The sequence below is a fragment of the Homo sapiens genome, chromosome 7 (genome assembly GCF_000001405.40).
Source record: "Homo sapiens chromosome 7, GRCh38.p14 Primary Assembly".
Taxonomy (NCBI): Eukaryota; Metazoa; Chordata; class Mammalia; order Primates; family Hominidae; genus Homo; species Homo sapiens.
This window is the reverse complement of record NC_000007.14, coordinates 80130059-80274237: the sequence shown is the minus strand read 5'-3', so window position 1 is coordinate 80274237 and position 144179 is coordinate 80130059. Positions and strand designations below refer to the sequence as shown.

Below are 144179 nucleotides of genomic sequence, written 5' to 3'. Positions count from 1 at the left end.
ACTGATGGTAAAACACATCCTGATTTCAGAGATATTAAAGTGTCTCTTTTCTCGAGTTCACAGTGTCTCGGCATCAAGCACACACAATCAATTAGCACGCAGGACCTCGGAAAGGAAAGCTGGTTGGACTCCTTCTTGTCCATAATTTTGTATGTACAACCTCACTAGAGGCAGTTGGAGGTGAGGCATTTTATCACTGGCTTTCAAGAGGGTTAAGGCCAGGAAAGGAGAGCAATATGTGCTCTTCACCTAGTGACAGCAATATGGAAGAGACTTACTGGCCGAGATTTAGGAGATATATTTTAAAACAATGTTTTTCAACATTTTGTTTTTCCCCTTTATTACCTTTTTAGACATGATTAGACGTCTTTTTAGACATGATTAGACTTGATTAGACGTCTAATCACGTCCCATGAAATTGTATTACCATAAGTATGTTATGTATTTTTGATATACTGTATATATATCAGTGATTTATACATAAAAAAAGTAGAGTTTTTTCCTCCCCCAAGAACCAGTTTTTGCCCCCTTGCGGAGATATCATTCTCATTGAGAATGCATGTTTTAAAGTTATATCACTGAATATTAGTATTGTGTGATGCAACTTACATTCCTTTTACCCTAATTTGTGTAATTTCAGTGGGTCACCACAATTTGTTTTAATCCTTAGGAAAAAAAGACTCAAAGCCATATTTGTGAAGCTACTGTGGAGAAATAATTTAGATTAAGCAATTAAGTAGAATGAGTCAGTTGGAGTTTTTCTGGCGTGAAGTCAATTGCTGGGTGTTTTCCCATCTTTCCCATTACTGGAACCTGAAAAAAAAGTCTCGTGCCTTCAGAAATAATCTGCATATAATTTGTAAGTCATTAGTATTGCAAACATTCCATGCTCTTATCATATATCTTGCTTAGAATAAAGAGTTGGTATATCACATAATCATAGTCAATCAAAGAGGAAATTCTATCATAAAGCTGGGATCACAGGACATTAGCATGTTTAAACACATTAATTTAAATGTTTTTCATAGTTATATTTATCTTACTAAATGTTTTAAAAATAAAATTAAGAAAAATACTTTATAAAACTTCTCACATATGCACACATGTACACAGAGAAAAATGTTTCCTCCTCCCTTACTAAATCATTCTATTCTTCTTTGAAGTAACTCTTGATCTCAGTTCTCTATGGACTATGTGCTTTACTCGGCAGAGGAGAGAGTTCTTTGCCACGGTTTTGGCTGAGCAGGGAAGAAGCAGGAGGCATGCGTCTCTGTCCAGCCCTGCTCACCTTGTTCATAATAGTGTCTCTTGCCCAGGTCAGAAGTTCAAGACCAACCTGAGCAGAGACCAGTCTCAGAAACAAAAAATAAAATAGCATCTCTTTCCTGCCTACCCAAGGTGAAAATGCACAGCTTTATGCCTCCATGATGTATTTCCTCAGGCGTTTTAAAGAAACTAGAAATAAGCTGGGTATGCTTATTTTATTTACTTGGGCTTATTATGTCTCTATTCATGCCTATTATATTTGACACATTGCTTATTTATTTTCACCCTTAGCAGTAGAAAAAAAAATGCTCACATTCCATTGCCCTAAACTTTAAACAGAGGAAATCAGAAATGCAAATAAATGATTTCATTAGTTTTTCAAACTGCCATCTGATAGAATCAAAGCAAGTAGTCAACCATGTGTGGTAGAACTAGGGATTCAGGCAAATATGGTTGTAATCTCACACTTACTCACTGTAAGACCTTGACAAATTTTGCTTAATCTTTCTGAGCCTTTGATTCCACTTCTATACAATGAGGGTAATAACAGTACCAGCCTCACAGGGTAGCTGTGAGGATTGCAGAGCCAGAAGAGTGCCCAGAAGAAATGTCCAGCACATTGAAAGCACTCAAAAGTGCTTGTTATTGGAAACAATAATATTATTCTATTTCTTTTTTTTATTATCCCCGACAGTACCTAGCACAGTGCCTTGTACACAAGTATACAATAAATTGAATGTATTAATGAATTAATGAAAATAATTATGATATGACTATATACAACTTCTTAAAATGTGTACAACTATATTAAATACTTTTTCTTTCCTTCTTCCTCTAATTTCTTCTTTAAAGACAAAGACTCAGGATTTTCACAATCCCTGGAAATAAAGAGATGAGATTTCACAATTTTTCCTCCAACTGTAGATTGACTGTATGGTGCTGAGAATCTCAGTTTAATGGTGATTATCAATAATGTAAGTTATCAGGAACTCAGATGCCTATTCATTTGTTCAACTATTTAAAATAAAAATCTTGAGGTGAGGATGGAGAAAATTAGGCAACAATATAGATTTCTGTTACATCGTTCTACAATTTAAATTTTTAGAAACCTCATAATCCAGGAAACTAATTAATTGGTTAGTTTTATGTCTCCTTGAAAATAGTCTATAGGGTCTAAAATGACACTTCTCAAAATATAATGTTAAATGAATGACTAGAAAACCTTGTAAAATGTAGATTCTAATTTAGCAGTTCTGGTATGGGGCCTGAGATTTGTGTAAGCATGTATGTGATGCTGATGTTGCTGTCTGCAGACCAGCTTGAAAAGCAGGAATCTAAGATCTTAAAATATTCTACATTGTGGCCATGCTCGGTGGCTCACGCCTATAATCCCAGCATTTTGGTAGGCCGAGGTGGGTGGATCACAAGGTCAGGAGTTCAAGACCAGCCTGGCCTTCATAGTGAAACCCTGTCTCTACTAAAAATACAAAAAAAAAATTAGCCGGGTGTGGTGGCATGCACCTGTAGTCCCAGCTACTCAGAAGGCTGAGACAGGAGAATTGCTTGAACCCAGGAAGTGGAGGTTGCAGTGAGCCGAGACCATGCCATTGCACTCCAGCCAGGGTAACAGAGTGAGATTCTGTCCCAAAAACAAAAACAAAAACAAAAATCTACATTGCTTGAGATGAGGGATAAATATAAATTTTTGAGCCAAAACAAAGGAGATAAGTTAGAATTTTTAAAAATGTTATTTTATCAGCCATTTGATCTTCCAGACAAATTTTAAGTTCTTTTCAATAACCATCATTAACTATCAAAAAATAACACATAATGCCTTACAAATGGAGATTGTAACAGAGAAGTAGAGACAAGTCAACATAAATTAAGTGACAACAAAGTATGACTGACAAGGTCTTTTTTTTTAGCTTTCTATGAAGAGCTTGGGGTTGGGGGGAAGCCATACTTGAAAAAAAACTACCAAAGTGTCAGCTTTTAACCAAAAATGCAGAAACAAGGGGGTTAATATTTAAAGTCACATTATACAAGGCAAACTTAAAAAGTGGGAAAATATTTACAATGTACATGAGAGACAGATTAAACTTTTAAATATATAACAAGGTCTTAGATATAAAAAGATTCAGTTTAAAAATGGGAAAATGATTTGAACTGTTGAACAGGCAAACCAGAGGTGAATAAGCACACATAAGTTTTAAAAATATAACTATACTAGTAATTAAATAATTACACATTTAAAATATAATGCCACTCTTCAACTACCAAATTCTGAGACTAAAATTTTCCTTCCCAATGCTGTCAAAGATACTATGAAATTGACACTCTTACACAGTTTACTTTACTTAGGTAATTTGAAAAAAGCAATTTCATAATCTGTATTAAGGACCTTAAAGTACTCACATACCATGTGTCTATTCAAGAGCTTAAAAGAATTGCTATTTAAAATTAGAGGCTTTCCTTCCTTAGTCCTGCCTAGTTGTAAAGCGACTAATTTCTAGCCTTGAGATCTGGTGTATTCTTTTACATCCATGATCTATTTGATTTTACTAAAAGCAAAATAACATTCTCAAAGACTTCTTTCTTAAAGAGATGTAATATCAGATGGCTCAATATGTTCTGCATCACATCCTCTCAATCCATTTTTGCTTTGGCCATTGGTGCATTAACCAGCTGCATACAGATGTCCCTTGACAACATCTTGCCTCCACTCCACTCTGTATGCCTTCCTTTCTGACCTCGGAGCTTCTGTGCCATCACTATGTGGGACACGTATATGAATCAATTCAGTTTTTTAATGCTTGTGCAAACCAGAATATGTGAAGGGCAGCCCTAGGTCAATGGGACACAGAAGCAAAAATATTGCACTAAAGTTGCTGATCTACCACTGCAACTGTGGAATTCCCAATCTGCCAGCAACAGAAACCAATGCCAAGTCTTACATATAGAAACATAGCTTATGGAGCCCAGCCATTCATTTTATGTCAGGTTGATCAGTTTGGGCTATATTCATGCTGCAGGTGACAGCAATTTTCTCTTGCCAGAATTGAAATCACCTCTGGATATCAAGTTGCCTTTCCTGTTCACAGTGTTTCTTGACACAACACAACTCAAATGCTTATAGAGTACATGGGACCCTCTATAATATAAACTCAGATCAAATGATTCATTCTAAGGAAGAAGGTAGGACACTAAATACCTGACCAGGGATTCACTGGTCCTCTCATACAGTGTGTCATCTTGGAAGAAGCTGGTTAATAGAATATTCAAACACCAATTAAAGCATCTAAAGCAGCATCTTGGGGCATCTTCTAGGTTGAGATGTATGCACTGAACTAATGCACTGTGTCCCCAGTAGCTAGACTACTTGAGTGCAAGAAACAAATTATGGAAGCAGGATTGGCCCCTGCGCCTTTGCTCCCAGTAACCCTTTTGCAGAATTTCTACTTCCTCACCCTATAAATTGAGTTTCTGTTGGATTAGAAGACCCAGCTCCTGAGTGGGACTGGGGAAGGGAAGCAACAAGGGGAAACATTTAACTGTGTACACAGCAAGGGTTCCATTAAAGTAGAGACTGGTCAGGATTCTCTTATACCAGTGGAACAGCAGGTAAAGAAAGGAGTTACAATATTGTTGGACATGATCTGGAATACCATAAGGAGGGGTTGTTGTAACACAATGTGGGCAGAGAGGAATATGTCGAGATCCAAGTTCACTGGAGCATCTTGGTGTTTTCATGCCTATTGATAAATGTTATAGGCAACTGCAGAAAATCCAAACTGGCAACATTAAAGCAACTGAGGGCTCCAAACCCTCAGGAAGCAAGCCACTAGACCAAAGTTCTGGCCAATGATGAGAAAAGTAAAGAATCAGTGAAGAGGAAGAAGGAAATAAATTATTTGTTTTATGGGATTAGCAATCATTTACTTTAGGACTAGTTGCAGTAGTGGAGAAAGTATATTATTACATTAACCTTTGCATATTATTAATAAGTCATTGTCCCTGAAAATTTCAAAAAATAAACATAATAAAGGGTGGTCAGCCAACATGATTATACATGTATATAGTTACAGTGAGGGAGACTGAGAGTCATTAAGTAGTTACACATATTTAAAATAAGTTAGACAATGACAGGCAAGGCATATTTATACAGATTAATGAATTGACAAGAGATTCCAGAAATAAATTTAAAGTTATGTCAGTTTACTGTATGATAGAAGCATTTCATGTAATTGGGGAAAAGACACATTTTTCAACAAGTGATGTTAAGGTAACCACATAGGATCCTTCCTTCCTGCATTTGTTATTTTTTAAGTGCTAAAGGAATCAAAGGTGTAAATATAAGGTAAATGATAAAAATATTAGAAGAAAATATGAAATAATTTAACAACTCAACTACACATGAATAAAACATAACTACAGGGTACAAGCATCACAAATGCAGTCAGGCTTAAAGACAAAATTGTGAGACAAAACTTGTAAAACAGATGATTATAAGAATAATTAAAATTAATAGGAAAGAAGTCAATGACCCAATTAAAATAAGCAAAGGATATTAACCAATTATTCGTCAACAAAAGAAATATGAATTTTTTAAAGATGTTCAGCCTACTTTTTAAAAAAAGTAATACATAAATTTTAATTTATTTTGGCAGAGATCAAAGAGTTTGAAAATGCACTATACTGGCAAGGGTGTGGGGAAGGAGCTGTTCTCATACTCTCTCGGTGAGTTATAAACTGACATAACCTTTACAGAAGGCAATTTGGCAATGTCTACCAAAATTTAAATTGTAACTACTCTGCCCCTTTATGGTATTATTTACAAAAAACGAAATACTTAAAGAACCTAAATGCCCATCAACAAATTGTAGTTCATTTATACAATGGCAGCTCTACATAAACAGATTTCAAACCATTTCCAAGATATATTGTTAAATTTAAAAAGAAAACAATTTTAAGAACCAAATATTTATAATCTGGGAATAAAAATGGATATATATGTATTGTAATATATGTGTGTACATGCTTGTACATGCACCTATTATCTACAGAGAAATATATGTGACCTATCATCATGTTTGCCTCTGGGTGGGGAATGAAATGAGGACCAGGGAGAAATGAGCACTTTTCACTATCAACCCTTTTGTATTTTCTGAATTTTGTACCATCTGCATTTATTAATTATGCAAAGATTGGTTATGTAAAAGCTAATTATTTTCATCATTACTATGATTTTTAAATACTAATTTAAATCATAGTTCAATAGTTAACTTTCTATCCTATAAATACATAATAATTTAATAATTTTTCTATTGTTGAATGTGAGTTTTTTCTAATTTTTATTATAGATTTTGCATGCCTATATGTAGTTGTTTTTTCCTATGCCTGTTCTAGCCAAGCTGATCTGCTCACTGTTATGATCTACATATTCATACCCCTCATCTTCTCGTTTACATTAACCCATGTGACATGCCTTCCCAGCTTCTCAATGGCTTTAAGCCCAGTCCATCTTTTACAGCCTTTTTTCTTTTCTCTAACTACCCTTGACAATAATATTTCCTTTCATTTTTAATATATGTATTAACTTTATGTGCCTATTTTGTTTCCATTTATAAAATAGAAATATCAATATCAACCTCAGAGTATTTGTGAACATTAAATGAAATTAATATCAAGAAAAATGTTGTATCCTTGAGAAACACTACAAAAATATAACTAACATTATATATATCGCACTAATATTTTATTTTAATTATTTCTTATGTTATTTTTTGTTGTGCTCATGCCACTGTTATACTAGTCATCATTTTATGTACTTTCTGTCTGCATGTATATTGCCCATTTACTAGATGATTACTGCTTTAAAGGAGTATTCATTGTTCATCTGTGTGTCTTCCACTACCACATATTGCTGGCACCTTTCACGTAAAGATCCTCAATAATGCTGATAGGCAATCAATGCTGTTACATGGCTGATTCTAATATTTGGATTTGGAGTTACAAACTACTCTATAAAGAATTTTAAAATTAAGAGATCAGAGTGCAAATGATAGTCAATGACTTATTTATATTCTTCCTTGAGAGAAATGCTCAACCAAAGGACACTTTCCTCTTCCCTTGTGCTCCCCAACCCACCACCAATTTATATAAATACACATCTTGAAGGAAGCTGGTAAGCCTACTCTAAAACACAATTTAGGTTGCATCTCCTCTATGAGACCAATAAGCCTCTCACACAGTTAATCACAGTCTCTCTAACTTATTTCTATGCCACCTATTTCACCCGTAGACTTCACTTCACCTATTGTCCTGTGCATAATTATCTACCTGGCTTTTTTGTCTATTTTATGGTGGCTCTTTAAGGCAATGACCATGATTTTTCATCCTCATATCCTCAGTCCCTATCACAGTTCCTGACACATGGTACATGTGTCTATTAATGGCCTCTAAATTGTAATTAATTAATTAAAATTAATTTGAGGAAATTACTTATATATATGCTTCCTATTTGCAAAAACAAAATGCCTTGGGATGCAAATTTGATTGGAGGAAAATATGTATGCATATAAGTTTTATGTAATTTTCTTACAATAATATTTTGGTATACTTAGCAATAACAAGGATACCCAAAGATACTATTTTACCATCAAGTATAGAGCTGAAGAGAAAAAGAATTGCATAGAATATTCTAAATATAGTTCAGTGACTACCTGCTTGTCATGCCATTACTACCTACTGGCTGCTGTTTGACCATGATCAGCAAATCAGTAGATGTATTCCTGATGATACTTTTATTTTCTGTGTAATGGTGTATTAATTTAGCTGGTATTGGCTGTCTTAATTAGAATCAGTTAGAACATCAGAACATTGTTTATCAAGCATGGCAAATATTTGCCTTAACTGCTTTGCTGTCTTCTCTTTAAAAAAAAAAAAAGAAAAAAAGAAAAGAAATGATGTGCTAAGAAGGCCTAGAGGGAGAGGGCAGTCGGTTGAGTTATTACTGAGTTGAGTTATTCGGGAGTATCCCAAGCCCCAATCTCTTGATTTTTAGATCACTGGTGGACTTTAACATATATCAAGCTTCTTAGTAAAGACACTAAGATACCGACAAAATAATTGTGTTTTTGTATATATTTTATTAACATATATTAATAAAATATATGTGCATATTTTATGTATTTATATATAAATATATAATCTAGATTATGTATGTTGACTGTAAATTAGTAAATTTTTTTTACCTAGAAATAAAAACATAATCAGAGGGTTAGATTATGCTGACAGGAACATTAATTTTGGCAAATACTAGATGTTAGCCCTCAATTATAAGTTCACAATCAAACACTGCATTGAATGCTTAAAGGCAGGTGTGGGCCAAGTAAAAAAAGAAAAAGTACTTTGATGTGCTGATTTTTCCCTCTCTGTTCTTCTAGACTCTGCTTTAAAATTCTCAATGGATTATATCTCCTGGGCTTACCAGTTCTCTTGCTTATTATTGGTTCTAGTCAAAAAAGAAAAAGAAAAGAGAAAGAAAAGAAAAAGCACCAGCAGGAGATGAGAGGAAGAGAAGAAATAGACATCAGAGCATTTATTCCCTTAATCTCCTTCATTCAGGCGTACTGCTTGGCTCTGGATGCACTTTTTGCTATGGTCTAATTTATGTCAGGAAGTTTTATTTCCATAGCTACATGTCCTACCAGGACTGACAATATCATGGGACTTTTAGCTTGAAGTTAGTCGACTGAATATTCATACCAAAATTTCTGGCTCCTATTCAAAACCGACATTATAGATTATCAGTTTAAAACTGACATTGTAAAAAGTTTATAAAATAGATGTTAATACATAGCTGTATTAAGAGGGTAAAGAGGACAAAAGATCCTCACATTCAAGGCTTTAAAGCAGCGACCAAAGCCTCCCACAAGTGCTAGACCTAAACTAACGGCATCACCAACAAGTATATGCACTAAAAGGCCATGGTGTCAGCACGTGGCCATAATCAAAGGCACATGGTGAACACATGACTGAGAATCAGCCACCATCTGAGAAAGGCCAGAAAAGGAAGCAACAAATTCAAGAAACAAAGAATTTATACTCAATAACATACAGATAATATATAAATACAAAAAGAATTTGGAATAAATATAGTTACTATCTTCAAAGAGATAAGAGAAATGCACTCATTATGCAAAAGTATATAATTATGGAACAAAAATTGACTGTTGTGGACACAGAACTTAGAGATCATAAAACTACCAACTTGTTGGAAATTAAGAATTATGAAAACTCACCACAGTTAAGTCAAATAACAAATTGAACCTAACTGAAGAACAAAATAGTGATCTGCAAGATTAAGGAATTCTACCTGGTGGCGGTACACAGTTGATTCTCATTATTCACAGATTCCATATTTGGGAATACATCTACTCACTAAAATTTATTTGTAATTCTAAAATCAATACTCACAGCACATTTGCTGTCATTCACGGGCATGCACAGTGTGGTGAAAAATTTGAGTTGCCAGATGTACATGTTCCAAGCTAGGTCAAACTAAGGTGATGCTGTCCTTCTTATTTCAGCTCTCATACAAAGGCAAGGACAGAATGGAGGAGTACAGGGCAGTACACTGCAGTGCAAGAAGCTCTGGCTCTAGGATAAGTTGGAAGGAGTTTGGGTCCCAACTTTGGCACTTGTTGGTGGGGTGACCTTAGACAAGTCATTTAAAACTTCTGAATCTCATTTTCTCTTTTGTAAAATAAAGAAAACAGAATCTTCCAGGATAAATTGTTTTTTAGGGTTTAAGTTTATAATCTAAGTGAGATTGCACCCTAGGAACAATGGCTCAGTATTCCCTAATTCAGTGTCACCAAAGACTTTCTAGAACACAACTACTGTGCATAACGCGAACCAACTCTGGAAATTATCAAAGAGAAGTTAAGAAGCATGAGGCATAAATCTAGAAGTTTAAAAATGTAAATGGAATGCCAGATGAGATCATAGAAAAATACTTAGAAATAATAGAAAATACTACTATAATGTGTAGCAATTTCTCAAAACTTTAGAAATATGATTCCACATATTGTAAAAACTCATATAATGCCAAGCAAAGTGAAAACAATTAAACAAGCAACAAATAAAACCTCACACCTGAACACACTGTAGCTTTCACACATTAAGGATACAGAGAAATTTCTGAAGTCATTAAGAGAAAAAGGATAACACAATAAAGTGTAAATGACTCACATATTTTGAACCACATAATGTGATTGCAAATCAAAATTTATCTGGGAAATGAAAAGATGCCTCCAGTTTCTGTATGGAAAATAGATGCGAGTGAGAAGGGACAGAAACTGAAGTGACTTCATGAGTTTTTCTCTTTTTGGCAGTCTAGGAAATGATGATTTCAGGGTTGCTAAATTCAGTGTGGGAGGAGACCAAGAGAGATTCCTGCCCTTCACAAATTCAAAGGAGGCGCCTGCAGATCTGCAGTCAGTCACACATTTCTGGATCTTTCTCCAACATCTCCAGCCCACATTCACCACTCTCTCCGCCAAATTCCTGAATCTATTCTGTATTTCTTCTTCTCATTTATCCCCCACAGTGTCGTCTTGTTGAACTCACATTAAAAACTCTGTAAAATAGATGTCTATTAAAAAGAAAGGGGAACAGTGAAAACGGAAGATGGCATCTGTGAAAGAGAAAGAAGAAAAAAAGAAAAAAAAATAAAGAAATCAGTTCGGGTCAACATGTAAGTTATCCTACTTGTTATACAGTTGTGAAGACCTACCCCTTTTATTTTTTCACTAAGTAATAAAATTCCAATAGTTTATGCAGTAAAGAGGAAATATATGTCTTGCAAAGGAGTTCAAACAGATATTAAAATTTATATTCATCAAAGCAAAGGCAATTCTCTTCTTGGCAAGCATGGAAACACTAATCGTGCTTCTTAAGAAACATTTTTCTTCTTTTTGCTCCCCTTTGGAATTCACTCAATATATAACCGACAGATTACTCTTTACAAATACTGCTAATTTGGGGCCACTTCCCTGTACAAGAAATTAAATTTATTCCCAAGTATTTCCAGTATGGACTTTATGCTTTTATTCCTGGATTATTGTTTAGTCTTATCATACCTTAACAATAATCTAACCTTACTTCCAAGTAACTTTACTTCTTATAGCTCCCCTAAACTATATCCACTTTAGTCAGAATCTTAACTTCATCCCTTAATTTATTTACGTGTACAGGCATAGGATAATGTTGCATTATCTCCTCAGAATGATTTTTTCCTTCCTGCCGCCAAAGTCTGAACCATTGCAAGAAACCTTCCTTCTTAGTGATTATAGACTCTTGGTGTCATACAGTAAATGAAAAAAAAAAAAAAAAAAAAAAAAAAAAGACAATGATAGACCTGGCTTCTAGAATTTCAGTAATTTAATTGATCTCATGACTATTGATGTTACCATCAGTAGAGAAAACAATGAAATGACCCAACTGCTTTTCAAGTTCACAATTATAAGGAATATAAGATTAATTTTTTCCCATTGTCATCAAAATTGAGCCCTCTGTAATTGCCTCTATAATGCTTCATCTATAACAGAGTCAGCACTGGCCATTCAAAACATTTACCCTTAGAGTTTCTGTATGCCAAGTGATCATCAAGGCACTGGAGATTCGTTGGTTATCAAGACATACACCATCCCTGCCCTTCTGGAGCTAACATATTTAGTGGAAAGACAGTGAATTATTACATAACCAAGATAATTTTCAGGTGATGAGTTATATCAAATAAACAGGATGATATAGCAGAAAATAAATTGGATAAAAGAGAGACAACTACAGATTGAGCCATCAGGGCAGGTTATCTGGGTTGTATAACACGAGTTAAGGCCTGGCAAAAGAAGACACAGCATTTCTAGAACTTGAGAAAAAAGATTCCAAGTAGTGGTATCAAGAAGAATACAAACCTTGATTTCAGAAGTACATTGATGTATCTGGGTAATAAGAGAGGTTCCAATGTGGTTGCAGCATAGTGAGGAAGGAAGAAAATGGTTTGAAATGAGGTTGGAAAGGAGACAGGGCTGAATTATGCATAGCATTGTGGACCACGCTGTGGAATTCAGATTTTATCCTAAGTAAAATGAGAGGCCACTGGAAGATTTTACCAGGAGGTTGGCTCTAATTGTCATGTCAAGATTGCTCTGTTTCCTCCCTGGAGAAGAGAGAAGACAGCATACCTATTCTACTTTCTCCTACTTCACAGATAGGTTCTGGAAAAAAAATTATGAGTTTTGGAATAAATAAAGTGGCTTTTCATAACTACTAATGATGACCAAAGCATTTCTAGATGGATCCATGTTCTCTAGACATCTTAGCTTTAAGGATATTACCTGCAAAATACTCCACATCTTAACATCAGTAGATCAAATGACTACCAAACATTTTTAAAATTCTATCTACAAGCAGGGCAGAACTGAAAGAAAAATCTTCTAAGACAAGAGAAAACTCAAGTTCCTACCAAGTGAGCCAGCTAATTGAATAAGGAAGTAGTAGGAGTGAAAACAATGCTTAATTACAAAGGCACTAAGCAGGGCAATGTTGCCTTTAAGTGGAGAACACAGCATAGCTTCACCAATTCTGATTTACTCCCTTTCATCTAGATGCCCTTTGCTTTTCAAGGTCTAAGTTGAACTCTACTTGTTTTATGAAGGTTTATCTTATGTTGAGCAAACACTGTCATAAAGTGTAATCTTGTATTATTTTTATAATGTATCTAATTTTATTTTTATCTCCCCACTAAAATGGCATTTCATTTAGAATAAGGACAAGAAGAATGATGGGCAGCCAAGAAGGAACTTGGTAAATATTTGAGAGATCTGTTTGACATGAGCTGGTTGGACATATATTTTTAAATTAATTTGACTCACATTTTTAAAATATAAAATATTCCAGTTTTATATCAATTACTTTTGTTTGTAGTACTACTGCTGAGAACTATGACCATTACAAAAACCTAAGATTAAAATGGAGAATTTTGACAATTTATTTTTGGCTTTAGACTGTGCCTGCCTTTGCAATGTACTGCTTCCAAACACAGATAGTATTCAATAAGAGTAAGATTGCATTCAGTCTGTTCAAATATGTTCAGAAAATTATGTAATCCTAGAAAGTAATAAGTAGGAAATACTGAATGACTGTATTTGGCAAGATATTGAGCACAAGGAATGAGAAATTTCTAACTAGAAAATATATCAGATATGTAAGTCTTCATGTAAATGGGAGCAGAGATGGATTAAGGAAGAGCTGAGAAAAGTAGGTTCCACCATGAGTGGTTATTGAGCTCAACTGAATGGGATGTAAGTAGACCCAAATGAACGTTCCTGATGGAGCTCATAGTGGATATTTGACAGTTTTTTGGTTCTCTAGCAGCCACACTCCTTCTTCCTATTCACAGCTTCTCTGCCTGTTGTCAAACCCCAGTTTGTGGAGCCTTGATAAGAGGTAGTGCCCAGCCCCATAAATACCAAAGGGGGGTAAATATTTCTTACCCCATGCCAACAGAGCCAGGAGAAAGCACATACTTTGGGATTAGTCAGTTTGACTTGGGGGCTCCTTAAACCATGAATCTTGATGATCTTAGTAACAAGTTGCAGTTTATATTCCCCGAAGTGGCAGGCAGTCTAAACCAGCCTCTTACTGCTCCATGAATCTTGTCATGCTCTTACTAGTTAGCCTTCTACAGCCCCCTTGATCTTTGTTTACCAAACCAAGTCATTTAGCCCATCGTAAATTTTGTGAGCCTCCGATGTCCTTCTGATGAAATTATTATTATTAATGTTTTGCTTAGGATAGTCAGAGTTTGGTTCTAATACTTGAAAGCAAGAAATATGACTATTATCAACCCAAGAAATGTTTAATCTTTTTTTTTTCTCAATGTCCAATCTCCCTCCAACCCAATCCCAATTCCCCCTTCAGTGGAGTTTTCCTCTATGTTTCCAATGTTTACTGTTTCCCGACGCCTAGACCCAAGCACTCACATGCCTTTATCTTCTTTTTCTTCCAACTTAGAACCTACTCTTAGACTACAAAATAAGGAGAAGATTGAAGCCTAAATTACAGCGGCTATTCTTAAATTAAGTATCCTTGAGGTCTGATACCATGTATGTTAAAAGTGTGGTTTCGGAGACATTAAGTAAAGCACGGGGAAAGCCCAAGAATTTGCATTTTTTGCCAGCTAATCAAAGGCCTTCTAAATAGAGTCAAGGAACTATTGTTTCATTTGGTGAATGTACCTGTCTCCATTTGACTTTGAAGGAAAAGATCTGGCAACGAGCATTTGGATGGCTTTCTGTCTATTTTATATTTCATTCCTATTTACCTCACAGATGGAGTTATTGAGCAATATGTGATCTCTTTGGCCTTCAATGTACAGTTCGCTATTATTTGTGTGTGCCTTCTAGTGCATTTTGTGTTACGTTTTAAATCCTATTTATTTATTTCATTGAAGTCTCTATCCTCTTATAATCAATTTTAGAGCATTTTGAAAAGGTCAGTCTAGTCACTGCCTAACTGAGACAACGTAAATCCCACTGCTCAAAGGAATCCTTTCTCTAAGCTTGGAGAATGGTAAACATTTGTCATCAGCAACCACTAGCCAAAGAGTCTTGTTATTAGCTGAAAAATAAATGTTTACTGCTTCAAAATCTCAGAACATAAATGTGCATTTCCTTTTACTCTATCAAAAATATTGACTGAGGATGAAGCACGTTCAAAGCAAATTGAATTAAATTAAAACCTTCCTCTGAGGCCGGGTGTGGTGGCTCACGCCTGTAATCCCAGGACTTTGGGAGGCTGAGGCAGGTGGATCACGAGGTCAGGAGATCGAGACCACCCTGGCTAACACGGTGAAACCCCGTCTCTAAGAAATAAAAATAAAAAAATTAGCCGGGCATGGTGGTGGGCGCCACTCAGGAGGCTGAGGCAGGAGAATGGCGTGAATCCGGGAGGCAGAGCTTGCAGTGAGCCAAGATGGCGCCACTGCACTCCAGCCTGGGTGACAGAGCAAGACTCCATCTTAAAAGAAAAAAACAAAAAAAACTTTTCTCTGAAATAATCTTATTTTTGCTATTCTGAGTAGAATTTCTGTGTAGAAGATGAAAAATTCAAAACATTTTTACTAAGATTCATACAGTTGTATTATTACTTATACAATAAAAGTGATCCTGGTTGGAAGTTGGAAATACAAGCCTTAATTCTAAAGCCTTTTTTAAAGCTTACAATTTATACTTTTTCCATCTATTAGGTCAATATAATTCTACCTGGACTGTTTGTACAACTACATGAAAGTGTTAATTTAAGCTTAGTAAGGTATTAAAACCCTCCATAAACAGCAAATACCTGTAAACACTATATAAATATTGTCACAGAAAGAACACATCATTCAATATAAATAGTGTTACGGATTAAGAATAACAATAATAATAGCTTATGTCATTTTATGTGTTAATCACTATTCTAAGCATTGTGTGTGTGTGTGTGTGTGTGTGTGTGTGTGTGTAGAGAAAGAGAGAGGTGCTAATTTACTACTCAAAAACATCCATGTTGTTGGATAAAATGAAACCCCTATTATTGTCCCCATTTTTCAGATGAGAAAGCTGAAGCACAGAAAAGATAAGTAACTTATCAAAGGTCTCATAGATTCTTCACAGGCATTTTGCATAAATGCAGCAAAAACAAAAGATTTTTTTAAGTGAACATACTAATGTTCACAAATGTTTTGGAATAGACTGTGGCATCTTGGTAGTGCCATGAGATGGGGTTTTCTTTTCCTTATAAAGCTCAAGAAAATATATGTATTTTTTAACTAAGAGGCGTTTGCACTATTCTCACTTTCCTTCCACATCCTATAATTCTAAGATGATTGCATGCCTTTACGCAGATAGCAAAAATAGCCAACTGGAATGCCATGTAATTGCTGGAATTTTAATTGGCTGGGAAAGAGGAGCATAAAATAGTGTTATAGTCAGAGCCAGCCTAGATTTTAAAGCAGTGACTATTTAAGTTTGTGATTTATGATACTCCTCTGCAATGTGTGCTCCTTCTTCAGAATTCCTCAGTAGAGAACTACAGCCCTATATCTTTTCTCACATAGTCTGAAATTCCCATCACTAATATCACGTCATTTTTTAAATGAAATTTGTTTTGGTAATAGATATGAAAGTCATCAAGTTTTTTGTGTAGTACTATAAATTATTGATGAACATTAACCATGAAATTACACCACCAATAATTTTGTGCCAAATTAGATACTGTTGGTCCCTAGATGATAATACACATTTAGCAAAGTTTTATCAATAGTGAACGTTATAAAATTTGATGTATTTGTATCATATGTTTCTTAAAATTAGAAAAAGGCTGCCACTACTGGATGAGTTCCAAGAATACTCAAGTTCAATGGAGGATCTTTTGATTTCCAAGTGGTAGGTGCAAAGTGTCTAAAATGGGGACAGAAGAGAGCCCTACCACCTTTCTCTTTATTGAAAACTCATCTACAAGGATGTCTCTATATGCATTGTAAGTTTACACTTGCTAAACACAGAGAACCTGGTCTCAAGTTTATGAGACCCAATAGGTCATTCCCAAGGGTAATAAAACAGGAAGTGGATGGAGTAGGGCGGCTACATGAAGGTCTACAAGCAGGAGATGCCAACCTCCTCTGGGTGCTGAAATGAAGACCTCTGGGCCTTGACTCTCTCAGCACAGGGAGGTCAATGTGAGGGAGTAGGACCAAATTCAGGAGAAAGAGCCACACTGAAATGGGATGGGTCCCAAACCCAGGAAATTTGACAATGCTAGGAAAGCCAAATAATTGCCACTTTGGGATAGCTATATATGAGGCATTTAATTTGTGCCAGGTTCTTTGCTAAGGACTTAGTTCTCATGGACTATTTTTCCATGTGGAAGCATTTTAGTTGGAGTAGCCAACCCAGTCTCTCTTTTCACTCATTGGCAAGTATGAATGATCCAATTAGTGAGTTTGTGAGCAGGAAATAACCTTGCTCAGCCCAAGCACATGGTCTCTCTCATACTATTTCATGCTGCTATTTAGTCTCTCCTCAACCACGTAGTAAATAATCTACTTCTACAGAGGATGCCTGACGTATTTGACTCTGATCATGACTAGAAGTGTACATTTATTTCCAGAGAAAAATATTAGAAAGCCTATGATGGCCACACATTGAGGTCGTGTCATGCAATTCAGTCTTTATTAGTAAATTTTCCATTTATCCTTTCTGTCTTCTTTCTCACTTGGTCCTTTATTTGAGAGAAGAAAGAGATGTGATTTATTTACTCCCTAAACTCCAACATGTGTCAATTCCTTTAATTCTTGTAATATTAGTAGTACTACTAGTAGTAGTTTTCTATTGCTGCAATAACAAATTCACACAAACTCAGCACCTTTAAACAATGCAAATTTATTATCTCATAGTTTCTATAGGTCAGAAGCTCTATAGGTCACAGCATGTTTGGATTCTTTGCTCAGCCTCTAAGCAGGCTGAAGTCAAAGTGCTGGACGGGTCTGCAGGTCTCCACTGAGGCTAAGGGTCCTCTACCAAGATAACTGATTGTTGCCAGAATTTATTCCTTCTTTTGATTTCCAGGCAGCCCTTTTCATCTTCAAGTCAGCAACAGCACACAGAACCTTACTCATGACCTGAATCTCTCGAACTTGCTCTTCTTCCTTCCTCTTCTACTTTGAAGGTCTCATATGAGTACAATGGGTGAAGCTAGACAATTCAGCATAATCTCACAATCTTATTAAACTCAACATATTAGTAACCTTAATTACATCCTGAAAGTTCCTTATATCATGTAAAGTAACACATTCATGGGTGTAACATCAGGGAGCAATGATCATAAGGACCAGGATTCTGCTTACCACAGTTACAGAATAACATTTTCATTTAAGAAATAAGAAAGTTGAGATTCAGAAAAGAAAACTCACCAGAAATCACACAGATCGTAAATGACAAAGCTAAAATTAAAGGACAAAGGCATTTGAGTCTAGGCTTAGTGTTTCCCATGACCCTGAAATTCTTTCTTCCATGCTCATTGTTCACTTTGGATAATTGATGCAGTTTATTTCTAATCAAACACAGCTTGTGGATGACATTTTTCTATGTAACAGGGAAGAGAAAGACATGCTTATTGTACTTCATAGCCCCCCTCTCTTTTCTTCATGTTGATTTTTCTGTGTTAGGTCTCATCACACAAACTTTCCCCCTTCCTCACAAAGGAGAAAGGGTTAGGGAAAGAATAAAGGGTAAATTTAAAAAACAAGGAAATATTAGGCAGAGGTACAACAGGGGAGAGAGAGAGCAGAAAAAGCTAAAAGAAGAAAAGGAACAGGCAGAAATAATACTGAAGTACTCAGAATTAAAGACTGGTTTATATAAACTGGTTTATATGCTGAGGGATTAGTTTAAAACATATCCTAGTACTGGTTGTTGTAACATGACTTCATAACTTGGGTCAACCACACCATTTCTTTTGTTGAGTTCTGATCAGGCAAAAAACAACTTCCTACCAATATCCTGTTGATATTCCAAAACAGAGCCTGCAAATGTTGACTCCAAATAAAACATACAATTTAGAATCAAACTACTTTAATATGGAAACAACTTGAGGCCAGAATTTCAGCTTGAGGTCAGTTCATCTCACTCTGCCCTACTTAACAATGAGCTTCAATGCAAATCTCTCTGTCCTTCTCTCCTACACTGTGTCCTCATCACAACTTTTCTCTGTCCTTCTTTCTCTTTCCAGCCCTCACAACTTATTTCCTTATGACACCTTTCCATTTTGTCTCCATAAACCCCTATTTCATAGGAAATGTACAGTTAACCATTTTTAAAAAAATAAAAACAGAATGTTACCTTTGCAGGCAGATCCCTGTCAATTTCTTTCAGTGCTTACTGTGTGGATACAAAAATAGTTCTAGTGTCAGGAATACAAAAATATATTTTAAAAACCATAGTCATTGTCTTTGTAGATTAAATCTTGCCATTAGGTAGGACAGTAAATAGATAATGCCAATGTAATATGGTTAAAGGTGATAATAGATGATGCCATGATTCATTTTTTTTTTTTTAAGACAGGGTCTCATTCTGTCACCCAGGCTGGAGTCCAATGCTGCCGTCACAGGTCACTGCAATCTCAACCTCCTGGGTTTCTACCTCACCCTTCTGAGTAGCTGGGACTATAGGCATGTGCCACCATGCCCAGCTAATTTTTGTATTTTGGGGGACACCAATGATTCTTTTGGCTCCCATTGCCTTTTCAGATCATTACTCCTCCAGCCTCCAACAAATCCTCTTTCTTCAAGGTGCAGACTGACCAACATATTAGGTCTACCCTCAGTTCTTCCTAGGTACAATTCTAAATGACGCCCCAAAATACTCATTTCTTTTTTCTTCTCAGGGAATTCTTTAAGTATCTTTGTCCATTCAGGCCACTACAAAATACCATAAACTTACTGGGTGGCTTATATGCAACAGAAATGTATTCCTCATAGCTCTGGAAGCTGAGAAATCCAAGATCCAGGTGCCAGCAAATTCGGAATCTGGTGAGGGCCCCTTACCTAGTTCATCATGGTGCCTTCTTGCTGTATCTTCATATGGTATAAGGGGCAAGGTAGAGAGGACCTCTTTTATAACAGCACTAATCCCCAGTCATGAGGGCTTCACCCTCAAGACCTAATCACCTCCCCAAAGTTCGAACTTCTTAATATCATTGCCTTGGGGATTCGGATTTTAACATGTAAATTTGGGAGAGAACACAAGCATTTGGACCATAACATCAAGTTTTTATCTTCTTCCTGAGTACTCTCACCCCACCACTGTCCCCTTCATTCTCCCAGGTACTTAATCCTTCTCTTCCCCACATAAACATAATTTAATTTGTACACTTTCCTACTTAGCCTTGGTAGAAAATGTTTCTCGTCTCCAGGTTAAGTCTAATTCTTCCTCCTGTTCTTTGGATTTTATTTATTTTCATTCCTCAAAAACTATGATTCATCATCAGCCTATGGTTTCCCCTTTGTACAGCATTCAAACACTTTCAAGACCCATCTATGTTAAATATACACAGCTTGTTTGTGATCCCACGTTATGTCTTAGTTAACCTCTCTCTCATAGATTTTATAATATACCTTTTTTATGAAGTAGTATGTTATCATAACTACCTCAGCTAAAATTTGATATAAAACCTAAGGCCATGTTGCTAATCATACTTCACTGAAACTCTGCAGCAGATATGACTCTACACCTAAAGACACACACACATAAAAAAGAAGGAACATTTCTTAATTACTTTCAATCAAATTAAATAGAACTGTAAGTCTCTCTTCATCCGGGATGTTGAGAAAGTTACTATTTGCTTTCCTAAGGACCCTTTACTTTCTAGGTTCATAGTGAATCAGGAAGGTTTACGAGGCACCTGGAAAACAAGGCCTTGACTTGTGTAGTCATCTGTTTGCTACCAGCCTCTGATCTCCTCTCCTACTGCTTCCCTGACCATGCTTTGCAGCGGTCTTACCAACTACTGTTAATTGTGTCTAAGCCTTCACGGATCCTGTCTTCTCTACAGGGATCATCCTTCCTTTCTTGTATCTGTCTTATTTATCCCTCAGAACTCAATGAAATTATTTGCTCCTTTCCCAAGCTCTTTAATCTTTTTTTTTTAGCATGATTTACACAGACTTTAATCATTGTCACTGCAGACTATACAAACCTTGTAAAATTATTACTAGATTATTTTATTAGAACAGGGAATATATTAGGTTACCAAGGAACTTATACTCTAAGGAAGAATTTAAGGAGAAAATAGGCAATTGCAATAATATATATGAAGTTCAGTAGAAGAAGTAATAATATCAAAGTTCTACTTGTAGATATCTTTTACCTCCTTCAGTGGCTGTATTCCGAGGTATTTCATTTTCTTTGTGGCTGCTATAAAGTGGGAGCATGTTCTTGATTTCACTCTCACCCTGAGTGTTATTGGTGCATAGAAATGCTACTGATTCTTGTAAATTGATATTGTATCCTGAAAGTATACTATAGTCATGTATTTATTCTAGGAGCCTTTGACAGATTCATTAGGATTTTCTAGGTATAGAACCGTATCATCAGCAAAGAGAGATAGTTTGAATTCTTCTTTTCCTATTTGTATGTCCTTTCTTTTTTTCCTCTTGCCTGATTGCTATGCTAGGATTTCCAGTACTGTGTTGGATAGGAGTGGTGAGAGTAGGCAGCTTTGTCTTGTTCCATTTCTCAGGGGAAATAGTTTCCATTTTTCCCCATTTATTACGTTGTTGGCTGTGGGTTTGTAATAGATGGCTGTTATTATTTTGAGGTATGTTCCTTTGATGCCTAGTCTGTTGAAAGTTTTTATCATGAAGGGATGTTGGATTTTATCAAAAGCTTTTTCTGTGTCTATTGAGATGATCATATGATTTTTGCTTTTAATTCTATTTATGTGGAGAATCACATTTATTGGTTTGTGTATGTTGAAACAGCCTTGCATCCCAGGACTAAAGCCTACTTAATCGTGATGTACTTACTTTTTTATGTGCTGATGGATTCAGTTTACCAATATTTTGTTGAAGATTTTTGCATCTATGTTCATCAGGGATATTAGCCTGAAGTTTTCTTTTTTTCATTGTGTCTCTGCCAGATTTTGGTATCAGGTCGATGCTGGCTTCATAGAGTAAGTTAGGGAGGAGCCCCTTTTCCCTCGATTTTTAAAAAAGTTTCAGTAGGATTGGTGCCGGTTTTTCTTTGTATATCTGGTAGAATTCAGCTGTAAATCCATCTGGTCCAGGGCTTCATTTTGTTCGTAGGTTATTACTGATTCATTTTCAGAAATTGATATTGGCCTATTCAGAGTTTCAATCTCTTCCTGATTCAATCCTGGGAGATTGTGTGCCTCCAGGAATTTATCCATTTCCTCCAGATTTACTAATTTGTGTACATAGAGTTGTTTATAGGAGTCTCTGAGGATCTTCTGTCGTATAAGTTGTAGTATTGCCTTTGTCATTTCTGACTGTGCTTGTTTAGATTTCTTTCTTTTTCTTTGTTAATCTAGCTGGCAGTCTTATTTATGTTTTCAAAGAACCAACACTTGGTTTCATTGATCTTTAGTATGAAATTTTTCCATCTCAATTTTCTTAATTTCTTGTCTATTTCTTTTCTTTCTTTTTTCTTTTTTTTTTTTTTTTTTGAGACAGTCTTGCTCTGTCGCCCAGGCTGGAGGGCAGTGGTGCAATCTCGGCTCTCTGCAAGCTCCGCCTGCCGGGTTCACGCCCTTCTCCCGCCTTAGCCTCCCGAGTAGCTAGGACTACAGGTGCCTGCCACCACGCCAGGCTAATTTTTTGTATTTTTAGTAGATACAGGGTTTCACCATGTTAGCCATGATGGTCTTCATCTCCTGACCTTGTGATCCGCCCACCTTGGCCTCCCAAAGCACTGGGATTACAGGTGTGAGCCACCGTGCCCGGCCCCAGTTTTTGTTATTTCTTTTTTTCTGTTAGCTTTGGGGATGGTTTGTTCTTTTTTTCCCTAGTTCCTTTAGGTGCAAAGTTGCATTGTTCATTTGAGATATTTCTAACTTCCTGATGAAGGCATTTAGGGTTACAAACTTTTCTTTTAACACTGCTTTGGCGACATCCCAGAGATTTTTGTTAAGTTCCATCCATATTTTCATTAATTTCAAAGTCTTTTTTATTTCTGCCTTAATGTTAATATTCACCCAAGAGTTATTCAGGTGTAAGTTGTTTCATTTCCATGTATCGTGTTGACATTGTTTAGTCCATTATTTGTCACATAGGATATTCTAAATATGTTACATGTGCTATCTTGTATCATTCTCACCACAAATCTGTAAGAAAGAAACTCAGGCTCAAAGAGATTTAGTAAGTTGTCAACGGGCTTACAGCTAATACGCAGTGGAGCCTTTGACCTAAAGGATTCTAATTTCAGAACACATTCTATTAACCAATATACTATACTATTTTAGCTATGCTTAATAGCATTTCTTCAAAGGTGAGCAACAAATAAGATCTCAGAGCTAAAAATAGATTGTCCAATCAAAGGTCAGAGATAAACAGAAACAGTAGAAATTGAGAAGTGGTGAGAAATAGGCTGTAGGGAATAAGGAGTGGCAAGAAAATAAAGAGATTGAAAATTCCACAAGAAGTTTGAATTTCAGAATAATAGCAATGGGCACCAATTAGAAGGCTGTTGACGTAGTCTGATCAAAGATGGGGCAAATGAAGTAAAGGAAAGTAAATAGACTTGAGGTAAAATCAGCCGCACTTGGTGAAACAGAATAATGAATGTGAGAACGAGAGTGAGCAAAGAAGTCTCCCAGGTTTCTAGTTAAAGTAATTGTTGGAAGGTGATGACTTTCACCAAGATAGAAAACCTGAGAAGACGAGCCCATCTTTAACAAAGAAGATAGTTTCCATTGTTGACATGTTGAGCCTAAATGTGGCTTTTCCAAATATCAAGAAAGCAAGATGCCTATTTAAGATACAATCAGTATAAAGGTATAATCTATATTCAGGAGTCATCATTACTTGGACTGAAATTGATTCTACACAACTGGCTGTGATACTGGCTGGGAATGAGGAGGGCTTTGTACAGAATCCTGAGAAAAACAGCATCTAAGAAATATGCAGAGAAAGAGAACTAACAGCAGAGACAAAGCAGTGACTAGACAGAAAAACCAAGAGGTTATTGCGGCAAGGAAATGGTCTCAAGGAAGCAACAAAAAAGAGTGTTTCAAGACGAGAGTAATGACCACAAAACCTAATGCTGGGATAAACACAAGTAAGATAAAAATCTAAAAAGTGTTCATTGTGCAACAAGACAGGCATAGATTCAGTGGATCAGTGAAGTAGTGGAGGAGAGTGGCATGCTCCATCCAGATCTCTATAGGGCCCAAACATCCATCCCCAGCTGCTCTGAATATCTGTTAGTCCTCAGCTGTGTCCCTTAGTGAGAATTGTCTTCAGCCAACAGAGGACTTCCTTGCCCAGAGTTATGCCCTCCCCAGAGGATGGCCTGTGACCAAATACTTGCTGATGTGAGAATACAAAGAACCTCTTCTCTCAATTTGAGATAACTCTGAAAAGCCATCTTAGTTTCATAGCTCTTATAGCTTTAGCTGAGATTGCAATTGTACTTGCAGAATGAGTCAGTTTCTCCCTTTGCCCAATTCTACCTTCATCACTTTCTTACAAGTGAATCTCCCAAGGATAATTTCCAATAAACTTTCTGCTCACAATTTCTCATATCGGAGTCAATTTCAGGAAATTTAATCTAAACTAGCTGGTACAAGAAGTAGTCCTACAAAGTAGACTCTAAATTGGGTTTTGGAGGTGGATCTCTCACTGGCAAGCTGGCAATGAGGATAGTAGTTGTAGTATGGATAGCTCCTGCCATGCTATGATAGTACAATTGTTAAAACTTTCACTGATGGTGAGCTTGGATAGAATACCAGTAGAAAAGGATATGCTGACTAATGGAATATCTCTGACACTTGACAGGAATGAGTTCAAATACATCCTGAAATTGGGTGGCTATGGCTGATTATCATTGAATAAAGATAAAGATGGGCTTGAGGTGAGAAATCACCAATTAAAGACAAAATATGAGAGTCAGAGGGACTTCTTGGCAAGTTTTATGAAAATCCTAATCTCCTAAAGCCAGAGGGAGGAGAGGATCGGGCTCATGATTTATTGATAAGAGCAGAAGAACTTCAAAAAGGTTAAATTTTCAGCTCTGAAATTTTTTCTGCATACTGATAGAACCCTAATAGGAAAAGCAGAGACCCTGGAAGGGATAAATGGTATTGAATATCTTGAGCTCCCAGAGTTCCATAAAACCATTGTGCCTGAAGATGTGGCCCATTCCCTCTAATTAAAATATAGTGGCTGTCCCCCTTGCTTGAAGATCATGCAGAGGCCTCAAATGCATCAGCAGCTCAAAAAGCAATGTTTGCCCTCTTTAAACTGTATTCCTACTTCCCTGGCAGGCGATCACATTAAGGGTTAAATCCAAGCAATGAACAAAGGAGAAGCCAGGGCCTGATGGGGAAGGAACCTAGAAAACTGCAGTTCAATTCAGGATCACTTACAACTTCCCTAGGGGATCATAACCATTTGCTCAGGTAACTGTATTGTGGAAAGATTTTCCAGATTTTCTGAAGTGTTGTCGGGGTAAGAACAGATTTTGAAACTGGAGACACAAAGCACCAGGATTCTCTTGCTCTCCCAGTTAGTATGGGTGCCTATAGGAGGAAAGGTAATAAATAAAGTCTTGGCCAGGTCTGGCTCACAGTTGGTCCACTGGGTCCACAGACCCACCTGATGGTTATTTCTCTGCTCCCTGTATTTGTATTTGAAATGGACATACTTGATGATGGGCCCAACCCCTTATTTTGTTTGCTTGACCTGTGAGGTGAAAGTTATCTTGATGGACTGGTGTGACTTGCCTTCAGCCCCTACATCAGCCCTGATAATAACTTTATTTAATTAAAAAAATTGTCTCAGGAGGAATACCACCCCCAGAGATTTAAACAAGGCAGAGGTGATTATCCATGTAATATACCCATTTAATTTGCAAAAATCAGATAAATCATTGTGGTTGCTAGTGGGTTGCCATAAACTTAATCAAATGGTAGTCGCAATTGCAGCTGTCAGCAAGGTACTTGCTATGGCAGATTAACATGGCCTCTGGCACATACTATGTAGCCATTAACCCGGAAAATGCCTTCTTTCCCACTCATATGAGAAGTAGGATGAGGAGCAGTTTGAATTCATGCGTAATGGACAACACACAATGGTCTTGCCTCAGGACACTGTTAGCTCTCCTGCTTGTCTATCAGAGTCTGAAGGAACTTTAATTATCTGGACATGTCACAGAGGCATTATTTTAATCTCATGGGATGAGCGAGCAGTAAACAGTATGTCAGAAACTTAATAGACTCATGCATGCCATAGGGTGGTAGATACATACTACAATGTATTAGCAAACTGCCAAATCAGTAAAGTTTTTTAGGGACCCAGTAATCTTGGGTGTGTGAGGACAAATAAAGGGCAAGTGATTGCATCTTGCATCTCCCACAACTAAAAACAAAACAAAATCACCACACTGAGTAGGTATTTTGGAGCTCTTCTACTGGAAATACTGATTAACCTATTTACCACAGACAGTGACATGAAAAATTGCCATATTTGAGTGGAGACAAAAACAGGAAAGAGCTTTCCAGGAAAGAACAAGTTTAGGCTACAGTGCAAACAACCCTGTCACTGAGGCCATACAACCTGGGACTCTAGTGCTAGAATTATCTGCAGTGGGATCAAACACTGTATGGATTTTATGGCAAGCCTAATAGATGAGGGCATCTGATGCTGGACCATCAAGTAACCACATGGCTAGAGTTTTCCTCATGAGCATTATTCTGTCTAAATCGCCAAGTCATAAAGGGCTCAAAAAAGCCCAGCAGCAATCCATTGCCAGATGGAATTGGTACATCTGGAGTTGAGCATGACAGATCCAGAAAGCTGGAATGTACAAGTAAACTGCATGACGTGGGGCCGAGCTTCCCAGTCAACTGCCAGGGTTGTACAGCTTGTTTCCCTCTGCTCATGCCTGCTGCCTCACAGGAAACCCCTATGGCAACTACTGAGAAGGTAAAAGGACAAACAGGATTAATAGATGGGTAAATTATTATGGTGGGTTCAAGCTAGAAGTGGAGGCTTCTACACTATAATCTATCTCAAGCCTGGCCCTGCAAGTCATCAGTGATGTAAACCAAAAATATAAAATTCTAAACCCCAAAACCATGTGAATGGACCCCTCCTCTCAGCAAGCGCATTCCAAAATTAACCTGAAAAACTAGTTTGGGCCATGAAGGGAAGGAGGAGCCACACATGCCTCATTATACCCACTTCCCTTTTGGAATTACTGATAGAAGAGACTCTAAGTCCGATAAGAAACATTTACAATCTTTGTCTGTGAAACCTGCTGCCTGGCTTCACCTGCATGATAAAGCCTTGGTCTCCACAACCCCTTATCATAACCCAGACATTCCTTTCTATTGATAATAACTCTTTTAACCAATTCCCAATCAGGAAATCTTTGACTCCACCTATGACCTGGAAGCCTCCACTTCCAGTTGTCCTACCTTTTGGGACTAAACCAATGTACATCTTACATGTATTGATTGATGCGTTATGCCTCCCTAAGATGGATAAAACCAAGCGATGGCCCGGCCACCTTTGGCACATGTTCTTAGGACCTCCTGAGGGCTGTGTCACAGGCCAGTGGTCATTCATATTTGACTCAGAATAAATCTCTTCAACTATTTAGAGAGTTTGACTTTTTTCATCAACAGTGAGAGGAAAACTTCTGGATGGGCAGAGCTCCCAGTAATGGACTTGGTCAGCCATTTTGTATGGAACGAGAAACAGCCTGAGGTAAGTGGCACAAACCTGAGATTGAGTGGCTCCTTAAATGTTGCATTCTAGGGGACCCTCTTGCCTCACACTACTCCTGGTCCTGTCTGAGATTAAGGGATCTACTGTTCCTATGATATCCTGCCCAACTCAGAAGCAATCAGCTTGGTAGAGATAAATTGGCCTCTTTAAAAAAAAAAAGAGAGAGAGAGAGAGAGAGAAAGGGGTCTTTCTGTGTTACCCAGGCTGGAGTGCACTGACTGTTCACACATGTGATCCCACCACTGGTCAGCACAGGAGTTTTGACCTGCTCCATTTCCAACATGAGCTGGTTCACCACTCCTTAGGCAACCTGTTGGTCCCTGTTCCTGGGAGGTCTCCATGGTGACACTGAACTTAATGTGGACACCCAATTGGCATATCACAGTACAGCCCAGAACTCAGAAGCTCAAGCTATGCTCCTGGCCTCAGCCTCCCAAGCAGATGGGACTCCAGGTGTGGACTACCACACCTGGCAGATTGGCTTCTTAAAAGCCTAGCTGAGGTGCCAGCTTAGAAAGGATACCCTATGAGAATGGGCATCACCATCCAGGGTGTCACATACAGCCTAAATCAACAATCATCATATGGAGCTTTGTTCCCCAAAGGTAGAATTCAAGGGCTTGGGAACTGAAAGATTAAAGTTGTAGTGGCCCTGGAAACCATTACACCCAGTGATCCACTTGGAGGGAATTGGCGTTTTCCCCTATATGTTTTAGATTCTACATGTCTGGAAATTCTGGTTCCTATAACAGTACCATTGAATTTTAGACTACTACTGCTATTCAGTCTTCCAGAATCCTTGTGCCAAGAAACCAGCAGGGAAGGAAAGGAGGCACCACCCTGGAAGAGGTAATTGATACGGTCTTCAGGAGGAGGAAGGGCAGCTGCTACCCCATGAGGGCAGGATGGGATATGTTTGGGCCTCTTTGGTGCTGCCATGCCCAGTTTTAATCCTATATAGGAAAATACATCTGCCATGGCCTGAGAATAGCAACCAGGAGCTCATACTGCTCAAGAATGATGGTGTGCATCACCTAATGAGGCAAACTTCCTAGATCAATGGAAGTGTGAGCTGAGGGAGAGGAGAACCTCCAATGGATGGTACAGGAAGATGGTATCAGTTATAGTTTTGAAATCAGCTGCAGCAACAGGGGCTGTAGTTCATCCAACTGACACTTCTTTTCATAATTTCCCAGGAAACAAGACTAATCAGGATCCTGGAAAGCTTTGCCCTGGTAGGAAGATAGAATTTAGGAAGGAAGTAGCTGTGAACCTCTCAAAGTTTAGGTGTAGTGCATACTATGTTGCTTATACAGACCCTCTCTGTAGAGCCAATTACCTCATTCCTTCTCTGGGAATTGCCATCCGTCAGAGGCAGGTGCCCCCATTTGCAGAACTGCCATGCAAGAGGCAGCCCAGGTCAATGACTGTATGGTGAGGAGATTTGTCTTAATTGGAAGAATTCCAGTCCTTCCCCACAGGATCAACTGAGGCCTCAGGAGGAAACACATTGGAGATCTCCTTCCCCCTGTTTAATCCTGCCTGCCTCGTGTCCTTATTAGAGCATCTCCTAGGAGCATGTACAACAAACCCTTTGGCCCAAATTCTCTGTCTCAGAATCTGTCTCTAGGGACTGAGTCTAAGACATGGGGCCAAACAACAAGCTGCTATAAGCAGAAGTGACTGCAGGAGAAGCAGCCAAGAGAGTAACAATAGGAAGCTGTTTCAGTCAAAAAGAGGCAAGAAATACGGTGGAAGCTCCAAGAGCTAGAGGGGTTGAGAGAGGTTTTATTTCCTTATTGTTGGTTGTTTGTTTAAGACAGAAAAGGCTTAAGGATGCTTACATGTTGACAGAATGGAGGGGGAGGGACAGGAGATACAGAAAAATATATGAGAAAAATAAATTGTATGAGGTTACAGAGGGGACAGGAAGAGTGGGAATCACAGGCTCAAGTGGAAAGTTAAGGCTTAACCTTATTTAGACGGGATGACTTAAAAATCTGACTTAATGTTTTGCAAATGGTTAGTCACTCATTTCAACACTGTTCTTGACCAGTTTCTTCTTTCCCCACTTATATAAATTGCTACTTTTAGCACAAACTAAATTATATATGCCTGAGTTTATTTTTAGGCTCATCTATTTCATAACCTCTTTATTCCTCATCCAATAATAAATTGATAAAATTACCGTAGGTTTATATGACATTTTGCTCAATGGTAGGGTAAGACATTCCTTCTCATTATCCTCTTCTTTTAAAATTTTAAATTTATTTTCTATATATCACATACTTTTCTTTTTAAGTTTATTATCATGATGTTTTACTTTTACTTGCTATTCAAAATTATTCCGTTACATTTTCAAGGTTTTGATTGTTGAGATGGGGTGATTAAAGGTTTTATTATTAATTGATCTTTTATTGATCCCCTTATGGAATTCAATGAGTTTTTACATTTGTTCATTTTCCGCATTTTTTAAAAAATTAGTAATTTTTTACTTTTCAATAATTAATATTGAATTTAGTTCTCACTAACCTTATTATAAGAGTCAGAACCTACCATATTTTTTGAGATGGAGATTTGAGTGCAGGAAGATTTGGGGGAATTGCTCTTGAAATCAACACCTGTGAGAAGGAATAGAGGAAAACAGGACTGGGCAGCCGAAAAAATGTGTTGTTGTGCAATCTCAATAAAGTCCTTAGCAACCCACAGGGAGCTCTGAAGCTTAGACAATCAATCCTTGAGAGTTTTGGCGAGGGGATCCAGATGACCAGTCACTGCATACTGCCTTGTCCCTAGAAGGGGCTGTGACCTTGGGCCAGGTGTCACTTCAAATGAGGCATTGCCTGAAAATAGCTGAAGACAGACAGTTGTTGACCAGGCAGCACACCCAGCAACTTCCAGGCAGCTGAGGAAATGTGTGTCACTCCTGAAGAGGGATCCGGGTAGCATATCACAGCACTCACTGCACGTCATGCATTAAAAAAGAGGACACTTTTGCGATTATGCTGCTTCCGTCTCAATTTTACCACTTTAAGGGAGACACTGCATAATTTTTGTTTTGATATTTTATAGAGAAATTATTATTTTTGTTATGTAGATTTATTTCACGAATTGTAATTTCTAGGTTATTTTCTGTAATGACAGTCCATATTATTTTAGCATTATTTCCATGTTCTAATGATTACATTCACCACTGGTCTGCAGCACAGTGATTTCTAATTAGTGAATTATATATATGTATGTATGCATGGATGGATGTCTTATTTAGTAGTACATGCTTAATATGTTTCATGAGTCCTTGCGCATTGGAAAATGTCTTTCTGATGTCTTCAATTATTGTGACACTTCTGAGAAATAATTTTTTTCCTCATCATTCAGCAGATATCCCTCCATTGCTTTTTGTTACAAAATGCTACTGAGAAGATCCTAAAGCCAGGGGAGTGATGAAAATGTACAAATAACCAACATTCCACAATCCAATATTTTAATATTGAATACTTAAGTGGTCAATCATTTATATATATAAAACAAAAGGCTCATTATAAAATATTTGAGTGGAACTAAACTGTATAAAGTAAAAAGTTTAAGCCCCCTTCCTCCCTTTCCTGCCTCACTCCCAGACATACCCACTTCACAGTTTAAGGTCTGTCTCTCCATAGTCATTTTTTAATCTTACAAGATGTGAGAAAACCATACATATTATGCTGCAATTTGTGTTGTTCACACAATGTAGCTATCCTAGGCACCCTTCCCTTCTAATACGTATTATTTTTTGTTTTTGTTTCAGCATTAAAAGGTTTTAAATTTTAATGTGGTCACATATATGTTTATTATTTTATGATTTCTTCTACCTAAGCATTTCTAAATGCTTAAATGAAAGCTAAAATGTGTTTAGATATTGCAGCAATGTAGGGTATTTATTCAATTTACTGAAAGCAAAGAATATTGCTTTTTTATCTCCCTAAACTGTAACTAAGATAGGGATTCAAGAGAAAATTGAAAAGAACCTAGTGCTTGAAAATCTTGTTCTGTGCTAATGTGATCATCTTGGTACCTTGGGCTACCCAAATCAATGACAGCTTCAATGTCCCTGTTTAGTTTCATTCGTAAAACTGAATCTTTTATCTCAGGACTATTCTCTGTTTTGACATCTGATTTTAAAAATGGTGTCTGTACAAATGAAGGCCTGGCAGAAGTCAGTCAAGCTAACCAGAATCTTAATAATTTACTTCTTTCCACTCACTGGACGCTAATTGTGAACACTATGCTTCTTGCCTTAGCTGCTGTTTTCCTCTATAGTTATACCTTTAACATTCATTTCTTTCTATGTCCTGAAATATTTTTTCCTGTTTTCATTTTGGTCATTGCATATGAATGCATTCATTTACCTGGTGAATGTGAGACCTCTGTATATTCAGATCAGATTTCAGTTTTCTTTTCTCTCTTGTACTCTCACTTGAAGTATGCCTTATTCTGTGCATACTTTTTCCCTAACACAGATTTTTGGCCCTTCTTGCAATCTGTTTTTGCTTCCAGTTCCTGTTCTGTCTACTGATCACTTATACATATAATAGTTTTCAGATGTCCAGGTCTTTTCTACATTTGGGTGCATTGTCAAAAGTGTAATGCCTTTCTTCATTGGTAAGATTTCTTTTTGGCCTTGATTGAGTCTATATTACTAGTCATATTGGGCAGTCGGGTCTCATCCTGATCACCTAACTCTAAAATTCGTTTCTCTCTTTTAAGTGTCTTATATTTTTTTCCATTTTCCAGACCCTCAGATCCTACTGGCCCTTTCACATTTGGAGTACGGTCAGGAATTAACTGACTTCCTTAGCTTGGGACCAACTACTACGAAAACCTACCTGCACGTTTGTGCTACGTTATGTATTGGTGACTGAACATCATTTTCCCTCTTGTAGCCTCCAGTCTAGCTCCAGCTGCACCCAAACATTGTAACAGCTATAAGCCTGGGAACTACAGGTACCAGAATCTCTACCAGGAGTTTCCAGTTTGGGTTCCACTAATCAGAAACACCTGCTTGAGATTTGGAAGAAAGAAAAGAAGTAGAGGGCATAATATTGTTCTTAGGCAACAGGAGGCAAATTGTGGGTTTTGGCAGAGGTATTGCAGCAACTTCTAGGCACTTTCTGTTAATTATCTGCTTTGGCACAGCATCATCTAGCCCAGTTGTTCTCAGTGTCATCCCTGAAACATCAGCAGCATTGCCTGGTAACTTGGGAGAGATGCAAATTCTTGACCCCAGACCTACACATTCAGAAGCTCTGGAGTTGGAGTCTAACACTCTAGGTTTCACAGAGACCCTTAGTTAATCCTATATGCCAAAGTTGAGAACCACTGAAACATATTCCAATATAACAGATCATGGCTGGGCTTTCAAATTGGGTGAGTTAACAAAATCACCAGGAGTGATTCTGAAAACTGGAGATTTGTGTGTCCTACCATATATCTTCCCATAAATAAGACTCTCCAAGAAAAGGGCCTGTGAATGTGTATTTTTACAAGTGATTCTGATTCTTAGTCAAGTGCAGGAAGTGAGTCAAATGTACCGCTCTAGGGTCTTCCAGGCTTCTTGTTTAAACAACATTCCCTTTTCCTTAGAGTTGACAAAGGAAAAGAAAAAGCAACATATTTGAATAAGAAAAAAACTGTGAGTTGTTTGGAAAAGTGTGCTTACTCAACATAAAATCCCTTTTTAGAACTTTAAGATTCTATAGTTCTGTATTTCATTAGTACTAACCAAAGATGACTTGCATCGCAATCACTATGAGTGTCCACTGAAATTGCAGATACCTGGGTTCCATTCAGACTTATTGCATGGGATCTCTGGGCATTAACAAACACAGCAGCACACAAAAGCTTGAAAGCCAAGAATAAACTCTTTCCAAGTTTACGCTATACTATATGAGAATGTGTTATCAGATGTGCTATCTGTACTTCAAGTGTAAATACAACAAAAGTAGACCTACAAGCATTACTGGTATTAGCTCTGTGCTTCATGGGTAAAATAAATCTACTTCATGTGGAAGTAGATTATCTCTAATTTCTCTTCCTGTTCTAAAGTGCTATGATTAAATTACTTATTTATCAACCTATAGCCACTTCCAAAAACCGTAAATAATATTATACAGCCTTTCTTGGGACTCCATGTTCACCATGCATTTGTTGCATTGGCTAGAGACAAATATTTCAAGTTTATCTCCATTGTTGGCATAAATACTTAAAACATCAAAGTGTAATATCCAATAACATCCTATTTTGTCTCAACGTCTAATTCTAGTCATAGATTTTCTTTATTTTTTATTGTAAAAATGCAATCTTTACATTCTATTAATGGCTAATTTGGAATATATGTTTAACTATTGAGGCTTTCTATTATTGTTTTGAGTTAAAATATATCTTCTTAAGCTATGAATAAGTAATGATAGATAATATATGTACTCAGAATGAAATTAAATCTATGTTGAAAAGTATCTAGTGCAATGTCTTGTACTGGTACTGGTAGTAAACGTTTCTTTACTTGGCTGGCAATTAAATACTCCACAAATTCTGACACAAATGATAATTTAAATAATCAACAGTAAAGTTTTCGAGGAGCTTACAGAGGTTACAGGGTTTTTGTCTGCAATTTTAACATATTTTAAAATAATTTCCTATTACCCTGACATTTTGAAACTGCTCTAGATAAATTATGAGTTCTTAAGTGCATGTTTTCACAATAGCAAGATTGTGGAAACAATATTGTTTCTTTCATAATGGAATTTTGGAGGTTACAGGGACCATCTTATTAAAGAAGGGACTATCAAGAAAAATTGGGGTAAAGATGAAATTCGGCAAGCATCCAAAATTGATGAAAACTTCTCATGTTGTTTGGTGACAATCTGGAATGATAAGTAATAAACAGTATTGGTTTGTTGGCTTTTCCTGTCAGTTTTTATGATGCTCCCAAAAACTAATATAATAGTTACCTTATTTTTAGAATATTCCAGTTTGGTAAAGTAATATGAGTTAATGACAAGAAAAGGGCATAGCTATGGCTAATGGTCATGGTCCAATAAAGCCAAGTCTGTTGGCCTTGGGGCTCTCAGTACAGGATCCATCTGCTTAGCCAGATTTTTTTCTAATTGAGAAGAAGTCAGTTGGCTCTTTAACTTCAAAACTGCAACATTTCATTTTATTTTGAGAGTTTTGCTTTTATAGCCATACTTCCTGTGATATTTCATATTGGTATATTTTTAGAAGTAAAATCTATAGTGATCATTACGTTTTGGGGCATTGAGTAGATTTCATTTTGTTACTGCTAAAAATGATATTGGTAGAAAAAAATGTATGGTATGTAAAAAACATGCCAAACTTATTCTGAAAAAATGTATTTTTGGGAAATTATTCAGTATGAAAATTTCTTCCTATCCATAATGCTTCATTCACCAATAGGCACAAGAAATGTTACATGCTAAGCAGAAAGGGTAATGCTAAGACCTTTGACATTGTGGCTCTTATATTCCTTAAGAATTAATTTTATGAAAAAATTTAAATTTCTAATAATTCATATTAAAATTTAATATAGTCGTGTGCCACATAATGACATTTTGGTCAATGAGGGACCACATCCACAGCAGTGGTCCCATAAAATTATAATGGAGTTGAAAAATTCTGTCTAGTGACGTCTTCATGATCCTGACCCTGTGTGTAGGCCTAGGATAATGTGTATGTTTATGTCTTAGTTTTTAACAAAAAAGTTTAAAAAGCAAAAAAAAAAAAAAAAAATTTAAATTTAAAAATAAGAAAAACCTTTCAAAAATATAAAGAAAGAAGACATAGTTTCTACAGCTGTACAATGTTTGTGTTTTAAGATGTTATTACAAAAGAGTCAAAAAGTTTAAAATTAAAATGTTTATAAAGTTAAAAGTTACTTTATAAGCCAAGGTTAAATTATTGTAGAAATAAAAATATTTTTATAAATTTAGTGTAGTCTAAGTATAAAGTTTATAAAATATATAGTAATGTACAATAATATCCTAGGCCTTCACATTTACTCACCACTCACTCATTAACTTTTTTTTTAGATGGAATTTCACTCATCGCCCAGGCTGGAGTTCAATGGTGCAATCTCTGCTCACTGCAATCTCCGCTGCCTGGGTTCAAGCGATTCTGCTGCCTCAGCCTCCCAAGTAGGTGGGATTACAGGTGCCAGCCACCAGTGCCCGGCTAATTTTTGTTTTTTTTTAGTATAAGAGACAGGGCTTCACCATGTTGGCCTGGCTGGTCTTAAACTCCTGACCTCAGGTCATCCTCTTGCCTTGGCCTCCCAAAGTGCTGGAATTACAGGTGTGAGCCACTGTGCCAGGCCTCACTCGTTAACGTACCCAGAGCAATTTCCAGGCCTGTAGGCTCTATTTATGATAAGTGTCTTATATAGATTGTAATGGTTTGGCTCTGTGACCCACCCAAATTTCATGTTGAATTGTAATTCCCAATGTTAGGGGAGGAATCTGGTGAAAGGTGATTGGACCATAGGGTGATAGATTTCCCCCTTGCTGTTCTCCTGATAGCGAGTGAATTCTTTCGAGATCTAGTTATTTGAAAGTATGTAGCCCTTCCCCCTTCATGCTCTTTCTCCTGCTCCAGCATGGTAAGACATACTTTCTTCCCCTTTGCCTTCTTCCATGATTCTAAGTATCCTGGGCCTCTCAGCCATCCTTCCTGTACAGCCTGCAGAACTGTGAGTCAATTAAACCTCTTTTTTTCATAAATTACCCAGTCTCAGGTAGTTCTTTATAGCAGTGTGAGAACAGATCAATACACAATACCATTTTTTATCTTTTATAACATATTTATACTATACCTTTTCTATGTTTAGACACAAAAATAGTTGCCATTGTGTTAACATTGCAGTATTCACTACTGTATTCACTATAGTATTCACTACAGTAACATGCTGTACAGGTTTGTAGTCTAGAAACAATAGGCTGTACCATATAACCTAAGTGTGTAGTAGGCTATCTAGGTTTATGGAAGTACAGTCTATAATCTTTGTACAACAAAATCGCTTAACAGTATATCTCTCAGAACTTTTCCCAATTTAGCAACACATGTCTGTATATAATTTCTAAATTATAATTGATGTGATTAATCCATGTGCAGTTTTTTTAGCGTAGATTTTACTTTTAATTAAAACTTTGAAATGATTTGTGTGCGTTTGAGAAACATGTCAGATTTGACTATGAAATCAAAATTTTCTTGGTAATATTTTGCTGTTAAAAAACAGTCTTTTATAAACTAACCAAGGTTCCTAAAAAATCAGAACAACAATAATGTCACATAAAAATAACTCATTAGCACAGACTACAATGTAGTTGATTCTGACTGTGAGTTGTGAGCCAGCCAGCCAACCCCAGGTACTGGGTGTTGGTATAAGCTGTAGACTCACTTCAGAGAGAAACATAAGGCAGACATGCCACTCTAGTAACTATGGTGGGCAAGCTTTTGCTAAATCATGAACAGTGGTGAATCATCAGATTATTTTATATTTTCTCCCACGGCATATGCATCATGTTTAAAATGTGGGTTTCCTTCCTTATTTGAATCAGAATAAATTTTTTAAAAGAAATTTCAGCATAGAAAATATTTTGAGGAAATTCTTCTAAGCCCTGTATTTACTTCTCATGTCTATAATAAAATAAAAGCATATCATAGTTTCTCAATTTTGTTTCCATTTTGGTGTGCAGTGCACAGGTGGGAAACTAAAACAATTCCAAACATCTAAATAAATAAAAGAATAAAATAAGAAAATATTGTTCCACTAGCAAAAAAGAAATTATGAAGTTCTTATTTCCAAAGTGACTAGTGGTTCTTAGACTTGTGGTTCTGAAATCTTGGTTTCTGGAACAATAGCAGCACCACCTGAGCATTTGTTATAAATGTATATTCTCAGGTCCCACCCAGGCCTACTGAATCATAAACTCTCAGAGTAGGGCCCATCGATCTGAGTTTCACAAGCCTCCCATGTAATTCTAATGCCTGCTAAAATTTGAGGAAAACTACCTTTGACTATGGAATGTAAATTAACAAAGCTAAAATAGATAGGTCTGAATTTATCTGTAGACTCATTGGTTCTCATTGGATCTCACTCTCGCCTTCTAATCCTACCTGGGGATGTTTATAAGACCCCAAACCAGATAATCAGAATTGAATTGAATCAGAATCTCGGCCCTAGTATCAGAATTTTCCAAAGCTCTCTGGCTGTTGAGCAGGCAGGATAGAGAGACACTGGTATAAGCTACACATATTTGTTCCATAGATCAACTTCTTACCATGTCTTAAGCATATACTAATCTGTGGTGATAACTGTTGCCCCCCTTTTCGTTGACCCTGCTTTCTTGCTGTTCCTATTTCAATAGCTGAAGCTACAAGAGCCAGAAAGAAGATGAACATTAAGAAGATATTTTCGTATATCTATTGTTACTTTTTCATTCCCACACCTAGCTACTAGAGTGGCATTCATCTGAGTTGCTCCATTTTAGAAACTTGTATATTCGATTTAAAAATCAGCCCACTATTCTTTGGATTATTAAACACACCGCTAGTACTGATCTGCTTGCTCTGTTTTATCCCTTTTCAACCCATTCTTCACATTGTAGTCAATGTTATCTTTCTAAATGCAAATTTGATTGTGTTCAAACTTTTTAAAATGACTTGCAAAGCACTGCATAAGCTCTGTGTAATAGCCCTGCTTCATCTATCTTTTATCAACTATTCCCCTCCCTGAATCCCTTCAATGATGTAGCCGTACTAAATGTTAGGTTTCTTGAACCCAGCATGTTTTTTTCTCTCTTCTTATCAGCAGAACACATGTTGTTCTCTTTACTTGGAACGCCGCCTCTGACAGATGGTCACCTCACCATCACTCATTCATCCTTCAAGTCTTTGATACAATTTCTTCCAAGAAAACTTACCTGATTATTTGAGCTTGAGATAGCACTCTCTGGAAAGCCCTAGAATTTTTATAGCTTGCGGTAATTGCTTACTGAAATCTCCAGTGGGCTGGAAAATTAGGGAAGGTATTTTCATGTATCTATTGTTAATTTTTCATTACCACAGCTAGCAGAGAGGTTATATGTTTTGAAAAAACTTTTATTGAGTAAATGAGAGGATGAATTTAAAACAACCTAAACACAGGTAATGCAACCAAATAACAAATTAAAAATCATCAAGAAGTGAACCAAAGAATAAAATCAATAAGGTAATATAGGATCAGAAGTGAAATTGCACATTAAATGTGCTATGATAGACATAGGGCCCAGAAAAACTGATCTCCCAGGTAAATGTCCTTTTTCTTACACCATCCTAACACTTTAATCCCTTCCTTTCCATCTTACATAAAGTAACTGTTTACTGGCAAACATTTGAGATGCAATTGATGCATTAAAAAAAGTCTACATCTCTCAATTTATTAGCACTTCTCATACTGTGTTCCTCAAGCGCTAAATGTACAAGAGGTTAATACATGTTTCATATAAATTCATTTCTCTGGTGGAACAAGTTTGTGAGGTGCTGTGTTAAATTAAGTAGCTTTCTCTAATGCAGTCATATTCAGAATCTTTATTATGGTGATGTGCTTTGTAAATCTCCCAAAGGGAGAAATAGTAAACATTTCTTTGGAAATATTTTGAAAGACATCTTGCAGAATTAATAGTCAGTGAAACAATTTGAAAAGCATTAGTTTAAATGCATCAGTACATATCTCACTCCAAGAAAGTTGAGGAAAATCACGGGGAGTGTTGCTGGGAGCTTTCCTCTATCTCTCAGGAAATTGATTGCTCAGAATTATTTTCTGAACTATGTGAACTTTGTGAGCTTAAAAAATGTATATATAAAATGAGTGACCGATGTGTGTATCTTCAAGACTATTTAAAAGTATGTATTAAACACATACAACATGCAGTATTGTATGTATAAGGTATGGCTCTTTCGATAACTACACATTCTTGTTGAACATACAATGACTGTGCTGGATGGGTGTTCTGAATTGTAAGGACTATAAATGCCTAACAGTTCAGGGAGACTGTAGAGCAATGTCAGCTGAAATAAACACTGGAAAAGTTAAAGATACAGGAGGGATCTAAATGGGCCCTGGGAAAATAATATGGGACCTCATTGGAGTTTTAAAACATGGGGCTCAGCTTGTGTTGAGCACTGGAGTGAGGCACCATCTATTTCCAAAGCTAGAACCTGGGTGCTAGTGGGTGGATTTATGAGCAACTCTACCCAACGTATTCATTTATATTTAGGAGCCTCCAGGGGGAAAAGGCACCGACACCTTGATCACTGAGATTTAAATGCATAAAAGCCTAATTGACACAAGTGGAACCTATTAAATGAAGCTTATGTTTCCTCAAGCTTCTCTTCCTCAAAAAGAAATTTACCTCAGAAAGGGAAGCTGGGCTAGTGAACCATACTTAGTGCCAAGGTCTAAGTTATTTGAAGAAAGCGACTTTTCAGGCACATTACACACTTAATTCCAGAACTTTCTAAGCAGTCCTTCTAGCATTGAGGGAAAACTTAGAGAGTGACAGTTTGACAAGTTGTACTGTAAGAAAGAAAGAGCTTAAACCATTAAAAAGCTCTTATATGTAGGGCCATGGAAGTGTGTAGAACTCCTAACTGGGCTTAATCAAGAAGACTCCAGGGGATATTGTGTGTATATGTGTCTGCATGCACACATATGCATGCATGCATGCTTCATTCATCATATTTCCTCGGGAAATGTTCCTCTTCCATCTGGTGTGATTCTGAGGAGGCCTGTCAATTACATAGTTCCACCAGCTCTAGCCACAGGGCTCTGCCCCAGACCTGGCCTAGCTTATCACAGTAACTTACCTTCCTGATTAGCAAGGGGGATAATCCAAGGGCTAGACATATGATCCCAGAAATACCTGTCTCAGTCCCCCATGAGATTAGCTAGACACTGGGAAAGAGAGAGACTCTCTTTCTTTTGGTTAATAAGTTATAGAGAATAATGACTTGAGGCTGACAGGAACCATTTTTCTTACCGTGTGGAAAAAAAGCTTGCATAAGAATGAAACCATCGCACAGAGGAAAGCAGAGCCCAGAGTCATAGAAAAGCTGAGTATGAATGACAGCTTTGTTAGAAACTCTAGATCACAATGTGCTCAAAGTCTACCCCATGCTCAGACTTGCCAGTTACAGGAGTTAATACGTACTTATTAAACTGTCTTGAATTTATGTTTGGTTTCTTTTACAAAGTGGGTGTTGACTAATGGATAGTCACCCTGTTTTCACAAAAAGGAGCCAGGAAATGGATGGAGCCATTGACAGAAGTTTTCTTCAGGATCCTGGAGAGCATGTGGGACAGCAGTAGTACCAGAAATTCAGAAAGAGATGATTGGTGTTCAGGTGAGTCATAGGCTTGCAGAATTATTAGGACTTATAGCAAAGTTATCAGTGATAGTGTATGTCCAGTTGCACCACTGAGAAGAACGGCAATAAATCATTGGCAATGCCACATGGATCATGGTCAACTGTTGGACAAAAGGGGTTTGGAAATGAAGTTTGACCTCTAGGAGCTTTGAGGTACTGCTTCCTTGGAATCATGAAGTGTAAGACCAATGGGAAACATTTCATAATTCACCACAAGAAGATACTGGGAATATCTAGAAAAGCGAGGTCCTTAGATCTATTAGAATTTCTATAAGCAAGGTTGGTGAAGGCTTGCAGCTATTGTGATTTAAGGAAGAGTTGTTGAGTATAACCTCAGACTACTTACATCAGAGAAGGAAGTGAGAAGGTCATGCCAGAAAAAGGAAAATATTGACAATAAACCTTGGCATATTCACAAGGCTTTGAGACCAAACTGATGAGACAAGATGAAATTTTGGAGGGAGTTGTGAGAAATAAAGCTGGCTAGTTATGAGAGGGTTGCGTTAGGGTACAGTTTATGAGAGAAGTTTAAATTGGATTTAGTATGAATGAAATAGGAAGCAAAAGGAGGGTTTCTACATCACCTGTTGTGGACTTGGCAACACCTGTTTAACTTGTTTGCAGCATAAATACAATCACACTTCTTATTTTTCAGATAGTCACTTAAGCTTTCAAGTTTTCTTCCTTATACCTCGTGAGATTCTCTATTTCCCTTTTTGAGATAGCCCGCTATACTCACGCCCCACACTGAAATGTCCAAAAACCAAGGGGCTAACTCAATACATATATAAAGAGAGATTAGTTCTGTTTCCAAATACCAAACAGGAAAAGGGAACTGTAAAGTTAGATGAGTCCCCATACACCATTGATTTGATCATGTGCATCTCACACAGTCAGAGGTTTCTCCCCCTCTTGCAGACACGCCCTTGCTCATCCAGATACCTGCACAGGATGGAGTGGTGGCCATCTTTCAGTTTCAAATAAAGATCTTAAGCAAATCTTTCTGTTCTCAAACATTGTTTCCTAAGACAGGACACCATACAGACTGGCTGGGGCTGAACTCATGCTGACTCACAGAGACAGAGTGCAGACATGTTTTTAGAGAGTATGCTCAAAATTTCACAAGCTGTCTCCCTAGCAGCTGATCATGGTGCAAATTTTGCTGCCCTGCTGCATATTGGATACGACTTTAACAATACCAAGTGCTCTTGAGTATAACAATAAACAGCAAGTTTTATAAAATGTGCACAGGAGTATAAATTGCTATGTCCACCTTGAAAAGTAATTTCACATCTAGCCAAGTTCAAGATACAAGTATGTTTGTATCAAATATTTCCATTCCCCAAGTAGCAGCTCCAGATGAGTGGATTCACAGCAGTATTGACCAAAGAAGGGGAAATGATCAAAATGTCTAACAATAGAGAATTACCAAATAAATTATGACATGCTCATACAATCAATTAAAATTTACCAGTGAAAGTATATGAAAAGCAAGACATGCCAACATGGATAAATCTCACAAACAATGTTGAATAACAACAAAAGCAAGTTGTAGAAGGACACCTACAGTTGGAGGTCATATATCTAAAGTTAAAAAATGAAAAACAGGGCTGGGCACAGTGGCCCACACCTGTAATCCCAGCACTTTGGGAGGCCATGGCCGGTGGATCACCTGGGGTCAGGAGTTCAAGACCAGCCTGGCCAACATAGTGAAACCTTGCCTCTACAAAAATACAAAAATTAGCCAGGCATGGTGGCGCATGCCAGTAGTCCCAGAGGCACTCAGCTACTCAGGAGGCTGAGGCAAGAGAATCACTTGAACTCAGGAGGCAGAGGTTGCCGTGAGCTGAGATCACACCACTGCACTCCAGCCTGGGTGACAGAGCAAGACTCCATCTCAAAAAAGCAAAAAAAAAAAAAAGAAAAATATATAAAGAGTATGTACATATGTGATAAATTTTAAAAAACCACAAAGGAACAATGAACACAAACTTCAGGATCCTGCTTAGCTCTGTAGGGAATAGAGAGAGCTGTGATCAGGGACTGATCAGGGACAGGCACATGGTAGCCTCCAGATATTGTAACTTCATATATCATAGAGAACACAAGTGTTTGCTTTATTCTTCTTTAAGACATACATGCATATATTACATATATTCCATATGCACACATGCATGCGTATCTTATACATTATGTGTTGTGCATACCCATTCACAAACACATATACAATTTCATAAACAATTTTTATAAAGACTCACTTAGGTGGGGTTAGTTACATAAGTGAAAGTCCGTAAATCTCCATGGCTATCCCTTAACTCCCTGGCTCACAAAACTCTAGGCGGGTGAAGACTCATTTGGATAAGAATCCAAGAGGCTTTCTGAGAGGAAGGACCAAAATACCAACTCTTTCTTAGCTGTTCTCTGCAAACAACCACAGACATTTATTACCATATCCTTAAACACTGGATAGCTTCCTCCTGAAAAAGCCTTCCTGTGGATGAAAACCACCCACCTCTTCCAGCAGTTTTACTAAGTCTCTCCTCTCCCTGAAACCCTGGCTCCAGAGTACAGCCTCTTGTTCACCCATCTGTATTTATTGAACATTTCCACTCTTCTTTTTTTCTCTCTTCTTTTCTTCACCTACTTTTCTATTTTTTCCCTCCATTCTCTACTTGCCAAGTTCTTAAAGCTCAAAATAATAGAGATGGTGTGGGAAGAGGAGAAAAATGCAGGAAGTACTTAAAAACTATTCTAAGTATACTCATTGTGTCCTTGTTGGTATTTGGGGGGCAGGGGGAGTTGATGTCTCCTTATCAAATAAACATAGCCAATGAAACATTTTTCTTTTTTTGCAGCAAGACTTAGAGAACTTTAAGAGGAGGGTATAGTATGTTGTTTATTTACAAATTTGTTTGATGAAACAATTTCCCTTTTCTCCAAATACCTATCTTGGATAATACTATATTCAGTGGAAAAATGTGGGAAATGTTGAGTTTGAATTACCACCAAGAATGTTCTTCAAAGTATAAGGAGAAGAAATTATACTTCTTTCTACATTAAGTCTTAGTGACAAAATATTTTTATTGAATTCTCCCACTTTCTACAATGAATTCTAGGTTCACATGGATATAACAAATTCTCTATAGTAAATATTATAGCTATAAGTGAGTACTTGCTCAACATAACCATCTTTTATGTTTGATGGTTTGCTTCCTGCTTGAAAATTGAACGACTGCCTATTCTGTAACAGTATCTTAGTGTTTGGGACAAAATAGTGAACATTATAGACATAATTACTGCCCTCATGGAGCTTATGGGTAAGGAAAAAATTGTCAGAAATTGATCACTACACTATTGAATATAATTATTATAATAGTAACATAAAAAACATAATTTTGACAAATTAAATGGAGTTTTTAGTCCCAACTTTTTTCCCTCAAGTTATAACATCTCTATTCAAGTAAAAGGCTAGATTGATTACCTGGGTATTTATTATTTGATTTACCCATTATAAAAAAAGATTGCATGGGGAAGAAAAAGGCATCATATAATGAAAATTTCATTCGGAACTTTTGATTTAGTCTCTGCTCAAGCAGTGCTCTTCTATTAATAGGAGTACACAGCCATACCAATGACAGCAACATCTTTGCCCATCCAAGTTTTATTATTCTATTTGCATTGTGTGGTTTGATGTTCAGTGCAAATATGATTCAAATAAACTGTTAGTGAAATTAGAAATATTGTGAATATATTGTTAATGTAATTGATGAAAGTAATACTGGAGAAATTCTTTAATCAAAGCCCATAAAAAATGAAGACACAGAATGAGAATTGTTTAAAAATAAAGAATATAAGAATGATAACAAAATTATTCAGAAGTGAATTATTAAGGGAGGTCTTTGAAAAACCTGGAAAGTCCTCAAATGTATTTTCAGAAATAACACTTTATGATCATTCTGTGAAAGCCAAATAGGAAGGCAGTCATGCTCTGACATTTTTGAAAAATACCATACTAAAAGAATCAACTTACTTTACTCTTTGTTCAACAAATCAGAGCACAACTGAAATTGTAATTTAAATTTTGTTAAGCACAAAAAGCATATTTTTAGAATGTTACACTTCATTTGTCAAAAAATAAACCAGTCAACCTTGTTTATGATTATTTATTGTGAATTTCTCTTCCTATTTTAAAGGGTCTAACTTTAAAATCCTTTCCATTACCAATTGCTCTCAGATAATGAGGATTTCTTGCACTGGTATTCTCCTAAACATATAGCTAAAAAGTCACATTAAAGTAACTCAGAGAATTCCTGATTCTGGTTTTGGAAACTGCAGTTAGCTGACAGCTCTGCGCCTGAGATTGTTAAAACATTGAACCTTTCATCTTTAATAGGATGATATTTGACTTTAAATACTGTACTGTTGATACCAGAAAAATGAGTCTCGGTTGTAGGCTGAATAACACACCGCCCCCACCAAAAGTTGTCCATGTTCTAATTCCTGAAAGCTGTGGACATGTTACTTTATAGGGTGAAAGGGATTTTACACGTGTGATTAAATTAAGCCTCTTAAATTACAGAGGTTATTCCGGATTACCCAGATGAGCTCAGTGTAATCAAAAGGGTCCTTATAGGAAAGAGGCAGGAGTCAGAACACATATAGAGAAAATGTAAGGACAGATGCAGAGATTGGAGGGAAGAGGATAGGCTTTGGGTTTTGAAGACAGTGGAAGGGCTTATGAGCCAGGGAATGTGAACAGCCTCTAGAAAGAGGAAAAGGCAAAGAAACAGATTCTCCCCTAGAGCTTCTAGATGATGTGCAGTCCCATGGACCCATTTTAGACTTTTGACCTCCAGAATTTAAGTGTATAAATTTATATTGCTTTATACCAGTAATTTTGTGGTAAATTGTTACAGTGGCAATAGAACATTAATATAGTCTTGTTTGGAATTTTTTTCTGCTCTGCTGAAAACTAAAGGAAAATGTAGCTTCTTCTAGCTCCCCTTCACGAAGAGCTGGGCAACAGACAGAGAAATGACTTTCCCTCTCTGCCCCTGTTCCTTTTATGGGTCAGTTCAAAAGTCTTTTCCTTCGTAAGGCCTTAAGTCTGTCCTGTGACCTCTCATATCAGGTTGCTCTTATGTCCAGGACTATAGATCCATTCTGAGACTGCAATGGGATGAAGTTAATAATCATGCTGTGACAATAGAGATAAACTGGAACTGTGCTGGAACAGACGGTCACCAAACCCATTTTGTTTTGCCTTGAATTACAATTAGTTACTTAAATGTCTATCTCCGTTTTCTTTTCCTCTCTATTCTTCATATTTGTCATCATCACCAACATCACTATGATGAAATTTATATTTAAAAGTTCCATCACAATTACCATGTGTCTGGCACACATCATGCACCTTACATTAATAACTCATGAGTCCCTGCAGCAACTACAGGAGGACAGCACTAATGTTATCCTCATTTTATATGGAAATCATTGAGGCATAGAAAGGCCAGGTAACTTATTCAAAGTCACACAATTGGAGGCAGCAGGGCCAGGATTCAGTTTCAGACAGTCTGGCCTCTTCATTACTATTCCTGTTTTGTGTCCCTAAATGGGACTTTTCACAGCAAAGGTGCTAAGTTGTCATTTGAAAAGTAAATGACACCTGAGTTCACACACTTACACTCTTATTCCTAAATACTGTGGAAAAACAGGGTTTGGAGTAAAAATAATAATGTCAATATAATAGTTTTGTTCTGTCCAAATCTCTGTGGCAAAATTTTTAAAAACCTATCCACACCAAATGTTGTCCTTAGTCTTTTCAGACCTAAATTAAAAGTATTAAATTGACTTGGTGAAATGAGTTATTAGAAGAAACATATACATTTTTAAAGTTGCTTTTTCATTAGAGCTTTGCCACAATGTCTATAAGTGGAGATAGCAGCTGTATTTTCCTTAACGGGTCAAATGCTTCCAAACTGTCCTTGACAGTAGCTAAACACAAAGGACATTTTTGCCAAAGGTTCATGGAAAAAAGAGATAACACTTAATTAGAAAAGATGAAGCGTTTATATGACTTAAGTGAACTCTTTCGCTAAATTTGAGATAAGTCGTGTTTAAAACAGCCCTGGCCTGAGATTGCCAGTCAAATATGTGTTAGTAAACAGAATAATCCTTGATTTTGATTATCCACATACTTAATGCCAAGAAAAATCACAGTCCTAAAAAAAACTTGGATCCCAAGAAATTAGGTAGGATTGATGCTGCTTTTCTTCCATGTAAAGCTCTGCTTTCCATGTGAACCATAATGTATTTAAATAAAGTGCATTCAACCAACTTAATACAAGAGATAAAAATAGAATTACCTTAATGATGTGTATAAATAGGAACATGATGTGATTAAAAAATGATTTTTTTTTTTTTTTGAGATGGAGTCTTGCTCTGTCGTCCAGGCTGGAGTGCAGTGGTACAATCTTGGCTTACTGCAAACTCAGCTTCCTGGGTTCACTCCATTCTCCTGCCTCAGCCTCCCGAGTAGCTGGGACTACAGGCGCCCATCACTATGCCCAGCTAATTTTTTTTTGTATTTTTAGTAGAGATGGGGTTTCACTGTGTTAGCCAGGATGGTCTCGATCTCCTGACCTCGTGATCCGCCTGCCTCGGCCTCCCAAAGTGCTGGGATTACAGGCTTGAGCCACCGTGCCCGGCCAATGATTTTTTTCAAAGGCTGGATTATTAAAAATAATATGGACATAAATTTACTTTTTAAATGTCTTTATTGGATACATAATTTTAAACCAAAAGACAATTAAGTTGATATAAAATCTAGTCTTTTTTTTTCTTCATAATTGTTAGAGGGACTTAAATCAGGTTTAATCATTCAGGTTCTTCCAAACTTAAAACAAAAATAACATACTTTTCTAAAATATGTGTCTGGACAATTTCAACTAATTATAAATGAATTTATTCCCATATTCCAATATAGTAAACTTTTATTTGATGCACACTGTATCAAGTAGAAAATAATCATTCTCACAGATGTGTGTGTGTGTGCATACACATTCCAAGGACAAGGGTAGCTAAAATCTGCACATAAATCTAATTTTTCTCAGATCGATCCCATTAAACTAATGAACTCAAATCTTATGGAAAGTTTGAGAATCTAGTAAACTTCAAATGTATTGATTAGTAGATATGATTTTATTGACTGTTAAAGAGCAAACCATTTGCAATCTTCTGTCTTTATCAAAAAACAAAACATGCATGTAAGGCCTTGGAATATTTGATACTCTATCCTGATTTAAGTCCTGCAGATAGCAAATTCCTGTCCTCCTCCACACTCCAGGGAGCTACTCTTTCCAAAATAAGTTCAGAAGCTTTTTTAATGCATGACTGTGCTCAGCCCAGTCCTGTGGGAGGTGTGGAGAAAGAAAGGAATTTGGCTAGGGGAATTGAAACATATTAAAAAAACAAAACACAACACAATAACAACATTAAAAAAAACCCCACTAATCTTTTGATTTGGCTGCAGACTAAAGAGATGAGTCTGTAAACTGGATTTAATAATTTTCCAGTATCTTGAAGGGTCAACTCCCCCTCCATGTATTGGAACTAAAAATAAAGAGAGCTGCTAATTTCAAAACCCTGTTTTAGAGTATAGATCTTAAAATGTGTATGTCTCTCTTTTATTATAGCTGACATATTTAAAGTGAAAATGAGATGGGTTTTCCCCCCACAGGAAAGGCTATATTACACCAAACCAAACGATAGCATTTAAAACTGGAATAGTCCAAGTCTTTACTGAGGCCCACCATTTCCCAAGAAAGTCACTGAAGGTGTGATTTATTCAAGACACCAAGACCCACATCTTCCACATTCAAATTTTAGCATTCTATCCTTTTTAGTTTTTGTATGTGTTTCTCTAAAACTTGGGAACATTTCCATGCAATGCAAATAGAGTTGTTGTGGAAGAAAAATAAAGCATTTCATTTCCCAAATACAAATATAATGCAAAGACACATGAGTACCTATTTTCCAAAACCACATTAAAAATGTAAAAAAAAGTAGAATTTTAAAATTATATAACCCAATATATCACAAATCAGTTCAACATGTAATTTTTAAATTCTGTGTATCTGAACTCTTGTATTTTACACTAATAGGCCAACTCACTTTGGACTAGCTACGTTTTAAGTGCTCTGCATTCACACCTGGGTAGTGGCTGCTGTGTCTGTGCAGTTCCTATGTTTGTGAAATGGAGGGTTAACACACAGAGAGCTCTTTACTTCTTTACTGCACTGGCTTTTCACAGCCATTGACATGCTAATGTGCATCATGCATACTTATTAACATCTGTTCAGGCAATGCTGTTGGACATGCTGCACTACACCATGTGGCACCCTTGTGAAAAACTTCTTTATGCCATTGGATTTTGAAGATATGGCTAAGAAATGACACTGGATTTTGAAGATATGGCTAAGAAATGACACTGGATTTTGAAGATATGGCTAAGAAATGACACTGGATTTTGAAGATATGGCTAACAAAGGTCTTAACTCTAGATTTTACACCCAGCTCTGCCACTTCCTAGATAGCCAACATTGCACAAAATACTAACCTCTCTTAAATGTGTTTCCTTATATAGAAAATGGAAATTTTACCAATATTGCAGGACTGCTCTGATGACTAAATGAGAGCATTAGTAAGGTACCCAGAAAAGTACCTAGCACACAGTAGGCACTCAATAAATTATGTATGTATGCATTTTCTCTATATATTTATGTATCTCTAACATATTTTAAATAATGGAGGAGTTCGTGGTTTTGAGTAAATCTTACTATATGAGTACATTTTTCAAGGTCTTGATTTAGCACTATTGTATAAATCTGCATCTAGAAGCCTTAAGTGTAGGAGGATCAGAGGTGGGGCTCTCAGAAAGAAGAAAGGGCACTTTTTACTGGCTTTCCTTATGCCAGCTTCATACTGAAGCTTTCCATTGCAGCTTCAGCCAGAAAAATGCTTTATTAGATTTAGACAAGATTCCTTTCGAAGAAGAAGATTCATAGTTAAAATTTGTAACTTACTATGTTAAGAAATTCAAGAATGGTTAAATGGTTTAAACGTATGCTCAAGTCTGCAAAAAAGTTATATTTATTACAGGTAAATTGCCTTGTGAAGTAGATTGCTAGGACAATTGGTCACTTAAAACGGAAAGGTAATTACTTATATTTGTAAACAGGAAAACATGTTATACTAAAATTGAATGCTGCAAAGTGAGTCCTATACAAACCATATTAATGAATTTGCTGCTGGGATAGTCCGCATTCCACAAGCTACAAAATTGATACCTCAGTACTATTTAATAGAAATTAAAGATAGAGCTGTTTAGAAGTAGCTTTGACTTAACTTTACTCTTGATTTTCAAAAGTGAAGGAAGGATCAAAGCTAAAACTCTGTGAAGTTTCCACAGAACATAATTAAAATTCAAGAGTGCACAACAGAAAATCCAAGGTAATATCCAATCTTCACAGTGGTTTATTTTGAAGACTAGCTTTACACTGAAATTGTACAAACATTTGTCAACTTAGTAAAAAATAACTGCAAAATTGTATGTCTAATTTAGCAAAAACAAAAAATCCTGGTAAAATAGAGAATACACAGATAGTGTGTTTGCACAGGAATAAAATTAATTATAAGAATCCCTCCATAGACACTGCAGTTGGAAAAGGAATTTCTGTGGCCCTTAGGCTCTCAAGAGTCCTACTCTATGTACAGATGGTCCCCAACGTATGATGGTCCAACTTAACAATTTTTCAACTTTACATTGGTGCGAAACTGGTATGCATTCAGTTAGAAACCATATTTCAAGTACCCATGCAATCAATCTGTTTTTCATTTTCAGTACAGTATCCAAGAAAATTACATGAGATATCCTTTATTGTAAAATAGGCTTTATGCTATCTTGTCCAACTGTATGCTAATCTAAGTGTTCTGAGCACCTTTAAGTTAGGCCAGGCTAAGCTACATTTGGTAGGTTAGGTGTATTAAATGCATTTTCAAAATAAGGTATTATCAACTTACAGTGGGCTTTTCAGGACTTAACCCACGGTAAGTCAAGGAGCACCTGTACTTTCTTCTAGGTGACAACTTCTTTTACTAAAAGTGGCACTCTTATCTGCTAAAATAGTCTCTGTCTAGTATTCTATGCATGTTTCCTCAAATTATCTCATTTTTAATCAATTAAAAATATTTTGGCCAGGTGCGGTGGCTCACACCTGTAATCCCAGCACTTTGGGCGGCCGAGGTGGGCGGATTACCTGAGGTCAGGAGTTCGAGACCAGCCCGACCGACATGGAGAAACCCCGTCTCTACTAAAAATACAAGATTAGTTGGGTGTAGTGTCGCATGCCTGTAATCCCAGCTACTCGGGAACCTGAGGCAGGAGAATTGCTTGTACCCGGGAGGCGGATGTTGCGGTGAGCCGAGATCGCACCATTGCGCTCCAGCCTGGGAAACAAGAACGAAACTCTGTCTCAGGAAAAAAAAAAAAAAAAAAATTAAATTTGAAGAACTAGCTCCTTCAATGACAGTGTTTCCATCCACTTTACGGATGGAGACCTAGGAAGACGGGCAGTAAAATCAAAGAAGCTGGAAATATTTGACCTTATACACAATACTCAGGAAGATTTATTACATGGTGGGACTATTCCAGTTGAGGCCTAATCAGCTCTGGCTTGGACAATTGCAGCTGATTCCTGTCTGTGCATATTTGGGTGTCTCTGGCCTCTGGACTTGATGAAATGTGAAATTTCGTAACTTTTAAAGTAACTACAAAATCCAACTAAATAAGAGAAATCACAACAGACACCAAAGCAAACAGTAATTGGTTTAAAAAAATGCCTGGGAAACAGGCCAGTGGGATTGTGAAACGTAAACTTCTTTATATAAATGCATTTCAACTGTTAAGAAAGGGTTTTGAAAAGAACTAAAAAAGAAAACTGGCTGGGCGCAGTGGCTCACGTCTGTAATCCCAGCACTTTGGGAGGCCGAGGCGGTCAGATCACAAGGTCAGGTGATCAAGACCATCCTGGCCAACATGGTGAAACCCCCCTTTACTAAAAATACAAAAATTAGCTGGGTGTAGTGGCGCATGCCTGTAATCCCAGCTACTCGGGAGGCTGAGGCAGGACAATTGCTTGAACCATGGAGTTGGAGGTTGCAGAGAGTGGAGATTGCACGACTGCACTCCAGCCTGGTGAAGGAGCAAGACTCCATACCAAAAAAAAAAAAAAAAAAAAAAAAAGAAAATTTCCAACCTAACATTAAAATATAAACTCTCTCATACTATTGGTTACATTAAAACGACAGAAGTGTCCTCAAGTTGATTAGAGATTGCATTTTCTCATTTTCCAGTATCAATATGTGAGACACTTAGTTTTCATTATGAAAACGAATTATGAGAGTTTTGTTTTTGAGGCATTTCATTCAAAGCACGTATCAACAACCATTTGTTAAGCACTGATTATGATTTTAAAGGCACCTTAAAACTATTATTTATAATCAAATAACAGCAAATTGTATTGACGGCTTATACATTCCACACTCCCCTCTAGGTACTTAACATGTACTGTGAACTTATTTAATGCTGACAACAACCATTAAAATTAATGGATTATTTAATCCTTATTTATTTTCAGATGATATAAATGGAGGCAGAGCAAAACTAAATTATTTGCCCAGATTTTCCCAGTTAATAAGAAATTGAGCCAGGATTTGAAGCCAGACGGGGTGCCAGAGCCTAGGATTTTCACCATCACTTTCTACTTCCAACATAACACACTAAGCAATGATGATGCTACCATCTGTAATAATGATTACAGTATCAACTAAATTCATTTACATAAGGTGGTTCTGCAAACGGCAAATGATGTAAAAAATGGTAACTGTGCTCTTAAGTAGCTTCACATCTAAGGAGTAAAAAATAGCTCTGATGAAAGACATTAATAAGTATCTCCTTTTTTAAATCTGAAAAACTATTATGGCTCAGAGGAACTCAAGGGCAGAGTGGGGATAGGCGAAACACTACTTACACATTTTCTGGAAATAAGGTAGCATCTTTGGGGTCCTCTGACAGACATGGAGTCAGAAGCTCTAGGTTTAAAACCTTCATCTGGTCTTGCTCAAGTTAATTAACCTCTTTAAGCCTTTTTTGATCTCTAGTTACTGTCAGTATTCAATGAGAACATATGGATTTTAATCAGTACTTTTTCAGTAACAAACTGAATTCGATTAAACTAGATTAGGCATAAAAAAGTAGACTTTTAGAAGGTTACTGAAATGAAGAGAATTTTAGAAACCACAAGCGCCTTAGGGACTTTAAGAATGGCAACTGGGACAATGATTGGCTCACTCGTCCAATGCTGGAGGACTCGGATTGGTCAGGTCTAAGCCTAGAGACGGAGAAGTAAGAAATGCGATTGGCAGCTCTATCAGAATCATGTAGTTCCCAGAAGGGCACCCTGAAGAACAGATGCCAGAGGAGTCTAAAAGAGGTATCACAAACAAATTTAAAAGTGCCAAATTTAAAAGTGCCAATACATTTTACACACCATTTTAAAAGTGCTAATAAAAATAACATTGACAGACACAAATGAACACTTCCCACATTGTAGGCACTGCTCTAAGCATATCACATGTAGTAAGTAATACAGTACTTGGAGGAAAGCCCAGGTTATGCACAGGACACTATTTGGATACAGTGTAGAAAGGAACAGGCCTCAGGTGATGAAGAGCATTAAATGGCAGGCTAACTTATACTTAATTTTATTGACAAATCAGAGCCAATGCAGATCAAGGAATAGAAGGTGATAGGGCCACAGTTCTACATTAGGATAACTAACCTGGGTTTTTCGAGAAGAGAGAAATGGGAGGTGGGGAATTTAACTAATAATGCCATTTTAAGAGGAAGTTTAGCAAAGACTTGAATAGGTAGTAGTAGGAATAGAAAGGAAAACAAACAAAAAACAGATTTAAGGCTTTGTAGAACTGTCAGTAAATTGAAATGGAGATTAGGAATCAGAAGAGTTCCACCTAATGCATGCAGGGCTTAAAACTTAGATGACAGGTTGATAGGTGCAGCAAACCACCATGGCACATGTATACATATGTAACCAACCTGCATGTTCAGCACACGTATCCCAGAACTTAAACTAAAAAGTTCCCCATTGAAGGAATAAATGATGATGGTACTTAGTAAGGAAAAATGGCAAAGTCAGGGTGAGAACTGGTGTAAGGAGAGAATGATGATGAATTTAGTTTTGAATATAATGAGTTAAAAAGCAGGCAATGCATTCTCAGAAGGGGATATCAAGAAGGCAATTCCAAATGTGGCATCACATCTCATAGCTTGGAACAGGGAAAATCTGAGCTTCTGGAGTAGCTGAAATTGTAAAAAGAGCATAGAAAAAGAAGAAATGAAGAAACAACAGACTGATACTTAAATTCTAATCCAAAATGTACTTAGCCAATAGGTTTGTAAAATTTTAAAAATTTAAATTTATTAGGATTTATTAACACAATTACACAGAATAAAGTTCAGGATTTCATTAATGATGGTCACCAATATGTGCTTCTTTGTGGCTTTTTAACCCATAATTCTCATGATTCAAATTTATTCATATTATAGTTGAATTTCATACACAGCTTCACAATGTGGATATTACAGGTCCACCAGTAAAATTAATGAAAACATATCTTTCATGAAAGGCACATAAAGAATCTAAACTAACACATTTAAGGAACTTTGATAACTTTGAATTTCTTTACATTACAAAGAAGAAAATCCTCCAAATGAAACAGATATGAATATAGTTTATGGTTACACACACACACACACACACACACACACACACAAATATACTTCAACCCAGTGACAACACGTAACTTGGAAACTACTTACCAGCAACGTGTACTGAAAGACTAACCTTTTCCAAGATGAGTAAAAAAAGGAGGGTGGGGTGGGGAGTGCTGTTTACTTTGCTGAAACAAGGTCAGAGATGACACATCATGAATAATCAAAAGAAAATTATTCTATCAAAGCTCAGTATCTAGCTGATACATAACACTTATTTGAGCACACATATAATCACTGACTTATTAAACACTATTACTCATTTTCTAAGTGTAATCGTCCATTTCATTCTCAGAAATAATAGTATAATTGAAAAAGAAATGATATAATCTCAAGCAAGTGGAGAAATTTGAATTATCTAAGGGAAAAAAGTAATTTTAACATAGTGTGATAATTACATTTGAAATTAGTTATATGTATAAATTTAAATCTTGCATTATATCAGCAATAGAGTATTCAAAGATCCTTCTTGTTATCTTCCCAACAAGGAGCTATCATGTATGCTAGGTACAAGAGACTCCTCAAGGGAAATAAAAGCCTCACCAATCAATGTCTCAAAATTCATTATGTCCACAGGTTTTTTTTTTACCCACAAAAATGCTCTTAGGATCCCTCCAAACTTAGTTATAAACAAAAATGTAGTTATTTAAAGTGAATAAAAATTAAGATGACATCACCTTTGAGGCAATGCATTCATATCAGCCAAATATTAAAATTCAGAGTGAAAACAAGTGAATAAAAACTAAGTGTGTACAATAAGTCTAAGACAGTATATCCTCAGAAATCTGAAATTTTAGTTTTTCAAACCAAATCTAACGTGGAATCTAATGTAAAATTAAATTATTTTATTTTCTTAAAGTAGGAAAAATCAAAATGCATACAATGTTTAAATAGTTGATCCAAAGGCAGGTGTATTCATCTTAAGAACATTTCAATAAAACACATAAAATTTAAAGAACAAATCATGTTATTAAAATAGTCTGTGCAATGTTTGTACAAATAACATTTTTATTAATACAAGTATACATATAATCTAGATAAGGGCTGTAATGTTTCCTAATATTAATTACTGTACTTAAAAATTTACAGGACATGAACATAAATAAAGCTGTTTAAAACTGGCAAACGTAGTAATAGTCTGTCATTCAGTACAAGGTATATTTATGTTATTTCCAAAGCCATCACCCTAAAATCCTAAGTTGCCACTCTTAAAACCTAAAAATAATGTCGAAAACTAAAGTCATAAATACATGTATACATACATTTGCATATTTACACTTATGCAGAAATCATCAATATACTAGAGCCCAGCTTTAACACTGTCCTTCAGTTTCACACTGCAGGACCATCTGTCACATTTAAGAAAGGTCCTTCTGTTACTTTCAGTTAAAAAAACAAAACAGAACAACTTTGGTCAAGTCCCAGATGCATTTGCCTTATATTACATTCTGTGTTGCTGCAAGACTCTAGTCTACAGAGATCCATATATAAGTACTCATTTGGTTTGAAAATGCATTTTACCATGAACTGCAAAACTTAAAAGAGACCACAATCTTTTAGATTATTTTTTATGATGACATCTGTTACAGCATCAAAAACAAACTGCACATTCTTAGTATCTGTGGCACATGTGAAGTGGGTGTATATTTCCTTTGTGTCCTTTCTTTTATTGAGGTCTTCAAACTGACATTGAATATATGCAGCTGCCTCTTCATATGTGTTTGATCCTGAGATGGAAAAAGGAAAGAAACATAAATGCAAAAAGTTAAAATAACTGCTTAAAATACTGAATTCAGTTTCATACATATGAAACTGAAGTCAGTTTCATACAGTTTCATTCATGGACTCCTTAACTGTGCTTTCCCTTCTAGAATGGGAGACACTATTTCTTCTAAATGAAAAACACTCCATGTTAATTACCTTTAATGACTAAGTTATCCCTTAAACAAAAAATTTCCTTTACATGGCATTCCGTGTTCATCATGATCTTTGTTCCTGCCTCAATCCTCAAATGCCAGATCTTTTATCCTCTTATCCTCTGTCCTCTACACCCCAGCTCAGATGCTTGACGACGGCATGCTATTTCAGTTCTGGCCCAATGGTGGATCAAAAAATGTTGGCTGAATGCTGATCAGTATTTTTTCCTCCCTTTTCTATATATACATTAATTTGCATTCTTCACTCATTTTTCTTTATTCAAAAATTGTACCAAGGTCTACAATGATGTTTAGGAGTATGAGGTTACAAAAAAAGTGAATGACACACTCCAGCTTTCAGGTTATTGACTATAAAAGACTTCCTCTGAGTACAAACACTCCAGAAATTGTTTGGCAATATCTAAAGATAATCACACACACACTCTGACCCCGCAATTCAGTTTCTAGATATACACTTGACAGAACTGTGTATCACTGAAGACACAGAAGAAGTGAGAATGAAAGTACTCAGTAACATGAATTAATCTCCTAAGTGTACTGTTGAGCAAAAGAAGCTAGATGCAAAAAGATCGCATACTGTATGATCCAACAATGTTTGAAAAATGAACTGGTGAGGACAAAAACCTCACCAATAGTGTCTGTGGAACATGTGAAGTGGGTGTATATTTCCTTTGTGTTCTTTCTTTTATTAAGGTCTTCAGTGATTATCAGTGAGTAATCAGTGATTACTATGTGTATGGGTTGTGATTGTGTTATGTGTGTGTTGTGGGGAGGGTTTGATTGGTTAAGACTGAGAGGAAGCATGATGGGGCTTTCTGGGGTCCTGAAGCTGTTTGGTTTCTTGACCTGAGTGGTGGATACTGGTACATTAACCTTTAAACACGCACTTATGCTGAGGGTGTGTGTGTACGTATGTATGTATGTACATAATATTATAATATACATTAATGTATATAATGTAATGCTCTATGTAATGCTTCAATAAAAAAACTGAAAAACATTCAAATTTCATTTGGAAAAAAACTGTTTAAACCCCTCTTTTGTAGTAATAATCCAAAATTATCTGCCAGACTTTCAAGGTCCTCTACTACCCAGCCTGCTCTGCAGTGCCATCATTCTGAGATCCTCTCCTCCACACTGGCGCTCACCCCAGGTCCATGTCGTGAGGACCTAACATGCAAACTGCCACCTGTGGTACTGTAGTACTTCCTCTTCATTCTACTTCACCGGCTGAGATCTCTGCCTGCCTTCACATTTGCTCAAAATTGGCACTCCATCTAACTTTTCCTAATTAATCAAATCTAGCTGGGTTCTCTATCACTTAAAAACTTTTTCCTCCTCCTAGAAATAACTATTTCAGTTTTTGTTATATTGCTTTATAGAGTCTTAAATTCTTTTTCAGTGCTGAATCTCCTAAACTAGAATGTGAACTCTTCAAGAGTAAATATCATACCCCACAAGCCTCATACTCCTTTTATATCTTATAGAATCCAGTGTAATACAATGTGACAAATGCCCATAGGAATGTTGTGTAATGTGCTATGACAGCATAGATTATGAGATTTTTATTAGGGATAAAAAGGTACTAAAGCTATCGTCTTTAAGTTTACATTTTAACTCTTTTATATCACTAGAAATCACATACTTTTAAAAATCAAATTTTATTAAATCATAAGTTTCGTTCTCCAAAATTTTAAAGCAATCAACAGCATCTTGTTGGCCCACAGAAGCTAATGCAACTGCTAAATTAAACTATGCTTCAGCCAAACAGCTTACATTGAGTGCCTAGCTCAATTTGCTCTATATATCCTAGGCAGCTAGCTAGATTACCCTAAAAGCTACAACACATATGAATGAACATTCTTCATTCTGATTTTAAGTCTTAAGAAACAAATGGCAAAGCAGGGACAGGAGAGCAAATATGATAGATTGTTTTTTAATGTGTGATAGAATTGTCCTGAACAAAGGTAAGTATAGGTGATAACCAGGTTCAAAAATGAAGAACTGGGAGGCTGATGACACAATCAAAAGGGAAAGAGAAGAGATCTGAGTGTAAACAAGAAAAAGAGTTCTGTTTGAGCTTCAGGTGCTAACCAACCAACCAACCGACCAACCCAACCAACCAAACAACAACAAAACATGTATGTTCAAGCAGTTGCTAATGTAAATCTAAGGCTCCAGAGAGAAATTAGGGCTGACCACAAAATTTAACCTATTGAGAATAGATACGACTATGAAAGGATAAGAGAGCTAAGATGACGTGACTGCAGATGAAACTGGTGAAGTGGCAACATACAGGAAAAAGAAGAGGAGGAGAAGGGTAACACAGGAGCAGACAGACAGGAGATAAATCAAGTGAGTTGTTTAGGGGCTACACAGGGTTCTTCCACAGCCACAGGAAATTGAGAGTTGCGGCTGAAGCAAGAAGCAACTGAATCAATACTTTGGGCATGCCATGGAGATCTTAAACAATAATCTTAACTCTGGGGATGTGAAAGAATTATGTAATATTCTTTTTGTGCAAAGATTCTGAAGTCAGGTATTCTTATTAACTTAAGCAAAACACAAGCAAAAATTCCTAAACACACTGTCTACTTGGCAAGGAAAGAGCTAACAAGTATATTCTTAGTTGCTCTAAAATCCCCGTAGGTATACAATATTTATGGATTCACTTGGGGAATCTGGTACTATGAATTAGTACAAAATGGCTACATCATAGAATATGATAAAAATAAACTGAAAAATATATTCAAATAAGGGAAAAATTAAGCCATCTTGACTCTGGGTAGCTTATTTCTAATAAGCACAAAAAAATGTTGCTGAATACAGTGATTTAGGACTTTGACTTTCAAAAAGAAAGCAAAGTTTTAAAGTAAGTAAATGTGTGAAATTAGTTTGAACTGAAGTGTAATTTCACCGTACACAAAAAGAGCTATAAGTAACATGATTATATTTACCAAAGAACCCTCCCCTTTTGGTTCCACTGAATGTTTAATTAAATGTAGCCTAGTCGTTCATGGTCTAGGAGCAGGAGGACAATGGACTTGGGTCTGGAACTGGACTCTGGCTTCAGGAAGCCCCGGTATTCTCATTTGTATGGGTAGGGATACCTGAGCACTGACATCACAGGGTTGTCTTAACATTTCCTGTAAAATGGCAGTGAATACTCATCGTACAATTTACTCAACACAAGACTGAGGAAAATTCTGTTTATAAAAAAACAAATTCTTGAGACTTTTAAAAAAAAAAACAGGAAGAGTGGGGTGAGGGTAAATAACTAAACTCTTCAAACTATCTAGATTTGGAGATTACATAAACCAGTGGTAATCAAACTCCCTGTTTTTTTAAGGCATACTGAATGCTCTTCACTAAAGTAAAACTTTACTCAATACATAAACCAGATGAAAGCTGAGTTACTCTGCTTTAATGAAAAAGTTATAAGGTGGTGGGTGCAGGGGGCAGTAATTAGCTCTGTTCCCTCTCCCATTTCCGCCTTCAACAGCAACCCAGGAGGTGCTCCAAGGAACTAAATTAAACTAAAACTAATGTTTTAGCCCAACTCCTGACTTCACAGATGGAATACTGAGACCTAGGTGAACTAACTGCCTTGTTCAAGATCAAAGAGCTAATTATGGAAAAGTCAGGACTGTACTTCAGGTCTACTTTCCTCACTCCAGGGAATTTTCCATCATAGTAAAATTAAAGCACTATTAACAGTCTCATTACCAAAGTTTTGGCTTCTTGTGAAACCTTCCCTGCCCTTCTGGAAGAGTTAGCTGCCTCAATGATCCTGTCTTCATTTCCCCTTACTATAATGTTCATGTTCCTTATTTTAGCAGTAGGTTGCACTGCTATTGCCTGTTGTTTAAGTATGTCTGTCTTTCAGATTAGATGGTGGGCAGAGACATGTCTTATTTATTGTACATCACACAGTACCTGATATGAAATCTGTTAACTGGATTTAAAAAATAGTATTTTAACTTGGAGTCATCACTAAAAATTATCTAACTGCTTTTCCATAAAATGAATACATTATTTTCAGTAATTTCATCTACATCTTAAGGAAATTTTTATGCTCAACTGCAGTTTGATAAATAATACCCCTTAAAGGTCTAAGAATCACTAAGCCAAGAGATTTAAATTAACAACTGAATTCTTGCCTTAGGGGAAGTTTCACTTAGAAATATGTAACTTGACAAGTTATTCCCAGAAAAGGAAAATACCTGCATATTCTGGATAGCATATAGTGAGAGGGCTCTTTTTGATTTTTTCTTCAAAGAGATCCTTCTTGTTTAGAAAAAGTATAATGGATGTATCTGTAAACCACTTGTTGTTACATATGCTGTCAAACAATTTCATGCTTTCATGCATTCGGTTCTGTAATAGAAAAAAATAAAACCAATCGTCACTAACAGCAAGGATTTTTGAGGACTATTTTAAAAAATAAAAGGTGTTGTAATAAAACAGAGTTTAGTGATTGAAAAATACGTATCACAAAAATACATTTCTGCCATTTCAGAACACACTTTCACTTTAGGTAAGAGAAGTGTCTAATCATCTTTCACCACTTTTTGCATTCAACTTTTACTTGCCAAGTGCCCACTATATGTCATGCTCTGTGCCAGGGAATATCCTGCTACAGGACATTATAATCTAGGGATGTGAAGTGTGAACATGTGAAAAGAAATGACATTGTCATAGAGTTCATTTCATCTAAATTTCCATTAGAAGATAAATAGAGGTTTTTAAAGATTAATAACTTAAATTGAACAAGCTAAGACCCAATTAGCCCAATACTCTAAATATTATAATAAATATAAATACTGGAAGGACACTTCCAATTCCTGTTTCTTGACCTTCCAGGATCTGTGCTCATCAAAGAGGGCACTGATACATTTTATAGTGCTGAAATGAAAGAAATGAACATGTGGTGTTGCACTGCACCTACTACACTATAATTTCATATACTTGATTTTAAAAATACAATCGTCTCTCGGTATACTCAGGGGGATTAGTACAAAGACCTCCAAGGGTACCAAAATGTGCATACACTCAAGTCCAGCAGGCAGTTCTGTGGAACCCACACATAGGAAAAAGTGGCTTTCTGTATACTCAGGTTTTGCATCCCATGAATGTGCTTGGTTGAAAAAAATTTTCATATATGTGGACCCATGCAGCTTAAACCCGTTGTTCAAGGGTCAACTGAACAAAACCGACATTTCTACTTTTTCCCCCACTTTGTAATAAAGTTAACTTAAAATGACAAAGTTTTACATTTCTATTTAAAAACATTTCCCCCATATTAATGGTACACTGAAACCTATCTGAAAATTACAGGGCAGCAACAAAGCATAACATATATTAAAGATTTACCGGCTGGGTGCGGTGGCTCAGGCCTGTAATCCCAGCACTTTGGGAGGCCGAGATGGGTGGCTCATCTGAGGTCAGGAGTTTCTGACCAACCTGGCCAACATGGTGAAACCCCATTTCTACTAAAAATACAAAAATCAGCTGGGTGTGGTGGCACGTGCCTGTAATCCCAGCTACTTGGGAGGCTGAGGCAGGAGAACTGGCTTGAACCTGGGAGGTGGAGGTTGCAGTGAGCAGAGATGGTGCCACTGCACTCCAGTCTGGCAACAGGGCGAGACTCCGTCTCAAAAAAAAAAAAAAAAAGATTTACTAAACTAACAGAAGTAACAAATTAAGAAAAGGGAATCTTGGACTACTATGTAACTATATTTCCATGTGCTATGTTGATATTAGATACAGAAATGCATAGTTAAGCTTACAGGCTTGAGGTGAGATTGACTCTCCATGTTTTCCTTTTCCTCAAGATCCACCTGTGCTTCTCTAGTATATCTCTCTTTTATCAAATAGAAAAGTTAGAGGAAAGACCCTGTACTTTCAAATTGTTATAGACATTAGAAAGAAATTCTTGGCAACACCTTCAGCTCTTCATGTTTCAAGCTCAACTCTTAAAGTAGTTCTACTTGCCATTTCTTCATCTTCAGCTAGAACCAGGTCGTAGTCACTCAGTGCTACACAGAAGATGATCGCCGTCACTCCTTCGAAGCAATGAATCCACTTCTTCCGCTCAGATCTCTGACCTCCCACATCAAACATTCTGTTAAGAGGAGAAATGAGTTAACATCACATTAAATGTTCAAAAAGCTCTGAGAAGTTCTTTAATGCTAACAAAAAAAGCTCTGAATAGTTGTGGAAATGTCTGATGAAAAGGAAGGAGAGAAGGACTTTATGGGAGAAAAAAATGTCACAAACTGGACTTCTCAAAAGGGGAAAAAAACCTGCTAGTTTTTAAAATTTTTGATTGAAGGGAGGGTATCTCTAAAAAAAAAAAAAAAAGCAAAAACAAAAATAACCTCAAAAAAACGAGACATTAACACACATGAGAACACTTAGAACATTAAAGCAAATACAAATGAATGGACTGCACTATGTGTAAACACTGAGAAGTCACATGAAGCAACTGGGGAATGCAGAGATCAAAGAGTAAATATTCCATTTGCCACAGTCACGGAACATTGAAGGCAGAGAACAGAGACCCCTCCTCCTACTAAAACATGTCGTTTTAACTCAGAAATAATAAGCAAGGCTTTGATGTAAAGAAGAAACCATTTCAGGTAAGAAAATGTAGGGCAAGCAAATGAAATTCAGATAGGGTAGGTTTGCATAAAAAGTAAAATCATGATACATTACAAAATGAGAGAACTGAAATATGAAATAAATGAGGGATCCTACTGAATGGCCTTAAAATTTAGAATGAAAAAAATTCAATTTTTATACAAGAGTGAACCACTATAGGTTAGTGAACAAAGTAGTAGCAAAATCAAACAATATAAAGACAATAGTCTATTCCTTTTCTCTTATAAGACTTTATAAAGTTAAGCAAAAGTTAAAATTTGCATAGACTACATTATGCAACCTAGAAATAACCACTTATATAATGAAAACACTATGCGAACTGGTACATTTTTAAAGGCTCCATTTATCTAGATGGTGCACTAATTAAAATAGTCCCTATTTAATTCCCAGGCAAAAAGAATTTTCCCTACAGAGCAGTACTGGCCTATAAACCAAATTTGAGTACATCAACTAGTATTGTTACTTTTATGATCACTTAAGTGGGCTTCTTCATTCTTTTGGCTTAGCTGGTACCATTGTTCATTAAATTCAGGTAAGCTATATAACAAAATGTTTCTACCACAAACTAAATCACAGAGTTAAGATGTAAAAAACATAGCTGGTAATAACGATCAAACAAGAACAAAATAAATGACAGTAAATTAAAATGATATAAATTGGGTTACCATTTGCTAAAATGCCCAGGAACACAATTTGAAAATAACTTTACTGAAAAGATAGCATATCTCAGATAACTTCTCTGATTAGATGTCACACATCCTCTGTCCATCCAATAACAGATGTCAATAACAACCCAAATGACCCTAGCCCACATTTCCTCTCTGTGATGGTATAGTTTTGTGTGTTAACTTGGCTATGCCATCATACATTTATCTAGGTGTTATTTAATGAAACACTTATTTAGATGTTGCTGTATTTTATAGATATGATTAACATCTGTAATCAGTTAACTTTAAGTAATGGAGACTATCCTTAATAATACAACAGCCCTCAATCACTCTACAGGCTAAAACTGGCAAAAACTGAGGTTTCCCAGAAGAAAATGTAATTCTTCCTCCACAATGTTATGACAATTCATGTCCAAGCTTGCCAGCCTACCCTACAAACTTCGGACTTGTTAGCCTTCATAATCCCATAAACCAATTCCTTGAAATAAACATAACCTACTGGATCTGCTTTTCTGGTGAATACTGATGATACAACTTTAGTGCAGAGAATGAGGTGCTACTCTAACAAATACCTAAAAACATGGAAGTGACTTTGGAATTGGGTAATATGTAGGAGGTAGAAGAATATTTAAGCATTTGACAGAAAATAAAACTACACTATCTTGAAGAGATTGCTGGTAGAAATAGGGAGATTAAAGACAATTCTGCTAAGAGCTGAGATGGAAATAAAGCTGGAAAGAACCTTCTGTTGTCTTAGAGAATACATGTATCATTGTGGACAGAATGTTGTAGATATACAAACGTTAAAGGAGCTTTTAATGAGGTCTCAGAAGGAAATGAAAACATGTTATTATACACTACAGAGAAGACAGTCCTTGTTATAAAGTGGCAAACAGCTGGCTGAACTGTGTGTTCCAGCGCTGGGTGGAAGGTGCAACTTCTAAGCAATGAACTTGGATATTTAGCTGAGGAAAACTGCAAGCAAAGTGTAGAAGGCTGCAGTTTCCTGCTTGCTGCTTATAGTAAAATGAGAGTGGAAGAGATAAACTGAGGAATGAACTATTAAGCCAAATGGAACCAGACGCACAGGGAAGGAGGACATGTGATGACAGGTGGAGAATGGTCATGGTCATAAACAAAGAACTCAGAGTCTAAGCTAGTGGTTCTCAAACTTTGATGTGATTCAGAATGTTAGGAGTCAGATGTTACTAGCTTGGGGGACCATCCTTTTGAGGATCAATTAATCCCCAAGTCAATTAATCCAGAAGCAACAATGACAGAGAACTGATATTACAAATGATCAAACTGCTTAAGTTTGTTGGAATTCAGAGAGAGCTAGATGAAGATAACTAGAAGAAACACTAATTTTTATCACTGCTTTCATTTTCCATATAATGGTAGCTAAAAATGTACAAGCATTATTCATTGCTCTACACTTATATTAGAAGTATCTTCATTATTTTATATACTGTTAAGTTCTGAACTTCTATTTAAAAAGAGCAAAAATATGGTATTTTCTCCTTCATATAAAAAGATAAGAGTTTAAACCAACATCACATAGGAAATGAATTTGAGTTTTCTTAGGGATTCTGAAGGGTGGGGTGGAAGGAGATGTTGGACATGCTGAGAAGTGATGATTTATGCCTTAGACTAGCATCTAATACCACTGTCACCAAAACTAACTGGTACAAAGCTAGCTAACCATATATGGATATCAAACTCATAAACTGGATGTTGCATTCCCAAATGCATAACGCATTTATACTACTATAGAAATGAAATAGAAATTTATCTCATATTATGATAATTTTAGGATAGAAAGAATGCTTTATATCTGACAAAAAAAAGTAAAACACAGTTGCTGATTCTTTAATTAAAGCAAAATGATCCACATAGACACTGGCCATAAATGCCTAATCACAGGGATAATATGAATTCTTAAATTATGATGCCCTATTGCCTCATTTTGAATTTGTTAATACCATTTTTTAATGTGAAACTGAATTTTACTCAGCAGTTAAAATTAAACAGAATTACAACATGAAGAGCACGAAAAAAACCACAAAATGATGACCACACTCAAGAGTTCCCAGTAGAATTATTCTAAATGCATTTCTGCTCTCATTCATCTGAGGCTCATGTAACCTATAAAAAGCAAAGTTGAAACTATATGCTAGTAATGATAGTAATTTAACAGAACTCAAAATCCAAAATAAGACAAAGTTTATCTGAGGTTCCTGACAAACGTGTGTTTATCTTTAAGTCACCAAATAAAAACAGCAACTAAATACATCAACCTCAACCAAGAAGCCTAAATGGAGTATGATAAATGAACCTCCTGGAAGGATAATGTTGAGAGTCAACTTTACTGAATCCCAGTATTTGCTGGATGTTGAAATGACAAGTTTGAAAAACCTAGGCTGGAAGTGAAAACTATGGTCCTGAAATAAATGTTTAAGAGTGCACCTAACCAAGATGAAAAGTGAATTTTATATAGTCAGACTGCCTTAAGTACCAAATAATCGATTTAATATTTGCCTCTGCCACTTATTACTATGTATACAGTTCTCACTTTTACAACATTTTTCATAGGCAATAACTCATTTTATTTTTAAGCCTCTAACACAGAGCAAAACTGTAATAGCCTGTTAAGAAACTTAACCAAGTTTACCCAACTACTTATTAGGGGAACCTAAGTCTAGAATCTTTACTTGTTAACTCCAACTCCACACATTTTCTTCTCAGACAATATTGGTTAGAAATACAGTAGCTCCCCCTTACTCCTGGTTTCACTCTCTGCAGTTTCAGTTACCTGTGGTCAACCAAGGTCCAAAAATATTACAGTATTTTGAGAAAGTGAGACCACATTCACATACCTTTTATAGTACGTTGCTATGATTGTTCTATGTTATTATTACTTGTTAGTCTCTTACTGTGCTGAATTTATAAACTTTATCATAGATATGTATGCCTACGAAGAAACATGGTGTATATAGGGTTCAGTACTATCAGTAGTTTCAAGCATATATGGGGGGTCTTGGAACGTATCCCCTCGAATAAGGGGAGACTACCGTAAGCCATTACCTGAACATAATTTAAGTTTGCTTTAGAACATAATCTTTAAAACAAGGTGAACAAAACCAAAATCAGAATCTAAGGTATACTAGGTTAAAAAAAAAATTCTAAGTCCCAATCTGATAGTGAACTTCCTTGTCATTAAAATCACTTCTTAGTTTTAAGATAAAATGACAATATTCTCCAGATCAGACATATCTGATTACTTGAAATCAGAGTACTGAGTTTGTTTATTTAATATTATGGAAATAGTAATGAGCAGACTAAAAGAAGTTAAACGATTTCAGTAACAGATAATGACAGCAGCGTAAAATGTCCACTGAAGGCTTTAAGAAAAAAATGAAAATAAAAAAAAGCATATGCAACACCATAGCATGTATTAAAGCACAAAGCTAATGTTGCCACATAAATTAATTATTACCTATATCTTTGTTTAAGAAAGCAGGTCAATGTTTGTTTTTTGGAGAGAAGTAGCCATGAAAAATTGAAATAAAGCTTTAGTTTTCTGTAAATTCAATTACATGAACCACCTGTAAATCAGTGACAAGTGATAGTAACAAATGTATTAAATTTAAAATACTTATGGAAGCAATCAGAAGTATCGTTGCATATAATTTAACAGTGTTGACTACTTCTAACAGTGAGACTTCTTTATGAGATGAACTGATAATTATTTTTTCTCTCACTTAGGAACCTTTTTTTCCAAGATGATTTTAGAAATTCTGCTTTATCATCACGACCATTTCAGAGCAACAGAGTTAGCTGAAGCAAAGCCTAATCCATAATTCACAGTAAAGATTTATTTAGAATGATTATGTTGAATCATACAATTTTTAATGAAAATAAAAAAGACAAAATAATTTCAATAACGACATGGGATACTCCATTTGCAAACCAAATGCAGATAAATTACTTTTTTGCAAACAGAATAATATAACAGTAAATTCTGCTTTCTGCTTTTGTAATCTTTTAAAAAATTCTGTTTGGTATTGTGGGGATGGAGTTGGGTAAAAGTTAGATATATACACGGTCTTGTAAAGTTTGAATTTCTACAAAGAAACCAAAAAACTCCACTAAACATAATCTTAAAAAAAAATCACAAACTGGTAACAAATGATTTATCTAATCCTTCGCTGTATTTAAAAGTTGAAATTTAGAAAAACATGAAATATTAAAATTTTCCTTAAAAAACAGATCATAAACACCTTTTCTAATCCAATTTCCTGCAGTGACAACTGGAGTGTGCTCAATTTGGGTCAACGTATCTATAAAGCTCTGCAGCTGAGAGATGATATCTAATTGATGCCCATGACTGCAGTGGCAATCTTCCTTAAAATCAATCTTAACCTTGTTGGGTTAAAAAAAAAACAAAAATATCCCTATCTGTTAAACTTAAAAGAACAACAAAATCCCTGTAAGTCTACAACTCATTTAATTCTAGCATTTTTATTATTTTCATTTCCAGGAATATTTGGTATAGGACATGCATAGGTTTTAATACTGTGTGAATAATGTGACTCTATTATATTCATATAAATTAGTCATTGACTTCAGACGGGCCTCCCAAAGCTGTTCAAGGGCTTTGTGTTTGGTGTTCCTTCAGCTGAACACTCAACTGGCACTTGGGACATGTGACATTTTAAATGAATGTGAATTATAAGAAACTAGCAGATTTTAAAAAAAGAACTTCTGCCTCTTTATTTAGCTTCAATGTACTGAAATAAATAATACTAAGAAGCAAAAAAGGAACATCTGTATTTTTAAATATTTTTTTAACATCAAGTAACACTACAGTGGTCTTAGATGTCTATGAAAATACAGAAGTTTTGTTTCAGTAGAATATCCCGTGATGTTATCTTATTAATGTATATATATTTACATAGGCTACATAATTTCTTTTTTCATGATTTTACTATTACATTAACAGAAATGATGAATAACAGTACAGACTTAAGGGTAATTTTGTTTGAGTGAACAATGAAATCAGTAGATGGAGCATTTTAGAAGAAGAAAGTCATGGTAATGACTAGCAGATGACCTGGAAGGGAAACAGATTAACTGACCAGGAAGGCTGTATAGATAAAACAAGACTCTGCAAATGAAAACATTATATTTCGTTGTGTTTAAGTCCAACAGTTCTCCTCATACCTTGGAAAATGTTATTTACTGGAAAAAGAGGAAAGTAGTTTTGTAAATTTGAATATGATATTTTACTAAACTTTCCTGAGCCTCGTTCATCTTAAAATGAGGGAACTGGAAAAATATGCACTCCAAGACCCCTTGCATTTCTAAAGACTACGATTCGGTGCTTTTCTGCTCCGACCTCAGTAAGTGGATATTCAGTACACTTTAAATGAATACTTCTTATCATGAAATAGTGCATAAGGACTACCTTCATAGGGAAGGTAAGTTCCCTATGAAGAAAACTGTTCACGAAAAAATTGTTAAAGGTGCTCTTCTTAATATTTCCATAAATAAGCACTTATGCTATCAGTAAAACTTGCTCTCTTATTACCTAAAAATAGATGGCAACACTTTCCGAAAACACAGTATATTAGAGCAGAATTTTGTTTAGAAATAAAAGCCAAAAACTATTTTGTTTGAATCACTGTAAAAACTATAGGCAAAACGGAATTTGTGTGGATAGATTTTCTTAAATAAAAACATTCCTCTTAGGAATGCTTTTTTTGACTTCTTTCTCCCAAACATTCTTTTGTCCAATCATCTGAAGAAAGTTTTTTTCCAACTGTAATTTCCAACTGTAAAAATGTTGTAAACTTTTATTACACTTTTTATTTCTAAAGCAATGTGTTTTTATCTAAATTTAGAAATCATATATTTCAAAGCTACTCACTTAAAATGAAGATCTTTGAAAGTAAAATGGGTTTCAACAATTCCTGTAGTTTTCACTCTAGTTCTGAGAACATCTTGTTGAGTCGGGATGTAATTTGGTTGAGCTATTCTGTCCAAGTCATTCAAATAGCTGAAAAAAATTAAACAAAACAACATGTTAATGGTAAATATAGCCAATAAAGATCATCCAAAACAAAAATTAAAACACATTTCAATACAAGCGATAATCTGAAATCACTAAAAGTTTTTAAATTTGTGTGTAAAGATATAATCCAGTTTAAGCTTGTATCTTATCTTACAAACTCCCACGGAAATAAAAATGTTTACACCTCTGCAACCACAAAGCTCTTTTAGTATTTTTTAAATGTGTACTTTATTTCTTAGGGACAGTTATCAGTGATTCAAAGGAAAAAGAATAACTTAAAAAAAAAAAGCTAATACACACCATGAGTTTGTTTCTTAGAATTCTTTATCACACCTTTTGGATATAGCACTGTGTTTATGATCCAGACATCATTCTTTTTTTACTGAAGATTTTTAAAGTCTTAATTTTGGAGCAAGTAGTGATGAAAGCTCTTCCCAAAGGCTGAACGAGATGTTTCTTTTCAACCAGTCTTATGTTACATACAGGAAAACAGCACATACTCCTTTACGCTGCACTTTACTGCTCTCTAAATCAATACATGTTTTAGTCACTCATGTAATACTCTCTGCCACTGGTGCTACATATGTTGTGATATAAAAATGTAGTAGTATCATACCATGCAATGTAAGAGATTAAGTTATCTTGTGTCAAATTATATGGTATAGTCAGTAATTCACAGAAAATACAGGTATGGAGAGATTAATGTGGACCTAGGTGATTAAAGAAGGATTCATGGATAGCGAGGGGTCTAAACAGAAACATGAATAATGGGGATGGAAGAAAAGGAATGACACTGCCCCAGGAGAAGCTGTAAATCAGTATGGAGATGGGAACAGTTGCATGGTCTTTCTTGGAAAGTAAAGCCACTAGTAAGCTATATAAAGCCTTAAATGAGGAGTTTGGAATGAGTCCTAAGGTCAGCTGAATGTAGAGACCATCACCGCAGTGTTTTTATTACGAGACCTATAAGGTGACTGATAACTTAGAAATAAAAAATGTTTTAGACAGTCAAGTGTATGTATGTGGTAATTATACTAGAATACATAGAGAGATGACAGCCTGAGTTACCTGTATTGTATTTACTGAATTTAAGAGAATCTTATTATCACATTGGTGATAATCCTCCAGTACTTTCTCTGTGCTTTTAATTCTAAATGTTCTACTTTACTGTAAGAAAATCCGACTTAACAAATCAAACAAGCCATGGCAAGATTTTACTGCCTCTTTAAAATAATGAGCTACTCTTATTTAAAATGTTCTTTGATTACTCACAGATTTCTTTGCTTAAAACCGTTACAGTTCGCCAGGCGTGGTGGCTGGCGCCTGTAATCCCAGCACTTTGTGAGGCCGAGGTGGGCGGATCACGAGGTCAGGCAATCAAGACCATCCTGGCCAACATGGTGAAACCCAGTCTCTACTAAAAATGCAAAAATCAGCTGGACGTGGTGAGGCGTGCCTGTAATCCCAGCTATTGGGGAGGCTGAGGCAGGAGAATCGCTTGCACCTGGGAGGCCCAGGTTGCAGTGAGCCAAGATCACGTCACTGCACTCCAGCCTGGGGACAAAGCCCGACTCCATCTCAAAAAACAAAAAAACCAGAAACAACAACAACAAAAAAACTGCTATAGTTCAAAAAAATCTCTAAAAATAGTATTTCAATAAGACAAAGAAGAAAAGCAGGCACTGTGAAAAATTCTGATTGTTTTAAATGATTACAAATTTAAAGTGTGAATTGGTGGCTAGTCAGTCCTAATGGGCAACTTGACTGCATCTTAGCATCCCCAGTCAAGAACTCATAGATCACGATGCCCTCTAATCACTATGGAGAAAAATGTTTCTAAGACTTTCTTCATTCCTAAAAAGCAGCCGCATTAGTGCCATCTTAAGGTCACAACTATTAGAAATAAAATAATGTAAAACTAAAGCAACATATTTTTCATTTTATAATTTTAATTTTTTTTTCTTTGAGACATGGTCTTGCTCTGTCACCCAGGCTGGAATACAGCTGTGCAGTCATAGCTCACTATAGCCTCAACCTTCTGGGCTTGGGTGATTCTCCTGACTCAGCCTCTCAAGTAGCTAGGACTACAGGGATGGGCCACCATGCTGGCTAAATTTTTTATTTTTACTTTTTGTAGAGACAAGGTCTCAGTATGTTGGCCAGGATGGTCTGGAATTCCTGGGCTCAAGCGATCCTCTCACCTCAGCCTCCCAAAATGCTGGGATTACAAAGCATGAGCCACCAATGCCCGGCCTATGTTTCTGTTAACTCACGTCCAAGTAGTGTGCACAGGAGAGAGGGTCTTGGACAAGAGACTGAGGGGGTCTGGAAGTTCCCCCATACAGTGAGAAAGAGAACTTCAATCTGTCATTCCCAAGTAGTACCCCTTAATTATTGAAGTAGCTCCTTTTGCTGGACTCGACTCAAAGCAATCTTCTCATCATAGTGACTCCCACTTAAATCTCCACAGATGCTGGTGGTGTCAAAGCAAATATGGTTTATGAGTTGTGTTCTTCCTGTAAGTATTTTTTCTAATTTGTCTTCTAGCCTCTGTGATGTCTGGTTTATGAATTCATTCATTATTAAACAAGATCATATTGGGTGATGACTGTGTCAGGCTATGGGAATACAATATTAGGTAAAAACACATTACTGAATTTACAATGTAATGGCAGAGACAGAAAATAATCAAATATTCACAACATAAACAGGAACAAAATAACCTCAAAATAAATGTAAAGCTGAAGAAAAAGTACATTAGGAGTACCTAAAACTGGAGCGCAAGGACCAACTCAGTGGGTCAAGGAATATTTCTTTGTATAGGATATGATACCAGTTGGAGAGATGGGCTACATATTCAATATGTTTATGTTATATATACATGTATAAACCACGTAATAATACATATGGTTAATACAAGTGTAAAATGTTAAAAATATAGATTATGAAATACAGGGTTATAAAGATTGATGTGGGTGATACAATATTCATTATTTCTTAAACACACTAAATCACACAACATATAGTACCTAGTCTGATGCTGAACAAATAATTCGCTCTTCAGGAGGCACACCTCATTTATTTATTCATTGTGGCAAAGTGCATGCATTCACCTAGACCTTTCAAAATTTGTCATCTATCTAATCCTTGTGTCCCTAACAGCCAACAGCTGTGTCAAGAAAATGGAACAATCCTGGAAAGTAAAACAAATGCACAACATAGGTTTTAAGAGCAATACATATCATATAGGACATTTTGAGTATGTGTGGCAAATTATAAATTTTTTTTTTGTTTTGGTGTTGTTCTATGGAGATCACCAAACAGAAAGCTCCCTGATTAGGTTTTTTTTTTTTTTTTTTTTTTTGAGACATGGCCTCACTCCATCTCCAGGCTGGAGTGCAGTGGTACGAGCATGGCTCACTGCAAACTCAAAGTCCTGGGTTCAAGCAATCATCCTCTCTCAGCCCCCGCTGAGTAACTGGGACCACACGTGTGCACCATCATGACTGGCTAATTTTTGTATTTTTTGTAGAGATGGTGGGGGGAGGTCTCGTTAAGTTACCCAGATGGGTCTCAAACACCTGGGCTCAAGTGATCTGCCCACCTTAGCCTCCCAAAGTGCTGGGATTACAAGCAATGAGCCACCTCACCCAGCCTCCCTGATTAGGTTTCATCACAACTTGCTTTGCAAACTTTCTGGGGCCACCACCTGAAAATTCAAGGCAGATTTTTCTTCCAAAAAACTGTACTTAAATATCTGGAAACAGTGTCAAATACAACAGGGCACACACACAACTGACAATTTTCAAATACAGAGCTATTTTACTTAGTCAAAAAATACCTTGGAGTCATCTTGCACTCCTTCAAAAAATCCCTACTTACAGTACCTGTCATTGGACAAGTAACTCTTCTCAGGCACTGCTAACATAATGAAAGGAACTCAAATCAGTTACACTCTCATTAACATAGCTCCAAGTAAACTAGAAATACACCCCAATTTGGAGTGGATTTTGGAAAGTTCCAGTTACTTTCTTGAAAATATATTGCAACAGGTACCATTCTCCATGTTTCAATTAGAGTTACATAGCATGAGTCTCTTGAGACACTATTGAACATATAGGAAATAACGTTGCTATCTACACACACACAACACACATAAGACAAAGTTTTAAAATATTGTCATCCTGAATATCCTAAGTTGTACAAGAATGTGTCAGCCAATTCTGCAGTAAAATTGACTTGGAAGTATATTTGACTTGCAAGTAATTATTCATGATAGTTTAGTTCTGAAGTTATGATTACTTACTATGCTGCAGAATCATTAAGCTGGTACTCTCGGGATCTGTTGAAACAGGCTTGTACACCACTATCTTTCCACAATCTCTTTATAACTCCAGCAAGTTCTGCAGTCATAAAGCCTTCTTCAGCAGCTCCAGCTAGCACAAAGAGTTGGCGTGCATCATCCTGAACATTCAAAGGACATTTTTTAAGTAAAAAGGGATACGTCAGAGATAAAAAGTACAAAGGAGACAATTCTAGAGTTAAAAAAAAAAAGGCAATAGCGAACTTCCTTTGTTTTTATTAACACGTCATTACTTTTCTTTCTCTAAGCCACCACTTAAAAATTGCCTTGACCAAAAGACAATAATCACACATCATATGTCTATGTTTTGTGGTGTTAGTAGTATCTGTCAAGGCACTAGGAAGCTGGAAGAATAATTAAGGTTCCAGCTCATAAAGGGGACATTAGCCAATTATCCACTGACAGTTTGTTGTGTATTGAAGATGATCATTTTTGAGAAAACAGAAGAAGAACCTATGTCTTCTTCCTCTCTCCTCAAAATGTTTTCTAAACTAAGAAACATAACTTTCAAAGATTAGAGATAGAATTGAATTAAGTGTTAGCTTTCTGATATACCTTATAGTTGCAAAGTAAGTTCAGAGAAGGGAGAAATCAATGTGGAGTGGGCAAGACCAGAAGACTAATTTCATGTAATGGTCTGAGATTTTCAGGAGATTTTAAGTATGGACACATTAAAATCAATGGGGCAGAAGTTGGGAGCAGGTGTTTTGCTAATCCAGGCATAGAAAACAAAATAAGCACAGCTTTGGAGTAGAAATACTCATGATATACATAGAGGACAGTATGTAAAAATTTCTAAATGAAAAGATACTTTATATAAAGTTAATTAAACTTAGCTTAAAATTTGAGGCTACTCATATTTGGTTATTCTGATCCACAAGTAATCAACCACTCTAAATCAGTGTGTGGACCAAGAGAAATATAATGTGCAACACTAATACAATCTAAATATTCTAATAGCTACATTTTTTAAAAGCTTTTTTTAAAGCTAGGTGAAATGATTTTTAACAGTATACTTAACCTATGTATAAAAATATCAATTCATTTATATGTAATAAATACACAATTATATTTCATATTTTTTCATACGTATTACAACATCTGGTGTGTATTTTATGCATACAGCCCATTTCAATTCAAAGTAGATACATTTTAAGGATTCAGTAGCCACATGCGGATAGTAGCTACCATACTGGATAACCTAACTCTAGTTTCCAAGTAATAACACAATTAAAAAAAAAACAAAACAATAAACAAACAAAAAACCCAGATATGAAGTTTCTTTCTTCACAGAGATTCTCCTTAACTTGAGATATGTAGCTTTAAGATAACTGGGTGGACAATTCCTAATTTCTTTCAAGAGGCATTCTTCCAAAGTATTGTAGCAGATGCTTATAAAGTGATGGCACACATTATTATAAGGGGTATAGAAGAGAAGCAGCATTTGGTGACACAGGCTAGCAGAGTGTACTAGCTGACAATATAAATTCATGCTGTTGCCAATTTGTGAAACATTTTCTTTTCAGCTGGAACCCATCATGAAAAATAATTAAGTCTCTCAGCATGAGAACATATTATTCAAGCATATGCTTCCCTTTTTAGCAAATCACAAGAGAAATGCATGCAAGCGACACGTGCATGATATCCTTAATAAACCTCACATAACATGGTTTCCAGTCATTTTTGCACCATTAGTCTAATTCCAGTAAACAATTATTCAATTATCCAAATTATTACCTATACATGAGAAATTTCTGAATTTGACCATTTTTATTTATTAAATTACATCAAATATAACCTTTCTATTTTAGAAAAGTACTCTTCGCTTAAGTAGGTTTTCAAATGAGCTTTCATTACGACGTCTTCATTCAATTTCAATAGCGTTTTTTGACAAAAAAAGACTAATGCCCTCCAGTATGGGTCACAAGATCACATTCTTCTCAAACTTTCCAGGAATAGGCCTGAAGTAAAGACTTAAGAAACTTTGGAAGCTGTATTTATAAATCACATTCTCTCTGTGGCATTAAAAAATGTTTCTTTTTCATAATTCTACATATAAGTGAGATGATGTTTTATTTTTCTTTCTGTGTCTGGCTTATTTCACTAAGCATAATGTCCTCCAGGTCTCCAAAAAAAAAAAAAAAATCCACAGAAACAAAAATAGGTCAAGGTCAAATATACAAAGCTAGAGAACAAACCAGTAGTTATGGTTATGGGGTGGGGGAGGAGAGGAGGGAGAGGAAAGAGAAAATAGAGAGACATATTGAAAGAATACAAAGTAGCAGATACATGGGATGACCAAGTCTACAGAAGTCCAGACTGAAGTACAATATGAGGACTGTAGCTAATTAAAAAGTACTGTATTCGAGATTTTTGTTAAACAGGTTTTAACTGCTCTTCTAGTCAAAAAAATTAACTATGTGAGATAATGGGCATGTTAACCTACTCTACTATAGTAACAATTTTACTATCTATATGTATCTCATAACATCAAGTTGTAAAGCTCAGATAATTTTTTCAAGCCTCTTTTCTTTAAAAAAAATTTACTGGGATTATTCACTTCCACATCATTACCAGGACATTCAGGTGTGTCTGTAGATGAGCTTTCAGGCAATAAATCTGACCAGGAAAACACTGCTGAAATTATTCTACCTAATCTTCTGTATAAAACGAACCCAAGGCACAAAGAGGTTAAGCAACTTACTTAAAGTTCCATGGCTAGTCACCCAATCATACAAATTAGGGAGTCAATGATTCATTATCTAAAATAGGATAAATTTTAAAAGCACAGAATGATGACAACGATTTTATCTTGCCATGGAATGAGGTCTTTGCAAAATTTGTGAGAAAGAAAATTACTTAACATCTATAAATATAAATGTAAGTGTACCAAAATAGTGTGATACAGAGTAGAAAAAGAATAGGGATTACTTAAGAGAAGACTGGAGTTTGGTAAGGAGGGTTAACAGGTTAATAAAGCAGTTTACAGGAAGTCTTTGTGGTGGTGAAAAGAAAGATTATTTGCCAGGCAATTATTTGACAGAAAAATTCCTTGCATGTAGCAAAGCTAAAATATTTTCAAATTACTAAAAGCTAAACAAAAATAAGTTGATTTAGAGAAAGTAAATTCCAGTTCATATATTCATGTGCTCTGAGAACTCAGAAAGGAGCTATGAAGCACTATTTTGTCAAAGAGACAAATAATAAGTCCTCATTCCAAGCGGTGGTCAGGGGATATCTGGCATGCTGTACTTATTTAGTGATTACATGTTTTATTTAAAGCTGTCACCCACTTGATGAAAATTCAGAAGAGTCTGCCTAGGATGGGAGGAGAAGACTTTAAGGGAGCATGATGGCTGTCATCTGACATAATTAAAGGTAAGAAAGAACAGAGTTCATGTTTAGGCACAGAGCAGAAAAAGGAGCATTCTTAGAGCAAAAGATATCAGAGTTCATCTCAACTAGAGGAATTTTTTTTAAAATAATCAAAGCCACCTGAAAAACAAAAAAGGGAAGGGGAATGACAGAGTTTTTAAAGCAAAGGTCAGATGACTATTGTAATACAGCAGATAGAATTTATGTATGAGATTAAGAGTTTAAATTTAAAAAGATCTGCAAGCCCTTCTAAAATAGAAGCTAAATAATATGGTAATGGAGTGTTATTGAGAGTTTTTAGCATGAAGGGCTGTTGAATTTTATTGAAGGCCTTTCTTTCACCTATTGAGATAATCATGTGTTTTTTGTCATTGGTTCTGTTTATGTGATGGATTATGTTTATTGATTTGCGTATGTTGAACCAGTCTTGCATCCCAGGGATGAAGCCGACTTGATCAGATGTTGAAGAGTTGCTTTAAGGAATACATACATGTAAAATACATTTTTTTTTCTAAAAGCAGAAATATAATCAAAGTAAAAATGTCTTGAGGAAATGAAATAGGAAGTCATTTTTCTTTTTTCCCCATAAGAATACTTAAAAGGGGGGAAAAAGCCTAAAATAAAAAGTTAATTTTAACTAAATTGCAGAGATAAATTTTTAACCAAATTGCAGTGAATTTAGCATGAAGTATGAGTTTCACTAAGTCAAGAAGGGAAATTATCAATAAACATATTATATAAATATACAAATTTATAAATCTTATACATGTATAGATATATTTTTTCAAATTGGTAAAATGGAGAAATATTGACATTTAAGTGTTCCTGGTATTGACAAGAGAACTTGTCAATACAGAAATGTGAGATAAGTGAAATGAGGATAGAAAAATACTGTATTAGAAGCACACATTCATTTCAAATGGTGGCTAGTATCATTTTGCCACATATATATCAATATTTTTCAGAATCAAAACAAAAACCGTATTTTCATCTTAGTTCTCAAACATAAACCAGAATACTACTATAAATGATTCAAACATTCATGTGGAAAAAGCAAGTAAAAGTAACAAGGAGCATTTTGAAAAAGACTGGGAGCACAGGGATGTTATTATCAGATATTAAAAGCCTACAATATGTAGAAACAGTCTACTATGAAGGCAGATCCATAGGGGAAAAAAATCCCAAATCTGAACTTATTACATGATAAATGTGGCAAGATACATCAGTCAGAAAAGATACGATTAATCCAATAACACTGGTGATAATTAGATAGCCACCTGAAGAGAAATAAAATAATGTGCATCCTTACTCCATGCATATAACAAAACATGCTTCAGACAGATTAAAAAATAAACACAGAAACAAATGTTAAAATTCACTCCCTCAAAATTCCCCTTGCTTTAAAAAGAGCATCAATATTTGGTAAATCTTTTGTTGAGAGAGGATGTTCTACATTTAAACACAATGGAAGAAATAACGGGAATTTTAAACATTTTTTAAAATACAATATTACCATAACATTAATGGCAGTTAAGTAAAATTTGACTTACTAAACATTTGTATTAATGGACAAAGAGTTAATACATACACACATATAAACAAGCAAACAGATCATCAAAACACCAAGATTCCAAGTGGTAAATGAATAAAGTGCACAAGCCACATAGAAAAATAAAAATATAATCAATAGACAGGGAAAACTGTTCAGCTACATTAAAAATGGAAAATTCAAATTAAACTGATACATGATTTACTAACAACAAATTAGCAAAGATTTTTTAAATACAAGACTCCTAAATTTTGGCTGCCCAGAGTGCTAAGAAAAGGCATTCCAAAAACTGCTGCAAGGAAGGTAAACTGATAGAACCTTTCTAAAAGACAATCTAGCAAATCCGGCAGACAGACACAGACAAACTAACTAATGAAAGTAAATAACAAAGTTATTGGAACAGAAAAATGGCCATTATGCAGGAGCATGTATGAGGCTTAGGGGGAAAACTTATTTAAGTCAATTCAAGGTGAGGTTTCCCACTCCTCACAGCCTATATTCTAAATAAGTGCTTCTCAAGCTATCTGTGATGAAGAACCGGTGTTGTGTTTTATTTCATTTGCATTTGTTTCCAGTCTATTCCAGAATAATAGTAGAAAAAATTAAATGACACACAAAATATAAATTAATATTTTAAAAACTCTCAGAGTGAACATATAAATTACTCTGTCAATTGCTGTAAACCCAATGCTTACATTTAATTTCTATATCCATTTTGTGCACACTCTTGTGGACAGGCACTAGTCCACAAGTCCATGAATCACATTTTGAACAGCTCTCCTCTAAGTGCTCAGTGCCTGAACAGGTGAATAGGCCCCTTTGTAAAGCTTCTAAAATTTTACTTCATTAGAAACATAATCACCTAAATTATCAATATATTATCACTCGCAGATGGACTATCCTCATTCTACGAAAGCTGTGAAATGATATTAGGCATAAAATGTGACTGCTCTATGCAAGCCTTGAAAACAATTTTATTTCTTCTCATTTTAAATAACCAGTCTTTAATCTGTTTTGAAAATCTGGTAACTGCCAAATATGAAGCAAACCACAGAAAATTAGTCAACACTTATTAAGATTTTACATCTTCTTACTCAATTCTTACCAAATCAACCTATATACTAAGTAAGATGTAATCCCAACCAAGTCAACAAGCTGTTTTGGTTTGTTGTGTTTCAACAGGGTTGTGGGGGAATTAAGCTGGCTCTCAAGTTCATCTGGCAGAGAAAACCATGATGGCCTTGATATTCGGCAAAAGAACAACGGAATGAAATGGGGTGCGCTTACTCTACCAGGTGCCAACTAATCCATGAAGCCATAGAAATTAAAATGATGTGACTCTCAGTAGAATGACAGTAATGTAATAATAATTATTAAAAACAAAAAAAAAAACAATAAAACAAGGCCGGGTGCGGTGCCTCATGCCTATAATCCCAGCACTTTGGGAGGCTGAGGCAGGTGGATCGCCTGAGGTCAGGAGATCGAGACCAGCCTGGCCAACAAGGTGAAACCCCGTCTCTACTAAAAATACAAAAAATCAGCCAGGTGTGGTGGTGGTGGACACCTGCAATCCTAGCTACTCGGGAGGCTGAGGCAGGAGAATCGCTGAACCAGGAAGGCGGAGGTTGCAGTGAGCTGAGATCATGCTCCTGCACTGAAGCCTGGCAACAAGAGCAAAACTCCATTTCAAAAAAAACAAACAGAAAAAAAACCAAAAGATAACAATAGCAGCAACAGACATTTATTGAGCCTGTATTATAACCAAGGCATGTGGGGAGTGCTTAATATTCAAAATGTCATTATTCCTCACAACCCTACAACATAGATATTATTTCCCTTGTATTATAAGGAAACAAGCTTAGGGAGGTTGAATAGCTTAGTAAGTGACAGATGTGGGGAAAAAGAACACATCAATAGAAAGAAAAACTGGAGTCCAGAAACACACCCAATTTAATGCTAAGGGCAGCAATTTCAAGTCACTGAGGAATAGACGGAATAGGCTGATTATTTAATATTTAACAAATGACTGTTAGGCAAAAGATATTATAAAATATACTTAGATCCTAACTAGCAACAAACACAACATTTAAAGGTGTGTGAAGAGACAGAGATAAATATAAAAAATAAAACTACAAACATTCTAAAAAAATAAGAGAATTTAAAAAATTATAAGGTGAAGAATGCCATTCTAATAAGAAACAAAACACAGAAGTGAGAATCGATTGTAAAAATCTTAACAGTTCTGTAATGTACTATTTCAAAAACTAAAAGAAATATGCTAGGCAAAAGTGTTTGCAATATGCAAGGAAGGATTAATATGCTTAATACTTAAACAGAATCAATGTGAAAAGGTAAGTAATTGAACAGAAATGAGTGAAAACTAAGAGGAGTTCACAGAAGAAATATAAATGAACAAAATGTTTTAAAATAATTCTCAAATTCATTAAAAATCAGAAAAAAACTAGAAAAAGACAATACTTCTGATTTATCAGATGTTAAAAACTGAAATGTTGATAACACCTAAGTTGTTGAGACTATGGTAAAACAGACACTTATGAACGGATACTAAAACAGATTATTCATGTTGCTTTTCTTCAGAAAGCAAACCTGTGGTACCTATCAAAATTCAGTATCTGGTTATCCTTCAACTCAGGGTTAATACTTCCAGAAATAGAAATATATTCAGACTTCTTTTGAATATACTGTTTGTGGCTTGGCGTGGTGGCTCACGCTTGTAATCCTAGCACTTTGGGAGGCCGAGGTGGGCGGATTACTTGAGGCCAGGAGCTCGAGACCAGTCTAGCCAACACAGTGAAACCCCATCTTTACTAAAAATACAAAAATTAGCCAGGTGTGGTGGCATACATCCGTGGTTCCAGCTACTTGGGAGGCTGAGGCATGAGAATTGCTTGAACCTGGGAAGCAGAGGTTGCAGTGAGCTGAGATTGCACCACTGTACTCCAGCCTGGGCTACAGAGCGAGACTGTCTCAAAATAATAACAACAATAAATATAATAATAATAATAAAATGTTTCTTATTCATACAACGCTTTTTCCATTTTTGTCCAGAAAACTCTTATTCATGTTTCAACACTCAGTTTCAATGCCCCTTCCTCGTGTCCAGGCCACGTTTAATTCGTCTTTGTATTCCTTAGCACAACTGCAAAAGCCCAGTAGTTTTGAAAGCTTACGTAAAGATAGGTAACACAAAACACGGAGTAGACCAACGAGAAGCAATGGGAGGACATGAGGCATTTGTGTGAATGAGTTAATGATGATGGAGAAAGCAAACAGAAGTAATAGTCTAAAGGCAGGAAGAAGACAGTTACTGAAGTATCGCTAAAGACAGTCTAAAAAGAGTGGGTCAAACCAGCAATAGTGAAACAAAGATGAGCAAAGCAGGCCCACATAAGATTCCAAAGCATCAGAAAACTGGTTTAAAAAAAAAAATAGAGCTTGAGAGTAGTTATTTCCAGTCTTGAAACTACGCCCAAGTTATGTTTAAAAAAAGAAAGAGAAAACGACAACATTCCTTGAGAGAAAAACTTGAAAATAAAAAGAACTCATGAAAAACTGTTTGTATTGACCCTTCATGATCTCCTAAAATGGAGGCTACAACGCTTTTTTCTTTCGTAAGCACATAAAAGATCCAAATGCAGAATGTCATATATGTGAATTTGGCAAAAGGTTTAAATTAAAAGTTTATAATTAGAATTGGTGTAAGGTACAATTTTTATTAATTCTTTTTTCTTAATCTAAGCATGGTTCCCTACTGTGCAGTCTTTTAAACAAAGATTAAAAAGGCTTAGTTTAATTAGCATTTCCAAGTAGATTTCAACATTATTTTCAATAATAATTTATAATGTTCTTTTAAAATGTCTTTTCTGAAATAAGATTTGATCATCTCAAGAATGCTTATTGCTTGGAAATCACTCTAATTTATGCATTTATCATTTATTCATTCAACAAATGCTTTTTGAGCTCAAAAAGTTTGCTGAATAAATGATAAATGTATAAATTATTTAAAATGATATTGAAATCTACTTGAAATTTTTAATTAATGACAGTAAGCTTTTTAAAAAAGTTTAAAAAACAGTAAATTAATATAGCTCAGTAACTTGTAAGAGAATTCTTAAAGTAACATTTTAAAAACTAGATTTTACAGATTTTTCCAATGTATATTCCCTAATATTGCTTTCATTCATTTTTCTTCCCTAGTAAGCATGAATTGAGCCTACATGTTTAAAAAATAAAATCTAGCTGACACTAAGACAAAAAGAAAAATTTATAGTCTCTATACACAAAATCTTCATAGTATTAGTAGGAAGACAGTATGTATACTGAATATACAGAATTATAAAGGAACCATAAAAATAAATACTAGTAAAAATAATACAATAATATATCTGCTAGAAATAAATACATTAAGCAATCAAAGAGAAGATAAGAGAAAAAAAAAGAAAACAAAGGTGCCTTACGGATTGGATTGGGCTGCTTCCAATCCAACTGAAACAAGTTATTGGGCCAAATGAGGAGGCACAGGCATAGTGCCTTGGTTACCACGAGCTGTATGGCAATCTCTGTACCATGTAATTTCCTGGGTGCTAGTTTCTTTCTTGGCAAAATAAAGAATTGAAACTAGCTTGTCTCCAAAAATCTCTTTTAGCTCTCAAATTTTGATACATGGTTTTTAATAGCCGATATTTTCCTATTCCAAAGATAAGCAAACTTTTATACTGTTTTCATTATTCGAGATTAGATTGCTTTTCAGTCTAGGCATGAATACAAATGACTAGATCACTTCAGTATTCCAAATTGCAGAAACAGATTTTGAAGAGGGCCAGGGTAAGCAGTTTACTCAGTACTAAAAATTATTATGGGAATACAGGGGTACCCAACACAGCATGCTACACAGAAAGCACTGTGGTGATTATTCAGTTGTCCAAATCATCTAATGGATAAGGAAAGCATAAAGGAGAGATTATACAATCCTACATATTCTAATATTTCACTCACTTCTAACGCTCCTCATTTCACTCACTTCTATCCTTTTGGTTCCTTTTATGAAATGGTCCTGATAGTTGACAAGCCTATGTTACACAGTATGGTATTAGCATACAAGTTATTCTTTTTACCCATCAGGTCAGCTCCAACAAATTTAATAACTTACCGCCCGGGCTGAGTCACCAAAGTCTATCTTCAACCTCCCCATAGCCCTAATGATAGCAATAATTGACTGGATGGTGTTACTGTAGACCACTGCTTTGTATTGTTTACACTCCTCTTCTGAATAACCAGCTTCATGGATAATTCTAATGAGACAAAAGGGAAAAAAAAGAATTATTTACTTCCTTTGGTAGAACGGTACACTAACTTAAACAGCAAATTTGGTGTTTAAATCTACTTACTTCATCTGCTTCACAATTGTACTTTTACCAGATTCACCAGCACCTAAAAATATAAAACATAAAAGGTTTCTAATTTCATCATAATCACTTAAGTATATTCAACTCCCAACACACAAACACACACACACACACACACACCCAGTCTCTCTCTGTGTGTCTACCTCTTAGAGCTGAATTTTGTTTTATACTAAAATGAGATACAAGGCAGCAAATATGTAGGATGAATAAGTATAAAGATCTAACATACAACATGAGAACTGTAGTTGTACAGTAATAATACTGTATGGAGTCAGGATTTTGCTAAATGAGTAGATGACAGCTGTTCTAGCCACAGGGGACAAACAGGTAATTACATGAAATGATGTATATGTTCATTTGTCCCAATATGGTAACCATTTTGATACATATATTTTGTAATATCATGTTGTATGCATTTAAAATTTACTTTAAAACAAATAAATAAAATGAGCTTCATCGGTTTCTAAACACACAGAAAAGTTCTGGGAAATAAGTCTGCTCTACCTATTATTTCATATACTTAAAGTCAATCAACTCAAATAAAAAAACATGCTTCTACTGTTGTTTGTGTGTATTCTCCAAAGCATTAAAAAATTCAGTCTTCTCTAAGTTAAATTAAACCTGTATAAATTAGTTTTATTTAAGACTCTGCTCTCCATTGGAAGATGTTTTAACTGCCTGACCAATTATCTTAATTTTAACCTGTGGCTCTTGTGAAATAGGCAGCAGTGGCACCAAGAAGCCACATGAAAAACTATTTTAAAATATCAGATGTTCAAACAGCTATGTCTCATGGAATATGTGTTCGATCACCATTATTAAAAACCTAATACAGAACTAACATGACTTGCTAGCACTGAGGGTTCAGTGTTGTGCTGGACAAAAATAAAATAAAAAGTGTTTTTTCATCTTCATTGTTATGCAAGCCATAAGGCCAGGAGCCATTCTCAGAACTCTCCTTCACTCTGTATACATGCAGGCTCTCCTCAAGATTTGAGTTCCTAGTGCTATGCTACCCTAACATGAAAATACTACTAAGGAAATGACAGTTTACAAAATCAGGCCCTTCTTAAATACCCTTTCCACTTAACAATAGCTGCTATCTTTATACCAAATTAGATCAATTATTTGTCAGGCTCCCCTCCCTTGATTGCTGGGTATTGAGAACATCTGAGCAAAGGACACAAGACATGGAAGATATGACAAGTCTATCATTTGGCTTCACATACTCTTTGGCCAATACTACAATATCCTGGAGGAATTTATGACTGTTTGAGACACCGGGCCCAGGATTTTCACTATATTTTCATTTCATTTTAGGCTCCATATTCCCATTTTCCCTGGGCCATTCCTACAGAGTTTCATGTTCAGCATTACTGAACAACTTACAGTTCCAGGAACACCCACTGCTGCTCATGCCACACATCTTCAAACACTGTTTCCCCTGCCAAAATGCAATTTGCTCTGGTCTTGCCACCCTGGTGATTTTTTATTAAGCATCGAACTTACCTCCTTTGTCAACCTCTCCTTACCCACTCTGCATGTGATTCCTGCTGCCTCTCACTTTGCACATGTTTGTATTTGAATTCTCAGAAGCTAGCTTGTGCTATACACAAAATCAACCAACCAGAAATGTACTTGAATTTATTTAAGCTATTTCTGACTGATACAACTGATGGTCAACTTCTGGGCCTCATCTCTCCCTTTACCTCTTTCCCTCTCCAGACACACAAAGACACACACACACACACACACACACACACACAAAGACACACACACACACACACACCCAAATCATCAGAGGCATCTGAAAAGAGGTCATAGTTAAATGCCCTATTTGAAAATCTGAGGATAAAACTCCCTAAATTTTACTTGTGGTTTGATATGTAAGAAATTTTCCCAAAATACCCTCACACTGAATAGAAAAGCAGGCAGGCACTGAATAAACAATAAAGGCATTCTCCATTTACAGACAGCCTTTGAATCTTTCAGGGCATCTGCCAATGAAAACAATTCCAAGATAAACAACCCATTATTTATTAATCAACAACAGTGTGCTTGGCTCCATGAAAAGCATAATGGCAGGCATTCTGGCTCACACATTTCTCTAATCCAGGGGGTCCACCCAAGCAATATAACCTAGGCAGTTTCCAGTGGGGCTGTCTTTAATAAACCACTCTGGGTTTCTAGAGTACTGTGAGTTGAGGCAGTGGTTGCCATGCTGTGATGATGGGACACTCTAGATCCCAGGATTCGTACACAGGGATGGTGATACCACAGATATAGTGAACTTTGATGAATAGCCACTATGGTCCATTTTGTTAGTGAAACAACTGAAAAGCCCAGAGAAAGGTTCAAGTGATGTAAGCTCGTGAGTTTTGAGATCCACGAAAGGAAGAAAATCAGAAATAGTAAAGAATAAGATTTTTCCAGTTGAACTATGTATGTACAAATGAGAATGTTTAAACCTTAAGAAAAAAAAACAAATTTTCCTGCTATTAGATATTATCTCTACATTCTAATTAACTTTTTATCTCTTCAAATAAATGGGAACATGGGACGCTTAGCTTACTTTGCATTGCACATCCAGTCAATGGCTTGTGGTTCAAAAAGTCCTGAAATCTGTTTAACATTAAAGAGTGGGGGGCCAGGCACGGTGGCTCATGCCTGTAATCCCAGCACTTTGGGAGGCTGAGGCGGGCAGATCACGAGGACAAGAGTTCTAGACCAGCCTGGCCAATATGGTGAAATCCTGTCTCTACTAAAAATACAAAAATTAACTGGGCGTGGTGGTAGGTGCCTATAGACCCAGCTACTCGGGAGGCTGAGGCAGAAGAGCTGCTTGAACCCGGGAGGCAGAGGTTGCAGTGAACGGAGATTGTGCCGCTGCACTCCAGCCTGGGCAACAGAGTGAGACTCCGTCTCAAAAAAAAAAAAAAAAAAAAAAAAAAAGAGTGCGGATGGCAGTCTTATTAACTGGATTTGTACTTTCTTTACTAGTCACAAAATACTCTTTGTGGAATAGATATCTACAGGCAGAAATTTTGCAAAAACGTTTCAAAGCTTAGCAATTTACATAATTAGTTTTCAACTCTCAATTCCATACAGAGTCTCCTAAGAGGAAAATTACAAATGCCACGTGGTTAGGGTTTCAACATTCTGAACACTGGTATTTTCTCCATATAGCATACAGGAAAGAGTAAATAGTTGTTCTCTACAAATCTCAGGCAGCACAGTCACTTCTGGGAGGCTGGGAGTGTAACGCTGCACATCGTTGCCTGATGTGCATGCCAAGTCAATATGCTGAGACCCTGGGCTGCAGCAGAGAAAGAAGTTTAATCGTAGTAGGGCCACCGAACAGAGATAGAGGAAACCGCAAATCTATCTGCCTGAGGAGTTTGGGGCTAGCGTTTTTAGGGGTTTTGGAGTGGGTTGAAGTGTACAGATTGAACGGTCAACGAATGCAGGGTAAAGCCATAGGACAGGGAAATGAAGAAACTATTCTTAGGCTGATTCGGTTCTTCTGTGAGGGTCTTTAAACTGGATGGCCTCAGCTGTTAAATTGGAATTCAGGATCTACTTAAACAATTCTTAAACAAAAGCCTCATGATTCTAACACCAGAGATCCAATCTAAGGCCAGAAATACTATCTATAGGAACAACCAGGATGCAAATGGTCAGTATCCAGTGTTATGTGACTTTCAGTTACAAGGAAGTGGGTCAAAGCACAGACTGAATAATGCTTAATTATAGCTATATTTCTGTCTAGAATTCTTTTTAACCCTGTGAACATGGCTTCAGCAGGAAACAATATTGTAAAGAAAAAAATGGGGTTGGGGGGTAAATTTTTTCCAGTAGTACTCAGCCAAGTTGCTGTTACTTTTCACTTAAATCCAGGATGGGATGAAAAGTGCTCCCATCTACCAAGAGCAACTTCAAGAAGAAAAGAGAAATATGTAACATGTGTCAGTCAAGAAAGATCAAAGTGCGTGACCATTTGCAGTCACGAAACCTGGCTGGTCAAGGTGACTAAGTGGCCGGCACAGGAACTATCAGTCAACTAATCACTGTGGAGTGAATGAGAGTTTAGAGGGAAGAATGTGACTCCCAGAGGGCTGAGAATATGTGTGCAATGGTTATGGTTGGCCAGTGGCGATAAAGCCAAAGTTGTGATGTTATAGTAGGTAGCTAGTCAGGCATGAGCAGGGCAGGAGAGGGTTCCACCTGACCAGGAATGTCAGGTGACCATCAGGTGATGGACAGGAGGTTGTTAAATGTTTCTCTAAAATAGTAATTGGTCACAGCCAGTGAAAGGGAAAGGCAGTCTCCATATAGATAGAAAAAAACCTGCAACTGGTGATCAGCAGCTTCCCAATAAGATCTGAAGAGATGGGTGAGTGAGCTCAAGCATGCACATTAAGAGGCAAAATGGTGGAGTTTAACTGGTATATGACCTTCCTCTAGGAATGCTAGACTGGTAAGGGAAGAATGCCTCAAGTGAGTATGGGCACAACTCCAGTAAGCACACTGCACAGGCTCCTCTCCCAAGCGCTAGCAGGCCACTGCGCATGTGAACAGCCCACCCCAAGGGAAGAATCAGGGGAGAAGGGACACAAGACCCTGGACGTACCAATGTATAAAACCTCAAGTCAAAAGGCCAAACTGCACAATAACCGTTCGAGTCACCAGCTTGGCCCTCTTCCAGGTGCGCGTTCCTTCCTTCTGTTCCTGCTCTAAAACTTTTTAATAAATTTTCACTCCTCTAAAACTTCTCGGTCTCCCTACCTTATGCCCCTCGGCCGAATTCTTTCTTCTGAGGAGGTAAGAATTGAGGTTGCTGCAGATGCATCAGATTCGCTACTGGTAACAGGCACACAGAGGAGTCCTCCCCCTCCGCCCACTGGTCTCCTTTAAGGAGGAAGTGGCTAACGAAAAACTGCATCTCTGACAGCAAATATGGAGCCCAGCAAATAAGACTGTGCTGAGGACAAAGGAGCACCATCACATTAACACCGGAGAGAGAACTCACAGGCATTTTGGGGTCTCAAACATACAGCAGCCTACCGGTAGGATCCAGGAAAGGGAAATGCATCAAGTCAAGACGGTGGGAGGAAGGGAGAAAAAATAAAAACAAATCAAGATATAAGGTAACCCTTTGCTAGATTCTAATTCCTTTAAGAGAGTTATGTAATTTATCGCTATCAATGTGATAGTCAAACAGTGTCTGCCTCTGATTTGGTTGGGGGTAGCATAGGAAATTTTAGTTTTATCTGCTGGTAAAGTTTAAAACAAAAAAACACTTCTGACCTCAGAAAACAAGTATCTTTTTTTTTTTCTTTCAAAGAAAAAAATCCTTTGGTCAACTTTTGCTTAGGGTCACATTTATATCATTTATTTCCTGGCTTCAAGGATGGAGGGTGTCCAACATCACAGGCTGTTCAGCTACAACATGGGGATTTAGCCAAGTTATCTTATGCTGAAGTCCTCATACCTCTACTCTCCTTTTAAGAAATCTTAATTTTTATGTTGAATTTACTGATTTAAAATGTTAACACTGAATAAAACTAAACTACAATGAACTAAAACTAAATTATAAATGCATTTAAAATCCTTTCTCTTTATTATAATGCTACTGTAAGATTAATAAGATCAAGGTCCTTATATTTAAGACAGAAGTAGATAAAGTAGGGGTGCAAGGGCAAATATAAATTAAAAATAAAACGTTCAATTCTCCCTGTTGAAATGAAAAACATTTCCCTCCCTTTTTCTTAGAGCATTTACTTTAGAAAAATTATAATTGGAAATACGTTTCTCTTTCTTTGAAATGTATATAATATATTCTTTTGAAAACAAAATAGGCCTTCTGCCAGCTTTATGACTCAGGAATGTCTTTCTCAAGGACCTGGGAGCCATCTCTTTGAAATGTAAATATCAAGGGAGATAGCATCCTGCCTCCCAGTTTCTGTGGCAGGGTAGGAACTTGACTTCATGGGCACCTTGCTCCAAGATGTAAAACTAACTTCTGTCCTAAAGATAGAAGTTTCTTTTTCTCCTATGAATGAGGCCAATTAGCTAACATGATGGTCATCCCAATTACCACAGTAAAGGTAGGGTAAGCTATGTGTGACAAAGGTGCTTTGAAGTCTTCTTACTTGAGGACTTACTGTTTGTCACGTGAACATGCATGTAATGGGTTGAATAGGCTGTAATGTATAAAGGGGTGAGGGTCTTTTGTCTTTTCAATCTCTTAGATGTACATCACAATCTGGTTTAATGCTTATTTAATAATGAAAATATTTTCTTTCTGTGCTATTTTTGTAAAGAGGATTCCTGGGTTGGGAGATTTTGTTTTTAATTATCATTCCCCAACAAAGGTAATTATCTAAAATCTTTTCCATTTAGTTCTAAGAAGCTCTGAACTTATATTTAAATAAATATTTACACATACATGGGAGATATCTGACATTCTGGAATATAAGAAGAATTTAATAATGACTGTAAACGTTCAAATCCAAAATCCACAGCTTCAAAATGACCCACTTTCCCCAATCTTAACTCCATATAAAACTATCCCCTGAGCCATTCACTTCTGAGATAGGTATCATACTATTACAATGAGCAAGAATGTATGCACACAAAGGAAATGAAATCAGTATATTGATGAGATATGTTCACTGCAGCATTATTCACAATAGCCAACTTATGCAATCAATCTAAATTATCTGTCAAGAGATGAATGAAGAAAATGTTGTGTATATATACACAATGAAATATTATTCAGCCTTAAAAAGGAAATCCTGTCATTCGTGATAGTATGGATAAACCTGGGCAAATACCACATAATCTAACTTGTATAGTACATGTAGAATCTAAAAAAAGTCAGACTCATAGAAACAGCATAGAACTGTGATTACCAGGAGGATTAGCTGGGGAAACTGAAGGGGAGGGAGGGAGATGTGGGTCAAAGGGTACCAAGTTTTAGTTACGATGAATAAGTTGTAGAGATCCACTGTACATCATGGTGACAACAGTTAATAACAACATATTGTATACTTGAAAACTACTAACAGAGTAGATCTTAAATGTTTTCACCACAAAAAATGGTATGTATGCAAGATGATGGATACGTTAATTAGCCTGACTTAATTATTTACGTACCCATATAGTAAAACATCAGCTTGTATACTGTAAATATATATAATTTTTATGTATCAAAGGAGGCAACCCCACTGTCACTTTGATTTTGAACATTTAGCTGCAGAAGCATGAAAGAATACATTTATGTGGTTTTAAAAAAATGAATGAATGCACACACAAAGCTACCCTAGAAAGGCAGGACAAAAGAAAGAATTGTGTGCAGCACTGGAAGCTCTTTTCTGAGATGCCCGTCAAATAGACCATTCGGCTAACTGAACTGACAGACAAAATGTTTCTAAAATTTGAATCTACACACCCACTCGATGAGGAAGGGTGGAGGACCAGAGGCCACAGGCATATTTTCAGGTGTACGTTTTCTGCAAAACATTTTAATACAGTGTTTTTATTTGTATAGTGATAAACTCTAAGTCACTCTAATCACACCATATGTTTGAAGGGTGTCATACAGTTTCAAGGTCTATATTTGAGTTTGTGTTTATAAGTCCCTAAGATACTTAAGCAAATGTTAAATGTTGTGCTGGAGGGACCTTTCCATCTACCACTCTATCTGGTTTGACTGTCAGTCACCCAACTGGTCAAAGAAGAAGTGTCATGTGTTTCCAAGTGGCCCATGAGAGTGGTGTCATTGGGAATAAAATTCCTTATGCTTATAGATAAACCAGCAAACAAAAATTTTACAATATAAGATATATACATGTAATATATATATATAAAAACTTACAAAACAATCACTTAAGATACAGTGATTTTTTTTTCCTCCCACAAAGGAATGAGCTGGTCTTTCCCTTCCCTTTTATATGAAAGCTATCAAGAAAGATTACAGCACTGAAAAGGTATGTGAAATCTGGCCCACAAAAGCCATTTTCAATGATCACATAATGGAGGATGCCCTTAAAGGATGGGCCAAAACCTAGGAGAGCATCACTGAATGAAGACCAGGACATGAGAGGCCTGACAGTACTGTTTGAACCTTTACATGAAGCCCAGTCAGGAGAACATATAATTTATCTTCAAAGTAGGGACTTTTGAGAGTTAAAGTGGACACAAGCTCAACTGGACTGACCTGGGCCAAGCAGGAAATATATCACTCTAGTCGTAACTGCAGACAAATCCACCTTGATTTCCCAGCTATGAGAGCCAGGTATGAGGTTGCTTTCTGTCACACTGACCCAAAGAGTCTTGACTACCCCTGTGCCAAGTAGTAATACTTTAATTATCTTGAGCTAATGAGGGAAAAACAAAGGAGGTTAATGAGGCATCTGTACCAAGTGAAGGCCAAATAAACACTGCATGCTGCACAAAAGAAAGCTACAGAATTTTAGGTAGAAAAAGATGTGGGAAAATTTGACATTATACAGCCCTTTGCAGAAGAGGTATGCCAAATCAAAAGAATCATATCGCAAGTGCAATTTATTGTGGCTAACATACCATTACTTCTTATACTAACTTCACATTTACACTTTATATACACACACACACACACACACACACACACTTTATAAGAATGTTCTGTTTTATAGTTCATGTAAGACCTATAAGGGTAAGAAATTTTACTTCCTATGACAATTATACATACACATTTATGAAAATAATTTAGAACCACACAGGAAGAGGATGTTTTTCTTCATCAGGAAATCATATACTGCTTTGTCTAAAGCTCAAGTCTAATTGCGCTCATGTTTTTGCTAAGCTGTTTTCTATTAAGGACTGGCAAATAATTAACATATACAAACTTTTTCAACATTTCCTATGCCAAGCTGCAATTCTTCATGGGCCTCTCTCACATTTGTGAGCGGAGTCACAGACTACCTATTCCTATCTTTTCAAGGATATTTGCAGAGACAAGAAGATACAGATAATGTCTCCTTCTACGGCAAAAAATAGGTTTACTGTCCAGTATAATAAAGGTAATATATCCTCTGGGACAGAGGTCAGACACTGACTTATTTTTAAAAAATTGTGATCCCTAAGGTCAGGGTTCCTCTACTATAACATAACCCACTTCTTGTGCACCTATCACCTGGCACTGTTCAGGCTGCCCTTATGGACTGGGTAAATCACCACCAGTGCTGATTCTCTGGCATAACTGCTGTATTAAAGTAACTTTTTGTCTCTAACCCAGGAATTTCAGGTCTTTTCACAGTATTTATGAAATGGTGATATGGTAAATTGTTAGCTTGTACGTAGGGGAAAGTCTCAGACACTGAATAATTTCTGACAAACTGTTCTGCTTAATTTTTAATTAATTCCCAAATTTCTGGCAACTAAGGATACTACACTTCCAGCATCTTTATACCTGAACTACATGTCTTTTTAAAATTCTAGTATTTTTCCTTCCCAAATGGCAGGTAAAACAAGTTTGCCTAATAAGCCAAAGAAATACGTAGAACAGTGGTTCTGAAGCTATGATGGCAGTATCTGCATGACCTGAGGATTTGGTTAGAAATGGACATCTCAGGCCCCATCCAGCGTTTACTGAATCAGAAAGAAACTCTGGAGGTGAGGCGTCCAGTAATCTGTGTTTTAACAATTCCTCCAAGTGATTCTGATGCATGCTAAAGATGGAGAGCCACTAAGAAGAAAAAGAAGAAAAAGGTCACCTCCTTTTTTCTTGATTAGTTATCATAACACAGTCATTAAGTTGCTAACTAGTTATTAAAAAGGAATACACTATTTTAATGGAATAATTATATTTTCCCTTCCCTCCCCAAAATAGTAAGACAAGTAGCACTGTTTTGCATTTCTACAAATAGCACAATAAAAGGCAGCTGGATTCTCATATCTATTCCTGCATTTAATATACTGTAATACATTACACTTTTGTTGAAATATAAGAAGAAAATCCATTTTCACATACTTTAGTTAGAAAAGGGTGGATCATTCAATAACATTTAAGTATAATTATGGATAGTCTTATTCTACATCGTAATTTGAGAAGTGGTAACTTCTTAAAGTTTGATTACAGTGTAGAATCTGAAACGATTTCTATGAAGTTTTCTTATTTTTGTACAGGTATACCTCAGAGATATTACGGGTTCTATTCAAAACCACTGCAGTAAAGAGAATATTGCAATAAATCAATTCATATCAATTTTTTGGTTTCCCAGTGCATATAACAATTATGTTCACACTCTACCATAGTCTATATTAACTATGCAATAGCATGATGTCTAAAAAATGTACATACCTTAATAAAAAATACTTTATTACTAAAAAATGTTAACAATCATCTGACCCTTCAGCGAGTCATCATCTTCTGCTGGAGAAGGGTCCTGCCTCCATGGTGATGGCTGCCAACTGATCAGGGTAGTGTTGGTGAAAGTTGAGGGTGGCTGTGGCAATTTCTTAAAATACAATAATGAAGTCTGCTGCACTGACTGACTCTACCTTTCAAGAAAGATTTTTCTGCAGCATGTGATGCTCTTTGAGTAACACTTTACCCGCAGCAGAACTTCTTTCAAAATTGGATCCAATCCTCTAAAACCCTGCCACTGCTTTATCAACTAAGTTTATTTAAGATTCTAAATCCTTTGTTGTCATTTCAACAATGTTCACAGCATCTTCACCAGGAAAAGACTCCATCTCAAGAAACCATTTTCTTTGTTCATCTACAAGAAGCAATTCCTCTTTCCTTAAAGTTTTATCATGATATTGCATTCACATCTTCAGGCTCCACTTCTAATTCTAGTTCTCTTGTTATTTCCACCACATCTGCAGCTTCTTCCTCTACTGAAGTCCCAAACCCCTCAAAGTCATTCATGAGGGTTAGAATCAACCCAGGCATTCTTTCAAATGCCTGTTAATGTTAATATTCTGGTCTCTTCCCATGAATCACAAATGTTTTTCATGGCATCTAGAATGATTAATCCTTTTCAGAAGGTTTTCAATTTACTTTACTCAGATCTATTAAAGGAATCACTATCTAATGGCAGCTATAGCCTCACAAAATGTGTTTCTCACATAATAACACATGAAAGTTGAAATTACTTCCTGATCATAAGCTGCAGAACAAATACTGTGTTAGAAGGCGTAAAAACAACATTAGGCTGGGCACAGTGGCTCAAACCTATAATCCCCTTGGGAGGCCAAGTCAGGAGAATAGCTTCAGGCCATGAGTACAAGACCAATCTGGACAACATTACAAGACCCCCAACTCTACAAAAAATAAGAATAAAAAACACTGGCCAGGCATTTTGTAGTCCTAGCTACATGGGAGGCTATGGAGGGAGAATCACCTGAGCTCAGGAGTCAAAGGCTGCAGTAAACTATGACCATGCCACAGCACTCCATCCTGGTAACAGAGCAAGATCTTGTCTCTAAAAACAGCAACAACAACAAATTCCTTGTACCTCTCCATCAGTGCTCTTGGATAATGCGGTGCATTGTGAAAGAGCAGAAATATATTGAAAAGAATCTTTATATATGTGCAGTAAGGTCTTAACACTGGGCTTAAGATATTAGGAAAACCACGCTCTAAAAAGATACGCTGGCCGGGCGCGGTGGCTCATGCCTGTAATCCCAGCACTTTGGGAGGCTGAGGCGGGTGGATCACAAGGTGAGGAGATCAAGACCATCCTGGCTAACACGGTGAAACCCCGTCTCTACTAAAAATACAAAAAGTTAACAGGGCATGGTGGTGGGTGCCTGTAGTCCCAGCTACTCGGGAGGCAGAGGCAGGAGAATGGCATGAACCCGGGAGGCGGAGCTTGCAGTGAGCCAAGATTGTGCCACTACACTCCAGCCTGGGCGACAGAGCAAAACTCCATCTCAAAAAAAAAAAAAAAAAAAAAAAAGATATGCTGTCATCCATGCTTTTGTTCTTCCATTTACAGAGCACAGGCACAGCAGACTTAGTATAATTTTTTTTTTTTTTTTTTTTTTGAGACAGAGTCTCCCCTTGTCGCCCAGGCTAGAGTGCGGTGGCGTGATCTCAGCTCACTGCAGCCTCAGCCTCCTGGGTTCAAGAGATTCTCCTGCCTCAGCCTCCCGAGTAGCTGGGATTACAGCCCCTGTCACCACCCCTGGCTAATTTTTATATTTTTAGTAGAGATGGGGGTTTCACCATGTTGGCCAGGCTGGTCTCGAACTCCTGACCTCAGGTGATCTGCCCGCCTTGGCCTCCCAAAAGTGCTGGCATTACAGGCGTGAGCCACCACACCTGGCCAAGAGTTAGTATAATTCTTAAGGGCTCTAGGATATACAGAATGCTAAATGAGCACTGACTTCAGCAGTCACCAGCTGCATTAGCCCCTAACAAGAGAGTAAGTCTGTCCTTTGTAGCTCTGAAGCCAGGCACTGACTTTTCCTCTCTAGCTATGAATGTCCTAGATGAGACTTTCTTCAAATAGAAGGCTGTTTTGCCTACATTGAAAATCTGTTGTTTAGTGTAGTCATCTTCATCAACGATCTTAGCTAGATCTTCCGGATAACCTGCTGCTGCTTCTACATCAGCACTTGCTGCTTTACCTTGCACTTTTATTTTATGGAGATGGCTTCTTTCCTTCAAGCTCCTGAACCTGCAGCTTCCTCACTTCTCTCAACCTTCACGGAACGGAAGAGGTAGGGCCTAGATACGGCTTAGGCTTTGGCTTAAGGGAATGTTGTGGCTAGTTTGATTTTCTATCCAGACCACTAAAACTTTCTCCATGTCAGCAATAAGGCTGTTTCACTTTATCATTCGTGTGTCCATTGCAGTAGCACTTTTAATTTCCTTCAAGAACTTTTCCTTTACATTCACAACTTGGCTAAATGTTTGGTGCAAGAGGACTAGCATTCAGCCTATCTCAGGTGCAACAGCACTAGCATTTAGCCTATCTTTGGACATGACTTCCTCACTAAGCTTAATCATTTCTAGCTTTTGACTTAAACTGAGAGACTTGTGACTCTTCCTTTCCTTTGAACACTTAGAGGCCACTCTGCAGGGTTAGTAATAAGCCTAATTTCAATATTCCTGTGTCTCAGGAAATAGGGAGGTTTGAGGAGAGGTAGAGATATGAGAGAACAGCCAGTCCAGTGAAGCAATGAGAACACATATATTTATTAAGTTCTTTGTCTTATGTGGGCAGAGTTTATGGCACTCTAAAACAATTAGAATAGTAACATCAAAGATCACTGATCCCAGATCACATCTGAAATATTGTAAGAACTACCAAAATGTGACACAGAGATACAAAATGAGCACACATATTAGAAAAATGGTGTTGACAGACTTGCTGGATGCAGGGTGGCCACAAACCTTCAATTTGTTAAAAAAAAAAAAAAAAAGGCAGTATCTGCAAAGTACAATCAAGTGAAGAACAATAATACAAGGTATGCCTGTACATTAAATCCATCGGTCTATCTTGTACTTGGAATGAATCTTTAACCCATGTTTGATTTGGAAATTGGTTAAGTTTTGCAGGACCAAATGTTGATGTCTTTCATTATTTTTATACACACACACACACACACACATAAATATACACATATATATTTTTTAATTTCCTTTTCAAAATTACTCATAATCTCCTCAGAAAAGGATTTCAGTCTTGTGAAGACGCCGAGATGCCAGTAGCAGGAACAAGTTTTTAAATATTTTTATTTTAAAAATTTTATTTGGCTTGAAAGTTCAAATTTTATTGCTGACAACAAATACTGTTAGCTATTTTCCTTGAAGTGAATGGCTAACTCTGCCAATCCCAAGGTGGACTAACCATAGTTTGTCTATCAATTAAAAATGGTTTTCCAAGAAAAGAACTAGTTCAGTTCACAACTCAAACATTCATACAACTGCTTTCCCTCATGATAACCAACCATCATGCTTTGGTATACAGGAGTACTGTAAGTGTATTTCCCATTTGGTCACATGGAATATTAAAGAGATATATATTTATGGCTCAAGGTTTAATGAAAATAATAATACTTTTTGCTTCTTTAGCTTTTTCTTTTATTACAGGTGCACAGTAGTGAAGAATCAATGACTGACTACTAGTACTTGGATCCCTGAATGACATGGGGTAAAGCACCTCAAGACTATTTAAACTTATATTTGTGACATGGGAGAAATAAACATCTGCCTTCCTTAAGCCATGGTCAGGTTCGGTTTATGCGATCCAAGAGCCTGGCTTTTACGCTGACAAATTTTTTAAAAGCAGGCTAGACTTAAATATATAAACAAATATATAAACATGTAAACATAACACATAAAATAAAATAAAAAGCCCCAAAACCTACTTGAAGAAAAAAAGTAAAACCATAAATAAAATATAAAGGCAAACTACAGAATAGGAAAAAATATTTATAATTAATGAGTATCAAACTATAGTTTTCTTTAATACATAATGAACTTACAAGAAAAATACCAATATTCTAAAAAAAAAAAAACAGCAGAAGATACAAAAACTATTCATAGAGGGAAAATAAGCATATATAGTGTATTTTAGAGCTATATATACATATGTTTATTCATAAAAGACAAGTACAAGGGAAAAATTACATTGAAGAAATATTGTTTAAAAAATAAATTTAAAAAAATTAAAACTCAGAACAATGATCTCTGAGTGAAAAAAGTGTTTATACTGGAGTAGTGTGTTTTTACTTCTTGAATGTTTCTGTAATTTCCAAATTTTTACACTAAATCAAAATTATGCGATTTATTTAGAAAAAAATGGTATCTCTATGATTTAAGTTGAATAAAATCATCTTTAATTTCCTTTGCATCTACCCATCTTCCCATCTCATCACTCATATACATAAATCTCACTCCTAGTCGAAGCAAATTACTTTTAACTCTCCAAAGTTTCCTGATAACCCCTACCTCCAATCCTTCCCCACATTTTCTCCCAAGTTGGGCCCCTTATCAACGTGGGCCCTAAAAATGACCACACCACATTTGGGCAGGAGAGCCTCTGGGGTTGATATTTCCCAATCAAGGCACCTCTAATTTTCAGACAGTGTGGTAACTGAGTTGACAGACACTGGGATGTTACATGGACCAATATAGCGTAGGAGAGACGACCAAGACTTAGTAAAAGACTGAGGACTGCACTTAGAGGGAACTCAAGCAGGTAAGCTCCAAGCAAGCTATGAGTTATAGCACCAGATATTTCATTTGTGATGCCAGGAATACCAGGAAGCCATCACCTCTGAGACTAGGGAGGCACAGAACATCACATCTATGCGATCAGACAATTCCTGCTACAATGAGTTTAAGCCACTCTTCCCTCCCTTCCCACCCACCTGCTGTCCCCCACACCAATTGGGGAGCATAGCAGAAGGGGAGCATGGCAAGTGATGAAACATTTTTATCTGAACACTATATAAGTGGACTTTTAAAATTATCAGACAGGACTAAGGCTTAAGCATTTTGCAGTTTTGGGACATTCTCTAGTTTTTCCCTACTTATCAGAATATAGGGGCTCAGGAGGAGGTAGGCTGTGTACAGGATAAATTAAAATAACTTTTTTTTACTTGACATCTAAGCTATAGTCCAAATTAATTACTCTAATCCTACTAAAACATACGTAACAGGTTTCTAAGCATAATTTAAAAGTATATTTAGACAAGATATAAAAGACATATATTTTTGTGCTGTCATCTTCATGAGATGGCTTCCACCTCAGATGTAAGATATCTGTTCATGATCCCACCTGTACATGAACCCTGCAGTCAGCAGGAGGGAGAAAACAAGTACGGGAAGTGGAGGAGGTGTCCTTTCACCTTAAGGGCACAATCCAGAAGTGGTACCAGTACCCATCAGTTCCATTCACATCCTCATAGGCAGAAGCTTGTCTTCTGGCCTCATTTTGCTTCAAGAAAGGCTAGGAAATACAGTCACTAACTGTGTGGCCATGTGCCCAGAAAACAGATGCTGAAGGACACTGGTTATTGGGGGGATAACTGGCAGTCTCTGTCACACTCCATAAACCTACTCTTTCCTTTACCCTCGGTTCCATCTTTACGTTTTAAAAAACTTCTAATATTATGCAAATAAACATGCAAGATGAAAGTTTTTTAAAAAAAATTTGTTTTGGTTTTCCTCGTGAAAACTAAGGTGAATGCCACGGAAAGAAAATAAGTAAGGCAAGCTGCTAAAAAATGCCGCTGAACAGGTAAAAAGGTGAGATAATTCTTAAGTACGGAGGAAAAAGGATGTTACAATCTGGAAGGATTCTTCATTCACGTTGCTTTGCAAGTATCTTTAAATTCTCACTTGAAAGAAACAGAAACTGGAAATGAGTACATTTTGGTTATGTGAAAAAGACAACTCTGAACAATACTTCAAGAAAAAAAAGGTCATGACTCTACATCAAAAGATTGCTGAATAGAAGCATATGTTTTTGACTAAAATAAATACTCAAGGTATGCTGGCAATTTTTATTTTGTTTTTAGAAGTTCCCTTAAGACAGGTTGGTTTGACAGACAAAATCTGATCCCATGAGACAAAGGAAACTTCCCTCTGCATATTAACATATTCAAAACTTAACTACCTTCAGCTCCCAAATTGCATATTCCTTACAGAACTCTTTTTCTAAAATGTTTAAATCTGTAACAACTTTTTAATGCAAACTTCTTAGCATGGCATTCCAGGCATTTCTAGAACTGGACCCAAAGACCTTTCAGCCTCACCTCTTTTTACGAACCTCCAACTATTCACTAGCCATAGAAATCTTTCAAAATGAACTATTTCATAGACATAGCCAGGACAACGTTAAGAAATCTAGTCAAAGTTAAATAACATGTAGGTCCTAATTCCAAAAAGCTCAGATTACAAGAAAATGACAGTAAAAGATTACAGAAAGGCTGATACAAATAAAATGTGTACAAGTTCATATAATCCTAAAAGTACAAGTACTATTATACTTTTCACTGGACCACTATTCTTTCAAATATCATTTTTAAAGACATTTTTCCAGGAAGGGCACACAAATAGGATTATATACAGAGATGTGGTGTACAAAACAAACTATTTCATTTGAAGAAAAGCTGAGGGAGGAAGGAATGTTTAGAAGGAAAAAAGACTAGTGTAAATAAGATGTCTGATAAATAACTGAAGAGCCCTCCTATGAAAGAGAAGTCATACTGTGTAACTAAGACACTGAAATTTAAAATCAAAAACAGAAGTTATACAGAAGCAAATTTGGTTCCGGAAAAGATATAATCTAATAATCTGATGCCAGAATCTATCAAAGTACATCATCTGTCAATAGGATTGTTTCGCCCTGCACCCTAGTTTTCTATAATACTATGGGAAGCATACAGTTTCGCTAGATGCCATTTTACATCAAGATGTAAATTAAAATAAACATCAATAATAAAAGATGACGTTGTCTTCATACATTCTGGCCATAGCCAGTTTCTGCAAGGGTCAAAGTCCAGTGGAGATCAATAAAAGACAAGCCTTCAATATTTTTCTTCGTCAGCTGTCTTTGCCAGACAAGAGTGAGTCTAACAATGATAAATGATGGTGCAGCCTTCACTAAATCCCTGCACTATTTCACACGCATTGACACACAGAGACCTAAAGTTTACAAAGAAGAACATAGAAAAAAATCTTGAGGAAACACCCAATAAATTAATAAATTTTTTACAAGGATTTTTTAATGAGGATAAATACATCAAATTTATCATTGCCTATAAATTGGCAAGTAAATACTAATCAGAAAAGGCGTACGTAGGTAAACAGGCATCACATCATAATTTTAATCTGATGAGCTGTAAGAGAAGGAACTATTTGGTCCTAATTTAACAATATACTTTAGTTTCTAGTTGAATCAGTTGCTCTAGGACTAAGAGAACCAGAAGTAATGAACCTCAACTGTAAACTGAATTTTCTTTTCCAAACTGTCTTTACTAAAGCCATAATATATTTACTGTAAAATGCACTGATTTTAGTGATGTCAAATGTGAAAAATGTCTATCTTAGAATTAATGAAATACACTATGTCCCTTTGATCCATCATCACTAATGGAGCAAACTGCCAGGTTAGAGTTTCTAATATGGTTTGGGTCTGTGTCCCCAGCCAAATCTCATGACAAATTGTAATCCCTAATGTTGGAAGTGGAGCTGGTGGAAGGTGACTGCATCATGGGGGTAGATTTCCCCTTTGGTGCTGTTCTGGTGATAGTGAGTGAGTTATCTGAGATCTGGTTTCTTACAAGTATATATCACCTCCCGCCTCTCTCTTCCTCCTACTCCAGTCATGCAAGACATACCTGCTTCCCCTTCGTGTTCTACCATAACTGAAAGTTTCCTGATGCCTCCCAGCCATGCTTCTTGTACTGCCTGCAGAACTGTGAGCCAATTAAAACTCTTTTCTTTATAAACTACCCAGTCTCAGGTATTTCTTGATAGCAGTGCAGGAATGGACTAATAAGGCCTCCATTAGGGATTTTGTACACTTGAGTTTTCAGAGAGGTTAATAAACATGAAAAGATGATCAATAACATTAGTCATCAGGGAAATGGAAATCAAAACCACAATAAAGGTACTACTTCACACCCACTAGGATGGCCATAATAAAAAGGTAGACAATCCAAGTATTGCTGAAATGTAGAAGAATTATGGAATCTTCATACACTGCTTGCTAGGAATGTAAATGGTACAACCACTTTGGAAAACACTCTGGCATTTATTCAAAAGGTTAAACACTCAATCCTACATACATACACAACAAAAATGAAATATACTCACAGGCAAAAAGTTGTACATGAATGTTTATAGCAGCATCATAATAGCAAAATGGTGGAAACAAGACAACTGTCCATCAACGGATAAAGAGGTAAACAATGTAGCCCGTCTGTACAATGGAATTACTCAGCTATGAAAAAGAACAAAGTACTGATACATGTGACAATGTAGAGGAACCTTATGAACATTATTATGCTCAGTGAAAGAATCCAAAGATCGTATTATATGATTCCATTTATACGAAATGTCCAGAAATGTCAAATCTATAGAGACAGAACGTAGACCAGTGGTTGAGTAAGGGTGTGGGTTTTGTGGGAAATGAGAAGTGACTGGTAAAGGTCATGAAATTTTTGGTGGTAATATAAATATTCCAAAATTGATTATGGTAATGGCTGCACGACATTATGCCTAAACTTGAAAATTATGGAAATATACTTTAATGATTTTTGGTGAATTATATCTCAATAAAACTGTCTTTAAAAGTTAATAAAATTTGGTAATCAATAATCAACAAGATAATTTGGGAATGACACTTAAAAACCTGATTATAGACATTTCAATGACTTCCCTTCCATGAAGTCATCCTGAAACACTAACACCTGGTTACTTGCTAAGAGCAAACTGTTCCTAAATGGAACCTTCATTCCACCTCCTCTTCTATTGTGTAGCATTTCTGAATACACAATTTGCTGAAAGACTACTGATTTTATATAAAATAGAAGTCCAAAGATTTTACCTAATAGATAGGGGTGGTGTTTGATATGAGAAAATGATACATGTCTATTACTTTAAAATGATACTAGAAATACAAAAGGATTCCCTCAGGAGGAAATTTTAGCCTATAAGTCTCCAACTTGCAAACGTTAAAAGGTTTTAGGCCTTTTAACAGTCACAACAGAACTTTATTAAAGAGAGCAGAGGCAAGTGGATGGAAAACCACCGCAAAAGCCACGTGTAGACTACGGAATCTAACTACAATTGTCATCTGTCAAGACACAGTTCTTACCCCCTATTTTAAATCTAAGAACATTTTAAAGGGGAAAATCATAGTTTATGACAAAATCAAAAGAATCAGGGACAGAAGTACAGAAAGAAGAGTAATTAGAATATTATTAGTTACATTTAAGGGACAGAACAAGCAACATTAAAGAAACAAAATGAAGCGTAAGTTTCTGGCAACAGAGGCAATATATAGGTCCTGTAACATAAAAAGACAGTCAACCTAACATCATCAAAAAGAAAAACCTGTAATAAAATATTTTTAGTCAAACCAGTAGGGTAAATTTTTAGAAACGTAGGATAGTGGTTGTCAGGAGCTGGGAATGAAGAAGCAATGGGGATTTATTATTTAATTGGTAAAGAGTTTTAATTTGGGATGATGTAGAAGTCCCAGAGATGGACACTGGTGATGGTGAACAACAATGTGACTGTACTTAATGCCACTGAACTGTACACTTAAAAATAATTGGCCAGGCGCGGTGGCTCACGCCTGTAATCCCAGCACTTTGGGAGGCCAAGGCAGGCAGATCACAAGGTCAGATCGAGACCATCCTGGCTAACACGGTGAAACCCTGACTCTACTAAAAATACAAAAATTAGCCGGGCGTGGTGGCGGGCACCTGTAGTCCCAGCTACTCGGGAGGCTGAGGCAGGAGAATGGTGTGAACCCAGGAGGCGGAGCTTGCAGTGAGCCGAGATCGTGCCACTGCACTCCAGCCTAGGTGACAAAGTGAGACTCTGTCTCAAAAATAAATAAATAAATAAATAAAATAATTAAAATGGTGAATATTATGTATATTTTGTCGGAATTTTTAAGTGAATCAGATGTTCTAGTTATGGCCTTTGTATGCATGGGGGGGCTTGTTTCTAATACATTTCACAGTAATCTTTTAAAAACCGAGTAAATGAGTAAAAAGAGGGTTAAGTACATGACTAGAGATTTCTAGAGCACCTGTCAAATGCCATTTCTTGTATATTCTCTAGTCTGAGGCAGCACCTAGGGCTTCAAGTTGCAAGTTGAAGTTCTCATGGAGTCAGCTAAGGGCAATGATTCTCAAAAAGGATAGCGCTAGCCCAGGAACAGTTTAATGGGAATTTGTGGGAACATTTTTGGTCATTGGTGTGGTTGGGTATACTACTGTGATATACAGAAGAATCCCATCAACAGAGTACTTTCCATGTCCTGCACAATTTGCTAATGACCTATATTTTGTTGGTGAAAAATCGTAACTTTATAATATCTGAATCTACTACCTAATTCAATTTTCCACATAAACACAAAGACTTTTTTTGCATGATTTTGATATGTGTTGACTTTTTCCAGCAATGCAACTACTGCATAAAAGAGAGAAGACTGTAATCCTTGTCATTTGGAAATTTCAGTAAAGTTGAACACCATTTCTGCATGCCATATTCTCAATGGCACATCTATTGCAGTTTGCATGTACAGTGAACTATAAATGATTCTATATAAGGAAACAAGCATCCAACTTTTATAAAGACACAGTTGTGGCTGAGCATTTACATACTGAAAAACGGGATAAATTACTTTTATTTCTCTAATATATTGCAGATGGGCATATTATAGTGGTTTTTAGTAAATATATGAAAATAGGTTACTATTATCTACAAATTTTGTTTCGGAATATTATAGGGGGCATTAAAATTATATTACAAAAGTGAGCATCGGGTCTGGCAGGATGGGAGCTACTACTCCAGGTGAAGTAAAATACGAAAATCTTTTCCTTTGCCAGACTTCTGACTCCATCTTCACTTTTGTGACACTGACCACCATCTTAAGCACAGAAAAGTGAACCTAACTGCATACGCCTCCTGCTATACATACTACAGACGCTACAAATGTCTACATTCCACATAATGCTGAGCATTGCAAGGAAAAACTTTCTTGTCTTTCTTCCATGCATCCATGTGCAGTGTTCGAGTCTGGATGTCCATTAGTCAGAGATGTAGAAAAAGGTCATTCTTATCTTAGCTGTGAGGCTGAAGGGGTAACTCCAAGTTTCTTTCCAACTCTAAGAAGTCTATGAAACCACCAATGGTTCTCAGGTGACCTTAGCTTCTTAAACACTACCAGGAAATGGCAATCCATTAACCCACTCACTCTCACTGGCTATTATTTATAATGATGACAGTCACCTCATCAGCTCTCACAGGCTGTTTGACATCTCAGGTAATATACTCTAATCATGACAAATAAGCCTCAAATGACAAAAGTGCTTTATACATCTTGTCAACTTATAAATCTAAAGACTAAAAAGGGAAGAGCACCTGGAACCTGCTTGGGAAGCTGCAGCAAATCATTTTTAAGAACCACAGGTATACACATGTATTACATGTAGAAGATTCATTTGTAACATTTCATCCCCAATCTATGACAGTAGTATTAGTGAGAGGTGGGAGATATCAAACTGAAAGTAACTTTATAAATATAGATATTATTGCCAAAGCACCCATGTCATTTTAAGGGACTAAAAGTAAATTATCACATGTAGAGTTAAATAAACAACATTAGAATATAAATTGAATGTGAGTAATCCTAAAATCAACTTAGAATATTAATATCAGTATGTAAATGGAACTAAGAGGCTCTCCAGTTCCTCCAACTATCTTCTAAACACATTTATATTCAAGCAAAGGAAAACTGTTTATGTCTACTTTATGATTATTTGTAAGAATAATGTATCAATCTATTTTGCTAAAATGAGAACAATCTAAAGAAATAGTAACCCCCTCTGTTTTTTTAAACAATTTCGAAATTCTGTTTTCTCCAACAATCAAATTATTATCCAACTCTACTTTCTGGAAGACTGCATGTCTATGAGCACTCATATCACAATTACATGTTTCTACCTATGTTTCCAATACAAGGATGAAAGATTCCCCAGTGCAAAGAATGAAATATTTTTGTCCTTATATGCTCACTGCTTAGCATAATGCCTAGTGAATGGTAGTAAGCAAAATGTAATCTGTTGTTAATGCATAAAAATAATAATCTTTATAGCTCTTACTATGTGACAAACACTATGCTAAGGATTCTGTATTTATTTTTCCAGCAATCTAAACAAGCACTGTGCCATTACCATGCTAGACTATAAATGGTAAAACTGAGGTTTAATAAACAAAGATTAAGCAAATTGCCCAAAATCCCTATTTGTAAGCTGAGATCTAGGAGTCCAAGGTTTTATATTAATATACCCTCTCTGTATTTAGTTCTCAACGAAGTAAAAGTAACAAAGATCAAACGAGATAATATTGTCCAAATGGTACAGTAACTGCTATCAAAGTATTTTACATATTAACCTTGATTTTTTATCTATGATTTATTTCCAAATCAGAAATTTTGAGAGATTATATTCTCAAATAGCATTTGTTCTTTGGTAATCTAGTTTTTAAAAACTATTATACTAAAAACTACTTCTAGTTACAGAATATGTTAACTAAAAGAACTAGAAATAAAGTGCTTGAATGAAAAAATAAAAATAAATGCACAGTATGTTCAATTTCACAAGAGAAAGAGAAAACATTCTGCCAAAACTCTGAAGGTAAACTGAAAATAAAGACTGTCTTTAAAAATAATTTATCAAATATCTCATGTTTTTTAAATAACTGAAATACCACATAAAGCATCTGTATTTTACATAAACATACAAAGTGGAGTTTTATTTTTACACTAGGATAGTATATTAAACTGCAGGGTCACCCTTCCATTAGCAGATTCATGATGGAATGTTAACAGCCCTTTAAATGACAAAGAAAGAACAAAAGTGAATCTAATGCAACAGATCTCTAGCTGTGGAGTGAGATCTGTGAAAAGACAAAGTCACTGAGCAAGAAAGGACTTGAAAGGTCACCTAATATCTCTTTTAGCCTTTGGGAGCACTGTACAACATTACTGAGAGATGAAAATTGATGTTATTTTTAGAGATTTAAGAGGGGAGAGGAATCACAACTTCTACCAAAAAGTCCCTCCAGAGATGAACAATATTCAGAATCATAAAACTCCTATTAATACTCAATATACATCCCTTAATAATGCAGCCTAAATCAATTCCCTTCAGTTCGGTCTTGGTGGAACATACAAAAGAGCTGGCTACTACAATACATCCTCACATATAAAGTCTGAGCTTTCTCTTTTTTGGAGACAAATAATGTCATCTTTAGCTTTTTCTCATAGGCGTATTTTCTAACTTTTCATATATCCTTTTTTCCAATGCCTCTCCATTGCTATTAAAAAGGTCGAGTAAAGAAGTAAGTGGTATACTAATGCTCTGAAATGTCAATCAGCTATTATTAAATCATCATTTTTGCTTCTCCAATTACTGGTATCTTTGTAAACTCATCAAAGGAAATTTGAGAAATCATGGAGGATGTTAGAGAAGAGCAGAGATGGATAAATGCCCCAAATTAAAAGAGGCAGTGATAAAATTAGGTAAAGTCTAGAGTCAACTTCTGCCAATTCTGAAGACAACTCATTAAAAAGTAAAATGTGAGTACTCAAAAAGAAAGTGGGGAGGCCAAGGCAGGCAGATCACGAGGTCAGGAGATCAAGACCATCCTGGCTAACACGGTGAAACCCCGTCTCTGCTAAAAATACAAAAAAATTAGCCGGGTGTGGTGGTGGGCGCCTGTAGTCCCAGCTACTAGGGAGGCTATGGCAGGAGAATGGCATAACCCAGGAGGCGGAGCTTGCAGTGAGCCGAGATTACACCACTGCACTCCAGCCTGGGCGACAGAGCAAGACTCCGTCTCAAAAAAAAAGAAAAAAAGGAAAGCAAGAAAAAAAGAAAGCAGCCAGGTGCGGTGGCTTACGCCTGTAATCCCAGCACTTTGGGAGGCCGAGGTGGCAGCTCACGAGGTCAAGAGATGAGACCATCCTGGCCAACACAGTGAAACTCCATCTCTACTAAAAATACAAAAATTAGCTGGATGTGGTGGCGCACACCTGTAGTCCCAGCTACTTGGGAGGCTGAGGCAGAAGAATTGCTTGAACCCAGGAGGTGGAGGTTGCAGTGAGCCAAGATCACGCCACTGCACTCCAGCCTGGTGACAGAGAGAGACTCAGTCCCCACAAAAAAAAAAAAAAAAAAAAAGAAAGCACCAGTTTGACAAAGAAGCCTGGTGACAGAGAGAGACTCGGTCCCCCCACCAAAAAAAAAAAAAAAAGAAAGCACCAGTTTGACAAAGCAGCATAGATTCACTAAAAAAGGTCAGTTCTGTTTTGATAAGACTATTAGACACAAGAAAAAAGGCATGGACCATATCTGAGGCCTAGAGCAGTGTAATCTCAGTGATGCTTTTACAATATGCCGCATGATATTCTTATGTTCAATACAAGAATACAAGGCTGGCCTCCAGTTTACGTAGGTTTGCACCTTGTGGGGCAACTCTAAAGAATACTGATTAATGAATTAGTATCAACATGTGGATTATATGCAACAGAATTCATACTCTGACTATGAGGTAGGCAAAAAGACAAAAGGAAAACTACTGTCTCTAAATATCTCAAAATTCAACAATAATGGGCTAAAACTATCTTCACATATGTTTAATTTAATGTAAAACACAGAACTTGGACTCAAAATGCTCAGTTTCTCAAATATGTGTTACTGGTTTGAGCTAAGTAGTTATGTAAGTGAATTTCAGTTGAATATAATTAATGTGCCAACAGTGAAGAGTTCGCTAAACACACAATGGAGTGATGGAGAATCTACTACGAACAGACCATCTTATTAAGAGGACATGTAGAGATCAAGCAAGGTGTAAGAACTCATTACTGTTCAGAAGACACCTGCATTTGGTAAACAGGTATGAACCTACCCACAGAAGGGCTAGTAGTATGCATGCTGAGGTGTAGGATAAAGATGATTACAAAAGTAAAATTATGTAGCTTAAATAAAATATTGAGGGGTCCTGGGGGATAGGGACCATTCTGTATTTCAATGTATTTCAAACATGTAAAACCTTCAGATGCTATATAAAAGAGAACTGACACATATACTGCCAGAGGAAATCAACACAAGTCCCAGATAGACAGATGAAACCCAGGGGTGTCAGCCTCCCTTGGGTGTCTCAGCAAGTCCTCTAAGTCTTCCTTGAATCTATCATCAGTACTTGGCCACATTCCCTAAAACAAACCCAGTTTTACAAATTATTTTTTAAAGCAAACACTTTAAAGATTTTGTGGGAAGACAAGAATAAGATTAACATCAAACAATGCAGAGCAGAAACCTATCAATATTACCCACACACTTCCATTCTTCCTTGCGGTTTCTCTTCACTGAAGGCCACCTCAACTCTCTTAAATCTCTTCCCACAGGATGTCTCAAAACCCATCCATTGTGCTCAGCCACACCAAATCCCAGTGTGTGGCTGAATAAGGACCATTTTATTACTTATCCCAGGTATGTATCTTAACCATCTATTCCCCAACCTCAAGGAGCTGTTCAAAGTATGCCTTCAACCCAAGGAGGGTTTCTTCGTAGGTGGAGAGATTTTCCACTGGTACTGAAATGTTAAGCTCCAAGAACAACTTTCTCTTCGAAAATATAAAGCTGAAAAGAATTCAGCTGATTTTGCTTGTGCAGCAACAAAGCCAAATCGTAAAGATGTAGGATAGTTCTTTTCCTGTTGCTTGTATTAACCTTGCCATACAGCTGTGTACCTTCAGTTTGAGAAGCACATTTCTAGAAGAGTATCTGTTTCTTCATCTATAAAATGAGTAAAATAATACAAACTTCTTCAGTGAGGTGCTGTAGAATTTCATAAAATGCCTTAAAGACCAGGCTAACTACCTGGCACAGGAGCAGATTATCTTAGTCTGGGTTGCTGTAAGAGAGTATCACAGACTGGGTGGCCTAAACAACAAGCACTTATTTCTGATAGTTCTGGAAACTAGAAGTCTCAGATCAAATTGCCAACATGGTCAGGTTCTTGGTGAGGGCCCTCTTCCTGGTTTACAGCCAGTCACTTACTTGCTGAATCCAGACATGATAAAGAGAACTCAAGGTCCCTTCATGCCCATCATGAGGACTCCATTCCATGACCTCATTCCAACCCAATTACCTCCCAAATGCCCCACCTCCAAATGCCATCACACTGTGGGTTAGGGCTTCAACATACAATTTCGGAGGGACACATTCAGTCCACAGCACAGACACTCGATAACTATTAAATAACCTGGTATTTATAGATCCTTTAGGACATAGGGTAGCAAATGGTAAGCACTGTATAAGTATCTACCAGTAAATAAAAAACTGAGCATCTTTCCAGTGACTTTCAATCATACTGTATAATTCCATGATCCAGTAGTTTCAGGGGTAATTTCAGCTTTTTGAAGAGCAGTATAAACCAAGGGATGCTAAAAAAAATCTCTTTGGACTCAACTTCCTATTAGTCTATGATTCAGAGTATTTTGAGTTGTGGAGCTCCCACTTTAGAAACAAGCACAGCATTAACGATAACATTACAGGCTAACACACATTTAAATTTAATAAAAACTAAGAGAGTTTATATTGCACAGCCATAATGCATAATGCACTGCTAAAAATATATGACATTTAAAGAAATTCTTTGTTTGACACAAACAATTATGACACAAACATAATTGAGTGGAAAATTTCACTAGCATGCCCAGTGGTAAAATAGTTGACATTTTTAAAACTCATTCTTTGTGTCAACAACTTCTAACAGATTTCTCTGTAATCACCAGAGCTGTACTCAATTAACTCCTAAAATGCTTATCAAAAAAATACTGTTGCTGATATAAGATTCTAATTTCCTTAACACAAATTAATCTCCAAGTAAATAAGTATGTGCCTTCAATATGCAGCAACAATTTCTCAGATGCTCATGTACCTGACCAGTAAAACAATACGTAAAAGGGTTGTGAGAAACAAATAAGGTAATAATGCAACAGTACTTTATAAACTACAAAGTACTATATAATGAGCTTCTCACAAACCATATCCTTGGAACACTAATATCATGAAGAATCTCAACATCTGTTCTTTGAATACCAGGCTAGGTAGTTTAGTAGGTGTATACTCTACTTTCTTTTTGAGGATTCACAATTCACTTAGTGTATCAAAGATTCAAAAGAGTACTATATTTTAAAAGTCTGTTAACTTACTTCCATTTGGCACTTCTTAGATGTGATTAACTAGGGAGCCACTTGGTTTGTGGAAATTTGGTGTTCTGGAGAAGACTGCAAGATATCGTACTACACAATGCCAACTATTACATTAGTTACCAGGACATTTTTTTTTCTAAAAATTAGAACTAGCACCAAATAATGGAATTAAATGGAAAGAATATAAAAAATATACTTTTTGCCTTCCTTAGGAAATACTCAAATTGTTTTACCAAAATACTCTCCTTAATAAAACAGATTTTTATAATGGTCTGAAGAACATAATGGACTACATCAACAATTCAAAGTAATATTCTTCTAAAAAGTTACAACTGACAAAATCACAACAGATAATACACTGGCAAACAGCTTAAAATGAAGAATTTGATTTGCAAGTGGATATCACAAGTATTCATTTTTAAAACGTAATGAAAATGTTTGCAGACCAAAACCAAAAGGGGCTGAAAGCTGCTTGGTCAATTCCCAAACTTTGACCTATACTGAATTTCTCCTGAATGCTTAATTAATTCCACACCAGAAATACCAGAATACATCCTAGATATATGGAAGCCACCTGCCTAAAATACAAAATTGAGCCTAACAGTTCTTCTCTTACAGAATAATGAATTTTTTAAACACAAACGAGTTATTAAAAGATCACCTGGCTCATTACTCCCATTTTTTTTAGTAACCAAAATGAGGTCCAGAAAATTTACAGAGAAGCTGGGCTCCATGGAATGTTTTGTTTTGTTTTTGTTACCTACAGTCTTCTGACTGCTGCATTAAAAAAAAAAAAAACTGTCTAAAATAACCTAACTTAGAGGAGAGGCTACCTAGAGTATGCAAGTCACTTGTAGAGTGTTGATGTGATACTTACAGAAGCAGACATCTTCCCAGAGAGGCTTTAAGGAAATTGATCCGCAACAGAGTTGCCTCTGAGCACAGATCCTTAAAGCCAAGTAACAGGAGGGATTCCTTTATTTACTGATAGTTAATAAGTGATACAACCAACTCAGAGAGGTCAACGTTACTGCTACATAACCAGTACTAGCAAGTGCCCAATACACTTAACATATATCCCAATACACTTAACATATATCTCTAATCCTCACGCAATCCCTATGAGATGTGTTTTCCATCAATTTCACAGATAAGGAGATTGAGTTCCCCAGAAATCTAGAAATGTGCCACAATCACACTACCAGCGAGGAAGCTGAGATTCAAACTAAATTCAGCCTACTTGAACACTAGACTCTTAATACAATACAAAAAAGTGAAATCAAGAATATCTACCTGGAGAGAACCGCAACTAAAGATTCTCCACCATCCAAACAGGAAACAACGAATATTTTTAAATGTTAGTGTTGTGCTGAATGTTCTCAGCACAAAGAAATAATAAATGTTTAAAGTCATGGATATGCTAATTACCCTGATTCAATCATGTACACAACGTATACATGTATTGAAACATGTTGTACCCCATAATTACATTCAATTATTATGTGTCAATCACACTTTTTTTCAAAAAAAGACAGTAAATGAAAATATTTAAAGTGTCTGCTATGGGCCAACAAGAGTACTGACTGAACTTTAGATGTGCTCACCTAGAAATGAGGCTTTTCTAGACACCTCTCAAGGTGGGGCTACAGGGTATCAATGTACACAGCTTGGATTAAAAACAAAGTACAAGCCTAAGAACTATGTTTCTGAGTATGGTGTCACTTAGCCCAGCCCATCTGGACTTGGACTGAAATAGGGCACAAGGGCACTGCTAACAAACAAGTAAGCCCCCCCAAAAAATTGTTTCACAAAAGTCTCTGTGGGACTGTGAGAGCACAAGCCACCAGAACTTGAGCCAGCAGCACAAGATAAATTTATTATGTGGCCCAGGATGGCACCCTCAGCTTGACATGGAGAACATCACAAGCAACTCTTCAAGGCCACAAGATAGACACAGCAAATTCAAGCCTGGGCATCAGCAGTATCAGCATGTCTGTGGTGGGTGGTGGGCAGTGGCAGAAGCTATGCCACCTCTAACGTCAACAGCTTTAGAAGACATCGCCACTGTGAGCCATAGTGAGAAAAGAGGAAAATGATAAGAGTTCCTGTAGAATCCAGGAGCCATAGGTCAAAGATTATAGCTGAAAGGTCCTCCCTACATATCCCAGGATGAACTGGGAGGAATTTGAAAGGGATGGATTGCCTGAGGCTGGCTTGAATAGCGTGGTGCAAACTGAGAAAATAGTAATTTGCCATTTATACTGTGACTATCAGTTTGTTCTCATGTTGTTAATTAAAGACATACCTGAGACTGGGTAACTTATAAAGGAAAGAGGTTTAACTGATTCACAGTTCAGCATGGCTGGGGAGGCCTCAGGAAACTTACAATCATGGCAGGAGAGGCAAACACATCCTTCACATAGCAGCAGGAAGAGAAGTGAGTGAGTAAAAGGGGGAAAGGCCCCTTATAAAACCACCAGATCTCATGTGAAATCACGATCGTAAGAACAGCATGAGGGTAACAACCCCTATGGTTGAATTACCTCCCACCAGGTCCCTCCCACGTGAAGATTATGGGAACTACAATTCGAGATGAGATTTGGGTAGGGACTCAGCCAAACCTTTTCAGTCACCCTTTAGAAAACAAGAATTTCATAAGTATGTGGAAACACTGCTAAATATTAGAATACTGATTAAGCAAACAAACACCTCATTAAGAGTTACGGAATTAGCCAGCAAATTATTTTGTAGATATCAAGAAAATGATTCTAAACTTTATACGAGAAAAAATCCAGAGTAGCCAACATGATACTGAAGGAGAAGAACAAAGTTGGAGTACTGACACTGCTTGTTCGCAAGGCTTACTTTAGGCCTATCATAATCAACACAGAAACAATAAGAAAATAACTTAGTTTAAAAATGGGCTAAAAACTTTGACACCTCACCAAAGAAGATATGCAGATGGAAAATAAGCGTATAAAAATATTCTTCAGGGCCGGGTGTGGTGGCTTATGCCTGTAATCCCAGCACTTTGGGAGGCCAAAGTGGATGAATCACTTGAGGTCAGGAGTTCAAGACTAGCCTGGCCAATATGGTTAAACCCCATCTCTACTAAAAATACAAAAAAATTAGCCGGGTGTTTTGGTGAGTGTCTGTAATCCCAGCTACCTGGGAGCCTGAGGCAGGAGAATTGTTTGAATCTGGGAGACAGAGGTTGCAGTGAGCTAAGATCATGCCACTGCATTTGCAGCTTGGGTGACAGAGTGAGACTCTGTCTCAAAAATAAAAAAAAGAAAAAAGGTGCTTCACATATGTCATCAAGAAAATGCAAATTGAAGTACCAATGAGATACCACTACACATTTATTAGAATGGCCAAAATCCAGAACACTGACACAACCAAATGCTGGTGAGAATATGGAACAACAGGAACTCTCACTCATTGGCAAGTGCAAAATGGTACAGTCTCTGTGGAACACAGTTTGGTAGTGTCTTACAAAATTAAACTCACTCTTACCATATTATCCAAAAATTGTGTCCCTTAGTATTTACACAAAGGACATTAAAACATGTCCACACAAAAATCTACACATGGATGCTTACAATAGCTTTATTCATAATTACCATAATTTGGGCAAACTAAGATGTCATTCAGTAGGTGAACAGATAAACTGTGGTGCATTCAAACAACGGAATATTATTCAGCTCTAAAAATAAATAATCAAACTATGACATAGAGGAAACTTAAGTGCATATTATTAAGTGAAAAGGCCAATCTGAAAAGGCTACATACTACATGATTTCAACTATACGACATTCTGGAAAAGAAAAAACTATGGAGACAGTAAAAAAGATCAGTGGTTGCTTAGCATAAGGTAGGAGGGAGAATAAATACGAGGAGTACAGAGGATTTTAAGGGCAGTAAAACTACTCCGTGTGATTCTATAATGCTGGATAAATGTAATTACGCATTTTTCCAAACCAATAGAATGTACACTACCAAGGGTAAACTCTAATGTAAAACTAAAGTCTTTGAATGATGATGTGTCACTGTAGGTTCATCCATTTTAACAAATGTACTATTCTGCTGGGAGATTTTGATAATGGAGGAGTCTATGCATGTGTGGGGGCTGGGATATATGGGAAAGCTCTGTACCCTCTCTGCTCAATAGTACTGTGAACCTAAAACTACTCTAAAAAATAAAGTCTGTCAAAAAATTATAGAATTAGAAAGCAATGATTCATTTCAATGCTCAAAAGCCCTCCTTTAGCTGGGCACAGCAGCTCACTCCTGTAACTCCATCACTTTGGAAGGCTGCGATAAGAGGGTCACTTGAGGCCAGGAGTTTAAGACCAGCCTGGGAAACAGAGCAAGATACCACCTCTACGAAATAAAAAATTAAAAAATTGGCTGGGAATGGTGGCATGTACCTGCAGTCCCAGTTACTTGTGAGGCTAAGACAAGGAAGATCACTTGAGTCAGGAGTCTGAGGTTAGAGTGAGCTATGGTTGCACCGCTGCACTCCAGCCTAGGCAACACAGCAAGACACCATCTCAAAAAAAAAAAAGCTTTCCTTTATAAGGGTAGACATGATATGACATGACATAACACAACATAACATACACTCGGGGTGTTTGATTCACCTTGCAAAAGGAAATCTTAAATCTCTTATTCACTGCTACATCCAGAGTATAAGAATCTTTTATTTCCGTATTTTCTTTCATTTCTTTTAACAGGATAAATGGTACATGATAAGCATACAATAAATGCCTAATGAGTACAACATATTTTTTAGGACTGGAAAAGTGAGAAGATTATGCAAATGAATACCACAGCCTCAGAAAACTAATGCCTGCACCAACAGCTCTTAGTTTTTGAATTTCACGAGGAAGAGAGGCAGACTTGCTTGCTGATATGTACATCAGCTTGCTTTCTTTCTTTTTTTTTTTTTTTTTTTTTGAGACAGAGTCTTGCTCTGTTGCCCAGGCTGGAGTGCAGTGGTGTGATCTCGGCTCACTGCAACCTGGGTTCAAGTGATTCTTCTGCCTCAGTCTCCTGAGTAGCTGGGACTACAGGCATACGCCACCACGCCTAATATTTTTGTAATTTTAGTAGACACAGGTTTCACCATATTGGCCAGGCTGGTCTCAAACTCCTGACCTCGTGATCCACCCGCCTCAGCCTCCCAAAGTGCTGGGATTACAGGTGTGAGCCACCATGCCCAGCAGTTTTCTAATAGTCTGCTCAATAACACACTGTATTTTTTTTTTTCTTAAACATCTAACTGTGTAACTGTGCTATCATTCCTCCTGGAATGCCATTGCTACTTAAAATTTCAAAACTTCAATTATAATCACTGATCTTCAATAATAAAGGCACCAGCCTACTCACTGACTTTGACACCTTAATGACTAAGAGTACAAAGTCTTGAAAACTAGACTACATAAAATACATTTAAGGAAGGTAAGCATACAGAAGTTTGTTTAATCCTGATGAAATCATTTCAGAATAAATAAAAACATAACCTCTAACTACCTAACGGAAATCACTGAAAACTCTATTTAATATTATAGACCTTACAGAGGCCCAAAGAAATCACTGTTAGGCATTATATATGTACTATTGGATAGAAATACAGAATTCGATATTACTGAAGTTGATAATGTATCAATGAATGTTTACTTTTTATGTAAGAAAAAAACAATTCAATGTTGATTAAAATATCCAAAAACCAAAATAATTCCTGTGTTTGATTAATATCAACTCAGAATATTCTGTCTTCCTTCATGTAAGGAGATTATAAAAAGTATTAAACTTTTTCTTTTACCAAGAAGAGCTCAATACTTCAAAAATTGCATAATCCCACATATTGAGTCAGTAATCTTGAAAAATCACTTCAGTTAGAAATACATTTATAACAAACAATACATTTAAACTTGAATTCAAAATCAGGCTATAATGGAAAAAATAAGCAATGTATTATTTTATTTTTTTCTGAATAGGTAATAGGTAACTTTCCTCTAGTAATATATCTCACTAAAGATCAAACTATATTTTATAGAAAAAGAATCTACTTTAAAAAATATTTTATCTATAACCTAGGAAGTTGTAAATCCAAGTCTTTCACAATTATAGCTCTCAAATAATTCTGGAACACAGCCCAGAAAGCTATTGCTGAGCCCAAAGCTCCACTGACAATAATCAAAACCAACTTCTTGCAAATGTAAATACCATTTTCAAGAAAATACCATTTTCAGGAAAACATTATAGTTTTCTCTTAAATATACAATGTGCACATCATTTCCTTTAATATAAAGAAAACCAACTATAAAAGATGATGTAGAAGTTTAACATGTTATTTGTCAACAATGAACCTAAAGTTATTGTAGTAAACAACAGAAAGCATGCTAGAGGCTTGTTTATGTAAGAAGAATCCAAATAAAAACTGAAGCCCCAGATAACTTCAGTCTGGAAATTAATGTATACACAGTGTTCAAAAAATCATGTTGCCACCTCATTCCTGCCACTCTTTCCAGAGCAAACCCAAGAACTTGGGGAAGATTACAGCTTTATTTCTAAAATCCCTGTGCACCAAGTTTAATCCTAGTTTTTCATAACTACACCAAGTACAAAATTCACCAAATTCACACAGAAGCTTAAAAATACACCATTAACAAAATGTTTACAAGTGAGAACTCTATTAAACACAAGACATTATAACCATAAAATAACAATTTAAAAGTGCACCTTTTATTTCCTTTCTAAAAAAAAGTTCAGTGGCCATGCACAGTGGCTCATGCCCGTAAATCCCAGCACTTTGGAAGGCCAAGGTGGGCAGACTACTTGAGTACAGGAGTTTGAGGCCAGCCTGGGCAACATGGTGAAACCTCATCTCTACAAAAAATACAAAATTTAGCTGGGTTTGGTGGTGAGTGCCTGTAGTCCCAGCTACTTGGGGGGCTAAGGTGAGAGGATCGCTTGAGCCTGAGAAGTCGAGGCTGCAGTGAGCCGAGATCATGTCTCTGCACTCCAGCCTGGGTGACAGAATGAGGCTGTCTCAAAAATAAATAAATAATTAATTAATTTAAAAAATAATCAGTTCAGTGACTATATAAGCCTAATTTCCATAGAAATGTATGTAAATTGCCTGCCTGAAATATTTCTAGGAGTTATGCTCAAGGAAACAAAGAAGTTACAGAAGATATAAAGATTAAGAAAACTAGGCAATCACCAAAGTGCAAGAAAAATAAAATACCACTTTGTGTTACCTAAATTTATTTTCTCCTTCTTGACTATGGCACAATGGATGTAAACCTTCTTGATGACCTCAGGAAAAAAGTATTTTAGGGCCATGCTTCAGAATGTTAAGGCCATTAATACAAGTCCTCAAAACAAACTCACCAGAAACACTCCCTTGTATATTTACACTATTTAAGCATTTCAGATAGAATAAGCATCCTACCTCGGCCACCTGTGTCTTATTAACCACCTCACTGTTTTCCTCCTACTGTATTAGAGAAAAAATACCTCTGACATTATTCCAAGTTAACTTGTGGAATTGGAAATAGTTTTATTTCCAATTTGATAATTAGACAAATCAGTGCTCAAACATACTTTAAAAGTTATTAGAAAAATACAAGCATTAACTACAGCTTACTAATTTTTAAGATGCACATTGTATAATCAAAACCAAGGATGTAAAACTATATTATGGCCATATTAATGGGAAAAAAAAAGAATACAAAGTGAAAATGAACCCTTTGATCCTTCTTGAAGACTATCTATGACATGACAAGCTTGATTAATTTAACTGCCCTCTTGGAATCTCCACCACTATCATGCAGGGGCTGGCCTGTCAATGATAGGAATATTTTTACATTGTGACACATTATCATAAATTTAATATTTTAGTTACTTTGGTTAATGGGAAAGTAATGATGTTAAAAAAATCTTTCTAAAATATAAAAGTCTACATTCTTCGGTAAATACAGTGTATTAGATATAATTAACTCTCTGTTCAAAGATTCAGGATATTTAATTGCCTCAGGTTTTTTTTTTAATAAATTTCACTTTTCATTTGAAATCTTTTAGCCATAAATAATGCAGGTGTTTAAGAATTGAGACTGAATCTGGCCGGGTGCAGTGGCTCATGCCTGTAATCCCAGCACTTTGGGAGGCCGAGGCGGGCATATCAGGAGGTCAGGAGATCAGGAGATCGAGACCATCCTGGCTAACACAGTGAAACCCCATCTCTACTAAAAAAATATTTAAAAATTAGCCAGGCATGGTGGCAGGCGCCTGTAGTCCCAGCTACTCGGGAGGCTGAGGCAGGAGAATGGCATGAACCCGGAAGTTGGAGGTTGAAGTGAGCCGAGAATGCGCCACTGCACTCCAGCGTGGGCAAGAGCAAGACTACGTTTCAAAAAAAAAAAAAAAAAAAAAAGAATTGAGACCGAATCTACCCCCAGATTAGATCCTTAAGTTGGTTTCTTTAACCCGTTTTTGTAAAAACAAAACATCGACCTATTTCAATGGATATGCATAACTTAGTTTCCCCTTTTAAACTATCTAGTTAAAACACCTGTTGGGTATATCAGTTAATAATGGTGTTGTAGTTATTAATTCTTGCAACATAAGATATAATTGTTCATTAATTTATTCAACAGATATTTACTTAGTGTCTACTTTTGACCAGGCCCTTTCTCCCTAATAGAGGGAAAAATACCATTTAATTGCATAACTGCAAATGCACACATGAAATAACATAAGGAAAGAAGCATAACAGAGGACTGAGAGGCAGTATAGAAGGAGACGACACCCAGCATGGCCACGTACTAGCAGTATGTCTTGGGCAAATTCCTTATCTATCAAAAACTCAATTTCCTGCTTTGTAACATGAGATTAATACTACCTGCCACCTTAGTTCTAGAAAACTGAAGGAAATAGCGTATACTAAAAAACTGAAAAGAGGCCGTGAAAGGAGAACAAAGTGAAAAAATTAAAAATAAACATGTCAACTTCATATTCTTGCTTGTGCCCTTTAATAGCTGAAGGGCCATGTACTAACAGCTCTGAACTTGAAATTCAGATGCCTCCCTATACAAGTTCAAATCACACCCCCTAGCATTTATCCCTCCCGTAAATAATGTTTCCTTGGTTTCTTTTGCCACGAAACTCCTCAAGGGCAGGATCCATGTATGATACATGTTTGGATCCACACAACCTTTGACACAGTCTGTAGCAGACAATAGGTAATATTTATTAAATAAATCTGCACTTAGGCAGTTTGAAAGTTAGAGGCAGATGTATTTTTTTCATGTAGAAATGCAGCCACTTGGTGGGGAACACTACTGAGCCTTTTCATTCATGATGATGCTTCATTGAGGCATTTATTCCACTGGGGGTGGGAGCACCCCAGGAATGAGGACTTTGCAATTAGAGAAAGAGAAGGGAAGAACTGAGACATCTTGTGGCATTTGATAGTAGGCATACCACATGTGAAAGCAGTTTATAGCTGACTGACATCACAACCAGGAGAGAACAAGTCATGTTAATGAGAACTCTATTGGTTTGTGGTTTTGTGTGTAATTTTTTTTTTTTGGCTTTGTGGTTATCTAGAAGTGAGAAACATTTTTCTACTTAATTATATGTTTTCATAGTTTTGTATATTGAAGTGATTTTGCAATACATTTAAATCAATATTAGGAATCCATAAGAACTGTTTTATTAGGGATCCAGATATTACTCAACTTTGAAAAAAGTTCTCCCAAACTCTGCTCATGAACATGCCTGGGCAGGACTGGAAACAGGTAAGGGTGGAAGGGCACTCCCTGAAAGAGGAACATAAGCAAGGATATCAAGATGGGAAAGCAGGGGAAGTTCTCATACTGTGGCAAGGGAGAAGCATGGGAAATATGGAAATGCAGGGTGGAAGCCAAACCACAGAGGCTCCTGAATTCCATGCTAATGAAGAGAACAATATTCTGTAAATAAACAGAGCTACTGACGACTTCTGGCCAGTTACTGATACCATCAAAGCTGTCATTCTGGAGGACTGATATAGACTGAAGGGTGGGAAGCACATAGGGAGGAAGACCAGGTAGGAGGACATTACAAAAGAATAACTTGTGTAAAAATGGAAAAACGGCGGATGATGGATGGACAATGCAATGCAATAAGGAGTAAATAAGGCTTGGGAAATAACCGGATGTGAAATCACAGAAAAACATGCCAAAATTGAGATGAATTAGCCTACAATAACAAAAGTTCTGTTTATTTACGAAATATTTCAGTCACATAAAAATATCTAGAAAATAAGATAATAAACATCTGTGTGTCCAGCATCCAGCTTGAGAATTAAAACACTGCAGTACCCTGGATGCATCCTCCTGATCCACTTCCCTCTCCGCCTCCTCAGAAGTAACCAGCACTCTGAATTTGATGTTTATCCTCTCCCTGCATTTATTTACAGTTTTCCTTTATGTGTTTGTACCTATAAACATATGGCATAGTTCTGAGGATATTTTAACTTTATACGAATGTGTCATAAAGCATATCACTTTACAAAGTGCATATTTAACTTAGCATTGTTATTGAGATTTATCAAACATTCACTATCTCCGTATAGCACTTCATTTCTATAGTTCTAACATAGTATTTCACTTTCAGTATATACCCTCATTTATTTATTCATTCCTGCTCACATATTTATTCACTCTTGATGATTAATAATTTAGTTCTTTTGAAATTTTGCTATTACTAACAATGTTGTAGTAAATATTTTTCCTGGTACATGTACACCACTTTCTCTGGAATCTATACCTAGGAATGGGATTATCGATTCAAAGGTATGTAACCTTTACTAAGTATTGATAAAGCTTTACCCAAAATTGTTTTACCAATTGATGCTCCCAACCAACAGTACATTAAAGCTGTCAAGTCAACATTTGGTATTGTCCGGTTCTGATGGCATCTCATTGTAATCTGCACTTCCATGAAAACAGGTGGTATATAGATGGTATGCTGTTTGGTCCCACTTTGTTAGGGTATGTAGGTTTTCAATGCTAACGTGAATTAATCAATCTTGTCTATTGTAGTTTCCTTTTTTCTTCTCATTTAACAAATTCTTCTCTACTTTAGTTTGTATATCCTGAAGGCATATAAAATTATGTAAATTTTAAAAATGCCTTGTTAAAACCACTCAAGGAATAGTTACATGGGCCAACAATTTAAGGCTTTCTAAATCCTCTCATTAACATGAAGCAAAACAATCTATCTAGGTGAAAAAATAACAAAATCAAAAAGTACATGGGAAAGCGGGAATATACAAACATGTAAAGTATTACAAGACAGGTTCTGATGAATCTCAAAATGGAGCACATTAACTTCTTTAGAGTATATAGTCCTTCTACTGCCCCTCAGCAAATCCAAAATTGCAGATTAAAGTAACAATGGGAAGCCATTGTTATCCATCAAGTTAGTGCAGATAATTACAAGAACACTCAATGCTCATGAGGGTAAGGTGAAACACAGCAGCTTCACATGCCTCCTGTAGGGATAGAAACTGGACCATTTAGGGGGTGAATATCTATACACATCATAAGCTTTAAAAGGGTTCAAAACTTTTAACCCAATAATTTAAGCAAATAATTAGGAATACAGGCAATGATACATGCATAAAATTTGACAGTTCCAGCATAGTACATGACTGTAAATGTAGGCGACATCAATTATCAACATTAGTGTGATTAAACAAATTATGGAATATCTGTAAAACATATATAGCCACTAAAGTTGGGATTTACAGAAAATATTTAATAAGTAAATATTTAAGCCAGAATAAGTGTAAAGTTACATTTGCAATACAACATCAACCACTCAAAATACATCGAGAAAAGAAATTTACTCAAATGTTTGCTTCCCTAAATGTCCACAGTATAGCTGTAATATTTTATATAGAGAGAAGCAGCATTTGAAAGTAAATACTAGAACAAAAGAAAGCAATTCCTATATTTTTTTCTACACTGATACTGCATATAATTAAGACTATTGAGACTACATTAGTATTAGTAATACCACATATCAGTCTCAAGACTGAACACCTCAAAATATGTGGGAAATATATTACAAGGAAGTTATAACTATATTTTTACCTCAAAAGTTCCATCAAATAAACTGGAGATATTAGTTGTAAACATCCACATAATATTTAGTTATTAAAACTACCATCAATCTAAATAGCTAATCCTAACTTTCAGAAATAAAGACAAACCCTTATACTAAATCATTTCTAGAACACAACCATTCAATTCTAAAACATTAGTTTGGTTCTCAACTTATTTCTCCATGGATATGAACCCATTCTAGAAATTATTCAAAATGGTTTTTAGCTTTTATTTTTAAAAGTTAAGTTGCTTATCTAACAAAATCATTCAGATGCTCTAATTTTCTAAGTTTTTTGTTTTTTTTTTAATTTTAAAATAACATTTTTTTCACTGATGGACATAAACGTCGACATATACCCAAATACAATGCAAAATCTACACAAGTCTATGAATTACAAAGCCTAAGTCCTACCGATTCTCCAAAAGGGGCCACTAAGATCTTTTTGAGAGTTTCATATTTTTCAGAATTGCTCTTTCTATACTACTTTTTAAATTACAGTTTAAGTTATTTCAGATGGGACTGCTAATTCTACAATGGACATTTGTCAGTTGACAACCTTCCAGAGAATTAGTTCTAAAATTCCAAGCATCACCATGTGCACAGTATAAATTACTGTGGAGTCCATTTACTTAGTGCTTAGCTCTGAAAGTCTGAAATAGTTTTTGGCAAAAAGCAGTAAAACTCAACCTGACCTATAAACTGCATTCATCTAAAACATCTTTAAGATGATTTACTACAAAGGCCTATCAAGACAAATGAGAGAAAGAATCCACAGCCCAGTTTTTATATTTAAACATAACTAAACAACAACAACAGCAACAAAAAACACATGGTTTTACCTAATGGTGAAATGTTCCAATAATGTGTTATGTACTTTATCAGCTTCCCAAAGACTTCCATTCCCACATATTTAGAAAATGCAGGCCATAGAACTGGCATTCTATAAATATTTGTTGAATGAATTTACACGTTTCATAAGAACCAGATGTCGTAACTGCAACTAAGCCCAACCAGCAAATGATATTATGATGAAAGTAGAAGCTATAGAACACATGCTGTTTAATCACCAAATAGTTCTTATTTTGCAATTACTTATCACTAAACATGAAGGGTAGTTTTCTAAGATCAGAATTCCCTTTTAAAAGCAATGGGAAATCATGTTGTATGCACCACCTACAGATCAGAAGAGCTGAAGTGATGGGGAAGCAGCACGATTATTTCAAGTCCAATGACTGTAAACTTAATCAGAATTTACAACTGTCTCAGTCAGTGAAGCCTGCTGTAACAGAAAACTATACTGGGTGGCTTAAACAACATTTATTTCTCATAGGTCAAGAAGCTGGAGATCGCATCAGGGGGCCAGAATGGTCTGGTTCTTGGTGAGGGCCCTCACTGAGTTATGTCTCATATGGCCACTTCTTGGTACAAGCAAGAGAGCTCCTGTGTCTTTTTTTTTTTTTTTAATAAGGATACCAATCTCATCATGAAGGACCAGCCCTCATTACCTAATCTAACCTTAATTACTTCCCAAAAGCCCCATCTCCAAACCCTATCACATTGGGGGTTAGGGTTTCGACATGTGAATTTTGGGGGAATACAAATATTCAGTCTGCACCAGCAACAATATTTATTTATGACAAAGGAATTTTATCACAAACATTACCAGAGGAAAACAGTCAGAAAAACATTATTATTGGGGCTCTTTCAGCCTGACCTGAACAATCGTATCATCAAAAGAACTCCACTTAAAACACTCTTGCCAAATCATAAAAGATTCATTATCACTAATTATAGTTTTTGGTCATTCCTAAGGAAGCGGATGTTTCCATGCAAGATGATACCAAATGGTTTCTCTCAAAATGCACTACTAAAACAAGTTTCTAGATTGACATTAGAAGAAGTTTAACTATAAAACAGCAATAATATTAAGTGTGATAGATATGTGTGTGTTCATGTACATGTGAATATCTAGAACATGATGAATGTTTACTCTGTGCAAGGCAGTGTTTTAAATACCTTACTGATAAAGTGATAGGTTTCATGAATGTGGCAAAGGCCAGATAAGATGTGAGAAATGCTTATGAAATGGATAAATGGAAAAGAACCAGAGAAGATTACCTCCTCTAGGACTCTGAGATGGACTGGACTGTGGCTCAGCAATACAAGCACCCCGGGAGCCTATGAGAAATGCAGAATCTCAGGCCCCACCCCAGACCTACTCAATGAGAATCTGCATTTTGAAAGATTCAAAATTACTTCTATGCATAGTAAAGTTTAACTTTAAAAAGAACGAGCTCTAAAAAAATAAGGTCAGCACTTGGATTGCAGCAAGGACATACAGTAGGAATAATTGTGGGAAAAAAACACAAAAACCTAACTTCAGAGCCAGACACAATAGAGAATGTAATATGAGAAATTTTTGAAAATTATTAAAGTGCTTTTTTTCTCTTTTGCATTTACATGAATAATGGGAGAAGAGGCAGACACTGGTATCATCCAGACAAAAATGGAAGAGTACAAGTGCCTTACTTTCCCAGGCATCCCATGGCAGAGCCTGCAAGCTTGGGAGCTACAGGGCATTCAGTTAGGAGCAACTGGAGCAGTCACACAGGGAAAAGAGAGGCAGAGTCAGACCCATATCTTAATCTCCACTCTGGGCCAAAGCTGAATTGTATGTCAGAGAAGATGAAGAAACTGCTAAAGGCAGTGGGGCCTGTTTGGGTTAAGAAAGTCTCCTAGGCAGCAACATGTATCCAAGCAGTATGATGAAGTGTGGCTAAGCAGAGGGAATGCCTGAGCTGACCTTTCCCCATCACCATGGGACCTCTGTGGAATGTATGCAACATATAATTTTCCTGATGCTTGAGATAACCAGAGAAGGCAAAGCACTCGAAACAGCTGAGAACCTGGCTACCTCATACTGGCTCTACAGGAAAGGGCTGCCTGGGAAAAACCAAGTAAGAAGGACACAGCATCCACGAGATTGAAAGGAAAACTGCAGCCAACCCAGGGTGTACAGGATTCACACAGACAACGTACTGCTTAATATATGCTCACAAATGAAAAATTATAAGAGGACACAATTTACCTCGAGACAGAGTCAAGACACCATAAATAGCTGAAGCTCAAGAACTTCAAAAATCGTTTTTCAGACTATGAAATAGGTACAATATAATGAAAATGGCTTTGAAAAAGCCAGAAAATAAAGAAGTAGAATAACAGACACTTTTTCAAGCTAAAGATTAGAAATGGTTTTTAGACATAGAAATTTCACCACTAAAATGTAAAGCTCAATCTATTAATAGGTAGATTAGTTATTACCAACTGGATAAAAATGAACCTAGAAAATGTGTAAGTAGCACAAAAAGATAAAAACCACAAAGAGGTTACAATTAAGTTCGAATGAGAAGCCCAACCTTCATATAAAAGGAACTCCAGAAGGAGAAGAGTACACGGGAATAAACACCACATTACCTCTTTAAAAAATATATAGATTGATATGGTTACATGACTGCCTATTTCTCAATACTTCTATATCAATCAGAAAGTCAATAATTTAAAGCAGAAAGTAATTTAAAGAGTGACTGCAAAGTGAAAAAGGAAAAATATGAACACTGCCTATTTTTCTGAATATTCTGAAAAGTTTAAATAAAAAAATAGATTAAAAATTACTTAAGGGGTGTATTACTTGGATTTTATCACTTTTAAAGCTAGGCATGACTTGAGACCAGGACACAGGAGTCTTTAAAGCAGTATGAAGATGCTAGTGGATCAGGTGGATGGAAAAAGGTGCTGGAGGCAAGAGAGGACGAATTGATGGAGGCAAGTGCTCAGTGTTGGTCTTGAATTAGAGGAGCACCATCTTATAGTCCCAGCAACTTTACTGACCACCATTACTTTTTACAGTAACAAAATATACCTTGCATACATTTCTTGATCTGATTGCTGATTGAATGTGCTCAGTTTGTGAAAACTTAAGTGAGCTAGTATACATGGATCAATTTCAAGCTATACCGAAATAAATGTAATTCTTGGAATTAGATTAACTTCGGAACCATATAAGAAGGCAGTTTAACTCCTACTACATTATATTGATTATAACTGTAAGTTTACTTACAAGTTCCATCCCTCTTAAATACCATGAAGAACAAAATTAGTAAGCCTTCAGCAACGGCTGTCAAATAAGATGTATGTGCCCAAACAAGAAAAATGAATAATATAGATCAGTTACTAGAAAAAATTCTGGATTGTACTTTAGTGAGGCAAGGGTAACAGGAGGAGTTTCATACAACTGAAGATGTAAGTCTTAAGGAACTCATTTTACAATTTATTAAAAGGCACAAATACTATCACAGATTCAACAATTCACTGTTTCTCTATTAAGGTTACCACCACTTTTAAAGACATTCTTCTCCTAAAAGTAAATCCGTTATAATCCTGGAGTTCTATCAGGAATCTCTTTGAGTCAACAGTGCAGGAAGTTTTAGAAAGGATTTTATATTTTGTGGAAAGTTGTCAAACTCCTCTGAGAAATGGCACCATCTTTTGAATAAACTTAACGTTTCATAATTTACACTAACAGCTTTATTTTCCAAAAAAAAAAAAAAGTTTGCAAAAAGCCACTGCACTAATTCTAAAAATGGATAATAAAATGAAGAGAAAATTACTGCTATAACATTTGTAAAATCTTCTGATTATGTAAAGTGCATTCTCTATAGAATTCTTAACACAGCACAGATATTTACCTGGTCTAGCCCCAGTAAGGAGGCTGTTAAAGAGAAATCCAAGTCCCTCAAGGAAGTTACGGTGGGATTAGAAACTAATGTTTAAAACTGAATTTATACTTCTTGAAGTCTTCACTATATATATACACACACACACATATATGCACACATATAGATACACACACGCGCGCACACACACACACACACATCCTTGCTAAGAAAAGCCAATAAAAAGAATTTAATGTCTATGACCACAAATGGATGAAACTGCAAGGGAGGGCTGATTCCACAGAGTCTCTGAAGTATTTATAATAATAGCCTATAATTATTAAGAATGTATGTACCATGTAGTATTCTAAGTACTTCAGATGCATTAGCTTACTTTGTCACTAGCCCTATGAAGTAGATATATTTATTATCCAGCATTTATAGAAGAAAAAACTGAAGCTTATAAAATTTGGTAACTTGCCCAAGGTCTCATGGGAAAACTTTTACCACCAGAGTTCTAAGTCAACTCACCTTTCCTCTCTGGAAAGCCTTTCTACAGAGCTAAATAAACCTTGGAGGGGAAAAAAATTCCTTAGACATGGAAAATGTTAGAAAACTAAATTCATAGATAGCAAAGTCTCTTCTACATTATAAGTTTCCATACAACACAAAGCTTACACCCAGTAAGGGTTAAATAGTAGGTTCAGAAATACATGAAAACAACTGACAGATTTATAACCAAAGTAATATCTGAGAGGCAAGCTACCTCCACCTCCACCCCCCAAGATCAACAATGAAGTCCCAATATTGACACTCACCTCCCCTACCTAGTATCTATTTTATTTTTTCTTCCCCATTTGACATTATGAGGACTTATCTTTATGTATATATTGTATTTCCCCAAGTAGACTGTAAATTCTCTTAAGGATCTGGTAAGGCTAATGCGTAATTTGACAGGAAAAGCATGGAACACATCTTACAAATGCTACTAGTGATCATCCTCACCACATAGGAACAAGCAAGACATAAAGAACAGTCTGCTGGTGAGCCTCTGAGCAGCCTGCTGGCTCCTGAAAGCTGAGGTTTACCAGAGTCACATCATCCTGTGTGAAATATATAGTTGTGAGTATATATTAAATGCCACATTGCAATAGTGTATGCATTTTAAGAAAGCAGCAAAATAACATGTGAAACAGCAAGGCAGCAATACTGTTAAAAACAAAGTTCCCAGAATATTCAAATATGAAAATCACATTTCACTCTACCACTTATTTACCAAGAATCATGATTTTGATCATGCAACAAGAATATGGTCCCCAAAATTAGTTTACTTTTTAGAAATGTGTTAGGAATAATGTAGTAGGTTTTCATTACTCTAAACCAGCAAGATATATATTGGGCTAAAATTCACTCAAAATACCCAAGGCACAAAGAATATGTACCAATTTTTCCCTTTAAAAGAAAACTAGTCAAAATTAATGTTCAACAATTTATCCATTAATTTAACCAACAATTATGAAACAGCTACTATGTGCCATCCCATCAGATGATAAGTCTGACAAGATTCATGCTCTGATGGGGCCAATGCCATAGAGAAAGGCAACAGACAATAAAAAATAAAAGTACAAGATGATTTCAATATGGTATTAGTAGGAAGGGAGACGAAGGAAGACTAATTTAGACTGGATGATCAGGAAAAATGTCAATAAAGAAGAGGCAAAGAAAAGCTTTATTCTTTCACATTACGACTTGAGTAACACCATGGGTTCAATATGACATGTAAGAAACTGGTGCTTTTAGTGTTACCATGATAGTCACATAAATTATGAGGGACTGGAGAATGTAAAATTACAATTATTTTGCACTTTCAAAAGTGATATATAAGATACTGATGAAGATAATGGGAAATGGGGTGCTGCTATAACAAACACCTAAAAATGCAGAAATGGGCAATGGGCAGAGGCTAAAAGAATTTTGAGAAGCATAATAGAAAAAGTCTAGGTGGTCTTGACATACTGTTAATAGAAATACGATGTTAATGTCTCTCCCAGTGTGGGCTCAGAACGAAGTGAGAAGCATGGTAGATGACACATTATCACCTTAGAAAATATGTGAATTATCATGAACATACTATTGCTAGACGCATGGAGCTTAAATTTGCTGCTGATGAGGACTTGGATGGGAAGAAAGGTGAAACATGTTATCAAAAACTAGAGGAAGGGGATCCTTGCTATATACAGGCAGAAAGCTTAGCTGAATTAAGTCCAGCAGTTACGTGGAAAGCAGACCTTGTAAGCTATGAACCTGGACATTAAGATGAAGAGATTTCCAAGCAAAGTATTAAAGATGTGGCCGGTTCTTTGTTTTTGTTTTTTCTTGCTGGTTACAGTAAAACGGGACAGGAAAAAGGTGAAGTAAAAGAATATGAAATGAAATAATGCTGTCAGACCACCATAATTCCAGAGGCAAGAAACAGGCTGATAAAAGTAATCAGCAGCATACAGGTGCTACACCCTTCATTAGAAAAGAAGGATGACTCCCAAGAGTGGAGAAGTTCAGTACCCACAGGGTGGAGTAAAGAGTCACAGAGAACTATCCCCAGTCCTTGAAACCTAAAGGAGTTTTGAAAGTGCTCAAAACTAGAGACTCCTTTTTTCTTTCCATTTAATGATAACCTATGCCTGACCCACCATATTCTGGGAGCAGATAACTTGTTTGCTAGTTTCACAGGTCCACAAACAGACAGGAATTTTGTCCCAGTATGGATTACACCCAGAATCTCACCTATTCCTGAGTTAGATCAAGAGCCCTGGTTGAGATTTTGCAGTCAGTTGTGGCTGTATTGGGTTGAGACTTTTGGAGATGTTGGGAGAGGGTGAATGCATTTTGCATGCAGGATGCACATGAGCCTTTGGGAGCCAGAGGGCGGACTGTGGAAGGCAAAATAATGGTCCCCAAAGATAAATATGTCCCAATCCCTGAAACCTGTGAATATGTCACCTCACAGGGCAAAAGGAATTTTGCAGATGTGATCTTGAGATGGGACTATTAACTTGGATTATGTGGGTGGGCCCAATGTAATTACAAGGGTCCTTCCAAGTGAAAAAGGGAGGCAGGAGAGTGATGCCACATGAGAAAGACTCCACCAGCTATTGCTGGCTTTGAGATGGAGAAGGCACCATGAGCCAATGAAAGCAGGCAGCCTCTGTAGAGCTGAAAAAGGCAAGGGAATGGATTCTCCTCTAGAATCTCCAGAAGAAAAGAAGCCCTATCAACAACCTGACTTTAGCCCAGTGGAAACCCTTTTTGGACTTCTAACCTCCACAACTGTATGACAATAAATTTTGTGTTGTCACTACGTTTATGGTAATGAACATTCATTAAAAAAAATTTTTTGCCCTATTTCCGTTACGGCTTTTAATTGGCACTAACAAGTTATGACAGAAACCAGTCTGAGCACTAAAAGATTAGGTAGAGCTGACCTTAGTTCGTAAGACTCAAATGGAGTCTGGGATCTGAACTTCACTGTGTCATACTCTGGGGAGTCATACATTGGTTAACTGCATGCCAGAACATGTGACCAAGAAATCTGCAACAAACACACTCAAATACACTCAGGTCTTCCTGTGTGAATTTGTTGTACACAGAATTTTCCAAGGCAGTTAGACATGTGTAACAAAATAAAAATTGATTGTGGTTGAATACACAATTTCTGTTTAAAAAATTACAGCAGTCTTTTTCAGGTTTAAATAACATCTATTAAATTCTGTAAGATAGGCATGTTTCCTATCACTGAGACATTCAACAACAGTCATACTTTTTATGCATTAGAAATTGGGGCCAAAGGGTGCGGTGGCTCACCCCTGTAATCCCAGCACTTTGGGAGGCCGCGGCAGGCGGATCACGAGGTCAGGAGATCGACACCACTCGGGCTAACACGGTGAAACCCCGTCTCTACTACAAATACAAAAAAATTAGCCGGGCGTGGTGGCAGGCACCTGTAGTCCCAGCTACTTGAGAGGCTGAGGCAGGAGAATGGCGTGAACCCGGGAGGCGGAGCTTGCAGTGAGCGGAGACTGCGCCACTGCACTCCAGCCTGGGCGACAGAGCAAGACTCCGTCAAAAAAAAGGAAAAAAAAAAAAAAAGAAATTGGGGCCAAAAATAAAAATTAGAAAATGAGATCTACCTTTACAAAAAAAAAAAAAAAAAAAAAATTGCAGGGCAAAGTGCCATAATTGCAACATAGCAGATCCTCCTCCAATGAATATCCATTATCATTTTCTCAACTTTAATTTATCAAATACAATGACTGTGAAAAGCTCTTATAAATATGAAAAAAAATCTTAAACCAAACAATTTGATTTTAGATGCCATGTGTTCACTGTGGTCATCACATAATTTACTATTCCTTTTTTGTTTACATAATTTGGCTGGACAGTTATTTGCTCTCATTGATATTGAAAACAGCAGAGCACAAAGTTTATATTCCAGCAAGATAATAATTTTACATAATTAAGAAGCCATTTTACACATAATAAAATAGAAGGGTTGTTAGGTATTCAAAGAAAACCTACAAAAATTCTGCCTTTAAAGTGCCCACAGCAGTAGGAAAATAGGCTGGGCAGAAGGATAAACAATACCAGAAATCAAGTGCAAATATGCTTTAACATGTGCCAACAGTTTCTGTTTGGAGAAGGGTGCCCTAAGGAAAAAGTATAAGGCTAGAGGGAAGCCAAGTCTAAAAGATTTTATTCTGCAGGAAACGGAAAAGTCAACAAAGGTTTCTGAGCAAGGAAGCAGCATGATATCTGCAGTAGAAAGAACAGGCTAGAGGGAAAGACAAGATGCAAGAGAGCCTATTGGAATTAGGCTGCCAGAGGCAGAGAAGGACTTGAACTATGAATATGAAAATGAAAAACAGAAGGTACAGAAAAAAATCAGCAATTCCAAAACCTGTGGCTTCTTACTAAAGTAACTAATACAAGGTATGCCATGAGAAAGAAGCACACAACCCATACTGAAATACCGGATCCGTTTATTCAAGGAAATGGGCTTTTTGACATCTAAGATCCTAAACCAATTCTAAGAAAGTCAAAGCAATGAAAAATCAAAAGCCCTGCATAGCCAACATTTCTCAACTAGGGGAAGTCACAGGGCAAGTTCAAAAGGAGTGAAGATTAATGATGCAGCATCCCAAAGGGCTGCCTGGTGGCAGCAATAGAAAAATATCCACCAAACAGAAGAAATCCAATCCCTCAGCTCATTTTCCCCCAAACCTGGAATATTTAAACCAAGCTGAAGAAGGAGACAAGGGTGTGGAATTTTGTATATGAGGGGGAGTGGAGCGGAAGGAAGGACAGTGAGGTGGAATAAATGAGAATACTGCTCAAAGCTTTGGAACAGAAAATAAATTCATGATCATTTATTTGTATGTCAAATCTTATGTCCTCCAAATACATAATAAAATAATATTTCATAAGTACAAGTAGTATACTATAGTTACCTACCGAAATAAAGCATAAGCTTAATCTTACTGCCCTTAAAAGGATGATAAATTAAAACATTCTCAAAGATATAACAATAAAAAATAATTTCCTCAACAATTAGACATTATTATATAAAAAACTTTCATTATTACTTACTTCTTTAAAATGTTTCTCTATTAAGTATTATCATCCTAATAAGCATAAAAACTAAACCTAAAAGACAAACAACCCAAACTCTGGCCTGATTTCCTTAGTGTCAATGATTAGACTAGCTCCTCTTTTTTTAAGGCCTAATTCACTGCTCAGTATAGTGAAATACCTCTGATTTAAATCATATAGACAGTGCCAAAATCTTTACTAATAGTGTGCAAGTCTCATATCTAAATTACTCAGCCCAGCTGTTTAAAATGACAATACATTCCTTAAGAAAAAAATGCAATATATTTAACAGACTGTCTTAAAAGTACTTTAGAGATTTTATGCCTTAAATTTAAAAAACATCATGTGATGAGAAAAACAGAATAAGTGAAGATGAACACGATCTAATGTAAATGGCTGTGACACTGGTTATACGTTACCTAGAAACGATTTTACATTTCTAGTTTATTCTACTGCCGTGTTTTACATGGAATTATTTCATTTAGCTGCTTACACATATGCTTTAAGGATTCAAAAAAGAACCAAAAGGTCACAATTTACTACTAAAGTCAAATTAGGAAAACAATGTTTTCGAACATTCCAAGAATTGAATTTCTGGAATAAGTAAGCCAGAATTCTGTTTACAGGACTAGGGTGATGGAACTCTGGGCAAAAGGGTAGACTAGAACGGGGATAAGACAGAGGAGAGTGCTGGGCCAGCAGGGACAGCCAGGATTTCCAGAGAGGAGAGAGGTAGGGAAAAGCAAAAGACCAAAGCTAGAAAAGACAGCCAAAAGAATTCAGTCACTTAAAGATTTCTAAAAATCATTCTGAAATATTTCCAATGGTACCAGTACTGGTTTAGAGAAATAAGAATTCTGGCCGGGCAAGGTGGCTCACGCCTGTAATCCCAGAACTTCGGGAGGCTGAGGCGGGCGGATCACCTGAGGTCAGGAATTGGAGACCAGCGTGGCCAACATGGTGAAACCCGGTCTCTACTAAAAATACAAAATTAGCCGAGCATGGTGGCACGCACCTGTAGTCCCGGGTACTCGGGAGGCTGAGGCTGGAGAATCGCTTGAACCCAGGAGGTGAAGGTTGCAGTGAGCCGAGATCGGGCCACTGCACTCCAGCCTGGGCGACTGCGCAAGACTCCGTCTCAAAAAAAAAAAAAAAAAAAAAGAAAAGAAAAGAAAAAAAAAAAAAGAAAAAAGAAAAAGAAATAAGAATTCCATAATTTCTTCTGAAAATGAGGCCTCTGCTACATCTTTCTCTGAACTCACTTATGATGACTGTCAAGATTCAACTTCTGGTTCTGTATTATACATTCAGTTATATTTAAGTCTTAATCTAGAACAGTGGTCCTTAACTAACGCTGTATTTTGCCCCCAGAGGACTTCTAGCAATATGTGGAAACACTTTTGGAGCTCACAGGTTAGGGGGCTGCTACTAGCATCCAATGAGCGGAGGCCAAAGATGCTGCTGAACATCCTACAATGCACAAAAACAACCTGGAGAACAAAGAATTACCCAGCCCCAAATGCCAACCGTGCTAAGATCAAGACACACTGATCTCTTCTGAACATAAGCAAAAGCCTACTCCTGGGACCTTTATTCTAGTCCATCCCTAACAGTCACCTAATTAAAGGACAAAACACCACCACCAGATGATTCATTTTTCAATTGCTTTAAACATGGTGGATGGCTGGCTCAAACTAAGAGTCACACAGAAATACACTGAAACAACGTATCACACCAGGAGAGCAAAAACTGCAAGAAAAAAACTTCTTAATCCTCTTATTTCATATCTATCTCACATTCAATTCACAAGAGAAGTACATACACTAACCTCATCAAAACACAGTATTTCTTATTAATGTAAAAACTTAGGCAAACAACATTAACTGAGAAAGATTTATGTTGGGGGCGACAGGGTGAAAAAAGCCACCCAGGTCTTTAAAATGCAAAGTTATTTCACAGTTTACTTGCAAAATGACTCAGATCATTATTACTTTTAGTCATGCCAACTTTGCTGCTCCCAAGCCTACTAGTAATGGAGAAAAAAAACCCACCATTTTTTCTGCAGTCATTAAACCAATGAAACAGAAGCTTACTGAAAACAGGTTTGTGCAACATTTCTTTTTTATTATAACTGGTATAAAAATACAAGCAGTCCTTGGAAATGCAAATGAAGATTCTGAGAAATTTTTCATCTATCTAAATACCTAGAGTGTGAGAAGAAAACATGCAAACAAAAGAAAACCCTAACTCACGAATCTTAACCTGTAAAGATTTTCCTAATGCTTCCCTCAGTGAAAACCCTGGTTTACTCTTTATTTTCTTCCCCGTCAAACATTTGGAAAAGACCTCCACGTAGCGTTTCACGAACAGAACAGTGCTAAGAACAAATAAAAGCCTTGCGTGTACCTGGCAAATCTCATTCATCAGAAACGGTGGCAGCGGAGACAGAACCCTGTTGTCTGGCGTGACCCTCTCGCTCTTTCACAGCAGTTTTCACCACTCGAGTATCTGCCTTGCCTACTACTAAAGCAAAGCTTCCCAACCCCACTTGGGTGGCTTCCATGCCCCCACAGCAAGAAAAATCAAGCATCCAGCGCAGCCTTTTCTCAGCGCAGGGGGAATGTAATCAGCGCTCCTTGACCACTTAAGGAGTCGCCATAGGAAGTTAACAGGAAAGACGCTTCAGCCCCATCTCAGAGGCCCCACAAAAGGTGCACTGATTTCACCAAACGTGGCACTCTGGGCATGAGAAAACCACAGTCGAAACACAACCTACACCGCACACGAAGAAGGGTTTTCCGGGAGGGGGTTGGTGGCGCGGGGGGGGGGGTGTTTTCATTTTCTAGCCGCGAATGCCCCTTCATCTTTACAAGGCTGAGCTAAACTTCAAAGCAAAGGGTTTCCACGCGACCCGCCGCCTCGGACTCGCGCCTGGGCTCTTTGCTGGGTCGCACGAAAGCATCCGAGTGAAGTGACGCGCCCGCCCCGCCGCGGGGAGTCCTCGCCCGCCGGGGCGGAGAGAGACCAGACACCGGGAGAGGGGGACCCGCCTTGCCTCCGCACCGCCGGACCCAGCTCCCGCTCAGAAGCCTCCTCGGGCGCTTCCTCCCCCTTCCCTCCGGGTTTCCAAACGCCGAGGGCCGCGCAGCGCCGCACCCGGTCCCCCGCCGACCCCCGGGCCCCGACCCGGCCGCCCTTACCGAGCAGCAGCAGCTTGACCTCGCGCGCCGCCTTCTCGCCGTCCTCACGGAGGTTGCGGTCGATCATCTTACTCCGCTCCACCGCCGCCTTGTCCTCGGCGCTCAGCGTGCAGCCCATGGTGCCGAAAGCGAGAGCCTGCCGCCGCTCCCTCCGCGCCCGAGTGCGGGCTCCAAGCACAGGGGAATCCTTTCTCTCTCCTAGCGGGCGTTCGAACGCCTCCCGACGGGGGCCACGCCGCCCCCACCACTTCCTAAGCGGAGTCGAGGGAGACGCTGTCCGCAAAGGGGCAGACAGCAACGGGCGGCTGTTCCTCACGACCAGGCTCTGCTTCCCGGCCCGGCTCAGCGCCCCCAAGTCCCGGGTTTGGGGTTTTGAATCTCTGGGTACAGTGGCCGCTGCACTCCCGCCGGTGGCCGCGCCGCAGCCTCGCCAAGCCCAGCCGAGCTCGGCCTCCGCGCGCCGCCGCGGCCCCGCCCCTGCCCGCCCCTCCCACCACCCCGCGACCACTCCCAGAGCGCGCGCCCGCGCACGTGCCCTCGGACAGCGCCCCCCGGCCCCGGACCCCGGCGCCGCGCCACCACTGAGGGCCTGGCGCCCCCTGGCAGCGTCCCCGGGGCGCGCCACTGCCCCGCGGGGCTGTGGCCTTCTGCCCTGGGCGGGAGTGGGGTAATTTCTTTCCGTTTACTCACACGGAGGGAGCTGTGCGTACCTGCCCCTTCGGGTGGGGGTGGGAGAGCTGCCAAAGTTGCCGAAAAAAGCCAGTTCTGGGCGTTTGAGCATGCCCAGCGCCGGCAGCCACGCAAGGTTTTTCAAAATGCAAATCCCTGTCGGCTGGTTTCAGGGCCGTGAGAAACAGGGAACTGGGGAAGGAATGGAGCCTGGTGAAACCAGAGATGGGCACAGTGGAGAACAGGAAAGTCGGGGGAGGGGACTAGAAAAGGGCACCAAGGTCACTTTCTTCCTACCTTTTGCTTCTCTTTCCTTCTTCCTATCCCTCCCTCTTTCCTTGCACTCTCACGTTTTTCACAAGAACGCATTTTGAAGGATTTCCTCGTAACCTAAAAAAAATGGAAGACAAATAATCAAAAGTATTTTTAAATGACAAGAGCAATAAAACACACCCACACAAGCCAATCTCCACATCGTAGCAGATCTCCTCTAGAGCAGCACATAAGCTTCCATGCCAAATTTGGAGCCAATATTTATGACCGTGTTTGTAACTCCTGTACCATTGGGCATGCCATTTTTACAGGCCTTAGCTTCTTTGCCCATAAAATGAGGAGTGGATCTATGGTGCTATCTCCCCATCCTTCCAGCTGTAACAATCGGCGGAGATAAGTTCCTGTGGCCCGCGGGAGGCATTGCTACTCAGCACCCAATGAATGAGCAGAGGCTTAAGATCTCATCTCTCCCTGTCAGTTGCACTACACCTTTCCCCTACAGATATCACAGGAAGCGTTAACTGATTAGAAAATGGGGCTGGTAGCAAGGAAAAACATGGTCCTTGATGTACTAAAAATTGGAACATGCTCCCTGGTTTTCATCTGGAAATCTTATTCTCTAAAAATCATTTGGGAAAACTGGGCTTGAGTTTTCCAAGGTGAGGCTGAACTGATGATACAAGCAGAATAGCTTTCGAGTAGGTCACTGAGACCACGCTTGTGAGCTAGCAGAGACTGAGTTGCCTCCTTATGGGACATGTCCTTTCCTGTTCTCCTATGGGAGTCACACCACCTGCTGGGCTGATGAGATGCAATTTCAAGATCTGCCTCAACTATAATCTTTTGTAATATAACAACAAAAAGGAACAATCTTTAAATGTACTTAGTCACCTTCTACACTGTAATTCTAGGCACTCTAAATGCTAATGTGTATCAGAACTCTGGAATTAAACTTAAGGAAATCAAATTTCAACACACTGTGTATTAGCCATTCTTAATTATCTTTTATGGTGAGTCTTTCCTATTAAGTTCGGACCAGAGTGTGGAACCAACAGTTTCAGCAAAAGAAGAAGCAGTGCTGGCTGAATATTGGTAGAAATGACTACAAAACTTGTGTTTCGGAGAAATGAAGTATGTGTAACAGAAGTTTGTCAAATAGGTAACATTACTTCCATCCTTTGAAGTTAGTCAAATAGGTGAGTTAAAATGTGATACATAAACGAATAAGAACAGCAAATTAGATTTATATGTAGCACAATTCCTAAGAGAATGCAGAGTAATGAACTGATCAGTATGGGGGGAAATTCTAAGATAAGAAAGTTTTGAAAAAACGTTTGAAGGAAATGATAACAGGATATTGGTGGGGAGTTTAAAGAAGTATGTATTAGTTCAGGCTGCCCTAAAAATACCATAGCCTGAGTGGCTGAAACAATAGGAATATATTTCTCACCGTTCTGGAAGCTGGTAAACCTAAGATTAAGGTGCCAGTTTATTCAGTTCCTCAGTGAGGGTTCTGCTGCTGCCTTGCAGATGGCCTCTTTCTTGCTGCGTCCTCACATGGCAGAGCAAGAGAGAGAGAGCTTGAAAGCAGTCTGGTCTCTCCTCTTCTTATAAAGGCCCTGTCTTAAAGGCCCCACTCTCAAGACCTCATCCAAATCTAATTACCTCCCAAAGGTTCCATCTCCAAATACCATCGTATTGTGGGTTAGGGCTTTGGAGACATTCAGGCCATAATAGGGTATATTTTGTTTGAGGGGAATAACCAGCTAAACAGTTAATATGCAAGATACGTGAAAGAGAAAACAATGGTTTTATAACTGAAAGTTGTTTGGTTGTGAAGAATGATAGGATGTGTGGGACAAAGTTGGTGTGAAGAATGATGGGATGTATGGGACAAAGTTGGAAGACAGCTTTAAATGCTAAGGTGAAGGGTTGGACTTGATACAGTGGGTACAAAGTGCTCCTTACATTCTTTCCTGAGTTGGGTACTAGATGTTAAAAAGCAAAGAAATAAAAAAACCCTCTTACCACTACATGTAAAACAAATGGGTACCAGCAAGTGAATTGTGTTAGTAATCCAAATGTGAGGTGGTGAGAGTCACTCAAGCTAATAACTTATGTAATTATGATGTTGCAAAATATGATTCAACCTTGTCAAGGAGATGAAGCAGATATTATTTATTTATCTCTTTTATACAGAGTGAAATTGAAATTATAGAGGTTAAAGCACTCTACTTCAGAATACTGTTTTTTCTTTTCAACATCATGTTTGTTTTTTAACAGCTTTTTTTTTTTTTTCCCTCGGGTTCAAGCTTTTTTGAGATATAAGTCATATGCCATAGAATTTGCCTATTTAAAGTGTACACTTCAGTGGCTTTCAGTATATTCACAGAGTTGTGCAACCATGATTACAATCAATTGTAGAATATTTTCATCACCACAAAAAGAAGCTCTGCATTCCTTAGCCATCATCTCCAATCCTTTATCTTTCCCCAGATCTAGACAACCGCTAATCTAATTTCTGTCTCTTTAGATTTGCCTATTCTGACATTTTATATAAAAGGAATCATATAGTGTACAGTATTTTGTGACTGGCTGCCTTCAGTTAGCATAAAGTTTTCAGGGTTCATCCATGTAGCATCCACCAGTACTTTATTTCTTCTTATTTCTGAATAATACTGAACATTATATGTTAAGAGAGTTAGAGACATATGTTAAAAGACAAATTAGAACACATTCAGCTGAGAGCCTCAGGTTTTCAAAGTAGCTACAAACTATGTCATAAGGAATAATTGAAGAAATTGGGGGATATTTAATGTAGGAATGAGAAGATATGACTGAAGAGATGTCATAAATCAAAAGGAATAGACTTTTTTAGCTGGCTTCAAGGTGGTGTTGAAACCTGTAGCAAACAAAATTTTGCCTTGCTATGTTGTGAATGGGAGACTTACCATATGGAATTAAGAAGTAAACATGGAGAATGCAGAAGCTGAATAAGGAGACTTTTTCAAGAATCTTAACCATGGAGAGGGGTTGACACATGGGATGGTAGTTGGAGAGGTAGGTTTGGAATTTGTTTCATTTCACTTGTAACTCTTCTCAAATATTATTCAACTGAGAAAAAAGGATTGCTATTGATATGGTTTCACTGTGATCCCAACTAAATCTCAGGTTAAATTGTAATAATCCCCACATGTCAAGGGTGGGACCAGGTGGAGATAATTGAATCATGAGGTCAAATTCCCCCATACTGTTCTCCTGGTAGTGAATAAGTCTCATGAGAGCCAATGGTTTTATAAGTAGGAGTTTTCCTGCATAAGCTTTCTTGCCTGCTGCCATGTAAGACGTGACTTTGCTCCTCCTTTGCCTTCCACCATGATTGTGAGGCCTCCCTAGCCATGCTGAACTGTGAGTCAATTAAACCTCTTTCCTTTATAAATTGCCCAGTCTTGGGTATGTCTTTATTAGCAGCATAAGAACAGACTGATACAGTTATGGGACAAAGGAAAAAATATGGCCACCCTACTTTCTGACCACCACTTCAGACCTTTTCATCTCACCCTCTGTTACGTTATTACCATCAATTCTCCAGTCCCACAGAGACCTTCCATCTACCGACCACATGCCTTTTCTCTTTCTGTCGTGTGCTGCATGTGCTAATGTCTCTCCTTATGCAACTTATATCCCATCTTCCATCAGGACAATTATTCCTTTGCAATATCCTCAAAACACTCCCACCATTGTATTCAACAGGAAAAACTTCAAATCTGGTTAAATCTACTCTGCCTCTGTATGACTATACCTGTTCAGCTGAGCTTGAACAGAGGAAAACACGGTAATCAACAACTCCACATTTCTGTTTGCTCAGGCCAAATACTTGGAGTCATCCTAGATTCTTTCCTTTCCTGCAAGCCTTAGTTATTCAATCTGTTAGGAAATCCTACTAACTTTGTCTTCAAATATAACCAGAACTTGGCCAAATATCGCCATCTTTACTGATAGACACTGGAGATATTTATCAAATATTAAATAACCTGCTTTCTGCTCCCTCTACTTTTACCTTAATCGCTTACTGTTCCCACCTAGCAGCCAGATGCATCCTTTTAAAATGTCAGGGAGAACTATCCATTCACTTTCCATCTCACTTAGAGGAAAATCTCATCTAAAATCCTTATGATGGCATACAAGGACTTACCCTTTTTTTTAACCATGTGCCTCCCCATAGTATTTTCTGCCATTCTCCTTGTTGTCTGGTTCAGCCTCCCTGACCTCCAGACT

General features: G+C 36.8%; 1 protein-coding gene, 1 long non-coding RNA gene and 1 pseudogene across 3 annotated transcripts, besides 1 other annotated feature; 1 reads left to right on the top strand and 2 right to left on the bottom strand.

Annotated features, from left to right (window-relative positions):
• The first annotated feature begins 25179 nt into the window (after window positions 1–25179).
• Window positions 25180–28707, top strand: LOC107986743 (uncharacterized). Its single transcript, XR_001745025.2, has 3 exons — window positions 25180–25506; window positions 27736–27817; window positions 28607–28707. It is a non-coding gene; the product is annotated as an uncharacterized LOC107986743 (long non-coding RNA).
• Window positions 28013–28312, bottom strand: RN7SL869P (RNA, 7SL, cytoplasmic 869, pseudogene; annotated as a pseudogene).
• A 19349-nt stretch (window positions 28708–48056) lies between the features above and the next one.
• On the bottom strand, window positions 48057–139407 carry GNAI1 (G protein subunit alpha i1). Of its 2 annotated transcripts, none has more exons than NM_002069.6 (8): window positions 138960–139407; window positions 85245–85287; window positions 85007–85148; window positions 74856–75013; window positions 70406–70534; window positions 63140–63269; window positions 61369–61522; window positions 48057–56935 (listed from the first exon to the last, which is right to left on the bottom strand). In NM_002069.6, exons 1-8 carry the CDS (start codon window positions 139075–139077, stop codon window positions 56745–56747), a joined length of 1065 nt encoding a protein of 354 aa, NP_002060.4. In that variant the 5' UTR covers window positions 139078–139407; the 3' UTR covers window positions 48057–56744. The 2 variants fall into 2 exon arrangements, with proteins under 2 accessions (NP_002060.4, NP_001243343.1); NM_001256414.2 differs by lacking the exon at window positions 138960–139407 and adding an exon at window positions 138166–138454.
• Window positions 108578–109394: an enhancer, noted in NCBI's record as "OCT4-NANOG-H3K27ac hESC enhancer chr7:79794160-79794976 (GRCh37/hg19 assembly coordinates)". NCBI's record gives its function as "activates a minimal SCP1, AML or CMV promoter by ChIP-STARR-seq in naive H9 embryonic stem cells {active_cell/tissue: H9 hESC(naive)}" and the evidence as "EXISTENCE:reporter gene assay evidence [ECO:0000049][PMID:30033119]".
• Window positions 139408–144179: the final 4772 nt, after the last annotated feature.

Excerpts from the sequence above, each read along its gene's own strand:
- GNAI1 (NM_002069.6), bottom strand. The coding sequence starts at position 139,077 with ATGGGCTGCACGCTGAGCGCCGAGGACAAGGCGGCGGTGGAGCGGAGT. Across the intron at positions 85,288-138,959 it reads GGTCAAGCTGCTGCTGCTCG|GTGCTGGTGAATCTGGTAAA; the intron begins GTAAGGGCGGCC and ends TTATATTTTTAG. Across the intron at positions 75,014-85,006 it reads TTGGTGACTCAGCCCGGGCG|GATGATGCACGCCAACTCTT; the intron begins GTAAGTTATTAA and ends TTGAATGTTCAG.